Below are 121,896 nucleotides of genomic sequence, written 5' to 3' on the forward strand. Positions count from 1 at the left end.
ATGACCCTACGCTGCAGTAAAGCTGAACACCACGAGACTCGGACTGGGGATGGACCCATCATCGCTTGTTATTGACTAATCATCGCTTGTTATTGAATAATCATCCCTTGTTGTTGAATTTAAGATTTGTTTTTGTTGTTTTAAATACAGTCGTTAAAATAACACGAACAATACAAGAACGGAGCCATTTTTGGTATGAAAATGAGTGCTTGAGAAACGTTGAGCAGCTACGATTGGCTGACGTGAGGTCACATGGGGGGGGGGCTTCTGCCTGAGGCAACGCCAACTGTCCAATGGCATCCAAAGATAACTGCCACTTTTCTGTGAATTCAGTATAGAAAGTGCCTACTTAATATTCAAGATAAGTAATCTTCTCAAAAGTTAGATTTAGAGATGTACATATACAAAACATTTAAATATGTTTTGCCATTATACAACCGTGGCACAAAGAGGCGATCTGTGCGGAGGAGGCTTTGGTGTGGAAGGCTGCCTCTGTGTGTGCGCGTCCCCTGCGTCGTCACGGAGAGGACGAATGGGCCTCGTGGAAGGGATACATGATCACGTTGAAATCAAGTAATTAATAGGACGTCACGTTAGAATGGTCTGTAATCTGTTTTAAAATTGTATTTTTATATTCATCTCCCACCTCTCATCTGTCATGAAGTCACCAACTGGAATGTAAAAGCACGTGACCCTCCTAATGAGGCCCTGATCGTGGGAATTGACACGAGTCACTGCCTCGACGGATAAACACACGGGCTACTCACAGTACTAAATTCGCAAGTTTCATTAATAACTACAAGACTGCACGTTTAATAGGAGAACAACAACAGCGCGCACAGGTCGACTAATAGAGGTCCAAATGAACAATAGAAGCGCCACGAGCGGGCCGGTGATGGGTATCCGCGCCTCTCTGCAGCGCCTCTTCAAGGCCAAAGAGCACGCGCCTGTTCACTCGAGCCCAAAGGTTGTCTATTGACCCCCCGGGGCTGCAGTCTGTGGCCCAATCGGAGTGCTCTTCCAATTGACAAGCTCCCGTTTCATCCGGCAAAGGCACTTCAAAGTAAAAGTCCCATTTACCGCGTTCTGCATCGAGGGTCTTCAGGGTACCGTCATATTGACGTCAATCATTTCAGTTTGTAGTGGGGGGAAAGTCTCTTGAGTTTTGTCTTCTCATGTTTTTCCGTGAGCAAGGTGAATTTAAAACACGATCGATGTCACGTTGGTGCCAGCCACTTACACGCGGAGTAACCAAAGTGTTGGCACGGTGCATTCACGTGGAGCCATCTGCTATGCTGCACACGAGCAGGGGAATGTGGCCAGTGCTCAACCACAAGAGTAACACAATTATAGACTCTAACATTGTGATACATTCACATATTACTCCACATATATATTTGAAGTTCCTGTTATGTGACTGCGTCTTTCTTAACAGCACGCAGTACCGTATCTCATTCAATTGACTATCTCTGAATGTTATGTGAAGGTTTGAATAATGCAGTTTACATTCTCTCACAGCCCGAATAGCCCGCACTCAATTGTCGGGACATGTGAATGCGTTCCCCAACAGCCACGTGCACCGCTCTGTGTGTGTGTTCGTGTAAACCACGTGCACCGCTCTGTGTGTGTGTGTTCGTGTAAACCACGTGCACCGCTCTGTGTGTGTGTGTGTGTTCGTGTAAACCACGTGCACCGCTCTGTGTGTGTGTGTGTGTTCGTGTAAACCACGTGCACCGCTCTGTGTGTGTGTGTGTTCGTGTAAACCACGTGCACCGCTCTGTGTGTGTGTGTGTTCGTGTAAACCACGTGCACCGCTCTGTGTGTGTGTGTGTTCGTGTAAACCACGTGCACCGCTCTGTGTGTGTGTGTTCGTGTAAACCACGTGCACCGCTCTGTGTGTGTGTGTTCGTGCAAGCCGAGAGCTGTACAGACCGCTACGTAATGGCGAGTAGTACACTGGACTCGCAATGCAGCAGAGGTCGCCTCTTCGATCTCCCGGCACGGCAACGTGGTGCACGCTTCTCAATCCCGCCACCTCTGTCAACTTGGTGAGAATGCGTTCGCCACAGTTAGTGCATCACCCTCATTCGGCTGCGTGTGTTGGGGTAATGCTTGCTACTTCCACCTCTTCCAAGACGTCTTGCCAGCTTGGAAGAGTAGGCCAAATACCCCCACTCGGATGGGGGCTCTCTAGAGCTTCCTCCGGTGGTGGAGGCCCCCTCGGCCAGCAATGGAGTGAGCACGCCGTCACAGTCTGCAGCTTCACCTGTTTCTGTTGGTCTCGTACCACCGCGTCGTGCCGCACGCCAGTTGGGGGGGGGGGGGTTGTCTGTATTCATATCTACTTTTAAATCCACTCTTTATTACCACCTTTGCTCGAATTGTTTTTATGCAACACGTTTTATCACAACAAATTACAAATCAGAAGTGCACTTCAAATGTTCAATGGGTGACACCTTTCTCAAACGCAGCAATTTCGGTACCAATGCCCCCTGAATTATAAATCCTAAACACTGCAACCTTTTTCTTCAGATTTGTATGTAAAGTACATCATTTATCCACACAGAGATATTCTTACATGCAGCTGAGAGGCTTTTGTTTTGACAGCTGGTGACATCGCCTGCATGCCACTCACTCATTACAGAAGGAGCACTAAAGTGTGCTCACAACAACTCGAGCGTGCGCAGAGTGGCGTGCGTGACCGCACGTGGCCGTTAATGACCCACTGAAGGCACGAGTGGCCGGTGCTGATCCCACGCACTGGTCGCAGGGCGTGAGGGTCACGCCAGGGTCACTCGGGTCAGATGAAGTCCCCTGCGGAGTGCCGTTACGGGCTGTGTCGAATAATATCCACCCGGCCACATGACTCGGTTGTAGAGCGAGCGGCCTTCAATCCGAAGGCTACGATTTCGAATCCTTGGTTGGAGGTTGATCCAGGCCATCATCCCTTCTGGGGTTTGGGTCAATAAAATAATTTACCACTTTCTGGAGAATTCCACAGCTTGCAATTTCCCAAACGAGAGACGTAAGCTCCATCCAGTACGACCAGGCCCAGCTCACACTTGGAATATGGAATTCCACCACTGGTTCAGGGTAAGACATTACTTTGACATTTGACTCCTGAAAACAATATCAGATGTTTCATACCCTCGTTGTTCAATTTTCTTAGTGGTGCTGAGGCAGTGGAAGGAGTGGCCCAGCCCCATTGTGCAGCAACAGCACCACTGTGGCTTCTCCCAGCCCCATTGTGCAGCAGCAGCACTGTGGCTTCTCCCAGCCCCTGTGCAGCAGCACCACCACTGCGGCTTCTCCCAGCCCCATTGTGCAGCAGCACCACTGCGGCTTCTCCCAGCCCCATTGTGCAGCAGCACCACTGCAGCTTCTCCCAGCCCCATTGTACAGCAGCAGCAGCACTGTGGCTTCGCCCAGCCCCTGTGCAGCAGCACCACCACTGCGGCTTCTCCCAGCCCCATTGTGCAGCAGCACCACTGCGGATTCTCCCAGCCCCATTGTGCAGCAGCACCACCACTGCGGCTTCTCCCAGCCCCATTGTGCAGCAGCATCACCACTGCGGCTTCTCCCAGCCCCTGTGCAGCAACACCACTGTGGCTTCTCACGCTGTGGGCCTCACAGGGTGGTGCACATCCCAGTGGCTTTAGCCAACTCATTATTACTTGACGTCATCGCCCCACGGGTATTTATTTCATTTAAAGTTCTGGTCATTCACCTCTCCAGGCCACTGTAGTACAGCATCCACGTGTAATAAGACTCTTTGAGACGACTTCTGGAATCCGTCTTTTATTCACTTCGTGTTACATCTACTTCACGCTGCTGGTAGACAACGTGAAGGGACAGATAGACCGAGAGAGACGCACTGCCACGTGGCAACTCGGAGCCCCGCTTTCGCGTGGCTCCTTCCTCCGTTGGTTCCCGTTCTGACCACGTGTCGTTCCTCTTTACCCCTATTTAATATCCGGATCACGTGGTACGCTTCAGCCAATCCCCGTTAGCCTGCGTCGAATCTTCCAGGCTCCCTCGTCAGCTCACGGGACCACGCCCCTGACTCATCTCCCCATTGGCTGAGGCCAAAGCCAGCAGAACCAATCTCCATAGCTGTCACCCTTCCATCACGTCAGGGCCATGCCCCCAGGCTTCCCCCCATTGGCTGTAAACCAGGACCGGCAGAACCAATCACCATGACAAGGTGTGATACGTTAGTGAGCCGGATATTCTCATATTACACACGTAACATCTCCCCAGTACAGCACGTGTACATTTTTCTACGTCGTGCGTCAGCGTCTGCTTGTGCATTGTGTCACCCTTGGGTTGCTTGCCACTGTTCATGTCTGCATCAATAAAAACAACTTTTGATAATGTAGCTAGATACATATAAAAAAACATGCTATGTTGCACAATTTGTATTATAACCAAAGAAGAACCCAAATTAAATCAACTTCAAAGGGAACTTTAGGGGTATTGGATAACTAAAGACTGCATTGTGCTCGTGTGCGTGTGTTGCCACACACACAGTGACGTTTACGGGATATTAGAGAGAGCCACGGCCTGGATCTGCAATGCCTTCTCCCGGAGGCCCCGCCAGGGATCTGTGCGCGACGTCTCGTGCCGCTGCGCCGCGTGCCAACACTGCGCGTCCCGTCGTGCTCCGACGGACGTGAGGGAGTCGGCCACACGACGCCACTTCCACGCCACCAGTGAGAGCTCAACAGCCGTCGTTCATCACGCCGCAGCTCAAGGATCCCCTTCGCTATTTAGAAGCGTGAAAGAGCCCAGCGCGGTCCCTTTGCCAGCGGGGTTTCTCTTCGCGGGTCGTCGTGCACAGTGCCGGGATGAGTGATCGATCGATCTGAGTGACCACGCTGATGTGGATGAGAGGCATCTTCCCTGTGAGGTGCCGCTACCATGGTACAGTATGGTATTTATATGGTACAGTACGGTATTTATATTCGCTGCTGAGTCGTAGAGCGGAAGGCCATTCTCTCTCAGGGATGCCTCAAGTACTTCCCACACCACGCGAGCAGAGACAGCTGAGAATGAATTACTATCGATTGAGAGTAAGGCCTTGATGTGATGTTTAATATTGCCCGTGGCCGAAGGGTGTTCGAGGAACGCCGGCGCGAGCATCTCAAACGTCTCAAACGTCTCAAACGTGCTTTGTGTTCGCGTTTGTGCCCGGTGCTCTGACCGTCGCTATACGGGAATGATTGCAAAAGACAAAGCCATCAGCTCACGCGTGAATATGAAAGGACAATTTGACACTTAGTCAATGTTCACAGTACGCACATGCTAAAGTCTATATGCTGTGGTTTTAGCGCATCGCATATTGAACACATTGGAGGTGTTTTTTTTTGCATCTTTGACAACGTGCAAATCCTCGTCACAGCCTGCACACACTCACACACACGCACGAGCGAAAATGTTATCGCAGACATCGGGAAATTGTGACATGCACAGCGATACTGTGATCGTACGTTGTCACGTGCATGATAACACCCTCGGACCCAATTACCCAACGCGCCCATTCTCGGCACATCTCGCTAAAGCGTCGAGGCGGGATTGTTACGTTTAAGTTTAGTATTCTGTTCATCCAGTTGAGAACTCAAGTGACCAGGATGAGTCTCGAGGGCGACCCGGGGCATGAGTCTGCCAGTAGGGGGCGATGCTCGCGATGTGAAATCCCAATTGGGTAATTTGTAGTTTCATTTTCGACTTCCGCCTATTTGTATCGTGACGCTGGCACACAGCGGCCTACTGACGCGAGTGAAGACAACGACGATGTGAGGTCCACTGTGAAGCGGACGGTGCGTAGAGTTGATACGATCGGGGCGGCCGCTGCAATCGAACCGTGAACCTCTGCAAAGAGCGGCGAGCGTGCTCCGCCCGGGCCGTGCAAACCATGAACCCAACATTGTGAGGGGAGTCCATGGGGCTGCGGTTTTGCGATGGTTGCACAGTGGCGGGCAAGCACGTGACTGGGAGGGAGCTATGAGTCCATCGCATCTCCTCTATCCAGAGCCAGATTTTTCATTGGAAAGAACATCTTGAGTGAAACACTGTCAGCAAATATTTGGCGGGAGCAATAATGAACTACAGTCAAGAGAATGCCAGGGGTTTAGGCGTATCATGCATATAATAAGTTATCACCTGCTTGACTGACAGCTTTCTGGAGTAGAGGATTGCAATTCATGGGTGTGGCTTTCGAGTATAATTGACAAAGTTTCCAGTTTTTCATTGTGAGCCTCAGAGTGGATTTTTCTGGTATCACAGCATCGAGCAAAGGGAGAGAGTGGCGATAGCGAAAGGTCCGATGGGTTATCGTGCCGCTTAGAAGGAGATTAATGGAATGTGAAGTCGCTGCCAGACAACCCCTGAACAGAGGCGATGGTAGCGCGGCTAAGGTCATTCCTATTCTTTGCTGACGAGAAAAGGGCACCTGTGTTATGAAAATAACTTTTCATTCTTTTCCTCAACTTTCCTATCCTCCTCTTCTTATAAACTATCCGAGGAAAAGTAAAGTGGTTCAAAGGTGGTATGGGAGCCCCGTTGTCAGCGAGGAGGGATGGCAATGTGGTCTCTGCCGGCGTGCCGCGGACCTGACGAGAGAGCTGAGCTGGAGCCGAGGGGGCAAATGTGATCCCATCAGGGGGAGGCGAACGCCCAGCTCGTCCCAGCTCGTCCCAGCTCGTCCCAGCTCGTCCCAGCCCAGCGAGACATTCACCACGCACCGCTCTCTGGCTGTGCTCTGCCCGATTGTAACGTTGTCGTAGTGCCACGTGGCTTCTGTGTGACTGAGCGAGGCTGTGAATTCTGGGTTGACTCAGTCAATTATCCCTCCGGGGACAATAAAATAGGTACCGCTTTGTGGGGAAGTCGACGCTGGCTGTCGTATGAGTGGACTCTCCCCCGTCATAGCAATGTGGAAGGTGGTGGCTCGTGCATGTAAAAGAGAGATGGGCACTGCCTCGCTACTCATTACAGCAGCAGGACAACATCACGTTGTATGAATACATTGTTCATGGCTTTGGTTTCATCGTTTAACATTGATTCTGTAAACTTACAAACCTCCGATTTACAACAGCGTCAAGCGTGGAGCAGATCATTCTTGAGGTGGGACACAATTCATGATTGGGATCAGCAGGCGGCCACGTGGGACTAGCGAGCACTCGTGGCTCGACACGTGCGACGTTTAAAGCGGAGGTCACACGTGCGAGGGACGAATACGAATGTAATTTTAACGTCAAAATCTTTGAATCTTTGCTCAGCGAGAACTCCCTCCCCACAGCCATCCGTGCGGCCAGCTCCCTGCCACTGCTCAGATTCATGCTCAGTGTAATTCCTCTACCCTGCCTATACGTCAGGTGTCTTTCTGTCATCATCATTAAGTAAAAAAAAAATATGGCAGTGGCTATTTGCATAAAATGTCGTCGGTGTAATTTCCCGTTGTTTCACGCGGATTTACACGGCAAGCCGCGGGATCAAAGTGACTTGAGATATTTTATGCAAATGGTCCCACTTGTCCCTGTGACGTCCCGCTGCTCGGTGCAGCATCTGGAGATGCGGTTACATTTAGACACGACATAAATCAAAATAGTCATTATTACGAAACAACCTGAGGGATATATACATAATATGTATTTTAAATTTAGAAGGTAAATGATGGCTGAGGCCATATATAATTGATGTAAATTATAATTGTTTATCTGGATAATACTTTCATCATGGTGTCCATCACTCTATCGTGAAATTGTGAACAGTTTAAATGCATTATTTTTACTGCACAACCGTTGAAATTTGAATTGCGATTTTATTTTCCTGCTTGCGTTCCCCCGACCGGACCGAATTAGCATGCAATGAATCTCCTTCGCGAGCGGCACAACTAGTTAGCCATGAACAAAGGCTGATGCGATGATGACCAAACCAAGGTGGCGCAAATGTTTGGGTTGTGTTTTCACTGGCGGGCACGGAGTTGGTGCAAAAGCGTGCCAATGAGAGAAACGCGCGCGCAGTGTTTATCGCGAGCACTGCCCGCTCCCACACAGAACGGCTGCGGAGAACTGTTGACGGCCACGGCAGCGTTGGGAGCCCCCGGGTCCTGCCGAGCTCTGCCCACGCGAGGCTCGTGATCAGGCACCAGCCTCGTCATTGCGTTCAATGTTCAACTCCGAGTGGCTTCCTCGCAGCTCCCGTGGCGTGGTGTCCGTGTGCACATTTTGCAAATCACGGGAGCACAAAATCACGACGCATTCTGGGTGGGTTTTGGGCCAAAGCGTTTTGCCCGCCTCACCGTGCGGGGACGTTTCACATGTTGCTCTTGTCAAAGAGGAATGAGCCATTTTCTCCCAGTACCCTATGTACACAGCCACTCGTTGGGTTTGCCACGAGCGCAGCTTGACATGGTAGACGCGCCTCCAATTAACCGTGGTTAGAAGCGACCAGCAACAGTTACATACGGGGACTGAACAGCTACACTGAGATTTCACGCAGAAACTAAAATAGGCATTGCGAGGGCGGTCCAGCGATGCGCTGTGCTCTCTCCAAAGTGATTCACAGGAAGTATCACAAGTATTTGATTCCCAAACATGGAATTGGATAAATCAAGACATAGCGTGAATGAAAACACATTCACCCTCTCAGATTTGGTGGTGCATTGCCCATGGATGCGATGTGATATTGCACGACACTAAACCATGAATTGGGTTGCCACTGTCCTGCACAAACTGCAAGGCTCCCCTGGACATTAGTCCCAGGTGTTGTCAGTTGCGTACTAATCATCACAGCAACAACAACACGCCACTCAAGACAACGCATTTGCATTGAGTTATCTCCTCTTACGGTATTGTCAGATATTCTACTTCCCACGATGTGTCCTGGTGTCTCTGTACCTTGAAGGCGGCAACTCGGTGTGAAGAGGCCGACCATTCGAAGCACGTTTGTGCCAGAAGACGCACTGAGTGCCCTGATGAAGTCTGGCCGTGTCCTCCAGACCAGTCCCAGCGATGCATTGATTAATCGACTAATATTGATGCTTACGGTCACGATGCACGGAATCGAATCACGCATGTGAGAATGCACTATGTACGGGTTTATGACAATGACATCAACATGGAATGGGAATGTTGATTTCGGAGTAAGGAGCGAGCGCGACTCTTGCAAAGGAGACTGAAGAAAAGGACAATCAATGCGAATGAGATGGACAAAAAATAGACGAAAGAGGAATGGATTATTTGATTGAATTGCGAACGCAAATTATGACAATCTATGGAATCGCTCAGGGCTGAATTGTTACGTGAATAATATTCACAGTCGAGTCGTGCTGTTTATACTAATTACCAGACTCAGAGTGCAAAATTGCATTCACGTCATCATTTGTCATACATTTAATAACATCTTAATGTTCACAATAAGTCATATGACCGGGATAGAAAAAAAAATACAAATGAAAAAATAAATGTAAATTTAACTTGGAGGGGCAAACGGATGGCGGCAGTCGGAGTGGCGCTGGATGATGCACCGTGAATGCGAAATGAGCGCAGCCTTGGGGCTCCCCCACGCCCGGCTGCAACATCCAAGACCTGCCCCCCCCAGCCCCACACAGCCCACACAGCCTCCCCCCCAGCCCCACACAGCCCACACAGCCTCCCCCTCCCACACAGCCTCCCCCCCCCAGCCCTCACAGCCCCCCCCTCCCACACAGCCTCCCACGACCAGCCCTCACAGCCCCCACACAGCCTGCCCCCCAGCCCACACAGCCTCCCCCAGCCCTCACAGCCCCCACACAGCCCCCCCTCCCAGCCCTCACAGCCCCCCACCGCCCACACAGCCTCCCCCCCCAGCCCTCACAGCCTCCCCCCAGCCCACACAGCCCTCCCCCCAGCCCAAACAGCCCCCGAGGTCCCCCCCCCCCCACAGCCCCCGCGCGCTATCCACAGCATAGCGGCCCCTCCCGCGCGCGTGCTGTTGACTGCGCCCTGCGTAATTCATGGCGTCTAGAACTGGAACGCTTTTAACCCTTTCCCATCATCACGGCTTCGCTTGCAATTGCATTTGACCCATATCTTTGCCCGTTTACATACGAATGCAAGTCACCCGATGCGATATATTTGTCATGCTCCTAAAACTGAATTATATTCGTGCTGTGATATTATTTAATGTTCATTTGTGTGCAATATTTTATTTTTTTCACATTGCAGAGTTGTTTTGTGCCAATTTCTGTTTGCTGCGTCGCTGTCATCTCTGCTACTTGCTCTTGTCGATTCGGTGACTCAGGCCACGCTTGCAAATGAGACTATATCCTGGCCTCTCTCCACTTCTCACCGCATGGTTAAGCAAAATAACCTTCAACTTTCCCCAACAGCAGAGCACTTTCCCTAACTGCCACGCGAATTAGAAAAGCAGGCTTCAGATCATTTCTCATCAGGAGCCGCTCCTATGGGAAAGGTTCTGTCCCACAAGTGCCAAGAGCACTGATCAAACTGCAGCTTGGTTTGTTAATGTCACGGGCGCTTGCGATGGCTTGTGTGTGCGCTTCGTCCGTTGTCCTTCCCCCGCACCTCCGATTAGCACGGCTGGCTGCTGCCTGATGTGCTAAAAACATTCAACATACGGAGGAAAGCGACACACACATTGGCGTTCTCATTCTGGTCTTGGATTTATTTGTTGCATTAAAGACAATGACACGGGCAGAAATGCAAGAAATAGCAGCATGATTACGTCGGGACAATAGTTCAACACGGCACAGTCCGTATGTATTACTTTTAAAATAACCACAGACACTTTGTTAAGCAAAACATGTGCCTCTTATCAATTGTTCCAAGTCTTTTTTTAAACGAATCGCATGTTAAGAACGGGTGCTCCACAGCAGCCAGCCAGCCAGCCCACAGCTTATCCCTGTCACCTGCAGGGTACCCAGCTGATGATTTGTAGACACGAGACTGGAGCTGGAGTCGCAGCAGCAGCAGCGTCACCGTCGGCGCGATATTGCCACGGCGCTGCTGGGAGTCTCCGCGAGGCAAATGGTTTGCAGGGCTCACGCACGGGGCTTCCGGGGCAAAGCTACAGTGACAGCTTTGTAACCGGTGTAACGCAGTCCTACGGCACGGCATGATACACACTCTAGGTAATTGGGTAATTAAAAACGCAGCATCGATATTTGCGAGGTGCTGAAGTTAAAACAGTTTTCACTTTGATTCAGCTTTACAATTCGTGCACCACATTGACAAACTAGAACTGAAATAACCAAAGTAAATATAACCGGAGTGTTTGGCATCGGGTATGGGGGGGGGTAAAACAGCCGAGGAGACGACTTGAATAGACAATGAGGGGGTGGGGGGGCAGAACTATAACAGCCCTGCCCCCCCCCAACCTAATCCGGCCCTGGCGATGCGTACCGCGTGATAACGCAGCAGAGAATCCCATTGACTGGAAATTCACAAATAAAAACACTCCGCAAGGCATCTCGTGCCAAGTGCCAGAGGGGCTGCTGCCTCGTCCTTCCTCTCTGTTCGCGAGAGAGAGAGGGGGGGAGGCGCGCACCGCACGCCGTGGCGGTGGCGACCCGCAGGGTGCCCCCGGCAGCCCGTCTGGGCTCCGTCTCCTGGCGCGAGCACGCGGGCAGCTGCAGCCCAACGACAATGTGGACAGCGCGCAATTCATAGCGAGACGCCTTCGCGCGCTCAGTCAGTCGAAGGCTGCACGCTCGTGTCTCTCACTACGCACAGCGCTCGCCTGCCGGCGTGCATCATCATCGTCATCATCATCGTCGTCATCATCATCGTTGTCATCATCGTCGTCACCATCATCGTCGTCATGCGTAGTGATACTAAACATGCATTTCGTGACTGCAGGGATTCATATTCTTGGTTCTTTCGGTAAAGTCGCGTAGAATGGAAATAATAATTCAGACTGTCTTCTCGACAGACCTGTTCTTCACCTGATGACGGCTGCTTGCGTTGTGGCCGAAACGTCGTGAGAATTGTTTTATTATGTTTTTTTTATTATTTCCATTCTACGTGACTTTACCGAAATAACCAAGAAGATGCGTGGTGATATTAACCTGTGTAGTATCACTCAACGTGCGTAGTGACTGACTTGGAGACGCTAATGCTTGGAGGCAGCTCCTTTATTAAACCGAGCGCCCTTTGCACAGCTTCACACGCCAAGCTGGTGTCCACTCTCCTCTCTCTCTCTCGTCGATTTACTACGCGAGCCGATTCACTACGCGAGCAGTCTGGCACTGAACCGAGACAGCCAACTAGCGTCTCGCAGCGCAATATCGACGACGGCGATGGCGACGACCCCACAGCCCCGAGGTCCCCTCCCGGGGCCCCTCTTGTACTGGGGGGCGTGGCCTGGCTCCGCCCCCCTTCTGGAACCTACCAGCGGGTTCTCGACGCGCCCCTCCCGTCACCTTTCCCCTCCATCCCCCTGGGGTCCATCACGTGACCTGCTGCCAGTCAGGGCTGCTGTAGCTGCAGATCCCCTTGCCTGCCAGCAAACAGCGCTACGCTGCTCCGTGACCGATGCTATTTCACTACACGTGCATGACAATACTGAACATTCACGGCAATACTGTACATGCAGGTAATACTGAACACGCAGGGTGATGGCTGTGTGGTAACACAATTCATTGGTGTGGCCTGCACGCTCTGCGGGGCACGCCGCGTCACGAGATGTGTCACTCGGCATGAAACATCGCTGTCGAGATGTCATCTGCTCGGCGAGGCCACGAAGGAGATGTCACTGCTCGTCTCTTACGAGTCTCACAGCAGCAGCAGCAGAGAGGAGTGGAGCCTAAAACGTCGTTATTTTGAGCGCGAGTTTATCTTGAGCTGTAAAAGAAGCGTCGTCGTGAACCACGTCATACCGAACCACGTCATACCAGGCAATTGTCGTAATTCATATATTTTAACTTAAAACAACCTCAGCGAAATGAAGCACTTCGTTGTAGCGCGTCTCATCGATACCACAGACAGTGCTACACGCGGAGGTGGATATACCGCTCACACATCACCCGCCGTGGCCCGCCACGCACTCTCATCTGCATCATCGTCTCCCCTACATCCATGTAGAGACTATCACGTGTGGAGTCATCTATGGCCCTCTCTGTATCAGCAGAACGAGCTCAAGTCGACAGACGCTCGGGCCTTTGCTTGCGTGGCTCCTGGACTGTGGAACTCCCTCGTGCCGAGGGAGTTCAACAGTCCACGAAGCCGCGTCTCTAACAAGTCCGGCGACTCTCAGAGGGCGACTCCTCTTGCGACTCAGCCGCGGCTTACCCCGTGCCGCCGCCGTCGTTGACGCGGAGCGCCTTGAGAGATGAAAGGCGGTACCACGTCAGCTCTCATCGCTATTGTTATTCACGCCGTATGCTGCGGTTCGTGTCGCATTCAGGAACGACTGCGTTAGATTCCACAGCATTGCCGTTTATGTTGCCATTGGAACAAATATACAAAACTCGCCATGACCATCTGCTGCTGCTGCTGCCAGTTACTCCACCGGTTGTAAAGTGTCAAGTTAATATCTAATCAAGTTCATCTTTCTAGAAACACCCCACAACCCTTGCTCTCTCGTCCGATGGGACATCCGCCGAGGGGACGGAGCCGGCAGCAACAGCAGCTGCTGCGGGTGGTGGTGGTGATGCAGGGTGGTGGTGGTGGTGGTGCGGGTGGTGGTGGTGGTGATACAGGGTGGTGCGGGTGGTGGTGCGGGTGGTGGTGATGCAGGGTGGTGGTGGTGGTGCGGGTGGTGGTGGTGCGGGTGGTGGTGGTGCGGGAGGTGGTGGTGGTGGTGCGGGTGGTGGTGGTGCGGGTGGTGGTGGTGCGGGTGGTGGTGGTGCGGGTGGTGGTGGTGGTGGTGGTGCGGGTGGTGGTGGTGGTGGTGCGGGTGGTGGTGGTGCGGGTGGTGGTGGTGGTGGTGCGGGTGGTGATGCGGGTGGTGGTGGTGCGGGTGGTGGTGGTGCGGGAGGTGGTGGTGCGGGTGGTGGTGGTGGTGGTGCGAGTGGTGGTGGTGCGGGTGGTGATGACGTGGGACACGAGAGCAGCGCCGAGCGAGTCGGCCACAGCGAGTGGCGCTCACGGTGGAGCCGGGCGGGAGAGCCCCGTGGGTGTGTAGCCGCTGAGAACGTCGACTCGCTGTGGCAAGGCCGATGGCAGTCGCACGTGCACGCGTGCAGTCCACACGATGCCCCCGCTCTCGGGATCGTCCACCCTCGAGACTTGCGCTGGCAGGATACGCAGAGGGAGAAACACACACGGGCTCATGATGCGACTTTGAATTCACAAAAGTGAATTGTGCCCGTGGGCAGGAAGGCACAGAGGGCTGAGCGGGCACAGCCGCTCTCTCGGCGCGTGCGGGCAACGGCGCCAGCGCGTTCGTGCCTTCGGCGCTCACGGGGAGAGTTGCCGCAGCGACGTCTGTGCCGCACCTGGCGCCGCGGTGACGCAGCCCGCGGGTGCAGCTGGGACAGCCACGGGAGAAGAGTTGCCCCCCCGCAAGTCGTGCCGCAGGAATGAGTGTGAAGGGCCGAGGAGTCTCGGTGTGGCCTGCAGCAGCAGCAGCAGGAGGAGGAGGAGGAGGTGCCGCTTGACCCGTGTCGTCTGCCTCCGTGATGCTCACCGCGTCTGGGCAGCTCCTCTGCTGTGCCCTCGACTCGTGCCGCGTGTTGTTCGCACCACGTCACGGGATCTTTCACTGCTGTCTTTTTTGTTTAATTTGTTGCCCTTTCCCCGCTCCTCCGATGAGCACGGTTGGCTACGTGCGGTGCGAAAGAAGTTCAACAAATATACAGTACCTATAGTACGCCCGCTGCATTAACTAGGGCGGCCGTCAGTCACGAACCGCAAAACCCCCGCAACGAGCGGCAAAACGCGCTCCCGATCGGCCGCGTCACCGGCTCGGCACATGGCACAGAGTCACACAATGTCTCCATTCTACAAGTGTGCATGTTGCGCGATGTGTTCTTCTGAGTTGACACTGTAGATGGGGTATCATTTCGACTTCGAGTCAAGCACTCGAAGCTGTCCAGACGGAGCGCCGGGCAGCCTCCTCTGTGTGCCAGCCTCGCGGGCTCAAGCCGATCGATGGCGTGTGAGACTTGTTGTTGTTGTTGTTGTCTCTGTGGGTATCCTGACACATGTTGTTGTTGTTGTTGGCTCTGTGGGTATCCTGACACTTGTTGTTGTTGTTGTCTCTGTGGGTATCCTGACACATGTTGTTGTTGTTGGCTCTGTGGGTATCCTGACACATGTTGTTGTTGTTGTTGGCTCTGTGGGTATCCTGACACATGTTGTTGTTGTTGTTGGCTCTGTGGGTATCCTAACACATGTTGTTGTTGTTGTTGGCTCTGTGGGTATCCTGACACATGTTGTTGTTGCTGTTGGCTCTGTGGGTATCCTGACACATGTTGTTGTTGTTGGCTCTGTGGGTATCCTGACACATGTTGTTGTTGTTGTTGGCTCTGTGGGTATCCTGACACATGTTGTTGTTGTTGGCTCTGTGGGTATCCTGACACATGTTGTTGTTGTTATTGGCTCTGTGGATATCCTGACTTATGTTGTTGTTGTTGTCTCTGTGGGTATCCTGACACATGTTGTTGTTGTTGGCTCTGTGGGTATCCTGACACATGTTGTTGTTATTGGCTCTGTGGATATCCTGACAGATGTTGTTGTTGTTGTCTCTGTGGGTATCCTGACAGATGATTACAACCACCGGAGCCTCCGAGCCCCGCCTCTTCACGCCCCGCTGGACCGTAGCAGCAGCGGGGAGCGAACGTCTCGTCGCCGTTGTCATCCCACGTGACCATCCACACCCAAGTGGAAGTCAATCTGAGCTGCCTCTACAGGTTTACGTGATCGCGCCGATGTTCGTTCAACCCACACCTGGCAACGGGGCATTTCTCGCCCAAAGCCAAATGTGTTTAAGATGCTGCGCTACGGATGTGTTGATAAAGACAGGCGGGCAGGCAATAATTGCGTGTTACATTCACAGTCCATGTATATACACGTGCGCTTGTGCCAATAGAGTGTTGTTTGAGGGCCTTCAGTACGCCGTGCCCCCGTTCGTGGGGGTGATTTGACCATACTTCACCACGCTGGTCAGTTCGCGTTGCTGCAGGCGGGGAGCATAGACGTCGCAGTATAATACTACTGCGTTTGGAAGGAAATTCATTAAATTGTCAGTTGCAAATAATACATTGCAATTTACAGATAAAATCATGGATTGTAATGTTCCTTGTTAACGGTGTGCGATAGGCAGTTTGATAAATGTAATTAAAGGTAGCGAATGTGTGCGTGTTAAGTGTAATGAAATATTCCACAGTAGTGATTTTAATGTAATTGACGGTTGAGGAGTTGTTGAAGAGCCCTGTCAGGTAGACGCAGCGTGGTACCAGCAGCAGCAGCCCGCTGCCGACACGACGCGCACAGCATTGCTAAAAATAGCCTCACGCGGCACCACGACTCATCCTCGCGTAGCCTCATGCGGCACCACGACTCATCCTAGCGTAGCCTCACGCGGCACCACGACTCATCCTAGTGTAGCCTCACGCGGCACCACGACTCATCCTAGCGTAGCCTCACGCGGCACCACGACTCATCCTAGTGTAGCCTCACGCGGCACCACGACTCATCCGCACCGTTCAGTGCCTCGCTGAGTCTCAGGACTCTTCTTCAGGAGGGTCCTGCCAAGTGTTCGCAGTTGAGGGCGATGCTGCCGCTGCTGCCGCATGTAATCCCAATGGAATCATTCGCAGGGTTTTTTCCAGAATTGAGATGTTTGGCCAATTCCAGTTACATCGTATGTTTGGTTTTATATCTATGAATCTTGTCACGTGAAAACCACACGGCTAAGATTGATTTCCCACAGATGAAGAAACTGAAGCTGTATTTGACACCGCAGTGTTCATTAGTAAGGGGCGCCGCGATTGCGAGATGTTAACTACCTCGCCTGGTCTACAGGAGGCCGTGACTTCGATCCCGACCCTGACGCCTGCTGCTGTATATTTGGAGTTTGCGTGTTCTCCCCGTGGTCGCCACTTCATTAGTCGATCATTTGTGGCAGTCAGGTCGCTTCTGAAAAAGAGTTATATAGCTCAGTGGGCCTTACCTGGTAAAATAAAAAGAGTAGAGTCGTTTTTAGTTGAGTGATGTGTAAGTGGAGTGCACCTCTTGGTTTGGTGGCCAGCGTGTCGAGATTGCACGTGACAGCAACAACCACAACCACAACAGAATTACAGCCCGGCGCGGCGTTAAGTATTATTTACGATCTGTATCCATAGCTCCGATTGTGGAATATCATCTTTGCTTACGGCTACATAATGGCCATGATATTCCACAAATGCTATTTATTGGAAACATGATATGGGCCTAACGGTGTTTATGTTGTGACATTGCATTAGTGCGAGCATCTACACATCACTCAACATGCTACCTGCACACGCATTATGTATGGCTACGGAGAGCTACCGGCTGTGCTGCATCATGCCTGCGCAATAATGCAGAGCACACATCTCATGATTGAGAGGCAGTCAGTTAAAATTCCGGTCATGTGTCGACGCATTCCATCATCCTTCTAGGGCGATAAAGCAAGTACAACTTTGATGGACGTCACCAGCCCTTGTCCCGTGAGAAGACCGGGCCCCGTCATAGGAATGTACGTCGCCAGCCGTGCTCATCGGAGGTGCAGAGTTAAAACGCTGGCTCGCAATGGCCTGTGGTTGCACATAATGATAGATGTATGAATGTGACTTTGCTATGAATAGCTCAGGCTAGTTTGCTCTTGCATATCCTGAGTTTAACGCTGCAGCCGTCTTCATTACATCTATCGTTTGCTGTAGCTCGTTTCTGCTGTTATAATGACTACGCCATCTCCACGTATGTTCACGCAGGGATTGCTTTTCAGAAACTGTCTTATAACTTCGCTCTGAATAACTGTGGTGGCATTGCGTCTCGCTGCTTACTTGATGCAGCCTCGCCATATCTGCTCCAATGCTGTAAATGGAATGTATTATTTATAAAGAAAAATAATTACTTAAACCTTGGGTTGCGAGAGCTTTGTATGGCTGCAGCAATTTCCACCGAGTGAAATACATTTCCACCGTCTACAAAGGCATTTGTGCAGTGGTAACAAAAAAAATGTGAAATCCAAAGTAACCTATGACGTGTTTACACGACAATTGACATCTGCTGGAGGAACGAAACTGGGAAAGCGCAGAACGAGTCTCCTATCATCAGTGTGGCCTGCCGTGCACTCCGGAGTTGGGTATACCAGCTGGGTGTGAGAGCAGAAGGGTTCTCTGAGTACGTTGTGTTGCGTTTATACTTGCAGAGTATCCTTAGTTTGCGCTGTGTACACTGCAGTCATTTAACCAGAGTGGGTGAGCATGTCCGAACCACGTGGCATCTGGCTGTTTGACCAAGCTCAAGAGCAATATTCGCTGAGGTCGCTGGAATAACAAAATTCGTGAGAGAACGTGGCCGTGATCGTGACCTTGCAGCGGCTCTGGATCTCTGCCCCAACGAGGGTCGCCACCCTAGAGGCGCTGTACACAAAACGGGACGCGTCAAGGGAAGACGAAGAAGACGTCACGGTCGAGGGAGCGGGGGAGACCTTCACGTGCACGCGCTGTCTAGAACGGCGTAGTATCACGCAACTGACGAATATTGCAATGTTTTACGTCCCAATACTGGGGGGGGGCCCCAGGAGAGATGGAAATTATCTTCCCCTTTGCCGGCGCAGCACCATGCTGCGTCTCGCTGGGTGCCGGCTGTAGGGAGCTGGCGGCAAGGCCACGTGGCGTCACGGCCACGTGGCGCGCGGCGCGTGAGAGGCGCGCGGCCCGGGCTGTGGCCGCGCTCCAAAGGCGCGGGGAGAGGCGAGGCTATGAAAGGAAATCAAAATCGAAGGAATAATTCTGGCGTTATTGCAGTGTATCGGGCAGGATGTGCGGGCGTTGTGTTGTAACGCAACGCGTCCATCCCTGGGGCACCCAGCTCTTGCTGCCAGGCACTCTCTCACGTCTTGTTTCGGTGCCTGGTCCTACCCACCGTCAACCCCCCGGCAAGAGGATGCCTAGAAATAATTACAGTGGAGCTCGTCTTATCTGCAAACCTATCATCCATCAGTTCCGTTATCCATGATCAACATTTATCCACAGAAAATTCTGGTATCCGCAAATGTGATCCCATTATGTGCGACTATTTCGCGTATAAGAGGAATCACACGGAAGTGGTGGGAAATTGCTCCTATGACTCGTGGCGAAGTATGCGTGAGATTCTCTCGTACCGCACATAGCCAAGCGTGCTCATTGGAAGTGCGGTTAGACACGGCCTCCTGCTGTGGACGATGATGGTGATGATGACGGTCATGATGATGATGATGGTTATGATGATGCTAGTGGTAATGATGCTGGTTATGGTGGTAGTGGTGATGATGATGGTGGTTGTGGTGGTGATGATGATGCTAGTGGTAATGATGCTGGTTATGGTGGTGGTGATGATGATGGTGGTGGTGATGATGCTAGTGGTAATGATGCTGGTTATGGTGGTGGTAATGATGCTGGTTATGGTGGTGATGATGATGGTGGTGATGCTAGTTATGGTGGTGGAGGTGGTGGTGATGATGATGATGATGGTTATGATGATGCTAGTGGTAATGATGCTGGTTATGGTGGTGGTGATGATGATGGTGGTGGTGGTGGTGATGATGATGCTAGTGGTAATGATGCTGGTTACGGTGGTGGTGATGATGATGATGGTGGTGGTGGTGATGATGCTAGTGGTAATGATGCTGGTTATGGTGGTGATGGTGATGATGATGGTGGTGGTGATGCTGGTTATGGTGGTAGTGGTGGTAATGATGCTGGTTATGGTGGTGGTGGTGATGATGATGGTGGTGGTGATGCTGGTTATGGTGGTGGTGGTGATGATGATGATGATGGTGGTGATGATGATGCATGTGGTAATGATGCTGGTTATGGTGGTGGTGGTGATGATGATGCATGTGGTAATGATGCTGTTTATGGTGGTGGTGATGCTGGTTATGGTGGTGGTGGTGGTGATGATGATGCATGTGGTAATGATGCTGGTTATGGTGGTGATGATGAAGATGGTGGTGGTGATGCTGGTTGTGGTGCTGGTGATGATGATAACGCGCATTACACTCAAGCGGCAAACCTCTGCTGTCCTCTGCGCTCGCCGTGGCCTCGTGAGCCAGCAAACAGCCGCGCGGCGCAGCACGTGGCTCTCGTTGCCGGTGGCTGTTGACAAGGCAAGAACGTGCCCGTTGGTGATTGTGGATATATACTTGGATCTGGGAAGAGCGGTGCTCCGTATCGCTCTGCAGAAGAGGCGTCGCGCTGCCGCCAGTCGGGGCGAGAGGCAATTAAAATGCCGCTGCTTGAGCGAGCATCACATCGCCCACCGGGGCACGGTGTTGCCCGGTGCCACACCTGCGGCACCATCAGCCCCTCTCCCACCAGGCGAGGGGGGGTTCTGGGGACACCTCTTACAACCCCTCACAGAGTGCGAAGTCTCCGTGTCACCGCGGGTGTGGTGGGGTGGGCGAGCGAGGCGAATGTGCCACTGTGCTCTCGAGTCGCGCGCATTTAGCCGAGCAGATGAGTGCACGCCTCGAGTTGCAATCATGTCACGCGCACACGCGCGCGCGTCGAGGATCAGAATCGTTTTACGACCAACCAATCAACAATGTCCGTGCATACGCTGTCAACAACAGGAGTGGTTATTAACAAATCACGTCGTGTGTTAAGTCACCCAGCACCGCGAGTTGGCAACCCACGGCCTCGCTACTTCGACCCATGAGGCCAAGGCCACTGCTGTGACTCACAAAGCCAAGATGACGCCTCGACCTGCCATCAAGGTCCAGGTCTGATGAGTATGGGCCAGATTCATTTAGAATTCAATGTCGTACTTTTGCTGAATGCTGGAGAAAGGTGGAAATTCCGCCAAACTGATCGCGCCGTCTGCTGCGGCGCGATGCTGCAGCGCTCAGTAGAACTCGTCTGGATCGCAGCCACATTCACAAGCCGCGATCGCGCCGCAGATGACGATTGTGATATATATGATAAAGATCGTAATGGATGATGATGATAATGTTGTCCAATGTTGATGGTGATTATAAGAATATAATGATCCCAACTACGACGGTGATTGCAATCCTGTTTATTATGACCATTTCGATGTTGCCGTTGTTCCCGTTGAAAATGATCCAGCGACCCCCAGTCCACCACCCCACGCAGACCCTCATCTCTGTGGCCACCCACCAACACGAGCCTTCAAAGCGCCGCATGAGAGATGTGCGCAGGCTACCCGAGGCGCCCCGCGGGGCTGAGTCAACCTCGGGCTGCTGTCAACAGCGGCTCCTCCGATGGTTTCCGTGGCCAGAAATCGAGCGCAGTTCGCCAGGGTCTTGGGGCTACAACCCCGGCGCCCCCCCCCCCCCGCCGCTTTGTTCACAGCGCGATCCTCTACTCCTGCCCCCCCCCCACCATCCCTAAACAACCCTGGGACGTGAACAGCCTCGACGGCCGTGCGGGGAACATCGCCTTGCGTGCGTGTGGATGAAGCGGCGAGCGGTGGCGCAGTGGTTAGCGCACTGCGCTACGAACCCGCTGAGGACCCGAGTTCAATTCCCGCTCACGACCAATAACAGTGGCGAAAATTGCAACCGGTACTGGGCCTCCCCTAGGTCGACTCAGCCTTAAATGAGTACCCGGTGCGGTGTCCAAACATCAGCACTGGAAAGAGAAAGGCGGCTGTCTTTGTTGCTGCCCCAACAAACGTGTAATGTGGGGAGTGCAGGGGCATGGCACGCTGCCTTGTAAACCCGGTGACTTAAGTGTGGCTGCCATCCACAACTCCCATCGGTTTCTAGTGGTATCAGAACCTGACCTGAGCCTTAAATGGGTGCCCTTTGCAGTGTGCACAGATGCCAACAATCAATCACTTTGGAGGAGAGGGTTGGTGGATCACACGGAGATTTTTAGACTCCAAACCCCACAGGGCTGCAAGTTGGCAAGAAAATATTGACTTCACAATCTGCAAGGGGTACAATATGGAAAATCTGCGGGTTATCAAACAGCAATGGATTGAGATGGCATTGGCTAACAATGCTGGTTATTTAATACACACGTGTATTATACTATCATGCATACATAGAACAACCCATACATTGCTTTTAAAAATATTCACGTTATAGCAATCAATCATTATTTGACTGTTGGGTATTTTAATGTTTTCCACATTGCACTCGGCTGCCGTGTGACCAAGACACCACCAGCCTTTGCCGCGTGTTTGCGCTGGAAACGACGCCGCTGAGATGATGATGATGATGCGAGTGCTAGTTGTGAATTTCTCGAGCTTCAAATCGGCGTTAAACGCGCGAGTTGGTCGCGTTGTCGTTCTCTGAGAGATCTACTTTGCGTGAATGTTGTCACGGGAGAATTTCGCGCTCGCTCAACACCACCACCACCACGTTGTGTCCACGTGACTTGGCTGAAGGTGGTGCTAAGTAAATAAATGCACGTAAGTGGCCCTTCGTGATATTAACGGTTACATCGTTCACAGAGAATGTCACACACACGTCGGAGTGTCTTGATCGGGAAATGGCGAGAAATTCGTACCTTTGACGCGTCCTTCGTTACTATAACCAAGCACATTGCGCAACGGCAAATTCATTCTGACATCTTGCGCATAAATGTGTGAAATGGAAGTTGCTCTCCGTTTCCCAGCGACACTCGCTGCCCGCAGCTCTCCCAAGCAGCCGTGGCACGTCGCTGCGAAGCTCAAGGCGCTCCCAGACGCCTCCAGTCACAAATGGCGCGCTGCTGGATGTTATCTCGGAGTATCGAGGTCGAGATGTTGGGCATTCAGAAAGCCGACCACTTGAGCCGGATTGATACGGCGCGACGGAGGCTCACGTACCGAGGGATGGGATCAATGGACAGACACTTGGGAATTACATAATTATATGTAAACCATTACTAAACATTAACGAAAACTAAAAACACTTGAAACAAAGCCGATATGTAGACTATCTTGCTTTGACATCATTTGGTGATTTAAAGACATACATCTGAAGTTGTCATTCTTGTAGCTCCAGAGATAATAAATATATAATGGGAAGTGTCTTAGCATGTGACGCTATATTTAGCGGTGTGCAGTGGGCTTACGGCACACGGAGTGCTCCGCCCAGAGCACCGAGAGGAGGTCCCGTGCCTCGGGGCCCGCGGTTCGTCGCTTTAAAATCCAATTCCATCCCACGGAAATGCTCGGAGCACGCGGCATCAGCGCTCATTTTGTGCCCAGCTAATCCGATGTCATAGCGACTTTGTCGGTGTGCAGGACCTTCTCAAGAGTCACTGGCAATGCACAGGACGTATAATTAAGCGTCATAAAGCGGATCGTATTGGGAAAATTACATAATCGATCCTGATTAAATGGCATAACACGGTAAAACATTTTATATTTTTAAAATATCGGTTATCATTTCTCAGTGCTGTATTCATAAATAGTTCAAGCTGTAATGGTGTATGTGTTAATCGCCGCTGTTTCATTAAATGTTGTAGTGAGTGCTGTGTTAATGAATGATTGGAACCATTCAATGTATTAATCCAATATCCGGTCCCCATCGCTACCAGCTTGTGTTGCTGTTGAAACTGCTCACCATCAAGAATATTCATGTTCGTCCAACCACCGTGAGCCCATTCTTCTCGTTGAATGTGGTCGATGCTATTTGCGGACTGTGCACATAACGCCAGCTATCCACGCTTCTGTCTGTAGCTAACAAGGCGAACCTTCCAGCACCTCCTGGTTCCTCCTTTTGCCTGCGGAACGCCACAGCTGACAGAACCAATTTGACTCGCAGGAGGCCAGCTCAGGTGACTTCCTACCTGAGAATAAGTGCCGGCTGATAGAAGTAATGTGATGCAAATGTTGGTGATTCTTCATATCCACGGATAAGTGTGGATTATAGGATAAATCAATGTCGATTTTCTGTGGATTGATATGTGGATTGATGAACTGACCGTAGTTAATCTCATCGTGATCTCAGCCACGCGTACGCGTTACTGAGAGCCGACACGTAACACGATATTTACATTCATCATTCTTACAGGTCACATATCCAGGTGACATCATGAATGCGCTTCGTGCTTAGCCCTCGCCGAGTGATGAGCCAGCGAGGTCCCGTGCCGGCATGGCTCGCAGGCTTCGAGTCACGTGGTGTGTTGGCTAGCGGCCTCCGGTGCGGTGCCTCTGGGTCCTACCGCGCTTCTGCAAACTCCGTGCACTCGGCGAATCTCCGTGTTGTCTGCGTTATTGTCCTTTTGCACAACACAGAGAGAGAGAGAGTTTAATGTGTCCTTCATAGCAGAGAGATTCGAGGCCAGTCAAACATTAATAAATACTCTGTACTAAACGGGAGTGACGTATACATGAACTATCCAAGATGCTCGAAGCAATAACAACACGCCTGCGATATCCTGCTCAAATGAGCATGAAGGTCGTGTTCGTTAGATTCCACAATCCCGTGGCAGGGCCGAGTCGATCCATAAGACAGCCGCTGTGGACTTCCCCACAAAGTGGTACCTGTTTTATGGACCCGGAAAGGATGATGGGCTGAGCCAACCTCAAACCAGGATGTGAACTCACACACATTTTCTGATTGCGAGCCGCTCGCTCCACCGCTGAGCCATCACACGACCCGTGTGACTCTCTTGGGATGTAAATGCAAACCTGGGCAAAAAAAACGAGTCGAGTGCAATACATTAACTAGTTTTTAATTTAACTGATCAACATTCTACACTCGTTAACGATCATTTTGGATGCTGATTTCACGAAGCTCCGCTCGGCAATGTCTTCCATGAGCAGGCGCAGCGAACACGTGGGCGAGCCGCAAGCCACGGGGATGAGCACGCGGGCGGTGCGCGTGTGGAGGCGGTAAGCGACCTTCACTCGCTGCTCCTCTGAAAATCTGATTATTCTGCCATCGTTTTTCGCGGAGCACATTTGTGCCACGTTCTCAACTTTTTGTGGTGGTGGTGGTGATGGGGGGGGGACGAATCGCCAATTGTATGGGGCACTTATTGAAGCGCATTGTTCCTGCAGAGCAGCCGGCTGAGGTTGTTATGGCGACACGCTGTGAGCACAGATTGGCCTCTCGGCACCGTCAAAACCACATCCCCGTAATGGATGATCGGGAGAGCCATTTGGAAAACGCGTTTTTATTCTGCCCTGTTTACTGAAGGGTGTTGAATGTGCTCAGTATCGAGCCAACCAGTGGCCGAGTTGAGTGGGCTACCGCTCGTTAATGTTATGATAATGTGATGATAATGTTATGATAATGTGATGATAATGATATGATAATGTGATGATAATGTTATGATAATGTGATGATAATGTTATGATAATGTGATGATAATGATATGATAATGTGATGATAATGTTATGATAATGTGATGATAATGATATGATAATGTGATGGTAATGTCGGGATGATAATGTGCAATCGGAATGGACTCTGAGGCATTCCGAGCGCTGTGTTCAACAACGAGCTCCACGTTAATTCCATCAAATTGAGTCTGATTGGATTACGCCGGCAAGGCGTTTAGTGGATGGAGCGAATAACGCGATTAGTTTTTATTACTACTGAGAATCAATTAATTGTAACCATTTCTGAAGCTCATCAAAATTACAAAAAAGGCATTCTGTCAACTGTTAAAATATGTTGTTCAGGCCGATAGAAAGCAGCCTTCCTGGAGCGGTTTATCTTTGTTTCAACCCCCTAGAGAGCTCACTGAGACTAAAGGCCAAATTCATGTTGAGCTTTCCGCTGTATGTACGAGATTTTTTTAAACGAAATTCTTACTGTGCATACAGATTGGTCCCATGCCTCCGATGTGTGTTCACGTGCTCTGCGTCGACACCAAAAGGTGCGAAACGGCCCAAAGCGGACCGGGTTAGGGAGGGGTTGGGGTTAAGATGCCATTGCAAGACTTCGATAATACACACACCTGGATCGCATGATTGTGTATCTGCTCAGCCCATCATCTTTATGAGGTCGATAAAGTCACTGTTACCACTTTGTGGGAAATCAATGGTCGTTGCCCAATGTAAAACCTCGTCCTGTCCACGCGGTGTGGAATGTCCTCCCCTCACTGGAGGAAGTGAACGGGAATTGAGCGTTGCACGTTCGAGTGGAGAAGCGATTCCACGTTCTTGGGTCCACATGGGAAAGTGAGAAACCCGGAGAAGTTAACGCCGAGCTCTGCTCCACAAGACTTCTTCTTGTTGCTGCACGAGGGAGCCGATAGCTGTGCCATTACCACATCTAAGTATTTGCTCGGTCCCTGCAAGAACGAGTGCCGAAGCGTACATGTGCACGTACGCACTCAATGTCCACAGCGCTCAGCGCGCGCAGGTTAAGAGAAGCTCACAGCAGCACTTTGTCTGCACACACTCTCCAGGATGACGACTACTCCAGTGGCAGCTTGCGCCTGCTCCAACAAGCTGCCCCTGCAGCGCCCTCGACCGTGAATGCATCGTCTGCTCATGAGCTTATGAAGACATTCGTCTGAGTCTCTGCATTGTAGCTCTTCGCTAATCCCTCTGCCAACCGAATGTCCTTTCTTTCACGGTTGTTCGCAGGGATGTCCTGAATTGGGAACGCGACGTTGCATCGATTATTCGAATCAGCTCAATTCTTTAGCTCATGATACACGCATTGAAATGTGTATCAAAGAATCGATTCTTTGCGAAGTATGACTATCGTATGACAACGTTACGTTCGGGCTAATAGGGCAAAGGGAAATGCACAAATGAGACGAACAAATGGGGACAAATACAAACGAGGGAGCAAAACAACAGAACGAAGCCCGAGGAGGCGCGCGTCGCAGGCCGCGCTGCTGCTGCTGCCGGGCTCGCTTGTTAGCCGACTTCGCGTCTGTGCGCCCACGGTAAGAGGCAATGTTTTAGGAATATTAAAATTTTATTTTATGATCATTAAAAATAATGGCTATGAGAAGTCCAAAGTAATCACTGCAGCTGTGGTCTAGGGTGGATGATGATGATGATGATAATAATAATAATAACATGTGTGTGTGTGCTGTTTTGTCAGGGACATTTTCATATCCCGTCCCTCTAGCAGGCGACTATTGTATATCGTCAACGTAGTAAACATTGCAGTGATGCAGACAACAGCGATACAGGCAACAGACGCTGGAGAAATTGCATAAGATGATCAAAGCTGCACGGAACGGGGCGCAGTCGCTACAGGACGGGGAAAGCTTTCATCGTGGCCGCTACATCCAAAGGAAGACATAATAGGAGGTTGCATTTAGGGTAAATTGGCAGAGAGATGGGTGCGTTCTTGACGGGGATCTTTTAGCAAAGCGCACTGGAACATCGGTCACCCAAACAAGGAGCAGGTGTGCTGCGCAGTACACGTGGAATTTCCCTGGCAATTGTTTATAGCAGAATATCCACCAAATGGCCATAACGAGCAGATACGTGTATTTGTATGCGAGCGCTTTAATTTTTTTTAGCAATGCGTACCGCTGTAAGGCTTAGCAGGTGAATGCAGGTTAGTGTACTGCCAGTGCAGCGTTCATAGTTGTTGTCTTGTATGTAATTAGGGGCTCGCAAACAGAGGCCTGTGTATGTTTCTGGAGTCAAAGAAGGGCTTCATTTTTCACTTGATATTTTCCGGTGCCCTGCTGGAGATGACCACCACCGGACAGCCGAGCCGCGGAGAGCAGAGCGCGATCCCCGCAGCCCCAGCAGAGACCACCCCCTGTGGCTGAGCTCCAGCCTCCAAGAGGCGGCAGGGCCAGGCAGTTCCACAGGAATGGTACTCGACCCAGAGCGCCTGCCACGGTGTGCGTGACAATGCGTAGCCGCTGATAATCACTATCAACCACCATCAAGCAAACACCAATCATCGTTAGCTACCACCACCAGTCATTACTATCATTATCACCAAACGTCAATTACCAAATATCAATAATTTCCAACCGTCAAGGATCACCAGCAGGCAGCTCCAGTCACTGCCAACCACCATCAACCACCATCAACTGTCATTATCTCTACAAACTATTGATTCATACGGTATCCGTTTATCTCCATTCGATATCTTTGAATATTGCTTGCGAATAGCATTGTGAGAGCGTGTCTCATTGCCTGACTCCTAATCTCACTTTACGCAATCCTCTCAGTGTTGCAGTTCCACTTTCGTTCATATATTTTTCTTATGTAAATATTGATTTGTGAGAGCTTAGATCACTGAATCAGTTGCCACTGAATCAAATGCCCTTTTGGTATCTATAAAGCCAGGCACAATGGTATTTGCTATTAATCTGTCTGTAGAGGATCTGATCGATAGTGTGTTACGTGGTGAATTGTAACAAACCTCTTCCAGAAATATTTGTTTTACGTGGTTGGTTGGTTGGTCTCTAAAATGTTAATTCCGTGAATCCCCACGATTCCCACTAATCCTCAGCAGGCCGTATGCACCACTGTGGACAGAATGCACATCTGGGTGTTTGGCGGAGGGATAAAGGTTGGTGAGGTGGACTGTTCGCCGCCTCTTTAAATGTCAAAGTAGTACTCCAACTGGACCGCGTGCGACAACACTTGGCCGAATGTCCTGCAGCTCACCTGGTGGAGACCGGAAGCAGAGCTCACGATGGAGTCTGGATGGCCTCGGAGCTGGTGCCTCCGTATTGTCAATTCCAGAGCTCAATGATCAACCAAGTGGCGCCCAGAGGGCCCATGTGAGCCACTGTCCTTTACAGCTCTCCGCAGTTTAACGATGCACTTTGCAGGGTGCAATTCACAAAGTTACAGAGACTATGGTGGAGATCCAGGCTGGAATGTCCTGATCAAGAGTCTCATTGTGCATTATAAAACGTGACAAGAATGGCATGGATGATTTATATTCCCCGGCGGTTAGATCAGCAGCAAATAATCCAGCAGCATAAACTTGTTCATCCAGACTCTCTCATTATGTAGAGTTCATCACTGTGTCATTCAACAGAGTTCTGAATTTCCATTGCTGGTAAAAGTGGCCAAATTTCAGTAGAGATCTCGCTATTGTTTCCATCAGTAGGATTAGAAAGTGTTCATGCACACATTGACTCTCTGGTGGAGCCGCAGCCGCGTCCCACACAGTACATCAAGGATCATTATCCTTTCGTGGTCGCTGAAAAGACTGACCATGGAGTACTGTTATGAATACTGCAGGAGTCATCTGAGCTGAGCTGAATCATTCTTGAGTGGCGCGTTCCTGAACCGGAGAACAGGGAGGATGCTGAGCGATCACCCATCACTCGTGACCCTCTACGAACCTCCCTTACGTAGCCCCACGGGGCTTCGCTTTATCACCTCTCTTCTTCAGCGCGCACCACACAGGCCATTGGCGAGGTCATAAAGCTCTCGGTCTTCTCTTCACAGTGGACGCAGGGGCACCGGTAATGATGACGACGATGGAGCGTGCCTGGCTGATGCAGAGCCGTAGCCTGGACCCGTTCGTACCCAGCGCAAGGTGCAGGGTCATCCTCCCGCTACGCCCTCCCCTCCCCCCTGGCTGAGGCGCCGTTACGGCCCCACCGGCATTTTGAGGCACACAGCCACCACCACCGCCGCCGCCACCACCGCCACCGCCACCACCGCCACCGCCACCACCATCGCCGCCACCGCCACCATCGCCACTGCCACCACCGCCACCACCATCGCCGCCACCACCACCACCACCGCCACCGCCACCACCATCGCCGCCACCGCCACCACCATCGCCGCCACCACCGCCACCGCCACCACCGCCACTGCCACCACCACCGCTACCACCGCCACCGCCGCCACCGCCACCGCCACCGCCACCACCACCACCGCCACCGCCACCGCCACCACCGCCACCGCCACCACCATCGCCGCCACCACCGCCACCGCCACCACCGCCACTGCCACCACCACCGCTACCACCGCCGCTGCTGCCTTGTTTCCAACAACTCGGCCGCGCATCCTGGAAGCGCCATCCCCACTGTCCTTCCGCCTGCGCCAACCCCCAGAGCATATTTGTCAAGAAATACGTTGAGACTCAATCTACAGATATGTCCTTAGTAACACACAGGTTAACGTTAAGCAGCAGGGGAATTTACGAATACGAATACAGGAACTGGGCATAAACTATCAGCCGAAATGTAAATTAAATAGAGACAGGAGCCATGGTTGTTCAAATCGTGCAGAAGCATTGAAAACAAATACAGAGGGAATCATTGTGAAAGCTACAAGTGTTGCGATAGGGTCAATGTAATAGTTTCAAATACGGAAGTTAATCTTGGCACATAACATGAGGATTCTGTAGTGTTTGTGAAACTGCGAGGATTAGAGTTTGAAACTGATAAAGCAGATAGACCCGTTGATAATTTGAGAGTAAATGCCTTCGAAACCAACTCAGGGATGTCATGGATGGGGTTGCGTGAGCAGACAGTGCCGGGCAGGGCGTCGTGCGTGCGGGCAGTGTGCGACTGTTTAGCAAGAGAGAGGGTTGGTGGTGGAGGGTTGTCCAGAATTGATGAGAATATATTTGGGGCAGATGATCTTGTGACAGGCCATGAAGAATGTGGAGATACATGAACCAGGTTATGAAGATGTAAGATCATTCGGGTTGCTATGTGCGACGGGCGAGGAGCGAGACGCGCCGGGTGCGATTTGGAGAACGATGGATTTCGTGGAGATGGGGACGTGGCGTGGCGCGCAGGCGTGGCCACGGCAGGAGAACGACGACGTGTATGTATCGTCTCCTTGTTGTTATCTGCGGTCAGCAAGAAAATGTACGGACCGTGTAGAGAGTGGCGCACGCATGCTGCAAGGGTTTCAGGATTTGAAATTCATCGCGTATTGCATTGCCTGACAAAAAAATGCTACTCGGCATTTACCACTGATCCTCAGCCAACAATGTGTGAAAACAAAGTATAGTGTACATCATGGGATTTATTTTACCGCCAAAGTGAATAACATTGAAGCCACTGAACATAAATGTGTCTAGTAGAAACCCTGGATTGGTTTAATAGCAATGCCCTCTTCTACATATTGTTTGTCGTCATCATCACCGCCACCAGCCGTGATTTATCCACTGCTGAACGAATGCCACCCCACGCCATCACCATCCCTCGTGGTCTTGCCGTGACAGAAACTTTCCCTCCCGCTTCTGCACGTAGCCTCCTCCGTCCCTACGACCGCCGTAATTCGTTGTTTGGTAAACTTGTTGCACGCGACTTTTGTGTTGCTCCAATTTCCCCGGAGCCCTTTATTCACTTCATCAGCTATCAATCATCCCTATTGCTTGTTGTAATTAAAACTATAGGTAACACAAATTATGCTTAACACTAACCTACAAATTATAAATGGGAAAACTACCGCATCATAGGTTTACTTTACGCACAGTTTGCTGAAGCAGTGCATCATATAAAAACGTTCGCTTAATAGTCAAAGTAATTATAATCACTTTGAATATTAAACGAACGTCATTATAATCACTTTGACGAGCTATTAACACGAACGTTTTCAGAAAATGTGTTGTGTGCAATATTATATTTTTGCAGAAAAGACGTGGATTCCAAAAGTACGAAAAGCATTTAAAGTAACTTCGTAAAAACAACACTTTACGCTGAATTCAAATTGTCTTGGTTGTGGCTCATTTCCAACAATTTCTAGGTGTAAAGAGTTGGTGGGAGAACAAGTTGTACCAGTGGCGTTACGCGTTCCTCTGATACCGTCACATTGAGAAACTGACTCAACATGTTCATCCAGAATGCAGTTGCCCTGCAGAGTGGTGCAGAGTTGTTTATACAGAAAGCAGGACGAATTCTGAGCCGTGGAGTTAACCTGTCGATAGTATATTCAGCATGAACAAACATCCATTCTTGCAGTTTCAATTTGTAAAAAAAAAAAATTCAGATGTAATTGTGATTTCATATTCAATTTGGCCAATCGAATGTATATCCCTGCATTGGCAGCACCCCGCTGAGTTTGCTCGCTATGTGTCCGGTATCCACACCCACACAGTTGCACCGTACACTATTATTATAATATTGTGTTGGCAACAATTGGCTAATTTGCTTAATTCAAACCAGGATATGAGAATACACACACCGGCTAAGGTCGTCACCGTCCTTGCAATCAGTCCAAATCACGAAAACAATCTACACATTCGGGGAGATGTGTCCCTGGCATGGCAATGTGGAATGTATAGCACTGGCCTAGGGGCTGCCAATAGACACCACACGAGTGCTCGCCTGGGAAGTCAGACACTCCGTTGACCGGTGCCGCCCACTGTGCGGTTCTTCAACGGGCGCCCTCCACCCCATGAGAGAGAGAGTGGAGAGATTCCTCTTCGGGTTAACAGTGGGAAATGCAACCTTTATTGTGTTTGTAATCCACTCAATGTTAACAAGGCGAAACGATGTGAGGGTTGAGTGAGCATGTCTGATTCAACGTACACTCGATGCTTAAGTCTTTGACAGCTGAGACGAGGACAAGGCCACTGTAGACTTGCATGTCACACTGTTAAACATATTTAAACATCAGCTACGTTCATGATCATGCGATTGTTTTTCAAATATTTGAATACTTTAAAAGCTTGCTGTAGAAGTGTTGGGGCTCTGGTTTGTCTTTTGATCTGAATGACTGTGTTGTTCATGCATAACCAATGTAGCATTCCCTTTTTGTAGATATTTTAATACATTCTTTATACGGGATTCTTTTTTCTAGTTCATAACTTGGCTCTTGAACATTTGCTGGCTGATTTATTGCAGGCAAATCAAAAGTATTTTCAGAGTCAATAAAAAATAATTTACTGCCGCTTATAGATCCTGGCTCTTAGAAATATTTATCCATGAACATTGTCTAAGTAGTTTGTTGGCGTAGAATACCATTTTTATTTGATGCCCTTATATTTTCTGTGAATAGTTTATGCGTGCAAGATTGAGTACTAAGACATATTCTGCAAACCTGAGTTGTCTCATTTATGAGATCAAATAAACAATGATTGGCTTGGGGATGGCATCAGACTATTAACGATCCGCAGTGACCAACGTGGCGAGGTTTGGTCAAACAACTCCTACGACAGACACGGCCTTCACACAGTAGTGGATTGGCAAAGCAGTAAATTGAACATTATTTAAAGGAATTAAATTAAAACTGCTCGTACCCACCACACGAAGTATATGTATAGGTGCTACGCTATATACATAGATACAAAGATGCTACGCTTGAATAATGTCGTGCTCATCTCTTCACAGCTCTGAGCCAGCGGTGTAAATTCCACATTACTATGTCGGGGACGCGTCTGTCCATAGGACAATCACTGTTGACTTAACCACGAAGTAGCAAATACTTTATCCACCCGAGAGCGATGATTGGCAATAGGACTATTTCATTTTTTGTAAATGGCACTCGCTAATCACCTAGATTTAAAAGCTACACACAGTGGATCTGTTAAATTCAATAGATGGTCATCTGTAAAAAAGCGATGCCTTTGAAGGTCTCAAATCTCATGTGATGCGCATCAGAGGTAATCGAGAGTGTCCTCAATACCTGTGCGAAAAAAAATGGCCGCTCGTGGTGTTAGGAAAGCCTGTCCCGTGCCTTGCAAATTCTCCGCAGTGCCGTCATCATCATCATCATCAGCCATGGACAATCCACTGCCGAATTAAGGCCTCTCCAAGCCGTCGCCTTCTTTCTTATTTCTGCGAGGTCTTAATTCACTCAACACCTGCTGCACTCAAGCTGATTATTTCGTTCCATCTCCTCGATGGACTTCCTTCCCGGATTTCTTCCTTGGCTGCCAGGCCGCCACCACCGTGGCCATTGTCCACCGTCTTCTCGCGACGTCTCCCGCCCACCCCCCTCACTCACTCTGCTCAGCGGTGTGGATCACGTCGCTCTCCTCCACATCCATATCGCGACATACTCTCAAGCGTGCATCGTCTCTCAAGTGTGCTTCTTTGCGCACTTTTTAGATCTCGTCCCTTGTTCTTTGTCAACGACCGCGTCGCTGAGCCACACGCCGCGCAAGATGGCGCGCATGCCTCTCAAGATGGCGCGCACGCCGCACAAGATGGCGCGCACGTCTCTCGCTGCGTCACAAAGGCCACGAGGCGTGACGAGTTGCGCCCTCAGACGTCGGCGTTTTAGGCGACGCGCGTCGATTCAATCGCCGAATAAAAACGCCGCGGTGAGTTGCGATGACCTCTCTTGACAAGGGCGGTGACGTGAAGCAATTAAAGACGTGCTAATCAAACACGCGTGGACTCTGGCACATGATGAGTGAGCTGAGAGCCCGGTATGAGCGGATGGCTCTGCGTGCTGCACCCCTGCTATGTAGGGAGGTGTCAGGGTGCTCCGCTCTGCCACATAGGTCGTGCTCCCCCTTTGGGAACCGGTTCGAGGTCACGGCATTGAGTACAAGGGATGGAAATAACAGCACACAAATCACCTCCTTCCCATCGCTCTCCCTCCACATTAAAAAATAGAAATTCTTTAGACATCCCATCAGCCGCAGTGCTGATGGGAAGGGGAGAGTCCTTGCCTCTAAACAATTGGCCAGTCCACTCGCATTGGTTGAAGCGAGCCCGACTGCTGATGAGACACTGGACGTCGAAACCGGCTCAGCGTTTGCTTTCACTGAAGCAACCCGCCGCTTCAACGGTTCACTCCCATAAGGCCGTGTGGCTGATGGGATGTGTAGAAACGATATTTATTTATCATTTGGTGGGACAGCTGTGGGAAGGCGTATTGTCTGCTTACGTATCGTGTTACTTAGATTCTCTACAACGACTGTGCATGAAGTGCAGTGGACAGAGTGCGTTCCGAATGTGCATTACTGCACTTACACTTGTTGCTAATAACGTAGACAATGTGGACAATGCGCGTTGATGTATATGGTTGTTGACTATTGCAGGGCTCTCCGCATATAGTTGTCGTCGTGGAGTCAGGGGCGTGCGCAGGCGGTGCAACTGCCACGAGGCTCGAGCAGTGGGCGATGGAGGGAGAGGGACGGGCCTCGCTGCTGCCTGCACCACGGCCCAGACGGCCACCCCGCGCCAATGAGTGAAATGGACCGAGAAGGCCACCGCAGTTCACCAGCAGATCGTTTATTGTTCAACCAGGCGAGAGCCAATTGAGACTAAAAGTCTCCCTTTGAATGGGGCCTTGGGCCGCAACGTCAAATACAGTTATAATAACTAGAACAATGCATTCCAGTGATTCTCAACATACAGATGAAGGAAGAACTCTCCACACCATGGCCAGTCGTGTTTAATTTGCTTGAACGTACTTCGCCGCGCTGGTGAGTGCGGGTTGGTGAAGTGGAGGAGAGCAGGACCAGCTCTGAAATCTCTCACCGATGATGGGCGCCTGTTTTTAGCGGGACTCAAACTCGGGCCGCGGATTCAGAGCGCGGCGCACTCCACACTCAATGTAATTGATGAACTTTTCTTATCTCTTAAAAAGCAAATGTCTAAGAAGATGACCAATATTGGTTGGTGTGTGGAGTGTTCTGCCATTCTTGATGACGAGAGCAAAAGGGGCTGTTGACTGCAGTCAATGAATCAGCAACTTTGTTTGCGGTGCTCCTGTCACGCAACACGTTTAGCCGGCTGCTCTGTGATTCAGTGCCACTGGGAGACATCATTCTGTTTGAGAGGCACGGGTCTCTCCCACGTGCGACGTGTCACCGGCTGCCGTGTGGCATGCCATGCCGTGCGCGTCGTGCAGATCCCACTGCGCGCCCAGGATGTCCCTGTGCATCGCCGTGCTTCGCGTTCCGAGACGGTTACACCGTGCAGCTGCCCTCTGCTGTGTGGACCAGAGGTTACTTGAAGGGATCTCAGAGGTAGCTCTGTGAAATCCGCTTCCCCGGGCCGTTCTCTGCCAAGAAGGGTTGCACTGACCTATGAGAGATTCGAGTGTATCGTTCGTCTCAGGAAAAAAAACAGTAACAATCCAAAATAATGTTGGCGAAACAAAAACATTAAAAAAACGGGTACACAACATCCAAACGAGGCAGCTTGCTTGAACTCAGCCATTCTACTGAATTGGTTTTGATTTGGGATCACGCCAGATTAAACTGCGGACAGCTTTCATGTGCTTTTTTGCCGCTCGTGTAGATGACACTTTAAGAGAACGAGGATGCTGCATTTCATTGCCTGGTGTCGTGACATTTGAAAAGGTGACCACTGCCTCGCAGTGTGCTGCAAGAACACAGTGACAGTAACGTGGATGGACTCTGGTGCATGTCCCTACCTGCCTTGCTTTCACCTACACACACACACACCACACATCACCAACATCGACCAGGAGTTGCTCAAATAAATCCATCTCCGTTCTCTATCTGCACATACAAATATATATTTTATTATTGTATCGACCTATCGCCCTTCTAGACATTAATCAGCAACAATTGTTCAAGCTCGCAAATTCTCGACCCATTTCGACCTTCTGTGTCTCATCTGCAGTCATGCCTGCAAGTCAATAAAACTGCTGTGCAGAAGAGCCGCCTACCCTATGTTTCCTCTTTAGGGCAGTGGCCGTAATGGTTGTGTTCAGTTTTAGCTATTTGTACCTGTGCAACACTCCCAACGCAGTATAATCACTGCACGCGCGTGTGATGAAATACTGCTGCTGGTTTACCAGATGTCATTGGTGACAGCCCTTGCTCCTCGACGCGACAAGGGCCATGTCTCCACACCAGCGTGTCATGAATTGTTTCAATAAACTGTATATAGGACGCTCTAAAGCAGTGCTCTTCGTTAATTTTCAGAGGGGGGCCACTTTCCCCGACAAGACATTATCAGTGTGAGGGCCGCCACACATTTGAAACCATTGGGGGGGTTCGTCGCTATTTGTGTCCTGTCGGGGCCGCACTCAAGGCCGCCAGGCGCCGCCAGTGGCCCGCGGGTGTTGCAGTGAAGAACGCCGCTCCCACGTCGTGCTGCACAGGCTGCACAGGCTGCACGTGCAGCACAGGCTGCACAGGCTGCACGTGCAGCACAGGCTGCACAGGCTGCACGTGATGGGGTGGGGAGGCGGCGGTGGGAGGGCGCGCCGGGCCGACTCGGGCGAGCCTCCAGGCCCGGAACGGAGGGGGAGGAGGGGGAGGAGGAGGGGGGAGCGGAGGGGGAGGAGGAGGGGGGGGAGGAGGGGGTGGAGGAGGGGGGGGAGGAGGGGGAGGAGGAGGAGGGGGGAGGAGGGGGAGGAGGGGGAGGAGGAGGGGGGAGGAAGAGGGGGGAGGAGGGGGGGAGGAGGAGGGGGGTAGGAGGGAGGAGGGGGGGTCGCAGCCCGTTGATTGGCAACGTGGCTCCCGCGAGCCGCGTGTAATCCCGTGCCGGTTGACGGCTTTAGGCATAAGGAGTAGGGAGTTGAAACCTATTGATTCATTTGTCAAGCCAGGAGACGTGCGCGATACATTTATGGCAACGGCTACAGTGCCATCGATTTTCACTTTGATACATTAAACTAATAACACAATCATACGATGCAGCCCTGTGAGGTTAATGAAGGAAGCCGCGATCACGCGAAGGAGACGGAAAACGGCGACGGGGAATGCACGGCACCGCCGCGCATTTGTGGAGTTTGACGACAAACTGCGGTGAGGAGTGCAGCGCTCTGGAGACAGCGCGCAACAGGTGCAACAGGCGCAACACGTGCCGCTGCTGCTGCTGCTTGGCTTGTTACACCACCACGGGCCGTCCACACATCACGGCGCCACGCGGGTTCCCATGCAGCTTGGCTCACCCAATCGATACCGTTGTTGTTGTTGTTCTTGCAGAATTTATTGATTATAAAACATTTCTTTGAAAATACTCCAGTGTTTGGGTTATCACCTGACGCTCATGCTATCAGAAATAATAGATATATGTCTACAAGCGTGTCAAACATCACGTGTGCGCATGCGCATTGGTGTGATGGTAAAATACGGCGAGATTAGCTCTTAACTAGACAGTGACATGACACCACCTGAAGGTTTCGGGTAGCAGCTAAAACAGGTGACTGCATTTATGCCTGTTCAAATACACGCAGACGTAACAGCTATGCAATACAATTAGGCTAGTGACAAACGTTAAAATGTGTTCTCCTCCCTATTTTAACGTAAATTACAAATCACGATAGCGAGCGTGCCCTGCCCCACAGTCCTGTGTGACTCACCTGTGTGACTCACCTGTGTGACTCGCCGCATTCCGCACACACACGCACACAAAGACAAAGATCCCCCGTATAGCCTTAACAGACTGTTGGGGCAAGTGCTATTAGCGAGCACCTATGAAGGCCGGCACGGCACACGAGGGGGTGGGTGGCCAGCACCACGCCCGGCCGCCTTTGTCTCCCCAGTGGCGATGTTGGCACACCACCCCAGGTACTCATTTTAGGCTGAGCCGACCTAGGAGAGGCCCATGCCCGGTTCAGATAATCGTCACTGGGTGTTGGCCGTGAGCGGGAATCGAACTCGGGTCGCCGGGTTCCTAGCGCGGCGCGCCAACCACTACACGACCGCTCCCCACACGCATATACATAAAAAAGACAAAGATCCCCCGTATAGCCTTAACAGACTGTTGGGGCAAGTGCTGTTAGCGAACACCTGTGAAGGCTGGCACGGCACACGAGGGAGTGGGTGGCCAACACTACGCCTGGCCGCCTTTGTCTCTCCAGTGACAATGTTTACACACTACACCGGGTACTCGTTTGAAGCTGAGTCGACCTAGGGGAGACCCAGTACCGGTTCAGATAATCGTCACATACACACACACTCATACACACACACACATACACACACACCCATACACAATCACACACTCACACTCATACACACTCATTTGGCACATGACAGACAGAGCCGGCACGCCGACCACCGGCCGTTGAGAGCACGTGCGCCTCACTGTCCCATTGGCCGCGACACACACAGCCAGCTCACAGCAGTAGGACAAACACAGAGAGAGAATCGTCGGCGACAATTAAAGGTAAACACATGCATCAATGCAGAAAGGGTGTACGCGTGTGTGTGCGAGAGTATGATCTGAAGGGGCGACGCGATGTCTCTCGCGACATCGCGTCTTGGCAGGAGCTCCTGCCAAGACGCGATGTCTCTCGCGACATCGCGTCTTGGCAGGAGCTCCTGCGCTCGTGGCATTTCCCCGGCCTTCACGTCGCTGACTCATCCGATCCCAATATTCCATTAGCGCGCGGCTCGCTGCTGTCGGGCCGCCGTGGCTGCTCGCACTCCCCCCGGCTACGTGTATTCTTAAGCAATAACAGCGGGAAACGTATTATTTACCCAAGAATACGCGTCGCCGCGAGGAGCTATTGACGGTCGTGAGCTTTCCCCATTGCGGCTCAACGTCTCACTTTGCCTGTTGAAGCAGAGGGTTACACCGGAGGACAATCACAAACACACACACACATATGTATACACATTCCAAGTCCACACGCTATCACAGGCAATGATGAGTGACAGTAATATTAGAACCGTTGCAATATATGAAACATGCACTGCATTATCAATACAGATGATTATACATTTAGTAGAGTAGATTATTAAATTAAACGCGATCATATAGCGCACGGTTAGTGTGTGTGTACATTTGACAAGGCGCCATACAATAAGGTACGGTGAGTGCTGACTCGGAATTATTCACATCAGCCCAGTGCCCGTTACATTTTATGCAAAATTTCCCGTGTGCGGATGGTTATACGTTCTGTGCACTGATGTTAATATTGATTCTCGGGAATTCACATCGCATTTGATATCGATACCGAACAGAAGAAACACGGCATTTTACAAGTCGCCTTTTTGTACGATGGCAATATTAAATATTCAAGACGGATGCTCAGAGGGATATTATACACGGGCATTAGCGGTCTCACACAAAGGCGAGCGGCGCGGCTGATAGCCCAGCACTGCTGGCAGGCACTGGGTATGCATCGCGTACGGCTTACACATGTCACATGTCACACGCATGTAATAAAGGCGTAACAGGTAGATGTCATTCCCCCACCGCTACCTTGCTACCATGGGGCTGTCAGGATAATCAGACGATGACAAATTGGCGTTGTGTACAAGATGCGACGTGAGCAGATATGAACGTGATTTGATCGTATCGCGCTTAAAGAGAGAACATCTCCGCAATAAACACGGGGATCGACCCTTTGTCGTTGCCGTTGTTAGAACATTAGCAGCCAGATGCGCGGCGCGGATCAGCAAACTCGAGCAGCGGCGGCGGCGGCGCGATTCGCCTCGGCTTCGAGTGCGCTTGGGTCCACGTAGACGCCTCGACACATTCCCGGCTCAAAGTGTTCCGCCCCGCGTCCGTCGTGTGCAGGCTGCGTGCAGGCTGAGCGGAATTGGCCTCTTACCTCGCCCGCCTGCCACGCGGCTCCGATTCAGCAGCTGGACAGCGCCCGCGGGGCTCGGGGCCCCCGGTCGGCCGCGGAGCGTCGCTCAGCACCCGGCGGCTCCCGCTCGCCCCACAGCCGGCCTCGTGCACGCGCCTCTATCGGTATGACGGCTATTGGAGACGAGTGCGCTGCGCCTACGTTGTTAGCCTATGGAGGGAGGCGAACGAGGAGGAGGGCGAGTTAGTGGGCGGAGGGGGGAGACAGGGATAGAGGCAGAATGGAAAGGGGGGTGGTGGTCGCGGCGAATCTGAAGCGCTTTTTGCTGCAGCCCCGTTCCATCTTGGAGGCAGGGGCGGATGAGCGTCGCAGGCCCGGGTGGGTTGGCCGGCCCTGGTCGCGGCTTCCACCGACGCCGTCCGTAGCCCGCGGGCCCCGGCAGCAGCAGCAGGCGGCGGCGGCGGCGGGGAACCCCGCGAGGGCGGCGCGGAGCCCCCTCCAGGACGCGGCGCGTCCAGGAGCCATCTGCGCCGCCGCCGCCGCTTTTATCGCCGCCGCCGCCGCCTCGGGCCCCCGGGGAACCCCGCGTGACGCCGCGGGGACGAAGACGAAGCGCTGATTGCCATCAGTGCGCTACCGGTAAACGAGCTTAATGGGCGATTACATAAAACACAGGAAACGTTTAGAGGGAGAGGCGCACTGGCCGAGCGAGCGGCGTGCGGCAGCGGCTGTGGTGATGGAGGAGACGGCGAGAGGAGAGAAGCGCGGCCCCTATCAGCGCCCCACCCTCCACTGCCTCCTCCTCCTCTTACATCTGCTGCTACATCTGCACTTAGAAGCGAACATCGCGTCACTATCGATTCCTTAACAGAGCGACATATCGTTAAGACGAAGAGAGGGATTTTTCTTCTGCACTTGCTGCCTGGCATTTATTACGTTATTTTATAGCCCGCTCATATTTTATTAATGTTGTGTTTGCTCTCTCCTCTCTGTAACGTCTATAACTAAGCCTCGTAGCAGCAGCAACCGCCACCGCTGGGCGTGACCGATGCTGCGCCGAGCCGCGGGACCCTCAGCGGGAGGGACATCACCACCATCACGATATTTAACAATGGCCCCATGGCCATTGTGGCTCGGCGAGAGCGGTCGTTCCGGGGAATCGCTCTGTTCGCGACGCCAAATTGTCTCCTAATGGACAATTGTCCCATAAATCTTGGAACGTGGCGACGAGGAATTTTTTTTTTTTGGGGGGGGGGTAGAAATATGAGCCAGCCCCTTAACGAGCTGTGCGCTCATTCGCTGTAGATGACAAGAGGGCAGAGCACTTAATGGCTATATGATACCGTGCTGTATTTAACATTTTAATTAATAAATTTAAACATTCGCGCGTAGAGAGGTCTTCGGAGAAGGGAGAACACGCATGGGCGACGTGTGTCCGCACAACGCGGAATGAGTGCTCCCATGTGTGCGGATGTTGTTTGCAATCCAAGTCGGCATCAGTCCGTCCCACGGTGAAACATCTCCCGTGCGTGGAGCTGTGGCGCCACGCCGCGCCACGCACACAGCCACCACCACGGGCGGGGGGGGGCGAGTGAGACCCACCTGGGGGGGCTGGGGCGGGCTCCACCCTTGGGGAGGGGGGGCTGCCCCCCACTGTGTGGCGCTCCGAGTATTCCGAGGGAGTTGATTGGCGGAGCGCGCCTCGCGGTTTCCTAGCAACGTGGTGACGTCACAACATAACCGGCATGAGGAAAAGTGCCGTGGAAGCCATCTTTGTCGTGCCAGAGTTTGCGTGATCGGTGGTGAAATGCGAGCGGGTTAACAATACACAGCACGCCTCAGTTATTACTTCACTGGATTTATTTTGGAAAATAAAAATGTTTAGCTTTGAAAGATTCGTATGGGAAATTTTATATTCAGTCTCGCTAGTAATTTAGGCCCAGCCCAGCCCAAGAAGCCTGTTTTCCTAGATCCTTCCCCGGGATATGAGGCCCTTGTCCGGCTGCGTGGAGCCCAGCGCACCAACCCCGCTCTCCATCTCCCAGTGCCCGGCCTCCTAAAGTTGTACTCGAAATTTTAAACACACACTTTATTGAGCAACGGCAATAAACACATGGTAATATACTGTACATACAAACATTTACGTGAGAAACTACCACCTATGAAAAAAGAGGAATGCATGTGTATGTGGTGGAAGGGTGGTGAGGTGGTAAAACAAGTTTGTGTCTTCCAGCAAGATGGGCCTCTTCGATTCCCGACGGGCACCTTTGTGTGCGGAGTTTGTGTCCTCCCGCTATTCTACGTAGATTTCCTCTTGGCTCTCTGGTGTCCTGTATCTGGAAATCGTACACGTACAATGTAAATGGTATTGGGCAAGCATCCCTCCTGGATATAGACTTGAGACTCAGTGACGCTGTTTTGGGTAAATGAGCATAATACAGTTTTAATTCAATAGATCCGCTTATGATCTGATTTCGTCAGATCTCGAAAGCTAAGCTGGGTTGAGCCTAGATGGTGCTTGTGATAGTCGACCCTCCACCATAAAGCAGGCGGCATCATCTGAAACTGGTCGGATGGGTGTTGTGCAGCAGTGGGCAGTGCAGCAGTGGGCAATGCAGCAGTGGGAAGTGCAGCAGTGGGCAGTGCAGCAGCAACATTCATTGCTCTGCACTCCCCTGTGTTCTCACGCCGATGCTCCCCACATTCACCAATCCATACTGACCAGCGTGGTGAAGTATAGTCAAATAAGGACCCGCCACCGCCTGCACGGCGTGGAGCGGTCCTGATCCAGCTGTGGATTTACAACATAGCTGTACTCGTAAAACAGTGCACTCAATTTAGGTTGCGTTTTAGAGTTAAGATTTTTAAAGTATATTACAGTACTAAATTATGCTTTGCAAATTAACCAAAAATATGGCAAACATGATTAAATGTCACTCGAGTTACTACATTTGTTTTGTTATTTTGCATGATTAGGCTTATTATTTTATAGGAAATGGCACGTGTGTAATTAAATTAGTGTAATTAATGGAATCCTGAACTGTGTAGTTAATTACTGAATTACACCGTGTGTACACAGGCTGTTTGGGAGCAGCGTGAGTCTGATTAAATTGAATTACGGTGTTCTGTAATGGTAAGGCATATTGGGAGAAAACATACATCATCTTTGTCTCATGACTACAGTACTGCAGTTACACGGAGTTGAAATGTTGTGATAATGATGTCATGATTTCCAATGAACCAAGGTGCCTCTCAATTTTCATGAATACAGAATTGTAATTCCAAGTTTATCTTATCAATTCTATGTCACAACAATAGTTCAAAGTGTTTACAGAAGTATCCATGGGTGACATTACAGGATTCAGTATCAACTCAAGGGCGAAGTACAGGAGTTTAAATACATAAATGAAAACTAAATTAACGTCGTGATTTAATTTAGTTTTCTTTCACTTGATTTTTTACCGATGTGACTTTACCGAAAAAAAAAACAAAAGAGTACTGTCCAGTGGTATTTACAAAGAAGTGAATTTCATCAAAACTTAGGTAAAGTGAATAATGCACGTATAATAGTCACAGAGGAAAAACCTGACGCTTTCCCCCATTTCGTTAACAGCATATTCCTGCACGTATTGCCCTGGGTAAAGAAGTGTGCATTTTGAAATCCCTATCACAACGTGTTTTAAAACTAATATAGATGTGTTACCAAAGGGAATATATTTCAGCAATACTGTATAGTATCAAAAACTACCCGTACATCCATTTCACTTGATTTCTGAGATAATTTCTTTGCTACAAGCAACAACAACAAAAATCACAAATTGGAGAATAAACTATACTGCACAGTAAACTGTGTGCTTATCTGTGCGCTGTCTGAAAGCTTAATTAGCTGCGTTAAGGCATAATTCACGTCGAGTCTGCTTCCGCACATTTGCTAAATCCTGGCGATATGCTATTTGCTAATTCACGAGGTGGTGTTTGGCACGATTCGGCGTGTGGAATGGATCGAGTCACATTCCAGTACAAACCCGCAGCCACGTCAGGGGCCGCGGGAGGAGTGCCGTGGAGAATCCCATGAGTAGCACCGCCGTCAAGATCCTCACTCTGCCAACGCACACAGTTGACCAACATGGGTGGCTCCTGTCCACTTTTTCCATTATTCTTTTCACAAGTTTCTCCTTTTGTGCTGCTATCTCCTCTCGCCTCCTTTGATTTCCTGCCCGTCTTCCCCTGTCTGTAGTCTACATGGTTTTATTTTTCAATATGAAGATGACACCTTGACCATAGTCTGTTTTTGTACGGACTATAACAGAGCTGCAGTTGGAGGCGATGGGGTTTCCTCCAAAACTTCAGACAAGCAGAACGACTTTGGGCGCGTCATTGGGTCCTCATAAGAAAAGCATATTGTTGATTCTGCTAGATATGACATTTGTAAGGCGCATTGAGATCTACAGATGAAATATGCCTTACAATTGTAAATTATTATTATTATTACCCTTGCAGACGAGTGTGTGGCTCAGCGTATTGCAAACCACGCACAGTGGAAAGTTAAAGAACAGGCATCTGTGAACTGTGATCAATAAACTACCCTCCTGAAGTTATGGGTCACCACATGGGACCAGTAAAATAGACTCAAGTACTAAACACAAACAGTATCAATTATAGTTTACCAAGTGGTGGGACTGTTTTCCCCTAAACTGTGGACAACTAAGGATTTTAACCATACGCGTTACTTGTGAGCATTATCAATGGGTACTTGTTCGATTCATAAACCTTGTTTAGGTTACCACACTCATTATATTGTGTGATGTTTTGTTATATCCAATTACAAAAGGCTAATTTTGTTAATGCAATTGCATTGTTAATTTTCTAAGTTCCAGTAGAACAGTTTTATGTCTTTGGATTAGTTTAAAATCCCTACAAGTCTCGGAATGAATGCACCATTACAGCGATATTGTTATTAGGAGAACAATTTGTGCTTAAATTGTTTTAAGTGTGGGCATGCCCATAATGTTGTTCTGTAACAAGCTAGAAGCAATTTGTTCGGATAAAAAGAAAACATGGTCAATGATGGCCATGCTTAAATTCAATGTCCCAGACTCTTGTTCTTGTATGTACAGTACCGTAATATATTGAGGCACGTTAAAGCCCTGGCATAATAATTCTAGGGTTTTTTTACGAAATTCGAAGCTCATAACACTTACTTTATAAAATTATATTATTATTTAAAAGCGACATTGTGGTTATTGGACGTGTGATTTAAAAATAATCAGATTATACATTTTTGCCTTCAATGCTATATGAAGCATAGTCGATTGCATACAATCGAAACAATGACAATATAAGGTATGTGATCTCAACTTAATTGATGTGCCAAAATTGAATGTAGTGTTTTACAAAAGATATATTTTTGTACTGAAACCTCTGGAAAACCTGAGTATTGAGTCATGGTTTTATAACATAACAAAGTATAAACAATATTGAATGAAAAGTTTATATAATATGCATCATGAGGATACACCAACAATAAACCCATTGCACACTGGGAGTGCTTTTTATAATATTTCATCTTTATTTAGTTTTAATAAAATGCCATATGTTTCACTCGTGATTCGGTGATGTTGACAAATCAAAATAAATCTACTGTCAAAATTGTTGGCTCTCAAAGAGGTGTTTGCCATGAAGGGCGACACATTATTTTTTCAATTTCAGGTTCAAAACATATATCCCAAATGTATCTGTCTTGTTTCACAATAATGTGTTGGTAATACATCATTTAGTGGCAAGGACATTGCATCTCCCATGTTTGCCATCACACATTCTGGTCAAACCCTATATTTCTGTAGGAAGATACTGTATGGCAAAATAATAGACATTGGATGCCATTAAGGGCCACCGCGTTTTTGCGACTTGAAAGCAAGTGGGAAACTAGGATTGCGAGTTTATGTATCTACCACTTCCCTGATGCATCAGTCAAGGCCTGCACAGTCTGGTCACGTTCCAAAACTTCAGTGTGGTCAGAAGGTAATGGAAGTGAGACAGGCATTTAAACAGTGGTTACTTTCACATGCATAATCTCATGCTGGTTTCTTAATCTACAACGTGACAAGTCTTTTTCTCCAATATGGTCACTGGATTTTATTTTATTACATGGTGAAAGTGACTCGGATTAAACTGGGCAGTGGTATTTTTTTAAACGATATAAAAGTGTGACTATTACATTGTTAGTTATTAAGTATCATGAGTTATTAACTAAATGTCTTGGGTGTTAATTGTGTAAATGTAATTGCATATTGTATCAACATTTATGATTTGCCATACTGTACATGGTGGTACATGGACAGTTGATATGTCTGTAAGGGGCCACACAACCAGCTACATTCTATCCTGCTGGATCAGGAGAGGCTCAGATGATGGTTTCGTGGGCTCATGTAAGCGGTAAAGGTGCTGCCCTGCAATTGCTTGCTCAAGCTGCTGCTGCAAAAAAGCTCTCCGCTAGAAGGAGATTAAGAGAGCCATTCATACGGCTTTTGGCCTACGCTTCCACACTGGCAAGACGTTTTTGAAGAGGTGAGAGTAGCCACACCTGACTCCACCATACGCGACCTGACAATCGACTGTGGTGTTACCCATTTATACTGTGCTGGGTGCACAGAGACGGAGGGATTTAACCAGGAATAGAACCAGGGATAGAACCAGGGATAGAACCAGGAATAGAACCAGGAATAGAACCAGGGATAGAACCAGGAATAGAACCAGGAATAGAACCAGGGATATAACCAGGAATAGAACCAGGGATATAACCAGGAATAGAACCAGGAATAGAACCAGGGATAGAACCAGGGATATATCCAGGAATAGAACCAGGGATATAACCAGGAATAGAACCAGGAATAGAACCAGGGATAGAACCAGGAATAGAACCAGGGATATAACCAGGAATCGAACCAGGAATAGAACCAGGGATAGAACCAGGAATAGAACCAGGAATAGAACCAGGGATTTAACCATGGATAGAACCAGGAATAGAACCAGGGATAGAACCAGGAATAGAACCAGGGATATAACCAGGAATCGAACCAGGGATTTAACCATGGATAGAACCAGGAATAGAACCAGGGATAGAACCAGGAATAGAACCGGCCTAACTCTGGATTGGATTGCGAATCCAGCTCGCTAAACCATTGGACCGCGGCAGCATCCCCATGGTGGAGTGACTCGAGTGTGCCGCGTTATTATATGCTAATAACATAAGGGCCCACAGCTCGTGAACATGCAACCCCCTGCCTCAATGCGGTGGTTGTTACTCGTTGGTGCAAAAGCGGGGAGATCGTGCAAGTGTGATCGTGTGTAATTAACACAGTGGCGCACGCTCGCTGCATGCTCCCTGATTAATGCCAACACATGCACATGCAGCCAATGTTGTGAAGTCACTCGATTGTTTTTTTTTTTCACGGAGGATTTTGAGCGCTCATAAAGGTAACGTTTTAATATATTTTTTTTATATGCCACAGAGCCACTTGCAATAATTGCTGCAACACTTGCCTTGGAGGTGTTGATGAAAACATTGTAGTGTTGTTTAAACTCCACCAATAGCATAAGTTTCCTCTCTCCTGAGATACACTAAAAACAGCCATAATGACCATTGAGACACGCTCGTTTGGGAGTATCTGTGCGTCTAGACTGGAAACGCGTGGATAGGTGAATGGAAACTGTTAAAAATATGTTTTACTTGACAAGTAACTTTTTTTTGCCCACGTGGAATGTTATTCAAGTAGACGATGTAAAACTTGATGACAAGTTGTTAATTGACAAGTTATCAAGTATTTACAATAACTGTCAATTAACAACTCTTCATCAACCCACTCTACGCTTGTGTGATCACGTCGGTGAAGGCGGCTTGGGTGTTTGTGCTCGTGACGCACGCGACTAAAGAGCCCCGGCACGGGCCACATCTGCAGGTGCCAAAGATGAAGAACAATAATCGGAATATCCCAGCATACTTCCCTTTCTCCCGCACGGGAAATTAACACGCACTTAGACAATACAACTATTTTATGATATAATATTTAATAATGACTGCAATATTGCTACGCACATCCAACCTAATAGCACATTGCTTCAAACTGCAGATCCTAACACTAAAGATGAACACTCAAGGTGAACACATTAAAGATGAACACAATAACCACCACGAATCTCTCAAACGCGTGGAGATGTCACACAATCACCATGCCATCCACTAATCTGGGAGACATTTAGCAAAGCGATACTTCAATCGGTAATAAAGTAGCTATGTATTTAGTACTTTAATTATACAGTACTTGCGAATTTCTTTCACTGTCATTCCATAAACATATTTCAGACAAATTAAGCCATCATAGTATTTGTGAAAACGAACGAATCGAGAATCGTATTCGACAATAGGGCGGCACGCCAGACTTTACACGACTTGGTGGGGGGGGGGGCATCAAACAAACAGCACGCGGCCTCTGTGCGTGCTGCGAGCACCACCACCAGCACCACCACCAGCACCACCACCAGCACCACCACCAGCACCACCACCAGCACCACCACCAGCACCACCACCAGCACCACCACCAGCACCACCACCAGCACCACCACCAGCACCACCACCAGCACCACCACCAGCACCACCACCAGCACCACCACCAGCACCACCACCAGCACCACCACCAGCAGCGGCAGCAGTCCGTGAAGGCGTGCGGGCTTCGTGCCGTGCACGGGCTTGGAGAGAAGTCGTGGCAGTTCCGCCCCCTAGCGTCCGGGCTGACAGTGGTCACGGTGACAATGCGTGTGCTCAGTTGTTTGTGCAGTCGACTCAGATCGACTCATCCTCATGTGAGGACCTGGTGCGGTGCCTAAAAACATCGCCACGAGGGAGACAAAGGCGACTGAGCGTGGTACCGGTCACCCACCGCCTTCATAGGTGCTCGCTAACAGCACTTGCCCCAACAGTCTGTTACGGCTACACGGGGGATCTTTGTCTTGTATGTGCAGTATGTTGAACTTCTTTCGCACCGTACGTAGCCAACCGTGCTGATCAGTTGCGTGACACGTCTCGAGTGCAGACCTCGCCTGCTCGCCGCTGATGCGAGCGGGCGATGGGGGGGGGGAGTCGTCCTCTGGACTTGCCGCCTGACAAACCTCAGGCAGCCACGCTCGCCCAGACGCGCCGCCGCGGCCATCTTGCTCAGGGCAACAACGCCGCGGGTCAGCCGTGGTGACGTCATCAGAATGCGCGCCGCAGGGGCGAGGCCACGCGCGCTCTGGCCCCGAGTAAGATGGCGGCGGTGACTTCACGGCGTCGAGCGGGGGGGGGTGACGGTGGTGGCGGCCACGTGGTCGCGGCTCCTCCCTTCTCCCCCCTCGGTCACTGGGGCGGCTGCGATGGAGGTGGCGGTGGCGGCCGCGGATGGCGGAGACGCAGGGCTCCCGAGCCCCGCGCCCGGGTGCTGCGCGTTCTTTGTGGAGAGGAAGCGACGCTACTGCAAGATGAGCGTGGCTGCGGGCAGGGCGTTGTGCGGGGAGCACGCCGCCTGCTCGGGCACGAGCGCGCCGGTGAGTGAGGCCTAGTCAAGGCCGACCCTCCACGTGGCTCGCACGTGGCCCGCGGTATCGGGAGGGTGGCTGAGCGAGGTGCCTAAAGAGGGATACCAAACAGATACATGCCGCAGTTACACGGAGAGACAGAATGACATACGCAGGGAAAGACGATGCAAATTTAATGAAAGTGAAGTGAAAGTTGGCAAGACACGTCATGGCTAGAAGGGGGGGGGGGGATGATGACCGACGGTCTTGAATATCCACGGGAGCGCGCCCACCAAGGAGTGAGTGGAGCGGGTCCGAATGGAAGTGCGGCGAGGAGAAGGAGCGATCAAATGAGCGAATTCGCTCGATGGATTGTTACACGGCACGAGTGAGGCCGAGGGCTTGGGGAGGCCTTCATCCAGCAATGGATTGAACGTGGCTGATGAAAGGCTATAACGTCGCATTCATTCTGTGGTCCAACTTCTTCCCGCACCTTGTGTTCAGTTTTGCCGGTGCACTAAATACATTTACACCGAGTTTCCACAGTAATGTGTGTAATTATCCAGTCTAAATCACGGGACGTGTGTATTGCAGGTGGCTAATGAGAGGAGACGGATCGTCTGTCCACTTGATTCAAAGCAGTAAGTATCATACTTTGCACATTGCATTTACATACGCTGCACATACAGATCTGACACGCATTTTTAATATGAAACTATAATTAGCGATGCTATAACTATGATGATCACAAGGGATATGTGTTTGAGCGAACTCCCCACTTCACCTTAACAATGGCGAAAGTTTCCCTCAAACGATCAATAAATCAAACTTTACTTGCTCTTATTGGCACAATTGACGTCGACGAGAGTATTAAAGTTAACCCTCTCGCTATGGCCAAGTTGCTTCACCCCCCCCCCCCCCCAGCTCTGTCCAGCCAGCAGGAGAAATGGGTTCACCGCGTGTGATGTAAAGTGTTGGTACCTCAGGACTGCACCGTTCCGGTGTGCATGGCATTAGTGATACATCATTAGCAATATCAATGAAAGTCTTGTCTAACTCTCGCTGCCTCTATCCCACGGGCCCCGCTCAGCCGAGCCCAGCCAGACCCCCCCTTGTTTCACCGTCTCCACGACCCCGGCCCAGATGGAGCAGCAGCATCTTAAAGTCAAGGTCCTGTTGTGTTTGTTCTTGTTAACATATAATGCATATTTGCCCCCTTCCAAAATTGGAAAATCTTTCAGTACAGTTTATGAAGATGTTTTGGGAAAACACCTGAAGAAATGTAACGCAAGGGAAAAACCCAAGCCGGTGAGTCTAAGAGCTCTTGTGTGCATTATGCGTATGACATAATTCTCTTTTACAGGCGCAGATGTGAATCAGCGCAGATGTTCACAGTTGGCTGTATTACATCGATTGACAGTTTTCCTACCTTTCTAGTGTGAGTTTACATTTGATTCGTGTTAATTTGTCCCGACCATGTGATTGTTTTAGATTGAGCTGATCTTGAAGTTGCTGCTATAGGAGCATGTGTGTGTGTCGCTTGGTGCATCCCAATTGCCCCGCTCTCGATGCAGCTCAGAAAATGTATAATCAAATTTGTAAAATGTATGATCATGCTTCGGTTAAAATAATATATTTGCCGCAACTTTCACATTTAACCTATTTTGGGGTTGGGCCACGTAGTATAATTTTTTAGGCCAACTTTATCGTCAAAATGACAAGTATTTTGGCACAACTGCCATGTTATGTATATCATCTGCACTAAAAATGTGGGAAATTGAACAGAGGAGCAGATAAATGGAAGGTCCACGTATTGATTTGGGAACACATAATAGGCACATCAAATGGGTTTCGCTGTCAGATGTAGTGTCCAATGCGTTTAATAACGTCTTAATGGACATTAAGGGTTATGGACTTAAGGAAGCAGAATAATAAATATCGGGATGCTGCTAAGTATTTCATGAGATGGGATTAAGTGTTCAATATGACAGTGAAGGGTTATGACCATGCGAGTGGATGGGTGTTAACATTAATATGCGGAGGCCGTACGACTCATTCAAGATGAGCGTCAAAAAGATGAGACAAGATGGGAAATTGCATGAACGTGGCTGGGAGGTGAATAATCCGTAAACTTGGTTCATGAAGTAAATAAATAAATAAAACTGCAGGCAAAGGAAACCAATTATAATCTACAAAAGAGAGCTGGTTAACCATAATTGTTTTGTAATAGAGCATAGGTTTAGAATAAAAGTATCACAGGGAGACGTGTGGTAATTTAACTTCTATTCAGCAGTTTATTTAACTTTAGAGGTTAAGTAATTTGTTTTCTTGCAGGCGTACTACGTGCGAGATATCAACTGTGGAGAAAACGATGAACTGCCTTCAAAAGAACAGGTACGTTGTTGGAATTCATTAATTAGTGTTGACTCCTTGATGAACGCTATTAAATATATTGCCCAATTATATAATTAACTTGTTATTGGCGTCATGACATAAGACAAATATACGTCAAATCGGAGCTCTTGAGGAGAGCCGTGCACCACCCTGTGAGAAAATGGCCATAGAATATTTCACAGAGCTACTCTTGAAGTCACTTTATTGAGATGCACCTCTTGTATGCCCCGCAAAGATCCGTATCTTCGATTAGCATGTACGGTGCAAAGAAAGTTCAACATACATATCAATCAGTCCTAAATGTTTTATTTACAGAGTTGAAATAAGCTACTGAAATAAGCTAAATTAAATTATAAAATCTCATGTATGATATTGTTTTTGTGCAGTTATTGATTACCAGGCTGAGACCATCAGCTCACTAGGCTGGAGAACCTGGCCTTGCCATGTGCGGATATCCAGATTTAATTCAATCCGCACCTCCGATTTAGCACGGTTGGCTACGTACCGTGCGAAAGAAGTTGAGCACACATGTGCATACGTATCGGCGTGCTGGCTCGGTGCTCGGACCCCGGAGCCACTGTAAATATAGCAACGACCAAAAATAAATCACAACAAACACTAATTGTGTTGTCTGGCCATCTGTCCATTGGCTCAGTGATGGGATAAAATAAGATTACGTGGGTATGACTTCTCAACGTGTTGTCAAGTTGCAGGCTCAAGTGTATAGATTAATGACAGCAAGGGACACTGGTGGCCATGGATTTAGTCTTGAAAATAATTGTATGAATCTCGATTAGAGGCTTACACCTTGGATTAAACGCCACTCGTGTTCGACACACAACTAACGAGCTGTGGGGTTGGTGGGGTCAAGTTTGACTTTCTCAGGGCTTTGAACTTGTAATATGTTTTTACCATTTTGGTTTTTACTTTTCCACATTGAAGTTATTTTTTATAATATGTTGTAAAGTAAATAAACACTTTTAGACTCTTTTTTTTAATTCAGCCTTGTATATTGAAGCAGAGTACCACGGAGTACGTGGTATGTAAGGACGTGTTGCTGCTGTGTTGTGGTGCAGGTTGCGTTATCCTCGCTCTCAGCAGAAGAAGTGTCAGCGCTAATAAGCAAAGTACAAGGTGTATTTCAAGGTAAGCATCACTTTCTTTGTAAGTTAAGTCTGATGGACTGGATCCGAGCCGAGGTGTGATGATTCGCACGCTACACTTGCAATCCGGAGGTCGCTGTACATATGAACCGCTACAAGCATTTCCTTAATCCCTCTGCCTCTGTTCACCCAGTGGTGCAAATAATTACACCGCAGTAGGTTGTGTGTGGTGGAGTAAAATGTGGGTACTCCTATCAACTTCAAGACATCCTTTAGTAGATGTCCTGCCGGCAGTGGGAAGTAATTTCAGGGCTGCACCTTTGCACTTTTTAAACTGGATGTGACCAATTTCAAACAAGGTGTTCATTATCCTTATATCTGTGAAAGCCCCCTGAGATGTCATACCACTTGCTGCAATGGAACCGTGGGGTCCATTTTCTCACAGGGTCGCAGTGACATGCCCACGTTAGATCAGGGATGACCACTACAGCACGTTCACCATGATGTAATCACTTCATTTTTTTATTTCTAGATTTGATAATTTTTTTATCTCTTCAAAATGTTCTGGAATCTGCACGGTCTGTGGGTAACCGAGATAATTTCTCCTCCACTTACCTCCATGACAACAAGATTAATAAAATAAGCCCCATGGTAAATACATGCATACAAAGTTAAATGGAAGTCATCTATTTACATGTCATATTTATTAAAAGTCAAAAAGTCAGATTTCCTGCTTAATTGAGCATTAAGACGTTGATGATCTGTTGTTTACAGCCTTGACCCAGCGGTCGAAATTCCACATTACTATGGTGGGGAACAAATTTACCCATAGGCTCACCACTTAACTTTCCAAAAAAGTGGAAATAATTTTATCTAAAACATATTTTAGATTTTAAATAAAAACTTAACTTCCCATCAATCTTAACTCATAATAAAAGCTTCAGTGTATGGTAATATAACATGTTTAATTAAATCGAAATGGCCTAAAATTATGTAAACAAGCAGCTACATAAATGAATAAAATATACCCCATAGGCTTCCTTGCTTAACAATAATGTTGACAAAAGTGGAATTGACAAAAGTGCTGTGGCAGCCTACCCGGTGTTTGACCAGAATGTGCCACATACTCTCTAAAATCTGAATCCATGACACGTGGCGACAACCGTCGCGAGAGTGGACGTGGCTAACGCAGGACACGCGTCTCTCTCTGGCAGGCGCAGAGGCGGTGCTGGAGCTTCGTGTCCTGTCCCACCCAGCCCTGCAGCAGGAGCTGACAGATCCAAGCAATGGAAAGTCAGCCCTCAAACATCTCCAGCAGCAGGTGAGGAGAGCTTTGCTACCACCATCTCTTGTGTCGTACGACATCGTCATGACATAGGACGAGTATTGCGCAACGGACGATGAATGTGCAGGGCGGCGTGGCGGCGCATCCACCTCTCCTCTGTCCTGCGCCCAACTGTGAGGCCACCGTTGTAAAGTTATTTTAGCGTTCCCTGCAATTCATTCTCATTGGATGCTATAATGGCTGCCGTCAGAAAGTAAGAGATTGTGAATGTTGTGGCCATTCATATTTATGCATTTTTCCCCTCCAACTTTGGGAAAATATACTGTATTCTCATGTCGCTGTAATTAACTTTGGAGAAAGCGTGTCCCCTTGTCTTACATTCTCATGCGTATTTTAGAGATGTCATCTTCACCATTGAGGAAAGTGGGCGTGCTTGGGAATCGCTATCAGAAATTATTTCAATGGATGAGACTTTAAACAGAATGGCAGCCAATGGAGAGAACTCAGCAGAGAGAGGATGAGCACTGCGTAGATGAGCCAGCGAGATCTGGTGTGCGTGTCGCACCGAGACGAGTCGTGACACTGCGGGACCTCGAGGGATAGCAATGGTGTGGCTGGTCTTTGTCCATCAGCCAGTAGACAATGGCTGCTGATGTTGATGATGACCTCCAAATCCTACCTGCAGCGTGGGACAATTATCCCTTCAATTGTATCTTATATTGGCTCGATGAGCCTGAACTCCCCCATCAGAGCCTGATAGGAAGTAGGGAATTGCGATTGAGCAATGTCATTGATATTCACGATGCAATCTGCGCAACGATCACGCTCGGCGAAATCGGCACTGTCAGGCACTTCAACCCCTAGACCTCTGATGGAGGCCCAAGCAAAAGCACATCTCATTATTTCTTGTGCCAAGCGTAATGTTTCATATTTGAGCCTCGGGACACGAATAGTTTTCTTAAAATAAAGTAAAAATAAAATTGTAACAATGGTTGTTAGTTCTGGAAATAAGTGCATAGCTTTTATTTGAGAGCACAGTGGTGTTTCTTTAGATGTATAATCGTATTGCGTTGGAGAGAATAATGTACATTTACCTGCAGCTGAGTATAGCCTCGTCTCTCTGGGGGAAACTAAACCCCGCCTGGCAGAGACCAGCTCCAGAAGATGACACCAGAAGGAATCGGTATTGGAATCTTTATTTAGACTGCAGGAGGAATCCGATGAGCTATGAAGCTCTTTTTCACAAATGCCCAATATGGGCGGGTCAGCAAGTTACATGTTTTTTTTTTAAGTGGAGTAAAATATGAAAGGGTCACTCTTTTTTGTTTTAATAGTCATCTGAAAACTTAGTACGCACGCCTCGGTATGTATTGTGCCATAACTCTGCTATAGGATGCTGATGACGTTCAAAACAGGCAAACACACCTCTAAGTTCATATACAAAATACGTTTGATTTGTGTGTTTGTGCGTGTTTATTTTCCGTGGCGTAGTGTGCAGAGCTGTAAACATAGCGGTCAACGCATTGCACTGCGACGATATCAACAGCCTGAGTTTGAAACCCGCCTACGGCGAACATCGGTGGTGATTCTCAGTACTTGCACTGGGCCCCTCCCCGAGGTCGACTCGGCTTCCATGAGTGCCTGATGGGATCATCAGCACCGGGGTGACCGTAGCTAGATGTGGTTTTGGCCCCTCGTGCTCCCTGTCAGCCTTCACAGGTGCTGCTTGCTAACAGCATCCACTCCCAACGGCCTGTGTGGGCTCCACGTGGGATCTCTCCGTCTCCTGTCTGTGTGTTATTCCTCGCTAGGCATCCATAGTGGGACACCTGTCGAGCCTGGGCCTGCTGGGAGCCGACCGCTGCTACGTGGAGTTTGGCGCCGGGCGGGGGAAGCTCTCCCACTGGGTGCGGCGCGCCCTGCCGGACGCCACGCGCGGCGTCTCCTTCCTGCTCGTGGAGAGGTGCAGCACGCGCTTCAAGGTGCGGCACCGATGCAAACAACGTCAAAAATAAACATTTAGCACAGTTTTTGTTTGGTTTTACAGCGTGAGAAACCACAGACAAGCGTTAAGGCAGCCAGAACCGGCGCCAACTATTTCCAAAACTCTGTGGCCCTTTCATTGGATGTTTGGCCAACACCTTAATGAGTGTTGATACATGCGGGAGGAAACCAGAGTGCCAAGTCGCTGATCGCACCGAGGGATCAGGAGGCCTTTTTACAACATCTGTGGTGACGAGTAGCGCAAGAGCGCGAGTTGACACAGGTGCCGCGTCAAAGGCGTCGGCGTGCCCCTGGGTTTCCCCGGTGAGACTGCCATCCCCACGACCCAGACATGGACCACACAGTGGCAACCACTGCCCGCTCGGGTCGTGCGTTGTTAAATCACAGCTCTGTCGTGGTGCGTGTTTTTGGTCATTGAATGAAGTCTGACATTTTTCTCCCATGTGCTGGGAGCTGCTTCAGCTCGAACAACAAATGTGAGATTATGCAACAACAGTGAAGACAATCTTAGCAAACGTGCACTTGTCAATACGCGATCACACGGCCATTCGGATACTGAGCGCTGCCCAGGAGATGGTGGTGAAGCAATGAGTGCAGTCCACAGGTGATTCGGTGTGTTAGATCTGTCTGTGGAGCGATTTTTTTTTTTATGGCTGGACCAAACTTAATCAGCCCTGCCCCTCGTTCAATGGATGTGGCTCGGGGTCATAGGTCACAGCCAGAGCAAACGTCCCATTTTAAAGCAGCCCGCCCTGCCGTGGGTGACGCTGCGTCGGAGTGGGACCACAGCCCGAGTGTTCGAGAGACATCTCCGACATAGTGTCCGACGTTTCGCTGCACGTGCAAACCTGAGAGCTTTTTGGCAAAATAGTGAAAACAGTCGGTTACTCTTTATTCCTATAAATGTTTCCCCATTTAAAAGAGACAAACGAAATTGATTAACTAATTTCATTGTTTGGTTTGTCTGTACATATTTTATTCAAGTCACTGAAACACGTACAACGACTGCTTTGCAGGTGGACGGGAAGCACCAGGAAGGGGACGTGGATTTCCGCCGCCTGCTGATAGACATTCAGCACCTCCACCTTGGTAATAGAGCCAGTCTCTTCAGGTGACCGAAAGGATTGCTTTCAGATGGACTACGTTTAGGCCACACACGGACATACAGTACATCGTCGCACATCCAACTCGCTGGGGACTGAGGTGTCGGCGGACATGAGAAAACGTCTCCTATATGAACGTCTCTCGAGTGATCTTTATACGACGTACAAATACTGCTCTGTGGGCGACTAATTGGTCAGGGAGATACGTGGTGGTTGGATATGCGACGTTCTATTTTATATGTTTGAGTCTGTGCATGAAGCGATGCATTGATTAATGGGTTAAAATACATTCTTACTCTCAAGATACACCTATCAGGTTGTGTGTTTAAGAATCCGTTGTCTGCAATTGTTTCAAATGCCTACAGTTACTACAGATGCTATATTTACTACAGATATTCAGTAGTTTGTTGAATTGTGATCACAAATTATCGCAATGCATGGAAGTTGAGGAAGCTAATGGTTGTTACCAGCCTAAGTAGTTCTACTTGTTATGTCAGCACCTTCACTTGTGAGCATTTCTTTTCTAACTGGGCAAAGAAAAATATATTCAGGGCCTCCACTAGAGGGAGCTCTAGCGAGCCCCTCTATGGAATGGGTGGGATTACCCACACTGTACCCCACCACACGCTGACCGTGAACTTGATGTGCGCAGGGAAGGTGCCACAGCTCCAGGATAAGGGGACGTCCGTGGTGGCCATCGGGAAGCATCTGTGTGGAGCGGCAACAGGTCGGTGTGCGCGAGTGAGCCGAGAGTGCCGCTTGTCTCCAGCGGGGCACTGCAATCCGCACTGCGGCACACCCCGTCGGTAACACGGCCGGGATTTGTGCCGTGCTTGTAGAGCAAGGCCAACACCAAGGTGCCATGTCTCACAGACAAGCGCAGTCTTCCATGAGGAGGGGGCGAGGTTGCCACGTGGTTATCCATTTAATTTGTGGGTAATTGGCAAACCTGGACCTTGACCCCAGCACACACGCCCTACTCTTTTTAGAATAATGCCAGGGGGACTATAATGCCTACTGTGAAGCAGATGGCATATATTAATGGTTCATGCACCCGCAGTATTAATCAGGGCTGCCCCTGGGCCCTGAACCTGTGCAATGGATGCGTTGTCGCATCCATTCTGCACATGGATTGCCTCCGAGCCTGTGTTCATCTCTCGCTGCACATCCCCAACGTGTTAAGTCCAGACCCGTGGCTCAGGGGTATAGAAATTGCGGCCATAAGCTATGGTCCTGAGTAATCGTGAGCATTGGAATTATTTTCTCAGCAATTTTCAGTTCTCAATTCGGAGTACTACACCTGTGACCAATTTATCTGGAATGCTCCAAATCTCATCAGTGCTCGCAAGCTAAGCAGGGCTTGGACAGGCGATCATCCTGCCTAGAACACCTCTTCTGCGTGGCTATGCGGTGGTCAGCAGAGGGTAGTACGGCAAGAGCCACATTTGTATTGCACTTCTATACCCCACATCTACGCTGCCCGCCATAACAACCGGCATCGACCACCGCAGCGAAGTCCGGTCAAACAACCCCCATGACCCCATCCCTGCGATGCCTTCATTCGTCTGGCAAACATCCTCCATGACTTGTTTGACTCGCAGATGTTCTCGGTTTCAATTTCACAGCCTCCTTTGAGAAGATTTGTGCCGATTTCTCGTGTTTACGTTCACTTGGTTCAAATGACTGCCGTTGGCACATCCGAGATTTAGAAAATCTACTCCGAGTAGAATCTTTGTTTCTCCCGTCCAATTGGAAGTATTTCTGTCTGAAACGTGACGGGTGTGTCGCGTTTTCATGCTGTCACTAAAATAAATGCCGAATGGCGCCTGCGCTTCATCTTCAGGGGACACTTAATGCTTCTTAATGCATTTATTAATGTGATAACTACAGACGAAAGTAAATATGTCAAAGTATGACACACAAATGTGTCCGCTACACTGTAATGGGTGAAAGTGATAAATCGGGTTTATTTCAGATTTGCGTGATGCTTGAGCATGCACAATGCCCATGGCTCTCACTCCTGCGGTTCTAATTAGCCGGTGTCTCGCTTATACCTCCCAGCATATTGAGCTGACACGGCGGCTAATACCACGCTACGTTATTCACATTATTCACGGGGATCTGTACGTTTTCACATCGAGCGAATGCAATTTGTAACCCTAATGTACTTATGTAGGAACAATATGCGTTCAGATGCAAGTCGGGTGTCGTCGCTCTCTCTATGCCTATTTCAGTAAAGCGATTACATCCAACCCAGCATGCACTCGCCACCCCGCTGTGCCAGTCAGCTACTGGGCGGTGGGCCAGGAGATGGCGGTGAACCAATAAGTACAGTCCACAGGTGAATCGGTGCGTTGGATCTGTCTGTGGAGCGACTTATTTTGGCTGGACCAAACTTAATCAGCCCGGCTCCTCGTTCAATGGGGGCGACTCGGGGTCACAGGTCACAGCCAGAGCAAACGTCCCATTTTAAAGCAGCCCGCCCTGCCGTGGGCGACGCTGCGTCGGAGTGGGACCACAGCCCGAACGATCGAGAGATCTCTCCGACGAGTTGTACTGCGCGTTATACGCCGTGATGTCCGATGTTTCGCTGCACGTCCTCTGCGAGCTTCAGAAAATGAAGAAACTCTCAGCACGGCGATGGTCACACCGCAAATGACACGGCACATTTCTTAATTGGCCAACGCAGAGCAATCATCTCCCCCCCCCCCCCCCCCCCATGTCCACGGTGTCGCCGACTGCGTGCCCCAGACCTGGCCCTGCGCTGCCTCGTGGAGACGCTACCGCGGCACGGCACCCGGGGCGCAGCGCCAGGGCTCTCCTCCGCGCCAGGGCTCTCTTCCGCGCCAGGGCTCTCCTCCGCGCCTGGGCTCTCCTCCGCGCCAGGGCTCTCCTCCGCGCCAGGGCTCTCCTCCGCGCCAGGGCTCTCCGCGTGTGGGGAGGAGGCGGCCCCCTGCGAGACCGGCGCGGGCCCCCCCGTGCTGGGCATCGCCATCGCGCTGTGCTGCCACCACCGCTGCAGCTGGCCGGCCTATGTCGGGAAGAAGTATTTTTGCTCTCAGGTGATGACTGGATGCTTTGAGCTGATCCGAATGGATCCCGAGTTTGCTTGTGATGAACAAATGCTGCTGAAATTGTACATTTCTGTAAGGCCACGAGGCTGATAGTATGTGTAAAAAACACTTTTTTACGTGGACAGATGTACATCAAGGAGGTGTTAGTGTCTGCTGATTTATTTTCTTACCGATGGGTTTTGTATTTAGAAGAATACCACATGAAAGGAATGGAGAATGTTTTGCCTTTTCTGCAGTGCTGTTTTAAGCACAAGTGTAACCTGATCTTTCACCCATTATACTACGTGTCTCATGCTGATGTTAATATTTACAGGTACTTTAGTTGGCAATTCCTGCAGTAGTTCAACACAATTTGGCCTGTGACAAAATGACCCCGAAAGCACCAGATCTCATCAGTTCTCGTAAGCTACGCACGGTTGTGAATGGCTTGGGTTGGAGACCACCAGTGCATTTACAGGGGTGGCATTCTAAAACGTGTCGTAGATCCCTGCATAATTAGATCTGAAGAAAAGGAAAGTGGCCACCTGATCGACCCTGTTTTATGATCCCGCACCTCCAGTTAGCACGGTGGGCTATGTACGGTGTGAAAGAAGTTCAAAAGGCATACGTCCCACTGTAGAAAATAGGAGCCTTCCTGTACGGTATCCATGAGGTGTTGGTGAACCAATGAGTTAGGCCCACAGGTATTTCAGTGAATTGAATCTGTCTGAAGCATATCTATGTTGGCTGGACCAAACTTGATTAGCCCGGCCCCTCGTTACACGTGGGTGGCTCGGGGTCATAGGTCACAGCCAGAGCAAACGTCCCATTTTAAAGCAGCCCGCCCTGCTGTGGGCGACGCTGCGTCGGAGTGGGACCACAGTCTGAGTGCACAAACTCTCTCCCTGCTCATCCCCTGAGCACATGAACGCTCTCTGCTCGTCCCATCTGCCATCCCATGCTGCCTCCTGCCCTTTTCCAGACCTCCTCGCTCTGCACTGCCTCCACCGGGCCTCTCCTGCCACAAGGGCTTGTCCCTGGGACTGGTGAAAGGGGGCTGCCCTGGGACTTGGTGCTGCGCTAGTTATCCCTGGGCCGGAATAAACTCCTTTTCATGAAACTTCAAATAAAAGAAAAATACTTCCTTGGTGAAAGATGGGAAGCAAAGATTATAATAAAAACAAAGTTCGTTTTGAAATTTTAAAAACAGACAGGAAGTAATTTTGTGCAGCAGCCTATGTATGGAATTCCCAGACTAATGTGTTCCAGTGTTGTTTTAGCGGTTAAACTGTGAATTGTATTCGCGAGCATTGTGTTGGTGCTTCCACACAGCCGTCGGTAATGCTCCAGTGTGTACATTGCTGTCTTTGTCTGAGCAGGGCCTGGGCCCAAAGGAGTTTGACCTCATCCAGAGGATGTCAAGCTGGGCGACCTGTGGCTGGAGGAGACCAACGGACCAAGTGCCGGACAACGGACGTGGAAATGAAAACGCCACAAGAGAAGGGAGCGCGAGCAGACAAGACGGAGTGGAGTGGCATGCGGAGGAGGAGATGGAGGCCATGGATCATGCTGCACCTTGTCAGGCAGAAGATCAAATCAGGTGATTCTAGGCTCAGGTTTTGCATTATTCAGGCATCTTAATGCCTTGGCAACTCCAATCAACTTGCATCACATCCCAACCATTCCAGCGCCCTACTACAGTCTAGACATGGGGACCCACAGTGGTAGCTGTCTTTATGCGGCACAAGAGGTGGACGACACAGCACTAGCTGCAAATGAACAAAGCCTGTGACAGTAAGGGGCGGTGTTGCATTGTAGTTTTTTCATTTAAGTTGCGAGTTATTAGCTGGGTGCTGGTGGCTATGGGTGCCTGTAGTCCAGCTCTGGAGTAAGCGAGGGCTTTTCTCTGGGTGCTTCAGTTTCCTCCCATTAATTGGCAGATATAATACCTTCATATAGGGGATCGCAGAGCTTGGAGGTGGACTTTGGCACGGGCTCACCGCGTGGCTTATTGCCCTTCCCGGTCGTCTTCGCACCTCCGAGTTTTACTCCCTTTCTCTTGAGAGCGAACGGAAAACATGTAATGGGATGTGGTGTGGAAGAAAAAAGCTATAATATAACGTGTTGGAAGAAGTGGGTGTACCCACACTTTACCCCGCCATCCGTAGCTTGCCAACAGACTTACTGGTGTCTAACAAAACCAAATGATATTTTCACCGACTGCACGCCAGGATGAGTTGGAGTTGCACGCAGTTTCAAATTAGATTATTTTCTGTTGCGCTGTGGAAGATGCCAGACATACAGACATCCGTCGTAATAATCAGGTTAGAGAGCTCCGATGGGACCACGAGTTTTTCTTTCAAGGGGCACATGGGAAATTACGAGAAATTTGCTGAATTGAAAATGAGATGCGGCTTTTACCGGACCGAAGTGCTGCGCATCATCTCTCGTCGTGGGTTTGGCACCAACATTGGGTGCAGTGAAAATAACAAGTTATGTAAGTCGATGATGAATGTCGGTCAGAGTCATAGCAGAGTGGCTCGTGCTCCCCGGCCTCGTGTCGCTCAGCACACGCGATACGTGTGCTGCGTCAGTCACTTTATTGCCTTGCTGGAGGCGTCAGTTTCATAGAAAAGATGTGCAAATGTTGATAAGTCGCTGTGTGTTTGTGCCGAGGTTTTGACGGCTGTGCTGTTTGAGGCATGTCCGACGTTTTGCTCCACGCATGGCACAACAGCGAAGAGCTGGGTGTGTTAACTTGCCTCTATCCATCCAGCAGTAGACATGGCTTCACCAGCTTCGATCCGCAAGTCGCATGGAGCGGGGTAAAACGTGGGTACGCCCACCTCTCACAAGACGTCTGGTCAACGTAGAAGAGTAGACCATGTACCCTCCAGAGTTCCCCCTCATGGAGGCCCTTCCGACAGCAGTGGCTTGAGCGAGCTATGGCAGGGCCCCACATTTACCTCTATACTGAAATACATTGGCCAGGCAACTCCTTTCAAGGGAGCGACTGTGTGAGTCGAGACGCACATTTGTGTATGTAAAACTGCGTTTGTACCTTACGTAGCCAACCGTGCGAATCGGAGCGTGTGGGGAAGGGGACCCCTAAGAGCGTGTGCTGCGTCGCCGTGTGTTTAGCGACGGCCGGAGCCGAGCGGAGCGGGAGCAGCTGGGCCGCCTGTGCAAGCGGCTGCTGGACGAGGGCCGAGTGCGCTACCTGCGCGAGTGGGGCCTCGCGGCCCGGCTGCAGCGCTACGTGGAGGCCGCCACCACCGTGGAGAACGTGCTCCTCACTGCCCGCTCTGCCTCCTGAAGCCTCCTGAAGCCACCGGGCTGTGCTGTCTGGAGAGACTTGCGCCAAGCGTGTGCCGAGCTGATGCCTGGCGTCAAGGGCGCCAAGAGAACGTGCCTTGGCGGCATCAGTAGGAAGACATCCTCCTTGTCTACCATGGAATCACCACCATGCCCAGAAGTATGTATATGTACGTATGTTGATTTTAACTGTAGGGAAAACGAAGAAGAGCCTGAGTGTACAGTGCTGGTACAGGCAATTTTCAAATGTTATGGACACATGAAGAGAATGGATATGTTGGCTACCTCGAAAGGTGAATTAAATGGTGATGTAAATAGAAAAGTCTTAAGGAGCCATCCATGAAAAAGATTAATTGAAATGTTCATGAAGGCAGAGGATGGAGGAAGAGCAGAAATGGTTGGGTAAGAGATTGGTTTTCTTCCCAGTTCAGTCTCCAGCTGTTGAGCAAACTCGTATGTGACCTTTGATTTTGCTAGTTTATCCTCAGCCTGGCTTTGCTGCCTCTATTATTAGACATGGAGATACGCATGGGAGCCCAACAATAGACTTTTAAATGGATTTATTATGGATGTGATTATATAATGCTCAAAAGCCATCACCCCTCAGCCTGGATGTCCCTTTCTTGGAGTTGGCAACATCTGCATATTTACCCACAGCTGGCAAGGAACATTCACCAAGCATGCTTCCAGAAGTATAAAAAATGTTTTATTTAACATTTTCACTTGTGAACACCATGTTGTTCATACAGCATACAATGCAAAAGGTATCCTTTACAGTTCTACATAGTCAAATGAAACTGGTGTTTTACTGCAAAAGTCACATGGTGTCTACATTTTCACACACTAGCGAGCAGGATGTGTTGTGTTAGACCAAACACTATCACCATGTTGACACCAGCGCAGCTCAGCTGATATGCCACACTACATTATTATTTCTACTTGTGAACGCAGCGCCTGGTCTTGTGTGTCACCTATAGAAACACATTTGAAGTCGAGGTAAAGTGTCTGCAACTGTGGCCTCGTTCCGGCTCAAACACCACAGCATCTGGTGCGGCGTCAAGACACGAAGCCAAGTCTCCTCCTGCAGGGGATTCGTGATCCAGCTCGGCCACCATTAGTCGATGTTAATCTAAAAAGTGCTTCCTTTGGCTTGGCAGAGCACAGCCAGGGAACCTTCCACTTGAATTAGTGAATCTGCAATGCGTTGTGCTTCAGTCACAAGTTAACATGTATTGTACATCGTGACTGCAGGAATTCATATTCTTTGGGTCTTTTGGTAAAGTCGTGTACATAGGTTGAAAGAAAATAACTACTTTTTTTTTTCTCCTGATGACGGTAGCTTGTGTTGTGATCGAAATGTAATTTGTTATTTTCTTTCAGCCTATCTACGTGACTTTCCCAAAAGATCAAAATAATGTTTTGTACATTTTTACATTGTGGTGAATGTAATGACCAGTGTTTGCTGCAGGGTTTGTACAAACCCATCACATACAACATGGAATAAAACAAATTGCTACTTACAAGTGCTGTTTGACGCATGCTTGTGAAGCAACGGATCATTACCCCTCTACTTCATTCTCAGCAGCTTTGTCTTCACCAAATCAATGAGCTTTTATTCCGTGAAGGTGGCACAAGAAAACGGGAATACTTTCATTGTCCATGTTGTGGTGTAAGCAGTTGGATTGAGTGCGCCCATCAATGGAATGGTGTGATCCCAGGGAAGGGGTGGAGGCACTTCGGGCTGAACGCGAGACTGAAGGTGTGACGCAGCCGCTGGGCCAGTGCTGACGACGACGTTAGCCGAGCTGCAGACTCAGGGAGACCACGGTGGTGTACTCTGGGCCCGTATCTAACAGCCACAACGGAGAGAGAGGTCAAAGCTGCCATCAAAGTTAATGAACACTTACAGGACAACACTGCCTCATCGCCACTTTGCTTCAGCATAACTACTACGTACATCTGCCTTACGTTGGTGCTGCGGACACGATTCAGGTGGCAGTGCTAAAGGGGAAGTTCCAAGAATGCAATTGGCCTCCATCACTCACCACTTGGCAGATGGGCCTCTACTCGAGGGTGGTTGGCCTACTCTTCCATGCTGGCAAGATGCCTTGGAAGAAGTGGGAGTATCCCCTTTACAGTTCCCACAATGCACAGCATATGCTTACTGTGGACATCGAGTATTACATACGCATTCAATGGCTGTCATTAACTATGTTACATTGTCCAACATATAACAAGCTAATAATTTGCATCTGCCCTTCCACGAAAAATAAAAGTATTGTTTACACGACCACATGGCCTGGTGGTGCATTTAAGAAACGCAAGGACGTGGTTGTTTTATTGGTTTCTGATTGAACTAGAACCCAAATCTTACAGAGAGGGTCCTTGCCTATGAACATTCCACAGTTTGAGCAAGGCTGACTGCTGATGAGACTCAAAACCGGCCCTGAGTTTGCTTGTGTTGAATCTAATCCTGCTAGAATTATGCCCTCCCAGAATGCTGGGTGGCTGATGTGTTGTGTAAAACACATTTTTGAAATGGAGGGACATGTGTGGAGATGTATTGCATAACACGGGTAAAGAAATGTAAATCCAAGTTGTGGTGCAAGCACCCTGCGTCGTTTTGCCGTAACCAAGGCAACGTGCGGGCCCAGGACACGTACCTCTCTTCTGCAGGTCCTGGAAGTACGACGTCATGAACTCCTTCCCCATGTCCTCTTGCTCCGCGTCGACGGCCTGCAGCCGCCTGTTGGGCGGTGGGGGGGACGTCCGCTCCGCGGTGCTCATCTCCTGCAGCCGGTTCTCTCGCATGTCCAGGATCCTGGCCAAACACGGGTCCCAAGCGCCACGTCACACACAACTCGATGCGCCGCGTGTATTTGGCTGAAAGAGGCGACGGTTATCTGTCCATAAAATTCACTGGAGTGGAGATTGAGACACGGCGGGAGAGACGGCGCCACAGAGTGGAGGCCACTGCTGGATGGGAGCGGTGCTGGGGAGGGGAGGGAATTGGAGAGGCCTTCGTCCAGCAGCGGGAAGGTACAAGCTGACAACCACCGTGATGTTATGAACAAAACTATTGACACTGGAAGGGTCTGGATAAAAACGTGAAGAATTAAGCTTAAATCATCGCGTGCCAGGCACAAATCCAAGATTAAACGTAAATGTGATGACCAGGCGATGACGGAGTTCAGCTTCTGTGTGTGTGGTGTTCACGAGATGGTGGTGCTGGTGAAGCCCCCTGGCTGGACACCGCTCGCTCACTTGAGGTGGGGCAGCTTGTAGAGCAGCGTGGGCACCTGCACCAGATGGTCGGCGCTCACCACGAGCGTGCGCAGCTCACCCATGTCGCCGAGCGCCAGGGGCAGGTAGCGGATGCTGTTGTGGTGCAGCAGCATGGTCTCCACTCGCTCGAGCCTGCGGGCAAGGGACAGCGGTGCCACTCCACCACCCACAGCGGTGCCACCAGCCTGGTGTCGTCTTGCGAGGCTGAAAACCACGTGCTCGCTCGCTCGCTCCCACGTTTGGTGCATCACCTTACGCAATAGATCCCACTCCAACACCCCCTTGAGAGCCTTAAATTCAACATTTTATTGATATGTCATGAAATACATTGATTGTCTTCATTATTATTAATGTAGGGCCCTCTTTGAAAAGCGTCACGTTTTAAAACCACAACCCCCTTGGGTGTCGACATCCACCTCTGTATTTGTGCAATGGTCACGCTCTCTCTGCGGGATATTATTGCTGTAACCTCACTGCACTGCGAACGTTTTATAAAGTTATTTGTCGGAGCCAACTTGCGTTCTGGGGCACGAGTGGTCTTCAACGTTGCCTAGTGACGTCCACGGTGCGGGGCTGGTCCCGTCTACGGTCGCCCGGTTGTGTTTGCTGCCATATTCCGCACGAGATCCACGCTCAGATTATCATCGGCGATCGTCGATTATGTAGAAAAAAATATCACGTCACCATTTTCGTCTTTTAATTATTTTAAACACGTGAAATGTGATATACAATATGGTACCAATGTGAATAGTTACATCACAGCAAGAACATGCGACTACCACCGGGGCCTGACCTGTCGATGTCCTGGGGCAGTTCATGCAGCTGGTTCTTGCTCATGTCCAGCCACTGGAGGCCACTCATGCGTAACACGGCGATCGGCACGGACGAAAACTTGTTCACCGACAGATCGAGCAGCACCAGCTTCTTCAGAGAGCTCAGCTGGGGCCACAGGAAGAACAGACGGTTCAGATTCGCAGGGCAGCGAGGTGTGTGGAATTGTCAGTTTGGTGAACTGTACAGGGTGCGCAATCCTTGCACTGGATGTGGGCGGTTCATCGCCGGTGTCATTTAGCCACTGCAAATCAAACGGCATCGAATCGCCAAGTCAAAGCCCCCGACCAATGCAGCGTCAGGGAACGCGCGCATGTTTGTGAAACGGGGCGCGTGGGCACCTGGTAGGGCAGCTCGTGCAGGGAGTTGTTGGAGGAGAGGTCGAGCCTCTGCAGGCTCTCGCAGTCGCCCAGCTCCCCGGGCACGCGGCGCAGCTGGTTGTAGCTCAGCAGCAGCTGCTGCAGCCCTGTCAGGAGGCCTGCGGGCCACGTCGTGCGTGCAGGCGCCGTGACGAGGAGATTATTACTATTATTAGAGAGCTCGTTTACCCAGCAAAGCTTCTCTCGAGTCTCGAGATTAGTTTTCAAGAGAGTCCTGCCAATTTCTCAGTAGTGAGCGATGATGTGTTCCCAATTGAGGTATTTTTTCAGCATTGGAGTTTGAATCCAGGCCACAGATTGTGTCAGTGGGGAGTGATCTCTGCACATGTTAATGTTAATAATGCTTTGAATTATTAAATATACGGGAAACATTAAACATTAATACAATATAACTAATTAAGAGCTTCATAAAACATATCTAGGGTATGTTTTCACACTATTTGGTTTAGATTAATATCCGAAGCAACGTCATCATGAGTAAGTTGTGGATATTTCCTGATGTGATAACTTTCCATTCCCTGGGTAGAGAAGCCAGATGACGGTGAAGTTTTAATCGGGGAAACCTCTCAACAGTTTCAGGGGAATATGGAATCTGGTGAGTCGTGGATGACCAGGAGCCACAGAGAGATAACGACGCAGGCACGACGACTCGTGCCCCATTGGTCCCCAGAGAGACTCCAGGAGGCTCGGCACGAGGTCCCCGAGGAGAAGCCCGTCGGGTCGATGTGAGTCAGATGCTGCAGGGGTCGGCCACACCCTGAAGCAGCAGTTCTTCCTCGTGACTCGTCACACAAGTGATGTCGTTCCCCTCCATGTGTGGTCGAATAACAAAGACCCCCCTCGTATAGACTATTACTGCTGAGGCAAGTGCTATTCAGGTCAGAGCAGCACACGAGGGGATGGGTGGCCAGCACCACACCAGGCCGCCTATATCTCCATCGTGGCCTTGTTTACACATTACATCAGGTACTCTTTTGAGGCCAAGTTGATCTAGGGGCGACCCAGGACCGGTTCAGATACTCGTCACCTGTGTTGGCCGTGAGCGGGTATCGAACTTCAGTCAACGGATTCGTAGTGCAGCGCGCTAACCACCACACTCGCCGCTACCAATAGCCCAGTAACCACCACATTCACTACCACTAGCCCAGTAACCACACTATCACTACCGCTGCCAATAGCCCAGTGATAGAACGAGGATCAGGCCTGGCTGGCTCCCTCGTGAGCGAGGCACGGCCGCGCTGTTGGCGCCGCCCGAGGTCTCTGCCGCGCAGCTGGCGATGGACGCCTCTCTCCTCTGCTGGGTCTCTCCGGCTGGCCACGCTGCTACGAGTGAAGACGACTTCTCCTCCTCTTGCGAAACCACACTTATTAACGCCATACACATAAAGCGTATTGCTGGGAATAATCATTGAGTTTTTTTTACTTTTGCCGATTATTTGACCGAGGAGAGCCTCACTTGAGTCGCAAGACTCCTCTTTGTGGAGGAGGCTCCTCCTGCCTTGGCACCGAGACGCGTGCGGAGGCGACGACACTAAGCCCTCTGCCACAGCCCGTCACCCCACCAGCAGCCCGAAGCATGGTCACGGGGACTGACATGACCGTCACGGCGTGGGGAGGTCTCTAGCCAGCAGCGGGACGACAAAGGGCTGTACGAGTTAAGAACCAAAGCTTGACACGTCAGCAAAAACTGTGAAATGTAAGAATGCTAGACTATGTCCTATTAACGTGAGGTTTTGACGAGCAGAGATGAGCACAGCCAGCTGATGGTGGTGGTTGGTGGCGAGCTGGAGGGAGACTCGCTGGAGACGCGTTCCTAAGATCGGGTCTAGCGTGGTTGACTAAACAGTCATCTATTATTAAAATAGTAATCTCTTTACTCAAGACAGTAGAGATTATTTTTGAGTAAGGAGATTACTCTTTAGTAAGCGATCATTCTTTCAGAGATTACTATTTAGTGACAGATTACTCTTGAGTGATCTATTACTAAACAGTAATCTCTTAAATAGTGATCGCTTACTAAAGAGTACTCTCTTACCAAAGAGTAAATTACTCAAGCGTAATCTCTTTGCAGCATTCGATGTCTATTTCAGTGATAGACACAAATCTATTTCCATCCTCAGCTGACTTCCCCGGCCTCATGGCATAAACATGCAGGCACGTGTCGAGATCCGATACACTACGACTTACACCCTTCCCCGAGTTATGATGCAGCCGGGTTCACTGCTCTTGCCCTCCAAGCCGATTATCAGCGTTGGGGTCGTTGCAACACAGACGATTTCAGAATATCACTCAACGCACGAATGGCACAGCAAGGGAAAGTTGTGTTACAGTTGGTGAGCCGCAGGCCACTGCCGATGTGGGTCGGCTGACCTACAAGTTATTTCTGACTGCCTCCGCGTGTCCGCCGAGTGTTGCGGGACTAATCCGACAATCGCCAGTGAAGATAATTCTGACTGTGAGAATGACGGCATATTCTTCACACGGTCATAACACGACTTGTGTTTAAAAGGCACAAACACAAGGCGCCATTGAAACCCTACGTGGTTCGGGTAATGCGAAATGTTCACCTATTTCTTTGGGAAGCTCCTGAAGGCAGTTTTTGGACAGGTCCAGGGTTTGTAGCCTTTTGAAGTTCGCCACGAAACGCGGAAGAACGTGGAGGCGGCTGTTGAGGACGCGGAGCTCGTTGAGGTCGACCATGTCCTGCAAGGCCTGCGGCAGAGCCTGGGCCAGAGAGAAGCGTCGTTCAGCGCAGACACCCACGCGGCACCCACGCGGCACCCACACGGTACCCACACGGTACCCACACGGTACCCACACGGCACCCACGTGGCACCCACGCGGCACCCACGCGGCGCATCGCGGGTCCCAGCGACAGTCCCAGGGTTGGCCCCACGAGCCCGTGTCCACCCGGCGGCGGCGTCACTGGGGGCACCGCCGCTGCGAGTCGACGGTCGGCGCGCGCCTGGAGCGGAGCACGGGGACAAAACCAGCGCGGCGGTGGCACTGCCCTCCGGAGCAGGCGACCAGAGTTCAATTCCTGTCCTCCCTTTACCAACCTACACGAAATGGTGAAGTATGGTCAAAAACCCCCCACGATCGACACGGTGCGGGAAGACCTTGATCCAAACGGCGTGGCCTGTGTGGCGGCGGCGCTCACCCTCCAGTCCTCCCCCTCCACACGGAGCGCCACGCGGCTCTCGTCCCGCGTCACTTTCTCCTTCACGGCGGCGACATCCACGTGCGTGTGCCACTCTGCCCGTAACCTGGCGCAGTCACCACGCACACAGCCTCACCATCACTTGGGGTGCCATCAAGCGCATCGGAACATCAACAACAGGCCGATGCGTACTTCTCCTTCATGAAATGGAAGATGAAAGACAAGCCACAGGACTGCTATTGTGGCCATGCAACTCGGAACTTTGGAGCGAACAATAAACCACGAGTCCGCACTCCTTCAACAGCGAAACGAGGCGACCCCTCTCTCTACTGAAGCCCGCTCGTGGCCAACAGACCTCGACACTCACCAGTGGCTGTCCTATGGATAGACAGCACAACACAACCCAAAGTAATGTGGAACTTTTACAGGGCTGTAAAACGGGGACTGAGCACCGCCTCAATGCGAGTTTGAGCTCTCGGCATCGCCGACTTCATAAACCAGATGTCACCATCGCCTGTGTTGGCAGACGACAGCCGGAGTTGCAGGCGGGCGCTGCACGGGCACAGGTGGCACTGGGGTCAAACGGCCTCTCATAGACTGCGGCCAAGGATTGGACTGGTTGAGACGAGACGCGAGGGGGTTGATGTGGCGTTGAAGCCCGCGGCGCGTGCGACTCCTCTCGGGCTTGCTGCTGTCGGAGTGTGTCGGAGTCTGTCGGAGTGTGCGGAGTGTGCGGACTGTGTCGGAGTGTGTGGAGTGGCAGTCCCCACCTCTCAATGGCGCTCTTGGCCTTGCGCTCCTGCTCCCGCTGCTGTCGAACCTTCTGCTTGGTGATGCGGGTCTCCCACATGGAGCGGATCTGCGACACTCCCGTGTACATCACCTTCGCCATGTTCACCATGGAGAGAGTAATCCTGCAAGATGAGGTGTTCAATCTAGAGTTGAAGTTTTCGTGACAGCAGGGATCCAAACTCATTGGTTCTTTCGGTAAAGTTGCGTAGGTAGAAAACTAATTAAATCACGACGTTTCGGGCACTACACCAGCGTCCGCGTCATCACGTGGGACAACCACAGCAAGAAACAATAGCCCACTTCAGCACAATTGTTTTTTGCTGTGGTTGTCCCACCTGATGAGGGGCACTTGTGTTGCGCCCGAAACGTCGTGATTTAATTTGTTTTATACCTACGCGACTATCGAAATAACCAGAGTATGAGATGTGTTCTCTACTGCGCGTGTTGACTCAGGAACGTGTCCCCGAGTCTCAACTCGTTCGTGTTATCAGAGGGTCCTGCAAAGTTGTTTGCAGGAGGGGCAATGCTGCTGCTGCTGCGTGTAATACCCAATGAGTCATTTGCTGGTATTGTTTCAGCATTGGGACGTTTGCTCACACCAGGGATGTTTATTTTAGCGATGGGAGGAAACCGCAGAACAGAGGGAGAGAACACGACCTCCACGCAGAAAGGCGCCCAAGTCGGGAATCGAACCCAGGCCCTTCTGGCTGCGAGGCAGGAGCGTGACCACTGCGCCACCAACCTGGTCGCCTATTGACAATTCAAACTTTTTAATACATAAGACTCGCACACAAAATATTACAAAATATATCAGAAATCCAATGTGTTTTTTTACGATGCATTTTGCACTCTTAAAATGTGCATTTATATATAGTACACAATTATACCATGACACATGCATTGAAAACCTGGCAGTCTCCCACATTACAGATACAACGTTCCCCCATATCGCCTTAACAGACTGTTTGGGGGCAAGCGCTGTTAGCGAGCACCTTTGCAGCGGTGCTCAGCTCCTCCCGAGCCAGGGGTGGAAATTTCCCAGGGCGATTACTGGGGCGAGTCTATCCCAAGGACAAGGACGAAGTGGTTCTAATTTTATCTATTCCAGGGGGGTGATGGGCCGAGTCAACCCCCAGCGAGTTGAACTCTCAACCTTCTGATTACTCTTCTTGGTTCTTTCGGTAAAGTCACGTAGAAGGGAAGTAATACAATAATAAAAATAAAACATAATAAAATACTTCTCACGACGTTTCGGCTACAACGCAAGCAGCCGTCTTCAGGTGAAGAATGAGACACTACCAAGCTAGGAGCTTATATATAAGCTGGGTTGGAGGTGGAAGAGCGCCTTAACAAAAAGAATGTGCATATGAAGAGGAATTTAGCATATTCATGGGAAATGCGTAGGAGGTGGGTGGGGGGGTTTCAAAGTCATATTATGCCCATGCATTATGCAGGATCAGCAGCACCAAGGGGGGGTGCAGGGAGTAGCATTAACAAAGGAAAGGAATGTTAATGATATGTAGCTGCAGTTACTAAACAACCACGTAGAAAACTAAAGTATAAACTACATAAAAAACTAAAGTATAAACTGCATAGCACCATCAGTATATTTACTATACTCTACAATAAGCTGAGTTACTAACAGCAAGTAATACATTACAATTCTACGTCGTAAAAATTATATAATATGCTTCCATCTAAACTTTATTCTCTTACATCACACGAGCATATACCGTACTATATACTGCCATAGATAAACCCAACATTAAATTATATACTGTATTGCTATAAACCACCCTATACCTTATACATTTTAATATAACACTATGTATTATTCTACCCACCCTAATGTGTATAGAAATGGTTTATTACGTCCTTCCAATGATTGCTAAGCCAGAATCCATCTTCTCGGTTAAAATTGTCTCTGTGTTTGTATATGTGGATCGCCTCATGAACGAATCTCTCATGATAGCCAGATGGCTTGCAGAGAACCTCCGTCTTGGAGGAGTCAATGTCATGTGAGCCCTTCGGATTACTCCACCGCTGAGCCACCTCCATTGAGCGGTAATCGTCCCGTTTCACGCGGTTACATCAATACATGTCATCAGGTACATTACATATCCGGAATTTTAATTACGCACTCATTTGTTACAATTATTTGTAATTATCTTTACATATGATACGTGCCAGTTGAATGCAAAATTGTGATATGGTAAAATATTACATCGAGGCTAAAGGAGGCTTAAAAAAACGACAACACGAAAAGACGAACATGGCGCGGCCTCTGCCATTGTCGGCATCGCTCAGCATCACGTTCTCACCTCTCGTACGGTGTTTTTTCTTTCTATACTGAATTCTATAATCAGTTAAATTATTTAAATCAATAGACGTTTTAACAAGCGTAGTGTGTACCACAGGAGTATTTTGAAACACACTGTATCCTTCCATTGTTCCATTGTTCTATTTTTGAGTATGATGGCAGCAAGAATAGGTTCAGGAGCTAAACGCCAACGTGGAGGACCAGGACGAGGGCTTCAAAGGGAGCGAGTCGGTGGTGGCGTTTCGCCATTCCGCCTTCGGCTAAGGGGCACAGCAGCCCCACGCAATGCCCACGTCGCCCTCCGTCAAAACAAATCGCATCTTCACGAGCGTGACAACTCGGCTATAAATACGCAACCGTGCACAGTGCCAATGTGGCGGCGGGGTCAGGGTTAATGCTACGCGCGCGTTCTTGTGTCTGATGCCACGAGCGACTCGCTCGCACACAGCGCAGATAACGCATCGCTCACCGCGCTGTGCAGAAACAGGTAGACAAAACGCCCGTTCCTGACACGTCTGTGCCTTCCCATAAACCACGGCCTTTTTTCTTCTGGGAGTTCATCATCTCAACATTAGTTTAATGCAAGCTGCAAACTCTGGCCCGGTTTTGATGTTCAGTATCTCGTCGGCAGTCAGACTTGAACCCACGCTGCTGGTTCAGTCTCACTTGAGACGCGAGTGCAGCTGCGCTTTAACACGCAGCACACCGTTGGGGGGGGGGGCTTGAGAATCTCATCAGACACTCGCCACGTGACACTCACTCACCGACACCCACCGAGACCGCTCACTCACCGTGACACTCACCGGCGCGAGCAGCAGCAGCTGGGACACGAGGAGCGGCGGTTCGGCCGCGCGTCGAGCGAAGCGGAGCGTCTCGGCCCGTGCCACGGACCCCAGTGCGGGAAGTAGATCAAGGTGTCCCCTTGCTGCACGAGCGCTGCTCTAATTATAAACCGCGAGAGGCAGGGCGCATGCGGCGGCCCCGGCATAGAGCGGCAACTGAGTCACGAATGCCCAGCGAGGTTCCGTCACCCCTTGCCGCCCGGCCACGCCGGGGCAATGCCCCCCCCCCCCGCCGCTCTCTCGCCTCCTCGTGGCGACCCACGCGGCCACCGATGGCGCGGAGGGCCGCCCGCGACGAACGGAACAACGCGGACACGTCATGGGACGGAGACATCGCGATACTGCTAGAGGGGATGGAGGACCGTGCATGTTAGAGTGTAGAGATGTGGTTTCACGTTTCACGTGGAGAAACAGGATATGGGAAGGAGGCGGATCGTCTCATCGTTTCGTTCTCCGCGCGCTGTGCGAGCTTCGCGTCAAACTCGGGCCCCCATCTCGAACAGAGCGACGGTTCTTGCCGGTACACATCTGGCAGTTCACCAGCATTGGCTGAATAAATCCGGATTCTGCCGACGAGATGCTGGGTATTGAAACCGGTCCATTCTGCTTGTATTGAACTCGGGTTGTTAACAGTTAATTTTAGCATTTCCAGTATCCGCATGAAAAACCGGTGAAACTTCTCGTTACCGGTTTGACGGAAATATAGGCAGACACGTTTTGGCTTTTAACTGAGAAACAGAGGGAGCTGCTGCCGTGGGGTAATGGTGAGCGAACTGGACTTGCAGTCCAGGAGGTCCATCCCCTGGCACGGCACGACGTACATGGTGGGGTAAAGTGTGGGTACACCCACCTTGTCTACGTCCATGCGGGTAAGAGGTCTCTAAACTCGAGGACGTCTAGCGCCCTCTAGTGGAGGCCCAGCCAGCAGCAATGGCGCGAGCAGGATATTGCTGGGCTGCGCCTTGACAATCGGTGTGTTCATGACGTGGCATTCCACTGGAGTCTGTGACCGCTTCCCGACTTACGGGACCGGATTCTGGTGATCATTCAACATCCCTGTGTTGAACCAATGCTTTGAGAAAATTCACTCACAGGAGGGTGGTGTAAAAATAAAAAGTATTACTTCGTGTAGAGAGGCCATGTATAAATGAGATGTGCAATGTCTCACCGAGTTACAAACACAGAATTTTCTAGACAATTTACAAAGCAATTTATTATCAGCAAACAGCCAATGTGTGTTCACTGCTTTGTAAAAAAATATATATACAGTACTTGAAACCACTTTTCAATGAAGCTGAAAAATCACAAACATATAATATTCTTCCAAAATGTGCACGAGTACAAGTATGAATGTGATAAATGATACACATTACAAAACCATGCACTTTAAAGCACCTTCAAATGAACAAACACAATACGAGTTTTCGCGGTTGTGCTGCGGAGAGAAGCTCCAAGCAGGTGGAGCGGAACATCGGACATCGTGCCAAACACCGCATCACCCGGACCCGCAGCGGGGAGGCGGTGGGTCGCTCTCCAGGTCATGCTCCGTGCATCAGGGGCCCCCGTTCCTCAGACTGGAAAATTATAATTCTCATCTCATTTTTGTCAACAACAAAGACCACACAAGCCAATGTTTCCATTACCGAATATTGGGCAAATCGCCAAGGCAAATGTGAATAATAGTTTTTCATTGCAATATAATAACCCAGTGTTCATGTGAAGTCAACTCTTTAATAACTACCATTTAAAGAGATTATGGAAGAAATATCACCAATGTGCCCCCCTCTGTAAATGGCACTGAACTATTACAAATGAGATTCTTTGTAGTTGTTAACTCAATTTTAAGTTGTGAGCATCACAACTCTGCCTAAACTCAGGAACACAAGTAAGCAAGGGCTGCTGCGTCACTCGTAGCAGCACGTGCACGTGGGTGTGCACACACACGTGGGCACGTGGGTGTGCACACACACGTGGGCACGTGGGCACGTACACACGTGCGTGGAGCGAGGCTCGGAGCTACCACTCAGCGTCGCCGGCCAGTTTGGAGAAGAAATAGTCCAGTCCATCGAGGTTCATGATGCCGTCCTTAAAATGGAACTTCCATTTGTTCTTGCTTCGATGGATCTGAAGTCAGCAGAGTAAAAAAAAAATCAACTCATCTCCCGCTACAGTCTTAACTGCAGTCCATGAAGCCAAGAGCATTGCAGTTGATAAAGGACTCACGGATGTAAATTACAAAGCCAGGATTGCAAGGGCCCCAAAACGTCAATGACCAGCAACAAACAGCATCGTCAAAGTCATATTAGGTCGGAACGTAACACGGGTTTTCTATTTGGGCAGTCTTATTGTTACGAGAGCTGGAGAAGAGAGACAGCGATGGGAGGAGGGCATCCCAGACAGAGAGTGCGAGGGAAAAATCAGAGTGCCAAGTGGGGTTGAGACCTGCAGTGCCATGGTGGTGGTTGTGGTGAATGCAGTGTCGCCATACCTTGTCGTACTGGCACACCACCACGTTATCGACATCAAACATCTCGGACATGTCCTGCTCGCTCACATCGTCCCCGGAGTTGAGGGGGTCCTGCCGGGAGGAGTGGGCACAGGGGGAGACGGGGGGGGGGGGGGGGTCACGAGCTGCGCTCGATGGGCAATGGCCTCGGGTCGTTGGTCGTGGACGCTCCAGTTGTGCTTCATCATTGCTCGACCTCGCGGTTTTATTTGTTTGGCTTTTGTCATTTTGGTGACCAAAACTACAAACACGATCCCGGTAGCTCGTGAGCTCACGTGGTTAAGCATAAACCTGAAACTTGAGGTGCTTTTGAATAACTTGACGACGGCCTAGTCTTTCACTTCCATCCTGACGTGACGTACTGGTAATTGTTCGATGCTTTGTCGTGGATTCGAGGCGTTCCGAGATGGCGACTGCTCACAAGCACGTGGACATTGGTTTTGCTGCTTTGCCCGTCATGGCCAAATCACCCGGAACCCACCCAATTCCGCGAGGCCTCAGAGGCCAACCCCCCCCCCCCCCCCCCCCACTGTTGCTCTGCACTCCCCTCACAATCATCATCCCCGCACTGACCAGCACGGCGAAGTATGGTCAACTCCCAAACAGTCGATTGACAGAACGGCCGTACAAGTGCATATTGCTTCGTTACCCAGGTGTCCCTTTGAAGCAGGTTATCCTCGACGGCTCCCACCTGACTGAAAGGACGTGTGTGTGTGTGTGTACATGCTTACTGCGCAGTGAATATATTGGTAAGCCACTGCACTTGTACCAAAAGATGTGGTTCACTTGCACCGATGTGTCTGGACACGTCATGCACGGTGCTAAGAATGTTGACAAGACAATGAGAAACAAGCAGACAGAATGTGCAGGTATTCCCACCTTCTAAAACCTCACCAGCGTGAAAGAGTAGGCCAAATACCCTCTAGCGGGACTCCCTGGAGCTGTACGTAGCGGAGGCCCTCCTGCTAGCGGCGGTGCGAGCAAGCAGTTGCAGGGCTGCACCTTTTTCCAAGCGGAATGTTCACACGGCGCGTGACAGAACCACGAACCGCATCGGCTACACGACGCCTCGAGGTCAAATACCTCCTCCACAACGAGCTCCTCTTCCAGGAACTTGGCGTCCATGTCGTCCACCCCGTCGCTGTCGTCGTCCTCGCCGCTCGTGGTGGTGGCGCTGCTCAGGTCGTGCCCCTCGGAGCTGTCTGCAGCGCCGTCGAGCTGCAGCAGGATGGGCAGCTCGTCCGCATCGTGCCGCGCCTCCTCGGAGCCGAAGCGGATGTCGCCGCAGGGTTTCAGGCCACAGACTTTTGGCTCCTCCTTGACATTGAGCACACCGTCAAAGTCAAAGTCCATCTGGTCCATCTGGAAGTCGCCTTGAGCGTGGTGCGACAGAGCCACCAGAGATTCCAGGCCGACTCCGGGGTGCGTAGTGAAGCTGTCGGGATCGATCAACTGCGGTGAGGTTTCGAATTGCAGGTCTTCCAGCAGGTTCTCCGCATCGCTGGAATGTAAAGTCAGCGTTGTTTTCAATGTCCCTCGAGTACAGGATCAAGACATAACAACAAATGATGTACGGCACATCACAAATCCGACCAGATATAGGCGAATCCAAAAGTTAGAGGAAATGTACCTTTACACCATCAAGCACAAACACAGCACTGGGCGCCGGCAGCTACTTCATCAGGGTGGATACGTGACATAGTACTGCATTGTACATTACACCGTTCGTGCATTTCGTAACACTGCCTTGATAAGGGGAATGATAACTGCCATACTCCAAGATGGGCTGGAATGGAAATGTTTCTGCTGCGTGCGTGCCGGTTGATATTGGTGTGCCGGGACCATTGGAAGCGATACTTGCAAAGGTGTTTTCCCAACTCTCTCAATCCTTTCAATCCTTAGGCCTAAGGCGGATGGTGTGCGCTCTCCTACACAGGGAACACGTGGCTCTCTCTGCGAGCACAGCCAGAGGTGTGGGGGGGGCATTTCAGCTTCAGCCCACCAGTTTAGCCAGGAGACGAGGGTGCAGAAAAACCAGGCACCGTTTGGAGGCTGCTTCTGGGGAATCTTTGACCTGCAAGACCGAGTTAATGGGAGGAACCTGGGCTGTATGTGATTTATCGTGAAATGTTAAAGAAGTTTAGCAAGAGTTTTCTCAGGGAATGTCCCACTAAAGTGGACATCGCAGAACTACTTCTGACTAACATGATTGTTTTCACATGTTTGAAACGAGTGTGTTGTAGTCTGCTCATCAATCCGATATTCTAAATGAACTCAACACTGCTGACATGCTTTATACTGTTCTACAGAACAAGCAGCAGCTTTGTCAGTCAACAGCTGCAGGGCACCTGTTGAGAAAATAGAGGCGATCGTCTCCCAGAGCAGCAGCAGCAGCGCTGCCGTCCGTGACATTGGAGAACGGCTCCCCCTCGCCCCACGGCTCCAGGCTGGGCTCAGACTCTTGTACTCTGGGCGCCACCTCTGACCCCACTCCTCCTGCTGCCGCCGCTGCTGCTGCTCCCTCCTGTGGTGGCGCGCTCCCGTCGAGCTCCAGCAGCAGCTGCGGCTCCAGCAGCGAGTCGAGGTAATCGGGATCCGACATCGCCGACACGTCCAGCGCTCCTCGTCCTTCCTGCGACGGAAACCAAACCACGGCGCCGGCGGCGTCTCTGTCCCCGCGCTGCCCCGGGGGTCGGAGACGTTCCAGACTCACGAGCTGCGGTGGGGACCCCTCTCCCCCCCCCCCCATCTTACAGGGGCCAATGTCCGCTACGTTGGGACGTCATGCCGAGGGCGTGGCGAACTTCTTCAGAAACCGATCCAGTTCTGATTCAAGAACCGATTCGGTTACGATTTAGTTCCTGAGAAGACTTCCAACAAGTGGAGCGAAATGTCGCACATCACGCCGCATGACCCGAAAGAAAACACATCGGAGTAGGGGGCAATTCCATATTCTGTGACGTCAACAGTCGTCACGGCGCACTCTGGGCTGCGTGACATTGGACCTCTCTCCATCCCCACGCACGCCGCCGTTTAAATCGTCTCCACGAATTGCTGACACCGTCCGATCCATGCTCGTGGCTTGCAGCTCCCGGGCGAGGCCCTGCGAGCCGCCGGCTTACCTTATGCGCGCTCACACAGCCGGTGACGGCCAGCTCCAGCTCCTCCAGCACAGCCAGTTGGCTGGCGCTCCTCTGCAGGGATGCCAGCTCGCGCTAGGGGGGCACGCACAGGCACGGCGAGACGCCACTCGCGAAATTACACCGCTCGCGCTCAAGCCCTTTGTCAGGAGAGTTTGAGATGCATCCAGGAGCTACGGTGAGACGCTGCACTCAGCGCACCTGGCAGTTGGGTGGAACAGGAGGCTACGCGTGAGGCTCCAGCAAGTCTGAACATTTGTTTTTGTGCACACTCACGGGTCCGGTCCAACCCGAATGCGCGCAATGATGGTTACCCCCCCCCCTCCCCCCCGCTAACAGGAAAATTGCGATCGTTGGATAATTCGCTGGAACGGGCGGCATCACTTTGTAGATGGTCACATGATTAAATCACTACCAATGTAGTCCTCGGTTTCGGGTCCAGGTTTAGATAAATTACATGTTATCATTTGTGCATGAACCAGGCCAGGTGGTCCAGCGGTAGGCAGGCACGGCTTGCACCAATCAGAAGGTTGAGTTCTAATCCTGGCTGGGGGAGGGTGGTGGGGGTTTGACTCAGACCCGTCACCTGACGAGTCAATAACTTGGATGGAGAAGTCGCCAGAGGCTGTTCCATGGATAGAAATCGCCCCCTCCAGGAATTATTTTAGAATAACCAGCACACAAGTAGGATCATGTAAATGGCACTGTAGGATAATCATTAAATTGTTCATGCATACAACACAAGTTTGAGGCTTTAACTCCAGATTTCCGCTCACAAGCGAGGAGTTTTCCTGTCCTCCCATCGACATTTCTGCTGGACTTCTACGTTCATAAGTGTCGTGTTCTCCTCCAGCCTTCAACTGGACCCACGCTGTCTTCTTGCAGCTATGGTTCCCAATTGTTTAAGTTTCCAAAAAGATTTGCAAAGTTAAACTGCAAGATAGAATAAGTGGAGAATCGTTATCCAGTCAAAAATGCAGCCGATGGCTCTTGATCTAAAATGCAGCGGTGTAAAGATTGTCACAAGGAGCACGAGTGTCCTGCAAGAGCCACACAAGAGGCTCCATAGAAATGTTATCAAGTCCAACATTAGTAGTATCTGAACCGGCGATTGTTAAATAAAAACCTTTATCCCAAGTCACTGGAGATGCTTGACCATTCGCCGTCGATGCTGATAAATGAACGCTCAACGAGGCAAATTCGGCATTCGTGAACTGGAAAAAGCATGGATGGTGTCGATTATGTCGTGAAACACCGGCGCGTGGAGGCTGCGGTGGTGCCGCGACTTCAGCGCCGCGTCACTCCACTCGGCGTGTGGCAGCAACCCACAACGCCTGGCACTGCTGCGGATCAGACATGGGGCTTTTTTTTTGTCCAAATCCGAATGAACGAGATGACCAACCCCTTTACGACAACACTTCACTCCATCTCACCTTGTCGATAGCAGATCGGTCCTCGGCGTGCCATCGCTGCTGGATCTTTTCCACCGGCTGCTGGAGATGTGCGGCGTCTTCAGCCGCTGGCGCCGCACGGTGGGGTGCGGCACGTAGGCCGGGTTCCCGGTCTAGCGGCGGAGGTTCCGTGGAATTGTCCTCCGCACGGTCCGGGGCCTGCGACGTGCGAGGCGCCGGCGCGTGGAGCGCCGTGCCGCCAGTGCTCGCAGGCAGGCCCAGCGCGGACCCAGCCGAGGAGATGGTGAGGTGGCCCAGCTGGATCACCTGCTGGTTGCGCCCATACATGGCGAGTCTGCCATCTGACTGGATGACAACCACCTTCTTGTAGTTGTGGTTTGGACCTGGCATCTGCTCTGTGGAGTCGAAAGAAAGGTTGTCCGTGTTACACACCTGGGTGGCAGGGTGGTACAGGGATCGGTCCACTTGTGCCTCACAGCAAGAAGAGCCTGGGTTCGATTCCCGACTCAAGCCCACGGAGAAGCACATCTCTTGAAGTCATGGAACAGGAAAATGAGCCACGCTCTGCCATTTTCGTGAAAACGCAGCATTCGTGCAGGGCCCGATTTGTGAAAGGGACTTGAGAAGTGTAAACCCACTCCAGCGATTCCTACCTGCATTGGGAGGCGCTGGTCTTGACATCGCAGTACGCACAGTGGTGCATGGCCAGGTCACGGTTGACTCTGCCTGTGGAACACAGCGCATGGAGTCAGCCCAGAAGCAACTTCGAGTCCAGCATTGCTGGCCAAACCTCCATTACGACCTCAGCTAGACTCACAGGAGCTCAGCTGCAACTCTTCAGAGCCCCAAATACAATACTAACCACAATCTAGGTAAGATGATCATTGAGGAATGCACGTAGAATATGTTTGTAGTGAACAGATGGTGTGTAGCTCACTACAACCTGCTAATAGCGCTAGTTTACAAACTATTTCAAATGGCAATGGTCCCCATTGTAAGGGTTATGCCAACATCCCAAACAGATATTGCGACATATGTTTAGTAGGCTTGTACCAATTCCCTTCCCTCAAAATAAGGATACAAATTTGCTTTGACAACGCCTGTAAAGGCCTCAGCAACTCGCATCCCAACTAAACCATCCCAATGCCCTACTGCAGTCTATCCAAGGTGACCCCAGTGGCAGCTATCTCCATGTGGCATGTGGTGTATGCGGCACTGGCCTGCGAATGAGTGTTCGTCTAGCAGTCTGTGGTGATTCTTCGTTTGTATGGAAAATGAAGAGTATCTATGAGACTCCGTTGTAAGCGATTTAGCCAAATCAATTTCTTCGTCGGGGAGTTTGTGGATTGCAGACGCACCCACCCACCGCCTCCGCGTGTAGATTGTGGGCAGTGTCAACTTATGTGGTCCGTGGTTTAGAGTTCGTAGCTGCAGTCGCAGGTTCCGCGCCGCTTCTGCGCATCTCACCAAGCGCCATCGGAGTGGATGCGCCGCTAGAACCACGTGCCACTCACCGAGTTGGTCGTGTGCAGCTGGTGGAAGTTCCTGCCATTCTGGGCCACGATGTTTGCTGCAGCGCGAGCACGCAGCACACACACGCGCGCAAGTCGAGCACCCTGAGCACTGGTGGCTCACAAACTCCGTGCCTAGCTCTCTCAATGTTAACGGCTTTGAAATTGTTGCAGAGGACATTCATTAAACCACTTTTGCCTTTTAAAAGTAGTTTATTCTTTACAAACATCGCTAGGTACTATACAACTCCAAGAGGAATTCACGCATTGAAATGAGGTCATCTCAAGGTCAGACGGAGGACCCTGGGAGCCAAGTCCTGCAACTGGGCAGAGGAGTAACTCTGGTGATGGAGCTTGTGATGTACCAGACCAACATTGCCCCTGCTCAGGCCGAATTCTTCCTGGCCGGTTTGTGTTTGGCACAAACTGCAATCAACCGAGCTGGGATGTAAGGATTGCAATGTTCTATGCGTTTGAAAATGGTCAGGGCACCAGGTCTAATTAAATACTTCCACCAAGATAATATCTTATGATCATAGCATAATACAGTGCAATATAGAGTGTCATCTCATTTACCATACAATGTCTCATCTTAATGTCTCACATCGTAGACGTAACTTTGATGTGCACACAATGTGCTTGTAAACGAACATTATTCATACACCGCTGTACTCATTTAAAACATCCAATGGGTTCCAATGTGACGACAATGAGACCGAGGTTTCAATGTTACCATCTGGAGCGTTATCAAATATCCTGCGTTGATCTCAGACGAAGTACAAAATAATAATCGATACACATCTTGCCTATCGACATCTGGGGAGTTCAGCAGCATTGGTTCAAGCAAACCTGACTGCTGGCGAGACACCGATTGTCAAAACTAGCTCATGGGCAACTTGTAGTATTTGTAACCAAATGTTTATGGAATTACACTCCCAGAATGCTTATAGTATTTGTAACCAATTGTTTATGGAATTACACTCTCAGAATGCCATGCGGCTGACGGAATGCATAAAAAACTTTTTTTGTTTTTTATATGACGGTGTATTGATCGTCTGCTATGTCTTTGGAGTGTCATCACTGGCAGAGAGAAGAGAAGCCCACTCCAAACCCCTCAAACCCCCCCCCCCCCCCCACCTGTCCTGTCACCATATCTACAGCACCACTTTTAATAACACCCCACTCATTATTATCTCAACCACTACCATATGATGTACAATTATTGTTATTTTTGCCATCTACTGGAGACTAAATTAAGTTCCAAACAATACCGGAACAGACCTCGGTACAAATCAACTCCGCCGCCCAAACTCCGATGCCACTCCCCGGACTGTCTGGGCCCAACGCGGCAAGTGACCGCACCGCGTGGAGGGGAATGGAATCGGCTGGAAACGCGACGCGTGGGAGCAGCAGCCTCACTTGAACAGGGGATCTGCAGGAAGTGCACGTGAGCCTTGAGCAGGAGAAGTTGACTGTCGACGGGAAAGCTGCCAACTGCATTCGACTGCAGGAGCTTAAGCTCCCAGAGCTGTAAAGCAATAGTCACGCGCCAGGTTAACAACACACGTGACTGCATCCGTGGCGTGTCTGTAGGGGAGGAGACAAACGCACACGGGGCGTTCAGAGGCGATGCTGCTCTCTCGTAGGAGCACCGAGGGAGCTTTGCTAGAGTCCAGAGTGTAAATCAGAGATCCGAAACGATGTCGTGCAGCACACAGTGTCAAGTTTAACTCGAGCACGGAGACTTTCATAACCAATGTGAGATTCATTATTGATTTGTGGATCAGATTGCTATCATGGCGTTATAATTTATGCAAACCCACGAACCTTTAAGTATGACAAAGATGGCATCACACCCAACCCACTGAAGGCCCAAGGCTGGAGGAGATGTCATAATTGTGGCGGGCGCCTGACGATGCTGGTTTTGACTACCGGCAAAACGTCGCGACCCGCCTGTTCACCGTGTGGATCGCGTCACACCGGTGGTCGTGGTGCTGCTGAAGCCGTAATAGCGTGGCACGTGTGGCCCCGTGACACCTTTATTTATTGGGTGTGTCGGGTGGAGGAGGGTATATGACACATTTTACTTTAGCGATTTGACCCTAAAAATAAATTATTAAGTGTAAAGTTTGTTTCAGCACAGTTTGTCAACTGTACACAAGTACGGTATAGCCAAAGTCCGATGTTTATCTCGATGTATCCAAGACAAGCTTGGCGTGCCGTGGGTTTATCCAATACCCAACGCTGACACTGCCACACAGCCGCCGAGCACAGCGCTGCGACGTGTCCCGCCACGGCTGTTTCGGACGCAGGCCGACAGGAAACCAGCAGCACGCTGGGGACGCGCTCAGAGGAGCAGGAGACGTGCCTCGGGCTCCTTCAAGATCTTTCCTCTCAAGGCTTCTCCTGCTCATCCCGCGACAGAGAAGGGAGCTCCACTCGGCTTGCGGCAGCAGAACGGAGCGGTCCGTCTGCAGCCCCGTGGTCTGGCACACCCTCCGACTCCGCAGTGTCACAGTCGGTGATTTTAAGATCAGACTAAAGGCATTCATTTTCTCTTTTGGTTTACTTCGTTTCATTTTGTCTTTGACATCTGCGTTTTCCTCTTGGCTTTGTGATGAATATGGCGTGCGTGATGAATCTTGATGTGGGCAGGGCATGCTGCTAGGTGTGCGCGACCCTTTATAAGGCAAAGACCGATCTCCCGTATAGCCTGCATCAGACTGTTGGGGCGACTACTCACGCACCATTATTCAAAGTACTCGCATCACGATATTGTGGCAATGGGAGCAATTCGACTTACCTTTTTTAGATCTCTCAAGACAGTCTTTTCGACTCCTTCTTCCAAAAAAAACTCAATGGAGTTTTCAATCACATCCTCAATTATGGTCCTGTACAACCTCACCTGGATTCACCACAACACATTCAGCACGTTCATAGGCACAGAGTTAAATATCGGATCCAACGAGGATCGCCAACTGTTCCACTGCAGACCAAACCCAGACACATTCCTCGGCAAGTCGAGGCCAGGGGTCGGGCTCCAGAGCCGCATGCGGCTCTCTAAGAACTATACTCTTTGGTTTTTTCGGTAAAGTCACGTAGGTAAAAATAAAAGAAATTAAAACAACTAAATTCTCTAAGAACCGCTTCGTGACGGTAATTTATTCAGGACCGTCTCGTATTCACGTGACGTGCATTGCGGCTCTTGAAATTGAGAGTTGTTTTACGGAATTCGAAAAAATATATACATATTGCTATTTCGGTTGCCCACCCCTGATCTAGGTCTATCGAATAAAGTCCCAGCAGAATCCAACCAGCAGATCGCGGCAAATATCAATGCCTGCCACCTGACCACGGATCTCCCTTGTAAGATAGCCGGGAGGCTGGCGAAACGGGATCATCCGTGTAATGAATAAAATATTAACGAAACGACCGCAGATGCCAATTCCCAGACAGATGGCCCAGGGCGCGGTTTAAAGCCCCTTCTCTGGCGGGACATTTGGCACCGATTCGCCGCCGCAGCTGTGGGCTCGGGAAGGTCGCAGCGGGAAGTCGCCATGGCAGCCGTTACGATTACAGAGTTAAACCACGAAATGAGAGGCAGCGTTCAATGCATCGGCAGCACCGTAATGATGGTGATGAAAACAACTTTCACAGTTACCGTTGCAATTTAGCCACCTGTCAATAGGCGTCTCTAGCAAACCAATCACCACCAAAGCCGCTCGACCACCCACCGTGACGATAGGGATGGATGCTTTTACAAAACCTGCAATTAAAAGAAAAATCACAGAACCTAAAATATCAGTATAAAATCACAGCAAAATTGTTTTATGTTTTAGAAACCCAGCTATAATTTCCACGAATTGTTTTTGAAAGTAGACAATAGCCCACGGTCTCTACATGGCTCGCCATGAAGATAAACTGAACTCCGCGCTTCGTTTTCCTGGCCATCATCAGGAGGAAAGTCGACAATTAAACCAAGGTGGAGCATGGTTCTAATCATCTCGAGCACACGGAGTGATATTACGTTTTCGGTGCAAAAATAATAGAGCACAATCCAAGAAGTGGTGTTCGTGTTGGTCCGCCCTGCCCCCTCTGGGAGGAGATGAACACCGTGCCACGTGCAGCGCGCAGCCCCCATCTGCCTGGGGATTTCAGGCCGAGTCTGAACTCGTGAATACGCAACACGTATTGTGAATCAGCCCAGCTGTAGCGAAACAACGAACTCTGCACGATCCGTGTTACACGAGCTCCCAGCGAGTGCGAAACCTGAGCGGAATGGGTAACGATGCCACCGGCTTGCCGCTGCCGTGCGCGTTCTGTTCGAGCTCTTGCCCTCACGGACGTTGTGTGGACGTTACCGTCCCGGCTCTCAGAGCCCCGAGCAGAGGCGCCTCGCTGCTCACGCGCCTCGCGACTCCCGCGCGGGGCTCGCGGCGAGCCGCCGGACAGAGCGGGGGGGGGGACTGACCACGGGGTGGAACCGGACGGAGCCGTCCGCCATGCCGAGTGCTGTCCGCGTGCGGTGCGCTGTGGTTGACGCTCACGCAGCCAGAGAGGAAGGAGGCCTGGGTTCGTCTCCCTGCGTAGGTGTGGGCGGGTCCAGGTGTGATGGAGGAGGAGGTATGCAACGATATGGCGATGCTACGATATATCGATATAAAGTCCACGACAATCGCTTCGTCCGGTTATTTTTTTAATGCTTGCTAATTATCATGGATTGAGTATATTTTGTCTTCATATTTTACGTCCGAAACATCCAAAATGAACAGACTCACAATCACATCTCTCGATAATAAACAGCTGCTACCCATGTGCTGCATGCGATCCCGAGTGATTGGCGTGATGGTGATTACATGAAGTCATCACTTTCGCAGTTAGTTCATTTTATTTCATTATTTTGTGTAACTGAATGCACGTGCGTGCGTTACATGGCGTGTGTGTATGCCCAGGTGTAATATTCACTGCATAATTATAAGATTTACAATTTGTGTGTATGTGATATCACGTGTTTCCTGTGTGTCAAGTGTACATGTGTGAGAGTGGTGGCGCAGTGGTTAGCGCATTTTGCTACGAATCCTTAAATGAGTACCTGGTGAGATGTGTAAAACATCGCCACTGGTGAAACAAAGGCGACCGGGCGTTGTGTTTGCCACCCACCCCTTCGTGTGCCGTGCCGGGCTCCATAGGTGCTCGCTAACAGCACTTGCCCCAAAAGTCTGGGGATCTTTGTCTGTGTAAACGTGTCATTACGTGTTTGCTATGCATGTGTCAATTGATACTCCGGACACTGAGACACGAGATTATCCATCCCAAGGAGTAATCCACGTGGCATATTGTTCACTCAACACGAGCCTGCCAGACGACGGCGAGTCATTGCAACTTTGTATTCAGCACCGCTCATAGCGCAGATGCTGTCAGTTACAACAAACGTCATGAGATCATGAGATGGAATCTAACAACTCTGACACGCCGTGCAATTCGTGCAATTACTCGTTGCGCAGATTTTAGTGGATGAAAAGGTGGTCACGCTTCCGATACGTCTGGCCATCGTGGACGAGTCGGCCAGAAATCCTCTCCGTGGTTCGCTCGAGAAAGCTCCCCCAGTGGAGGAGGTGTGGCTGATGGAATGAGTTGGGCCCCATCACCACTCCGCGCCTGTGCTGCTGCAGGCCACGTGCCGCGACTCGCACCGCAGCAGCAGCAGTGATCCCGCACGTGGTGGCACTCATTAGTCGTTGTACGCATCAATACAAAACATTCATCGCATCTATTCGGTAGGCTTCCAATCGGCGTATGGAAGCACGAGATCGCGCATTGTGATTTCCGATTACCCCGCACGCAGCAATCGCTCGCTGTCGATGATTAGTGACCACGTGAGCCTGGTGGCAAATTAACCACAGCGGACGAATCACAAATCGCCTTGTACGTGATGGGTTTCAGAAACAGGTTAATCGGCCGCGTGCGTGTGATGGGGTAAAGTGTGGGTACTCCCAGCTCTTCTTCTAATACGTGTGACCGGCATGGATGAGTAGGCCACATACACTCTGGCAGAGCTGTGCAGAGCAAGCTGCTCCTCGTGCAGGCCCTTCCGCCAGCACGTGCAGGGACGCGCCTTTACCTTCACAGAGATTTGATTGCAGCAACTCCTCGTGGTGCCAGTGGGGATTCAACATGCAACTCAACACGCTCGTCAGCACCGCGTGGCCTTGAAATGACAATCACATAATAGGCGACGTTTCGGGCTACGGCCCTTCGACACAGCACATGGAAGGGGAAAAATAAAAGAATACAAATAAAACATAATAAAATACAATTCTCACGACGTGTCGGCCACAACGCAAGCAGCCGTCCTCAGGTGAAGAACAGGGCTGTCGGAAAGACAGCGTCCGAAACGTCGTGAGAATTTTTTTTTATTGTTTTATTTTATTATTTTATTATTTCCCTTCTACGTGACTTTACCGAAAGAACCAAGAAGATGAATCCCTGCAGTCACGAAAGCTTTAAATCGAAATTGGTCAGTGGGAGTTGGTTGAGACAGAAAACGTGAAAATGTATGTGTGCATGTTGAACTTCTTTCGCGCCGTACGTAGCCAACCGTGCTAATCGGAGGTGGACGTTGTTGCACTGCCCTCTGCCGTGCAGGTCATCGTCCTGCAGCGCCCGTGGCGTCCCCCAGCACCCGAAGTCCACGTGCGCTGGTGGCCCATCTCACCACCACAGAAGGGGAGCGCCATGAGCACGGCCACGTCATGCCGCTCATTCAGTGCCCGAGCCGCGTGCACCACTCGGGCGCTGCGGCTCCGAGCCGCTGCGGCGGCGCCTCTCTCCACGCAGCGCTGCGGTGGCCGCTCTCAAGCTGCTTGCTGTGGCGACGATCGCGATGTCCATCTCCTTCCCATCTCACTCGTGTGCATGTCTGCATCATTGTCTCTCGATGACCTCTCATCTCACTAATCGCGATCTCTGCGTGGCGCATAGAGGGCGACCGACTCGCAACTGGAAGGTTGTGAGTTCCAATCCTGGTACGACTGGTGGTTAACTCAGCCCATCATCAATACGATGTGGTAAAAAATTAACCCGTAAAAACAACGTTTTTCACTATAAATCCTTTATATGCGTGGCGGCTAGAGTCCTCTCGTCCTCTGGCTTGAGATGGCTGCCACCTATGGGTCAGATGATTGTCTGCCACCATTAAGCAATTGGTAAATAAATATTTAAATATTTTTTCCCTAAACAGTGTAACATTTTTGAAAAAAATTTTCACGGAAATTAATTGTCACGCACAACGAGTCTGTGTGCAAAATGTCGATTTGATCACGGGAAGTGGGTTAAAAAACGACCGAAAGATTTGCACGGTCGTAAGCAAGCAAGCAAGTGAACTTAATATAAAGGATTTAAAAAAAGGGTACCACATTGGGGGGCGTGTAATAATGAATACAACGATCACACGTTTAGTTTTAGTCTTATAAACTGTGATCAGCGTCTGTGAGCAAGCAAATATGTTATTTAAACAGTTTCTGAGCACAGCTCAAAACGTTAAGCGGACAGCAACAAGCAGCACTGTTAAAGTTGCAACAGACGAGACGATGGGGGGGAGGGGGACTCCACAGTGGAGCTATGCGAGAGAAGAAGCATAAAGGCAGAGAACGAAGCGTTGTGAGCTGCAGTGTGGTGAGTGGGTGGATGGTGAGTGGGTGGATGGGTGAGTGAGTGGGTGAGTGAGTGGATGGGTGAGTAAGTGGGTGAGTGAGTAGATGAGATTGTGCTGTTGTGAGCTGCAGTGTGGTGAGTGGGTGGATGGGTGAGTGGGTGAGTGAGTAAGTGGGTGGATGAGTGAGTGGGTGTGTGAGTGGGTGGGTGGGTGTGTGAGTGGGTGAGTAAGTGGATGAGATTGTGCTGTTGTGAGCTGCAGTGTGGTGAGTGATGGGTGGGTAAGTGGGTGGGTGAGTGTGTGAGTGGGTGGGTGAGTAAGTGGGTGGATTAGTGAGTAGGTGAGTGGATGAGATTGTGCTGTTGTGAGCTGCAGTGTGATGGTGGTGGTGGTGAGGCACAGCGTGGAGCCTCTTTGAACTCCTTCGCAAGGCAGACGAGGAGCTCTCGCGCCTGGGCTCCAACGGGGACAGGGAATCGACAGCACGGGCGACTGGTGGAGGTCATCCCAGACGGGGCGGGCAGCCGCTGACGATGAGCGACCTCCCATTGGCCGAGTAGATGCCCAGAGAGCACAGACCATGAGGATACAATTCGTAAGTCCAGGCGGCAGCAGCAGCAACATTGTATCCACCAAGATTAGACTCGGTGGTGATTGCAATGGCAGTCGCCGTGTTCTGTCTGTGTTTATTTGCAATGTAAACAAAGCCAAGGAGCGACTCGACTCATAGAGTCCATGTAGCAACACGTGTCTTTATTGACTGGGTTAGTGCGCGGTTAATACGGAGAGACGGGACGTGAAGCGCTGACTTGGTCCGAGTCGCAGCTGGATGCAAGCACGGGGGCTGCCACCTGTCCCGCTCTGACCCGGACGCTCTGGGATTCGGCATCTGTGGACCTGGTAGCGGTCTCGGTGCAACTCTCTTCCAGGAGACCGCTCGGCGTTGACAGACCCAGGCTGGCCGAGGAATCTGTCCGGGTTTAGTCGACAGTGGAAACGCGGCCGCCCGGATGAGCAGGCCCATTGGGAGCAAGGCCAGCTGTGCTTATATCCGAAGTATTTGCTTATTTTAGAAGTTGTCTTAACTTCCCTCCACGAGTGTCCTGTAAGCATGCGTTGCTGATGTTGTAACTGTGGCTCCTGCAACGTGTGCTTGTATCCAGCTTCCACTGTGTCAGAGCCACGAGAATAACAACAGGAGAGCTTCTCCAAGCGAACCGCAACGACTTGCAGAATCGCCACGATTGTTACAATGAATCGATTATTGTTGAGTAAGCACGCGATTAGATGCGAGTATGGTGAGCACTGAGAGTCAACATTCATCCACCAATGGATGGATGCACGGAGTGGGGGGGGAGCTCGCGAGACGCGTTCCGGGGACACGCGAACGCCTGCGTGGTGCCGTGTGGTGAAAGGCAGCCGTGAGCCACAGTCGTGAAGAGCCACGGCTGTGAGTCACAGTCATGAGCCACAGTTGTGAGCCACAATTGTGAAGAGCCACAGTCGTGAGCCACAGTCGTGAGCCACAGCTGTGAGTCTCAGTCGTGAGTCACAGTTGCGAAGCGTCATCGAGAGCGCTCTCACTGTGACACTTAATCTTGTGCTGCTGAGAAACGCTCGCAGCGCAAATGAACGATGGCGAGGCAGACGCGCGGCCTTCTCCTCTGTGGGACGTTGGACTCCAGCTGATATCGAGGCCTGCAACCATTTACCCCGTTCACCACCAGAACCACCACCACAACCACCACGACCACCACCACAACAGCGACTCCGCGGATTGTCTCCAGGCCACTTTCAGCAGCAAGCCATGCTGGGGAAATGAGAAGGGGTCACGTGGGTGGTCAGTGCACGGGTCATTGACTTTGTTAATTCACTGCTACTCCTGCATTGCTCGCCTGCAGGATGGCGCGTCAGTAACTCGCGCCACGGCTCTCAGGAGGCGCTATCTCCCTCTCTCTCTCCAGGGCAGCTGTTTGTGAAGCCATCATTTCATGTCAACGATCGGTTGGTACATGGGCTTGACGATGATGTGGAGGTGGAGGGCGTTATCCACGAGGTACTCTGAGGAGCGCTTCACGATGTCTGCATCCTTTAAGAAGTTCCCCATCTCATCCGTGCTCTGATAGAAATTCGAAATCTGCCTCACGATCATCCGGCCTTGCCTCTTGCTCCCGATCAGAACCGTCTTTTGGTACTTGACGCCCGCCCCTCCGATGGTTGGCGAGGCGGGGATGATGTGGAGCCTGGGGCTGAGGTCTGCGTGCCCGCCGCTGCTCTGAGAGCCTCGGTACCCCTGCTGCTGCTGCTGCATCACGCCCTGCTCGAGCTTCAGCTTCCTTGGTGAAAACACGACGTTCCACGAAATCTTTTTGCCGTAGTCAAAGTTGCTGGGGCTGGTTTGCGTCTGGAAAACGATGCTCCGATCGTCCCGAGCGGGGTTCTGAATGGCCCAAAGGGTGCCCCAGGGCGGCGAGAGATAGTTGCGCGGAATGAACATGGCCTTCTTCACATCGAAATATTTGGCAAACTGAACGGGAGATACGGAGTGGAATTGAAACGACTGGTCGAGCAGGTGATTGATGGAATATTCGTACTTCTTCAAAACCAGAGACTCTGTCTTCAACTGCAGGATTTGCAGCGGGGTCATCATCGGGAAGCGAATGGACTTGAGGAGGGCTTCAGCAGTGGAACTGTTTGGCTGGTTTCTCTCGATCCACTGCGCCACGGCACTGAAGAGGGAGAGTTCATTGTCGAGCACCAGATCCGATCGCTGAAGCAAGCCGTGAAGGTGTTCGCCAGACATCGCAGCCCACTCCGGGGAGCTGACGACTGAGGACAGGTTCCAAGCGATGAACTGGTTGAACTTTGCCACGAGGCTCTGATCTCCGACCTTCCCCGCGAACTCGTACCAGGCCACAACAGGACTCTGACACAGGTTCTCCGTCATGAACTTTGACAAGCCGAGTCGCAGAGAATCCACTTTGAACTCTAATGCCAACATGCACAGAGGGATCACTTGCTCAACGTTGACTACAATTTTCCCAGTGTATAAATACCTGCAACAACACAAACAAGCAAATCGATATTGACACGTGTATTTAGCTAGAGTAGCATTTAAAGATGAGCAATATTCATTCAACGTAAAAGTGGAACGTGTACACTGCTTGAATGTGATTTATGTGAATTATCAACCAAGAGGTGTCTCTGTTGAAATGATCAGGGGGAAGCATTCATCGACTGGCGACTCGCCTTGCCGAGCCGTGAGCAACGCGTGTTGCGCTGGCTCCACAGCAAGACATCTGAATCTGGCTCGGGGGGGGGGGGCCTGCGCCACCGACGCGTACCGTAGGAAGGCGCTGAACACGCTGGCGCAGTCGGGGCTGAGCGTGAGGTGCAGGAGGCCGCTGCTGCTGCTGCCATTGGCGAGGAGCGCGGAGAATGCGCGGCTGCGCATCGCGAGCAGCACGCGGTGGGCGGGGTAGCGGCGTGGAGGCGCGCCGCCCCCCGCGGTCAGCACCCGCAGCTCCGTGTCGCTCGAGTTCGCGTCCTCCACCAGCAGCGAGAGCTCCTCCAGCAGCTGCGGCGCCTGGTTGATTGCCCCTGGCGTCGGTAGGGGCGGCGACACCAGCACGCGCCCTTCCGTGTTATTCACGATACAGGCAACGCCGTTTAACCCGAGGCCAGCCTCACTTGAGTCTCACGACTCGCTTGTCAGGAGGGTCCTGCGTTGGGACATTTTGGTAAACACCGTGACGAGTGCGAAAGCAGCGACCTCTCATCCACAGTGGATAAGAAGCCGTTCGCGGCGACCAACATCTCGTGACGAAGAGCCATCGTCACGTTCCCCGCTGTAGACCTCACCCGGACATAATTCTCAGTCAGCCTCGGTCTATCAGCGCGGCGCGCTGTTCATAAAGTCCAACACAACACCGGTACCAGATCTCGGTACAAACCAATTCCTGCTACTCGAACACAGTTTTTCGCCGATGTCGCCATGTGTAATCCCAATCGAGTCATCTTCTCGTATGGCGGAATGTAACATTTCAACAAACAATTGGGTATTTAGCTCCAGTGTATCAATCACCCCTAGCTTCACACAATTAAGTACCCATCCACCAGCAAGACGCAACACAGCCATGCCGGACGGCACGTCCAGTGGTTACCTGCGCTGGCGAGGTCGAGCACGCCACTCGTGCACACAGAGAGCAGCAGCAGCAGCAGAGGCGCGAGGCCCCGTGGCGGCCGTGCGAGCATCATCATCGCGGCTCCTCCTCGTGCGCCCTCTGAAGCTGCTGCGGCTCCGTCTCCCTCGCGGACGTCTTCACCGCACGCCACTTCAGCGCCCACAAAGGCCCCTTTAGCCACACACAGCAGCGGGCGGTGAATGGGCGTATAATGAGGACCCGTTGGAAATGTGCGGAAGTCCGAACACGAATTCGCTATGGGGATATCATGAACAAAGGTTTCTTTCAAGAATGCGAATCGGTTGAGCACCTCTGAGTCCGTGAGCACATTTCGCAGGGAGTTGTTGCTTCACCAGGACGGCGCCGTTGTTTGGTTCGTGAACAGAGGAACCTCCGAGGACTTCTGTGAGCCACCCCGCCACATCTCGAGTTGTGTTGACCCTCGCTGTTGCCATCACAACTGCTGCTCACTATATTGAGGTGGATAATTTATGCAAATCACATCGACAGAAATCAAACGCTTGGCTCGTGGAACAACCACGTGCTTCTGAGAGCATCGGCTGCGTAACAAACGCAGCTGCCGCGTTACACAACCACTCCATACACAACCACACCGCACACACAACCACACCACACACAACCACACCGCACACACAGCCACACCACACACAACCACACCGCACACAGCCACACTGCACACACAACCACACCACACACAACCACACCGCACACAACCACACCGCACACACAACCACACCACACACACAAGCACACCGCACACACAACCACACCGCACACAGCCACACCGCACACACAACCACACCACACACAACCACACCGCACACAACCACACCGCACACAACCACACCACACACAACCACACCACACACAACCACACCGCACACACAACCACACCACACACACAATCACACCACACACACAAGCACACCGCACACACAACCACACCGCACACAGCCACACCGCACACACAACCACACCGCACACAACCACACCGCACACAACCACACCGCACACAACCACACCGCACACAACCACACCACACACAACCACACCACACACAACCACACCGCACACACAACCACACCACACACACAACCACACCACACACACAAGCACACCGCACACACAACCACACCGCACACAGCCACACCGCACACACAACCACACCACACACAACCACACCGCACACAGCCACACCGCACACACAAGCACACCGCACACAACCACACCACACACACAACCACCCCGCACACAGCCACACCGCACGTGGATCCAAGTACAGCGCTGAAAGGCGGCATCATCTCGCGACCCCGACAGACCCAGCGGGCGAGCTTATTGAGTCGAGATCCGAGGAGGAGTTTGGTCTCCAGCCCGCACTGGGGGACAGGGCCAGGGAGTCACCAGCAGCTGCCGAGTTCCAGCTTGTGGAGGAGGAGGAAGCAGCAGAACGTGCAAGTGACAGTCCGAGCATCCTGCGCTGGGAGGCTCGCTGCAACCCCTGGGAAGAGGCGGGTTCGTGACACCAGACGGAGTTCAGGGAATGTCCCCGAAGCAGCGCGGTCTCTTGAATGCAATAGGTCTGCAAGGATTTGTTTAATTTAATGCCTCGATTCCAATTGATATTAAACGCAGTGATAAAATTACATGGCGTTGTCGGCAAGTGTAATTGAGGAAAGGTACATTTAAAAGCTTGTTTTGGTTGTTCGTGCATTGACATATTCGTGTTCTCTGGCAAGCTGCACACACGAGCAAGGCGCAGCCTCGACACGGCCGCTGCGACTCACAGCCAGAGGGCGTCGCGGTCATCCCCGACGCAGCGGCACGAGGAGCTCGCGCTCGTGAACAAATCGACACTTGGCATTTCGTATTTTTATTTTCAAAACAATATAGTAAACACATGACAATAAGTGACAATGAAAACTATCGTGTATTTGCGCCCACATTGAGTATAAAGTCCACTTTACAAGTCAATCCTGTGACGTGTCCCTCTTCCTGTTGATTGTAAGAAGCCGGGAGAGGTCAGCTCTGTGGCGCGGCCGCGACCCTCGAGGGGGGGGCACGCGGCCGCGCTGTATTGCTTTTGTGGGGGCACCTCCACTCACGGGTTCAATCACAAAGACCCCCCCCCCCCCCACATTGCTATTGATTGCCATTAAAAGACATTCGCGAATACACTCGTGTATGTAATTTACAAAACCTTGTTCATAAAAAAAAGACTTCGAGTCCAAATCGCCGGCTCGTCCCAGCGGGGGCGGCCGCGGCCCCCACGAGCCCCACGGGCACCCACGGCGTGGCCTCGGCGGAATCGCGCCACACAGATGGATTTAACGATTATGTTCCTTGACTCACGGTGTCTGCGACAGCAGAAACATCGTCGAATATCCGCCGCGCGTTACAGAGAACAGATTATTCACCGTTGATGCGAATCGCGAGAGAAAAACGTGAACCAATTGTAGCGAGGCCGCATATCAGCGGCAATAGGAAGAGAGACGCTTCAACTCAGTCGCGACCTCTCACCACAACCCCCGGAGCGGGCAGGGGCCTGGGTCATTGCTGGGGGGGGGGGGGCGACACGGGGAGTCTGACCGCCCAACATCGCACGCCTCCCCCTGGGCACGTCGCCAACGCGGCCGTCATCCCCTCGGGCACATTCACGGGCAACCGTTGCCGGCAACACGTTGCCCGTGAGCGACTGCGGCAATTTGGCAGGCAACAGAACGGAGTGACAGAGTTCTCTTCAAAGTCAATAACTGCCGCCTGTACGCGCGTGTGCTTAGCAATGCAGGGATTACATTGTACAGGCCGTCAAACCATTCGTGGTTGATGTGAATCTTGTTCAATGGACCAGAGGCCCATCATGGCCCAGTGTGGCCCTTCACACCACCACGCCATCACACCACCACTACCCACACGGGTTTATTCAGAACGCGTTGTTCTTGTTGACCACGGGAAATGCTGCGCGAGTTGTTTTGCCCTCAAATTGCCGCAGTGGATCGCAGCCTCCCAGGGCGACAGCCGCGCTGCGAGCTGCATTCAGTTTATCTCAGTGATGTACACATCACATACATGCATGGGTGTACTTTGACCATTCAAGTGCGACTCAACAGCTAAAGAATAAAAACTAATTCAGATCTCGTAAAGACTCTGAACTAATTACGGCGACTCTGTTCCTACTCATTCTGTACTCCCTGCGTAATCGGCAGCAGCAGCAGCAGCAGTGACTCTGTTCCTACTCCTTCTGTACTCCCTGTGCGGCAGCGGCAGCGACAAGAATGGAATTGGATGCAGAGCGGCGTCCCGGGCCTCGGTACCCTGGCACGCTCAGGGTAGGGGCTCAGAGGGGGCGGTGAAGGGTGAACGCGGGGCTCCGAGTGGGGGTCAGGGTCGCGGGAGCAGGGTGAGTGTGGGGTGGAGGGCAATCAGAGGGCGTGGAGGGTAAGGGGTTGGCTACGTACGCTTCAACGTACACACGCGCGTACCGTAGGCTGGAATGCGAAGGGTCAAGACATTGGTGAGGGTAACAGGTTAATTCGCCGAGGAGAGGATTGGTTGCCGCACCGGGTAGAGAGTCAATGGCAACGGGATGACGCCTCTGAGCCGCTTGCTCTGCTGTGGATCTCCATCGACCCAGTGCCCACAAGCATTCCTGAAGCTGCAGACGTCTCAGTGCCAGTGCAGGCTGTGCCACGTCAGTAGATAGACAATGATATATTGGGGGTATTTTGGGGGCAATTGTCAACGGTGGTTGTCCGTGACAGCGCGTATACTGTGAGCAGCGATGCCGGAGCCGTATCCAGCCAATGACAAGAGAGTGGGCTGAAAGGTGATTGATGGAGCAATGATCGGTCCACTGGGCACAGAACGTCATGCGGCCTCCAAGATCCGATTGGAATTTCCCAACAAGCCACCCACGAGAGGGAGCGTGGTGAGTGCCGGGCATTATGGCCCCAGTGTATCGTGACCTTGACCGGGGTAGGTGATGCCGTCAACGTGGAGACGTCGCTAATGCTGCACCGCCTACTCGCTCCTGAAATAAATTAAACACAAAAAATAAATACAATAAATTAAATACAAAGGAATACTGAAATAATCAGAAAAACTTATAGCAGGAAATGTCAGCTCCAAGAGAAGAAGTTCAAATAATATAAATGTCCAGGCCACGCCTCGCATGACAGCCAAGCTTATATAAAGTGTGCGCGTGCACTTTTATACAAGACGCGTGTGTGTGGCAGCTTCTGATCCACCAAGAATGACCAAATGTTGACGAATGTGGCCACACTGTAAGCACAGTGATACGTGAATGGGCAAATGAAATTGGTTGCTGGACCACGGAGCTTGAGAGCATAGAAGTTAGAGGGGGTGCCAACTGTCCACTTTAGACCAAACTGGGGCGTATCCCTCAGCCAACCTTGGTCTATCACAACCCGAGTTCACTGCGACACAGTTCAACACACAACACCGGTACCAGATCTGGGTACAGATTCCTGTCACCCGAACGCCGGTGGTGCCAATTCCCGATCAGTCTCGGGTCAAACCCAGAGGGACCGGGAATTAGCAGCATCTGTGAAATGAACCCTGCCTCAAAACGTCGAGTTCGGCACGAGCTGGGTCACGTGGAGATGTTCATGCTGCCTTGATGCCGACCTCAAAGTCGAGACTTTCTCTCGAAAACGCGGACGGGAGGAACCCCAAACGCGCGAGAGTTTCGCCAACTGCGCTTTTATTTCTCCGGACTCTTGGAGCAACCCTCGAGCTCACGTGCACCACACACCACCGCCATCCTGGTGGGCCGTGGGCAGGGCGCGCTCCCGTGCCAGACGCCACTTCGCGTTGCGCAGAGCGGTCACATCCCGGTTCAGGCATGGCGCGGACTCGCTCCGCACAGATCACGGACTAACACCGCCTGGAATCGAACTAACGTCTCCGCGGTGCTGCTGGCTCCGTGCTGGCTCCCTGCTGGCTCCGTGCTGGCTCCGTGCTGGCTCCGTGCTCTCCCGCCGAGCCACCGCACATTCTTGCGTTGTCAATACCCTGTGCTTTGTTTCCCCTTACAGTCGAGACTTTCCGTGTCAGTGAACACATGGAGATGTCGGGGAAGCCATCGAATCATTCATTTACACGGTCGCACAGGGATGGCACCGACTGCGTCCTATCTGAAATCACGCCGAGTCGCGAGTGTCGCGAGTATTGTCTGCGAACCAAACGTCGTTTACCAACAACGGATCAGACATTGCATGCGGGGTTAGTGAAACCCACAACGTCTCTGCAGGAATAAAAATCGCCGTAAAATGTGTGAAAAGTGAAGAAGACTACGTGGGGTTTCTCGCCTGACGCCGCCGTCGTGGCTAATCGTCCTGCACACTCGACATTGGTGAACCCCAGCACAGACGTGAAGTCGGCGGGCATCACGCGGGGTGAATGCATCACGTGGGGTGAACGCATCACGTGCCGTGAGAGCGTGGGGTGGTGGAGCGCCGTGACGGACTGGATTGCTGAGAGCCTCCACACCAAACCCGATCCGACTCACGGTGAAGGAGCAGCCCCCTTCCAACGAGTCGTGTATCCCACTGCTGCTGTCAGAGCACTGCTCACTGCCCATTTACTTGAGTGGCGTCAATTGGCACACGGGCATTGTTTCGTAATGGCACCATCACTGCAGCGCAATAACACGCGCACATGTGCAAGTAAACAGACTCGTTTGAAAAGCGCGAGCGCGTTTGCCTGGGATGTGTTTTGAATGCCACGCCAATTCAGTGCACATGGCACAATCTGGGCCCGACATTTGTCAAATTCCCCTCTTTGTTGTCTTGCGCCATGCGGTGAAGATGAGAAATGTAGAAACGCATGCAGAGCCCCTGCAGATCATCGCCAGCGGTGTCCGTTCACAATGCCAGGGCTCTCCAACAACTCCAATTGTGGTCTCTCCTCTTGACACGCAGCCCCGGTGGTGCGGCGTCTCGTGGTGGGATTGCGTGGAGGCAGACGTGCCGGGTTCGGCTCATGGCTAAGTGCTGCTGTTGTCTTCAGTGCCTCTTCCTGTGCTCGGCCATAATCCTGCCGGAGGGGCAGGGGGGGGGTGGCACGGCCGTCTGTGCAGCAAGAGATGATCACCGAGCATTGAAGCCAAATCACCATTGTGTGCATCGGCATCATCTCATGCTGCTGCACCACAGCTCTCAACTCCCAGTCCTCACACCTCCCAACATCTTGCCCTCACACACACAGTCTGTTCTATTTTGGTGTTGACTAGGTAACAATGAGGCCTGTGTATCCTCGAAGCAAATGTGTAAATAACAACTGGATGAAGGAGGGAGGTGCGATGGTGAGAGTTTGAGAGCCGCCGCCGCCGCCGCTGCTGCCGTCAGGACCCTGGTCACGGCTCCAGCACTTCTGACAGGAAGCCGCCTGCCGGGTGGTTCTGTCAGCGAGAAGGCCGCGCAACCACAGACACATGAGCAGACCTCGAGCAGCCACACAACGTTTGTTTTCACAGAGTGGCGGAGCGCGGCCAGAAACAAACAGCACGAGCAAGCGGCGCAAGTTCTTGAAATGCGCGAGATTATAATCAGAGCTTGTGGGAGAAAGAGAGGAGATGATGGGGGGAGGGCATTGCGAAGTGAAGAAGCTGAAAGAAGCAGTGTCGTGACCTGGAGTGTGGTGATTAGGTGTGTGGGTGAGCGGGTGTGTGGGTGAGCGGGTGTGTGGGTGAGTTGGTGGGTGAGTGAGTTGGTGGGTGAGTGAGTTGGTGGGTGAGTGGGTTGGTGGGTGAGTGAGTTGATGGGTGAGTGGGTTGGTGGGTGAGTGAGTTGGTGGGTGAGTGTTGTTGCAACCTGCAGTGTGGTGGATTAAAGAGTCCTCATCGTGGGAGCAGCAATCAACGAGCGAAGTTAATGGGAACAGTCGCCACAGAAGTAGCAATAGAAGAATAGCAACCGATTTGCTAGTTTTAGTTCTCGCTATCTACAAAAGTAAAGGTTTCACCATACACGCTCCAAGTTGGGCTAAGAATGTTTGACCATCACCTAAGATTCGTCAGAATGAGCATGATTACAGTGGCTTGTGTACTGTGCGATGAAACTGGGAACTTCTGAACTGCTCTTTTCAGTAAAATTCAACAAAATCCCATTGTTCACCAGAAACAGACTCGTTGCCTGGCTATTTATTACTTTACTTTGCACCATCTCCAAGTTGCTCCGGTTCCATTAATAATTATAAATGACTGCGTGCGACACGATTGACATCGTTCCGCGTGACGTGGCGAGGGAGAAGCGCACGGCCCACCTGGAACGAGTGTGTGATGTGCACGTGGTGGCTCCCCCGGCTGGACACCTTGGCGCCGTGGAAGCCAGCCGGCTTGCTCTTCCACGGCTTGGTGTAGCGCTTCCGCTTGAAGTTCCCCACCACACAGCAGCACTGCACAAGCAGGAGCGCACACCCATCCCCCGCACCTCCGATTAGCACGGTTGGCTACGTACGGTGCGAAAGAAGTTCAACGCACGTACATGTTCAGATCAGTGCCCTCGAGTGCAACGAATGACGAACACCGTGGAGGCTTTAGAATACAAATTTTAGGGACAGTTCGGAAGGAAGGGAGGAAGGAGGATGTTTGGGGTGGACAAGGGGATATCGAGATGATCAAGGGCGGATGGAAGAGGTGGGTAAGAGGTGGGTAAGAGGTGGGTAAGCATGGTGCAGGGTGAGCTCGCAGGGTGAATTCCAATTGGAGGGGTAGATATCGGAATTATTGTCGCTAATTACTCTGCTTGTGTACTCTCGAGGGCCTCACCGAGCCTGAAGGCTGTTGTGCAGGATGGTCCTGCCAAGTATTTGCCGTCGGGGGACAGCGTTGCTGCTGTGTGTAATCCCAAATGAGTAATTGACAGGTAATTGTTTCAGCATTGGGATGTTTGCTCAACATCAGTTGCATTGAACGTTTTGTTTGGCTATGGTAGGAAATCAGAGAACCCGGTGGAAACCCATGCAGAACAGGGGGAGAGAATTCAAACTCCACACAGAAAAGTGCCCGAGTTGGGAATCAAACCCAAGTCGTTGCTGACGTGAGGGGCAGGAGTCACCAGGAAGGTGGCGATGCCGGCGCCGATGGTGTAGCCGGTGATGACGTCGGCCCAGTGGTTGCGGTGCTCGCCGATCCGCACAAGGCCCACGATGAGGCCCAGGCCCATGAGGCCCAGGCAGCAGGTCGGCTTCACGAGCCGGATCCCCCAGCGCTTGCTCGTGCTGGTCACGTACAGCTGAGGGAGCGGGCACGCGCATGCAACGCACGCACCCAGATGTTGGTGACAAACGCAGCGGGGGCATAATGACGCGTCGATTCAAATGGACACTAATTCTGTGCGGTACGATCTTGCGTATCCGCCTCGCAGGGGACTGAGGTTCGGGTTGCCATCGGTCCGGATTTGACGCCGCACCTCAAACGGGGCACCTCCGGTAGCCTGTGTGGCACGAGGTGGCTCGGCTGCGGCCTACAAGTGGGCTTGATCCAAACAGTCTTGGAATTGGCGTCTGTGTTCAAGTGGCAGACATTTATTTGTACCAAGGTATGGTGGAATTGTGTCGAACTTTATAGCAGAATACTGCCCAGTTTCTTTAAACTTAAGCTGAATGAGGAATATGTCAAGGTTAGGCCTCCAAGTGCTAAATTTCCATCGGTCCGGATTATATTGAGCATTGTAACTGGTAGCTAATACAGCACCTAAGGCAGTGCTGGCCTAATCTTATGAGATATGTGAAGCAATCAGCTCAACTTTCCAGTTCATGACCACATCCATCACTACAACATCTAGTCAGTGACAATTCTAGCCACTTTGAAATATTCTAAACCATACCAAATGTCAGCATTGGCATAATAAAACCATATGGTCGTGCAGCATCTTGTAATACTATTCACGTTGGTGTGATGAGTTGTAATTTCAACGAAAATGATAAAACTGTACCCACTCACATGTGGTGAGCATATTACAAACCACATTCGCGCAGTCTCACTGGCAGAGGTTCATCGCACTGGGACTATCACAAGCCACACGCGGAATTGTCAGAATGTTTCTAAATGGAAACGAGAAGAGTGGTTGTCTTCTTAGATTGGAGAGTAGATGTGGATTATGTCATCATAATGAGTGGACGCCGTCGACACTGTTATTATAATGTATACAAGTATCCTGTGGCGAGACAAAATCTGTCAAGTTTTGACATCAATCGGGGGTAATGGTGAGTGGGGTGTAAGGTCAACTAAACGCGGTTTCAAGTGGAGATGTAGCGTTGTTATTGAACTGATAACTGCTGGAGGGGCGACAGTGGAACGCACCACGGTGTAGACGGCCGAGTAGAGGCTGAAGGCCGCCTCCTTGCAGGGGAAGGAGAGGCGCGCGCGCGCCACCAGCTCGGGGCTGCCGGTGCACGCCGCCGGGTCCGTGATGAAGACGCCGCCGCCGCCGCCGACCCCCACCGAGGCGGCGGCGGCGGCGTGGCAGGGCAGCGCCGTGTAGTTGGGCTTGCACACGCTCAGGAAGTGGGGCGTCAGCCCTCCGCTAACCACCTGCCCGACGTTGGCAAAAATGTCCGTGGCGAGCAAGCCGTAGAGAAAGAGTCCTGCGAGGGCGACAGCGGTCGACAAGGGGCGAATTCACACCGCGTGGCGAGCGAATTCACACCGCGTGGCGAGCGAATTCACACCGCGTGGCGAACGAATTCACACCGCGTGGCGAGCGAATTCACACCGCGTGGCGAGCGAATTCACACCGCGTGGCGAACGAATTCACACCGCGTGGCGAGCGAATTCACACCGCGTGGCGAGCGAATTCACACCGCGTGGCGAACGAATTCACACCGCGTGGCGAGCGAATTCACACCGCGTGGCGAGCGAATTCACACCGCGTGGCGAGCAAATTCACACCGCGTGGCGAGCGAATTCACACCACGTGGCGAGCGCCGAGCGGTCGCGAGCGGACGGGCGGAACGCGGCGAGCGGCCCTCTCACCGGCGAGCTTGCCGATGCGGCGCAGCAGCGCGTTCACGTGGCAGTGGTCCCCCGGCGCCTCGGGCGGAGGCTCGTACACGACGTGCTTGGCCGAGGTCTCCAGCACGTACTGGGCGAGCTCCACGACGAGAATCTGAGAGGGACTCACGCAGACGGAGCGCGTCCCTCGAGCACGCGACGACGCAGGATGAACTTTCATATTTCACGAGCGATCCAAATATTTTCCGACACGACCACTACCGCCACGCAGGTGTTCGTGGTTGTTCGACACGAAGAGGCTCAGAGAACGCGGAGCGAAACGTCGGACGTCCGGCCAAACAATTTGCGCTCCGATCCGAAAGCACCACCGGAGATGTTTACGCTCGTGGGACATCTGTCCAATCTTGCACGTTGGAGGAAATATTTACGAGTCTGAAAAGTGCCGGGAGGGCAAATCATTAAATGCAGTATAACGTATAATATATGATATCACACAACGGGCCATTAACACAGCGACACATTGTGTTTTTGACGAGCCATTTGTTATTTGTGTCATTAGATTGGAGAAACTGATGAGTTGCTCAATCGAAGCTCAATTGGAAGGTTGTTAGGCAACAGATTAATGGACTTCATTATACGACGCTTCCGTGCTTGACCTACAGTGGGATGTACCGAATAGGCATGGTTCACAACACTGCCAGAGCTGTAATGTGCATGCTTGCAAAGTTCATAATATTCTCAATTTCAAGAACCTCCAAGCCTTTGTAATTGTACGAGCGAGTGGTAACGATGCTTGGTGGTGCAGCGAGTGTGCTATTCAGGGTATGAATTGCACCGTAAATTACAGTGACTCAAGGTGGACTTGAATGTAGGGTGGCTGTGGGTTGCCACCGAGGGTAGGTTCCGTGTCAATTATACGGCCAGGTTCAAGTTTGTGGGCCACGTGATATTGGCTTTGGTAGTAGCGCGACCAATACTGCTCGGTCCAGCGGAGAGCGGGCAAAGTAGAATGGTGGTGGGGTTGTTTACCACGATGTGCTGCTTCGTGTGTAGTTATTTTATTATGTTTTATTTTTATTATTTTATAATTTCCATTCTACGTGACTTTACCGAAAGAACCAGGAAGATGAATCCCTGCAGTCACGAAAGCTTTAAATCGAAATTTAGTTCGTGTGTACTCCGTGTGCGGTCTGTGTGTGGTTCGTGTGTAGTTCGTGTGTGCTCCGTGTGTGCTCCGCGTGTGGTGTGGGTGGCTGATGTCGTCATCTTTAACGCCCCCGCATGTGAGAGGCGCAGCAGCAGCAGCAGCGAGCGGGTCGCTGGGCCACAGCTGTTGATGGAGAAGCCGCCACACTTCACACTTCACTCTTCACACTTCACTCTTCACACTTCACGCTTCTCCTGGCAGAACAAAGCCGCGCGGAGCAGCGCCGGGGGCCCGCGAGGAGGATTGGGAACATCAGCAGCACCGCACAGATTGGCCTGCGGAGTGCTGATGTCACGGGAGGTCTCTGCTCTCTCACATTGCTGGTGCTTAGAAGGGAAGTAATACATAATAAAAATAAAACATAATAAAAAAACATAATAAAATATTTTTTTTTTATTTTATTACTTCCCTTCTACGTGACTTTACCGAAAGAACCAAGAAGATGAATCCCTGCAGTCACGAACGCTTTAAATCGAGAAATTGCATGTGCTGATAGATTGGGGCAGGCTGTATTACATACACTTTCAACATCAATTAAACATACCAAATCTACGTTTACATAACTCTAGTTGTGATTTAAAAGGTTTAGAAACATATCTAGACTATTTGTTTTTAGGTTATTTTGCTTGAAATTAACACAAATCATCATTTGTAAACTTTGGATATTTCCTAATGTTAACATTATAACTTACTTGTGTATGGAAGCCAGATTGCTGCAAATTTTTAATCGGGGAAACCTCTCAAGAGTTTTAGGGGAACCCCTCTGGTCAGTTGCAGACGACCAGGAGCAACATTGTGAAATAACACAACGCATGCACGACCACCCATACCCCAGCAGTCCCCTGAATCAGTCTCAGGTGAGCTGAGTCTCAGGTGAGCTGAGTCTCAGGTGTGCTGAGTCTCAGGTGAGCTGAGTCTCAGGTGTGCAGAGTCTCAGGTGAGCTGAGTCTCAAGTGAGCTGAGTCTCAGGTGTGCAGAGTCTCAGGTGAGCTGAGTCTCAAGTGAGCTGAGTCTCAGGTGTGTAGAGTCTCAGGTGAGCTGAGTCTCAGGTGTGCAGAGTCTCAGGTGAGCTGAGTCTCAGGTGTGCTGAGGCTCAGGTGAGCTGAGTCTCAGGTGTGCAGAGTATCAGGTGAGCTGAGGCTCATGTGTGCTGAGGCTGAGTCTCAGGTGAGCTGGGGCTGAGTCTCAGGTGTGCAGAGTCTCAGGTGAGCTGAGTCTCAGATGTGCTGAGGCTCAGGTGAGCTGAGTCTCAGGTGTGCAGAGTCTCAGGTGAGCTGAGGCTCAGGTGTGCTGAGGCTGAGTCTCAGGTGAGCTGGGGCTGAGTCTCAGGTGTGCTGAGTCTCAGGTGTGCTGAGGCTGAGTCTCAGGTGAGCTGGGGCTGAGTCTCAGGTGTGCTGAGTCTCAGGTGTGCTGAGGCTGAGTCTCAGGTGTGCTGAGGCAGAGTCTCAGGTGTGCTGGGGCTGTCTCAGGTGTGCTGAGTCTCAGGTGAGCTGAGTCTCAGGTGTGCAGAGTCTCAGGTGTGCAGAGACTCAGGTGAGCTGAGTCTCAGGTGTGCTGAGGCTCATGTGTGCTGGGGCTGAGTCTCAGGTGAGCTGAGGTCGCGGTATTTGCGGAATTATCGGAGAAGAGAGAACCTCGCTGTTTGCTGGGAGGGACTCTGCTCCTCCGTGCCGTTCAGTGGCTGATCCGGCCCCCACCCCCACCGCCCTCCCCTCGCTGTTGGTCGCACGCGGGGGCAACCAATGGAGAGGCGATGTTGGATTACTCCGACGGTGCTGGATTACTTTGCATGGAAACTGTTCAGCAATACGAATGCAGGGATTGCTGTAAATGTTAATTTCTCAAAATTACTACAAGATCCTGTCCACCTTCTCTTACCCTATTCCATCGGTGGACGTTCCGAGTATCCACACCTCCCCATTTCTCTTATTTGCACTTCCCTGTGCGTGGATAAGACGAGTGAATTGTGTGGATGAACACGTATTATAGAAACTGCCCAAGTGCCCCCATCACCAGCATCAGCCATGATCAATCCACTGCTGGATGAAGACCTCGCTAAGTGACCACCACCTCTCACGTTTCTGCGAAGTAAAAATCCACCCAGTATCTACGCACGACCTAATTTAATCGATCCATCTCCCACGGTGGCTGTCCTCTCACCCGTTCCATCACTTGGCTGCCATTCCACCTTTACACTCGACCATCGGCCATATGTACAAGTCCGCATCCTTTTCCTAACAGATGCCGTGAGCCTGCGCGTCCCTCCTTCTGACTCTCAATGAACTTCCAAACGTGAATATTTCCATGTTTTTTGTGCCCTTTTCATCTCTGTTGGTTCTTTGTTCAATTTCGTTTGTCAATGAGCGTGTCTCTGAACGGCGCGGCGCAGTGGGTCGGGCGCTCTGATGGGAACTCTCTTCACTGGGCCACGCTGCTCTCGGCTACCGCCCAGTACGGAGTGGCCCCCACGTCGCTGCCGACAGGAGGAGTTGTCGCTCTGCATGATTCTGAGAGGGGGGGGGGGGAGCTTCTTCCCCGTCGCCCACCACCTCCGACGCAACGCCAGCGCTGCGTGCGTCTCTCCCAGCGCCACATCCGCACCGTTACGTAACAGCAACCCTACAACAACGATTATATTTTTTATAAAGCGTCAAAAAGCACAAGGCGTTAAAACCATTTAATCTAAACTAATTACACTGATATAGCAGCACGAACAATTAATTCCCCTTTAACTCAAATGCAGCATTCTATATTGAGAGAGCCAGTGTGGCCCTGGGGTTGCTATGGGAATCTATTTCTGAGCACGTTACGCGCAGTGTGAAAGCAGTCGCTACGTGAACAGAAACGTAATGTGCTGCTGGCGAATGTGGAGGGTAGAAATTCCGCCAGAAAATAGCACCACGACTGTAGCACTATGAGCACGGTTTCACATCTGCCATGATTTAGATGCAACGAGCGTTCACAGTGGGTTTAATTCATCATCCGCCATGAGCTGCACAGAAATAAAGGTTAATGTGAAATCATCGAGGTTTTATTCTCGTGTGACCGAGAGGAAAGTGAGATGCGGCTTTGACCGACTGGATTTCTACGGGAAGCAGCGGAGTTCTAATGAGCGTCGTTACCAAGATTAATGATTGACTTTTGGATTAGGCCACGTAATGGTCTGCCCACATTTATGCCATGAAAACCTCCACTTCTGGATATAGCCAAAACAAATGCCACATGAACAAGCATCCCACGTGCCAGTTGTTGTGTCAGCTCACCAGTAAGTTGTTGTAGCTCACCAGTAAGTTGTTGTAGTTCACTAGTAAGTTGTTGTTGTAGCTCACCAGTAAGTTGTTGTTGTAGTTCACCAGTAAGTTGTTGTTGTAGCTCACCAGTAAGTTGTTGTAGTTCACTAGTAAGTTGTTGTTGTAGTTCACCAGTAAGTTGTTGTTGTAGCTCACCACTAAGTTGGTGTGTCAGCTCACCAGAAAGTTGAAGAAATTTTTTTAGTCAAATTGAGCAATTAGATGATCTAATTGCTTGATTGTGTGAGAAGGTATCTAGCAATTAGTAGCAACATGTTGCCGTGAAAATTGTTCTTCTGCTTACCCGTGAGCTGAAACAACAATAATAACAATGGAAGCATTAAACACTCCCCCGCACAAAGTGAATTTGCTTGACTCTGTCGGATGGTGGAAGGTGGCATGACAAATTTGGGGCCGATAATTACGTGGCCGAACCTCAAAGTGAGTTATGAATCACAATTCTGGCTGTGAAAACCCCCGCACTGTCTTAAAGATACGAGGGCCTCCGCTCCTCGTAGTAACGACGCAGAGATTCACTGGAGTGGCGGTGGTAACCCTTTGATGTTCATTGCAATCATTATAACTTTATGCCAACAAATAGCACACCGATGTTAAATGTATCGCCATGTGATTTTTTTTAATGAAATCACTAAATCACGATTCACATTTGGGACATGCTCAATTACCCACACACACACGCACGGCGTACAGCACAACATGCTAAGAGGTCATTATCTCACTCGGGATATTGAGAAGAGTTCGCAGACTTCTCCTACACTCGGCAGCTTCGTCATTATGCTGAGAACATGGACTCCAAGACTTGTGTGTGGGTGGCGATGAGAGATCCCATTTCACGACTGCACGCCTCGGCTCGGACTGCCCGTATGAGTCGGTCCCTTTATACCCTTCCCCTACGCTCCACAAATAACTGCGAAACGCAATTCCACTTTACAGCGTTCCTCGTGGAGGCCGGCTAAAATAAGAGGGGGGGAATTAGAACTCGAAGTTTACGTGACGCTGCGGAGCTCACAAGGGACAGAGAATATGGCTAAATCTATTTTAATCTGGAGGGGGTTTTTTATCGCCCCATATCTTGTTGAGAACGACATTGTATCATCACGCCCACGATGTTTCCTTCCCGCGGTGCTGAAGCCGGCACGCTCACTCTGCTCTGGGAAGGACTCCGTGATCACAGGCGCTCCCCTTTCCTGCCTCGCAAACTCCTCGCATCAGGGACGCGATTCGCGCGTGCGACACGGCCTCCCCACTCGCCGCTTCGTGGACAATTACGCAAACGCACCCACACAAAAGACAAAGCACCCCCCCCCCCCGCCACATTGGCCTTGAACACTCTCTTGGGGCAAGCGCTGTTAGCGAGCACCTACGGAGGCTGGCGTAGCACTCGAGGAGATGGGTGGCCGCGTGGTAGTGGTGGCCAATATCACGCGCGGCCGCCTTTGTCTCCCCAGTCCTGATGTTTTTACATTCCGTAACATGTATTCAATTGAGGCCGAGTCGACCTAGTGGAGGCCCAGGACCGGATCAGATAATCAGCCGTGGTGTTGGCCATTAGCGGGAATTGATCTCGGGTCGCCAGATTTATAGCACAGCAAACTAACCACTGCTCCCCTGTGCGCTTTACACGAGCACACACACACGTGTATAGTATACCGTACACACACACACACGTGTATAGTATACCGTACACACACACACACGTGTGTAGTATACCGTACACACACACACACGTGTATAGTATACCGTACACACACACACACACGTGTATAGTATACCGTACACACACACACACACGTGTATAGTATACCGTACACACACACACACACGTGTATAGTATACCGTACACACACACACACACGTGTATAGTATACCGTACACACACACACACAGGTGTATAGTATACCGTACACACACACACACACGTGTATAGTATACCGTACACACACACACACACGTGTATAGTATACCGCACACACACACACGTGTATAGTATACCGCACACACACACACACGTGTATAGTATACCGCACACACACACACACACGTGTATAGTATACCGTACACACACACACACACACGTGTATAGTATACCGTACACACACACACACGTGTATAGTATACCGTACACACACACACACACGTGTATAGTATACCGTACACACACACACACACGTGTATAGTATACCGCACACACACACACGTGTATAGTATACCGTACACACACACACACAGGTGTATAGTATACCGTACACACACACACACACACGTGTATAGTATACCGTACACACACACACACACACGTGTATAGTATACCGCACACACACGTGTATAGTATACCGTACACACACACACACGTGTATAGTATACCGTACACACACACACACACGTGTATAGTATACCGCACACACACACACACACGTGTATAGTATACCGTACACACACACACACGTGTATAGTATACCGTACACACACACAGGTGTATAGTATACCGTACACACACACACACGTGTATAGTATACCGTACACACACACACACGTGTATAGTATACCGTACACACACACACACACGTGTATAGTATACCGCACACACACACACGTGTATAGTATACCGTACACACACACACACGTGTATAGTATACCGTACACACACACACACGTGTATAGTATACCGTACACACACACACAGGTGTATAGTATACCGTACACACACACACACACGTGTATAGTATACCGCACACACACACACACGTGTATAGTATACCGTACACACACACACACACGTGTATAGTATACCGCACACACACACACACGTGTATAGTATACCGTACACACACACACACACACGTGTATAGTATACCGTACACACACACACACACGTGTATAGTATACCGTACACACACACACACGTGTATAGTATACCGTACACACACACACACACGTGTATAGTATACCGTACACACACACACACGTGTATAGTATACCGCACACACACACACACGTGTATAGTATACCGTACACACACACACGTGTATAGTATACCGTACACACACACACACGTGTATAGTATACCGCACACACACACACACACGTGTATAGTATACCGTACACACACACACACGTGTATAGTATACCGTACACACACACACACACGTGTATAGTATACCGTACACACACACACACGTCTATAGTATACCGTACACACACACACACACGTGTATAGTATACCGTACACACACACACACGTGTATAGTATACCGTACACACACACACACGTGTATAGTATACCGCACACACACACACACACACGTGTATAGTATACCGTACACACACACACACACGTGTATAGTATACCGCACACACACAGACATACAAAGAGCACCATGTAGCCTCTAAGAGACCGTTGAGGTAAGTGCTGACTAGTTTGATGTCCTTCCCCCACACCTCCGATTAGCGCGGATGGCTTGTACCTACAGGTGCGAAAGAAGTTCAACATACATACAACATACATGCAACAAACATACAACATACATACAACATACATACAACATAGATGCAACGCGGAGAGGCCTTCATCCAGCAGTGTATTAATCAATAGTTGCTTTATGATGGTGATTTTAAAAAATGTCGCATCCATCTCGCACTCGACTCGGAACGTGGCTCGTCGTAAATGAGAATTGGGTCTCTGCCCCGATGTTCTGGTCTCTGCCCCGATGTTCTGGTCTCTGCCCCGATGTTCTGGTCTCTGCCCCGATGTTCTGGTCTCTGCCCCGATGTTCTGGTCTCTGCCCCGATGTTCTGGTCTCTGCCCCGATGTTCTGGTCTCTGCCCCGATGTTCTGGTCTCTGCCCCGATGTTCTGGTCTCTGCCCCGATGTTCTGGTCTCTGCCCCGATGTTCTGGTCTCTGCCCCGATGTTCTGGTCTCTGCCCCGATGTTCTGGTCTCTGCCCCGATGTTCTGGGCATTGCTCATCCCCGCCCTGGCTCTTGAATCGCGGGCAGAGCGACGCACGAAGACTTCGCAGCGGTACATCAATTGCGGCGGGAATGTTTGGATTTGTGCCGCTGAAGCTTTGCCACCTCCGTGGGTAATTCCTCTTCTGGCTCGTGGACGTGTGATGTCAGGCCTCCCCCGAGCCATCGGCTTGAGTAAGAAAGTCTTGCAGACTTCACGACCACACGCTGGGATTTCCCAGCTGCGTGTTCAGTCGACGAGTGAGTTGATTGAAAGTGATTATATTCAATATTTTATGTAAAATGTCCCAAAAGTAAAATTACTAAGTTTGGCAAAAGTCTTTGAAGTACATTGCATAATGTATTAAACGCAATTGAATTACATCTCTCCCGAGGACATCCTTTAATGAACTCAACACCAGAGGGTGGAGCCGGTGCTGCTGAGATTCTGGGCTCAACTCCAGTCGGCCACTGGCTCAGAGCGTTGAGGGTCTCCGGCTCGACCTCCACAGTCGCACACGCGGCGGTCCAGGACTTTGCCTCTTTTATTTCAAACATTTCAGGGCCTGCGAATGGACGCCACCTCGTGCGGATAGGGGAGCTATCGAAGTGACGTCAGCCGTTCTGCGACGTCATCTCACGAGGTGACGACACAGTGTGGTCCACTGCTCGCTCCAAGTTCCAAACGCGGATCGTCGCCACCTCGTGGCGCGATGCCCGAACATCGCTACGCAGTAAACCTGAACAAAGTCACGTCAACATCTTAAACTCTGAGCTGTGATATCCATACAAAGCCACATTGGTCAATAACACTGCCCTGAAGTGGAGTGTGTCTGTAATATGCGATGCAGCAATAACGTGGATAACAGTTGCGGCTTTGGGCCGTGAGACTTCTCTGCTGCGAATGTCCTTCTGCATTTTTGGGAATGTCGTCATCGACGAACACGCTGCGTTGGTATTTGCGATTGTGCACCACTGCTAGAGCAGCTTTACAACTTTGGGGCTGTCCATAAATGACGTCACGCGATTTTGGACGATTTTTGACCCCCCCCCCTCGTCGTGTCACGACGGGGGGGGGGGTCAAAAATCTGCCCCCCCCCCAAATAAAACATGCTTCAAATCGCTTTAAACTATTGTCATTGTAGTGCGTATTTAATGTGGCGCTGCACTCTGATGTTGTAGGATCATTATTTTTATTATTAAAAATCATATTTAATAAAGTGGAACGTGTTGTCTATATTTATTTAGAGTTGCGCATTTTAATGTGACATCACATTTCTCAACCCCCCCCCCCTCGTCACACATATTCACAAATGTCTGACCCCCTCCCCCCCCTAGGTGCGTGACGTCATTTATGGACGGCCCCTTTACTTATTTTATACCTACTATAATCACCTCGTGACGTCACTCCACATCGACCAGCCCCCCTCATTAATAATCATGAGCAGGTGACGTCCTCCAAATGGACCCCCCCCCCATTATTAATACCGACTAGAATGAGCCAAGAATGTCTGTGTGCAACGCTCGTGACGTCATTTCTTTTGAACCATCTACGTGACTTTACCGAAACACCCAAAGAATATGAATTCCTGCAGTCACGAAAACTTTAAGTCAAGATTTAATCATTATAAGGTGACGTCCTCCAAATGAACACCCCCCACCCCATTCATAACAATTAGCGGGTGACGTCACTCCACATGGGGGGCCGAGGCGCCTCCTCCCCCCTCCTCAGCGCCAACTTACAGCCCTCACTACAAAGGCAGAACCCTGACGTCACGCGATCTCCGTAACGCTGTTGAGACATCGAAGTTAAGAGGACGTCATGATGAACAAGGGATTATAACCTTTACATGAAATAGGTCTGTGTCACTGCGCGCTTACAAATTGCACACGAATTGATGCAATGAATATCTCGTCGCGGTCTGATTTTCGCTTGCAAGTTTCAGATTTGGACGGGCAAGAGGCGAGTTTATAAGAATAACGTGCAGCAGACGACTCTTCAACATGTTTCAATATTTCCCAAAATATCTTTCATTTACTATGCATGGCCATTTTTCTGTATCTAACACTTAAGCGCTGAGCGGTGGTGAAGTTGTTCTGACAGGCCGTGTCTGTCACATTAAACATGGATAGAGCCGGGGATTAAAAGCTTCTGCAAGTGAAGCATGGCCTCAACCCGAGCGGTGCCCCCCCCCCCACCGCTCTGCTGATTGGGCGTTTTGAAAATCGCTTTAAACTCGCCAAGTCGCCACGTCCACTTGTACGGAGTCGGTCTGGAGCCATCTCGTGCCCCCAGTCCCAGCGAATCCGACGCAATCATCCTGAGCCGTTCCAACCGACCCGACTCTCTTCTATGTCGGATTCATACAGCGTCCTTTCCAGAGCGGAGCCCCCCGTGAGGTTTGATGTTTGGACGTTCAACTCGGAGTTTGAATTTGTTGCACTGGAACCCGTTTGCTTCGACGATGTTGCACTCTGAGTTTGGGAGAGCAGGAATGTGATGGGCTTTGCAAACCACTTTGAAAGAGAAGAGCAGAAAGGCGAGGGTATGTCCAAGCCGCACCGCTGTCTGTGCCGCCGAATGGATCAGAGAACCGGGCCCGACTAAGCTGCTCACAAAGAGACCGTGGCAGGTGAGAGTTGTAGATGCGATTGGGCAAAAACGGCTGTGCGGTGTGGGCCAATGAGCACGGTTGGCTACGTACGGTGCTAAAGAAGTTCAACATTAATACACAAGTGAGTGTGTGCAGGATAGGGGAGGGCGGATGGCCGAGACACCCATTGCAGTGGTCTGCATGAGTCCGGCGACCAAGGGGAAGAGAAGAGCTGAGAGCAGATTGGGGGACACTGAGGACAGACCTCGTGCAGCAGCTGTCGGATCTGGTCGTGGGTAAACCTGTGTGCTGTTATGAAGCCTACATTCTCTCCCAGGCCTCCATTTAAATAAATAAATAAACCTCTAGGTCTCAGAGGGCTTTTAACCGATAGAAATCGTCGAATCGTCTCGTGTTGTGTTGACTGATTTTGACTCTGCTGCAGTATGTCACGTGAGAAATAAAGAGTTTATTGTTGAATCTTCAGTTCGCATTTTTATATTTTCCCATGATATTTAGATTGTTGTACTTTTCTTACAAGCAGAAACTAAGATTCGCCACCCTTTCCACCACAGACCAAACCCGGATATTTCTCAGTCATCCTAGGTGCATCCACACTGTGCCGTATCCTATCGTAAAATTCTGCACAATATCGGCACCAGAACTCAGTAAAAATCAATTCCTGCCACCCTAGAACAGATGCCAATTGCCGGACTGTCTGGCCCAATCCCGGGCAGTTGGCAATCCGAGCCTGGCTGGCTTTAATACCGGGCTGAAATCATTGGTGCAAGATGTGAATCCGTCCCCTTTCACAATTTCCTACGCGTGAACACATTGCACCGATCATCAAACCGCCCCACCTGCTCCGCGTGACAGGTGGCTGAAGAGACCCGGGGTTGACACGAGGCTGACAGCGCAGAGCTATTCTGCACACCCAGCGAGCATTGTGCACCGAGCGGTATCCAAATTTGATTGAAGCCAAAACATGTTGAGACATCGTTTTTCATTTAAAGAGAAAAATTACGGACTTGAAAAGAAAACAAGTGTGCCGTGCAAATTGGTAGTCTTAGGTTTGTTAGACAACGCACGTGAACATCGACGCGTGAACGTCGACGCATAAACCTCGACGCTTGCGCCTGATGATTGAGCGCGCCGCTCGGGGTGCGAGGCCCAGGGTTGCGAGAACCCCGCCGCTCGGGGTGGGGGGCACGCCGCGTGCACCGTCGATAAGCGCGGTTGGCTATGTACTGTGCGAAAGAAGTCCAACGTACATACAGGTCACACACCGCGTCATCTGCCCTCGTAACAGGATTTGTGCTCGGGATGTGGTCTTGGCCAAAGCCGCGATGCCACCACGGCACCGCCACCGCTTTCTAGACTGCCTCGCCTCCTGCAGCTGCTGCAAAGCAGCGCCCTCCATGATCCGCCCTGCGGTCTCCACGGCCACGGCCCGAGGCCCTCGCGTCGCGTTGGTCGCTGGGCCCGTGGAGACCGCTCCCGGCCCTCCTCGTCGTCCCCACACGCGCGCAACTTTCCCAAATCCCGTCCACAACACTCCTCTGCTGCTGCTGCCGCCACCTTCTCCTCCGCACGTGTGCCTCACGCGCCCTGCCTCGCTGCTGACCGCACGGTACCTGTGGGCACGTGCGCGGTGTTTACACGCCGGGCCCGCGACGCCACCTCACCTCACCCCACCCCACCCCACCTCACCCCACCCCACCTCACCTCACCTCACCTCACCTCACCCCACCTCACCTCACCCCACCTCACCTCACCTCACCTCACCCCACCTCACCCCACCCCACCCCACCTCACCCCACCTCACCTCACCTCACCCCACCTCACCTCACCTCACCTCACCTCACCCCACCCCACCTCACCCCACCTCACCTCACCTCACCCCACCTCACCTCACCCCACCTCACCCCACCTCACCTCACCTCACCCCACCTCACCTCACCCCACCCCACCTCACCTCACCTCACCCCACCTCACCTCACCTCACCCCACCTCACCTCACCCCACCTCACCTCACCTCACCCCACCTCACCTCACCTCGCCCCACCTCACCTCACCTCACCCCACCCCACCTCACCCCACCCCACCTCACCCCACCTCACCTCACCTCACCCCACCTCACCTCACCTCACCCCACGTCACCCTCATGGCCGAGTTTCGTTCCTGCGCCCGTCAGATGAGGCCCGCGTGGGTTTGTACCCAAATGACGTGACACGCTAATGGGGAATTTATGTCAATAGGAGAACACAAATATGACGCGTACAAACGAGAGTGAATGTTTAAATGCCTGATACACTACACACACGTGTCCACACACACACGCGTGTCTACACACACACACGCGTGTCTACACACACACACGTGTACACACACACACGTGCCCACACACACACAGTGTACACACACACACGTGCCCACACACACACAGTGTACACTGCCCTCCCCGTGCACACGATATACCCCCGTATATCCTTTAACAGACAGTCGGGGCAAGTGCTGTTAGCGATCATCTATTGAGGCCGATACGGCACACGAGGGGGTGACCTGCACCACACAAGACCGCCTTTGTCTTCCCAGTTCCGATATTTACACATCGTACCAGGTAGTCATTGTTAATTCTCAGTCGACATAGGGGAGGCCCAGAATCGGTTCAGATATTGGTCACTAAATATTGGCTGCCGGGTTCGTAGCCGAGTGCGCTAACCACTGCACTCCCGCTCCCCAATACCCACGAAGACGACACTCATCCTCCGTATCGCCCTGGGGGCGAGTGTTGTTGGCGAGCGCCACCGATGAAGGCCGTCACAGCCCCCCCCCGGCTCACCGTGGCACAGGGCAGCGCGGCGAGGATGGGGTAGAGGATGGCGGGGGGCGCGGCCCCCCGAGCCTCGGGACCCGGGTCCGGGGCCGCCAGGGCGCGCTCCCAGCAGAAGAAGCCGCGCTGCGTCACGGGGAACGTGTCGGAGCACTCGAGGTGGTAGGCGAGCAGCACCGTGCCGGCGCCCAGCACCAGCTGCACGTACAGCATGCTGCCTCGCCGCTCGCTTGGCTCACTCCGCCAGCCGAGACTGCAGGCTCATGCACCCACCACGCCTGCTCTAGCCCGCCCTACTCCTACAACCCCCCTGCCGAATACAGCAGCAGCCGCAGCTGCAGCCTGCCCGGCTGAAACAGCAGCCTCAAGCGCGCACGCCGACGCGCCGGGTATGAGGGTAGTGATGGTGGTGATGGTGAATCTGGTGACGGGGGTGATGGTGGTGGTGGGGGAGTAGTGATGGTGATGCCGTGTGCGCTGCCAGTTCGCTTTGTCCTCTCGTCCTCCTTATCGCAGCGATGCACTCCCCGCCCCGTGTCGTGTCGCCTCTCCGTATGAACCTCCCATGGCCCCTCTGCTCAGCCTCCCCTCCTCCCTGCTGATCTGTGGGCGCCCCTCACCGATCTCGCCGACGAACGCGTCAATTAATGTTTTCTAGATTGTCCCCTTCCTCGTCTCCTGCTCTCTCTCCCGGCTCTTTGTCTCCTCGTCTCGAAGCCTCTGGTTGGCCCCGTCTCGGCTCGCGAGCTGCCCGGCGCGCTCTCTGCATGGATCCGTGATCTATTCTCGAATAAAAAATAACCGGGGTAGGAGGAGGAGGAGGCTCCTGCTGCTGACGCGTGGAGTTCAGCTGCCCCAGTCACTGCAGGCGCCGTGCGCGGTCGTGACGACGCCTACAATGATTACATTCTCTCCTGCCAGGGTGAGACAATGCTCATTTAACATTTGCAATTTCTAAAATAAAAACCCTACATCAATTCCGCACTCATTTTAAAGCTCAGAATAGGGCGACTCGGCGTCAAGAGAAGGCCTCAAGTCACTGGTGCAGAATGCATGCAGCGACGATTCCATAGAAGATCGTGATGATTATGCCATCAATTCAGATTGATGGGCTAATGTGGTTCTCATTAACGGATGTGAGGATGAAATATTGTGTCATCATTGTGGCTCATTTGAAATATTTCGAGAGGGATAGGGAAGATGGTAGGATAGAGAGAGTTATATTGGTCAAGGCGAAATGTGAGGTTAATGAGGTGGTGGATACGGTCGGTATTGGAGATGTGGGGGACAAGATGAAAGCTATGGATACAATATTCACGTGGAGTCTGTAGTATATCATTAAAAGCTGATGCATCTGAAAGCTATTTTGAGTTACGTCCAGACCACATTATCCTTGCGACAGTGTGGTCTGTGATTTAATTGGCTTCTCTGTGGCTAAGGCTCTTAATTTTTTGCTGCTGGATTGCCCACAAATTGGACTGTCGTTGAGCCATTTGAGCCGTGAATCATCTGATTATCTGCGGATAAAACAGCCGCCAATCACCAATGTCATCGAGTTAAGACTGTTAAAAGCTCGTAATTTGTATCACTCTCTGGAGCGAATTATAATCACACAACCATGCATCCACAGAGAGTTTCCTGACAGAGATGATCAATTGAAAATGTTTCTTATTTTCACCGCCACGTGAATTCCCAACCAGGGTTCCTTCGCTGTCTTCCTGTCGTTTCTAACTGCGGATACACGCGGATTCCCAACTGCCATCCCCTCTCCTCG

At 50.9% G+C, this 121,896-nt stretch overlaps 5 protein-coding genes across 9 annotated transcripts; 1 reads left to right on the plus strand and 4 right to left on the minus strand.

Annotated features, from left to right (window-relative positions):
* The first annotated feature begins 49,384 nt into the window (after positions 1-49,384).
* Positions 49,385-66,470, plus strand: TRMT13 (tRNA methyltransferase 13). Of its 5 annotated transcripts, none has more exons than XR_013639232.1 (13): positions 49,385-49,991; positions 50,556-50,602; positions 51,203-51,269; positions 52,296-52,355; positions 53,432-53,501; positions 54,673-54,779; positions 56,555-56,725; positions 57,764-57,858; positions 58,508-58,577; positions 60,602-60,912; positions 62,283-62,503; positions 64,045-64,378; positions 65,937-66,470. XR_013639232.1 is itself a non-coding variant. In XM_078867789.1 (12 exons), exons 1-12 carry the CDS (start codon positions 49,821-49,823, stop codon positions 64,227-64,229), a joined length of 1,575 nt encoding a protein of 524 aa, XP_078723915.1. In that variant the 5' UTR covers positions 49,385-49,820; the 3' UTR covers positions 64,230-65,729. The 5 variants fall into 5 exon arrangements, 3 of the variants coding, with proteins under 3 accessions (XP_078723915.1, XP_078723917.1, XP_078723918.1); XR_013639231.1 differs by lacking the exon at positions 65,937-66,470 and adding an exon at positions 65,196-65,729; XM_078867789.1 differs by lacking the exon at positions 65,937-66,470 and having other exon boundaries at positions 64,045-65,729.
* Positions 66,471-67,464: 994 nt separating this feature from the next.
* LOC144941058 (leucine-rich repeat-containing protein 2-like) lies at positions 67,465-75,849 on the minus strand. Its single transcript, XM_078867483.1, has 8 exons — positions 75,790-75,849; positions 72,645-72,788; positions 71,812-71,980; positions 71,566-71,679; positions 71,282-71,528; positions 68,676-68,812; positions 68,297-68,442; positions 67,465-67,635 (listed from the first exon to the last, which is right to left on the minus strand). Exons 2-8 carry the CDS (start codon positions 72,773-72,775, stop codon positions 67,479-67,481), a joined length of 1,101 nt encoding a protein of 366 aa, XP_078723609.1. The 5' UTR covers positions 72,776-72,788; positions 75,790-75,849; the 3' UTR covers positions 67,465-67,478.
* Positions 75,850-77,808: 1,959 nt separating this feature from the next.
* On the minus strand, positions 77,809-88,901 carry LOC144941266 (TFIIA-alpha and beta-like factor). The gene is made up of 11 exons (XM_078867885.1): positions 88,869-88,901; positions 87,201-87,302; positions 85,817-85,925; positions 84,401-84,456; positions 83,540-83,612; positions 82,908-83,281; positions 81,457-81,549; positions 80,683-80,966; positions 79,418-79,835; positions 78,317-78,406; positions 77,809-77,952 (listed from the first exon to the last, which is right to left on the minus strand). Exons 1-11 carry the CDS (start codon positions 88,899-88,901, stop codon positions 77,845-77,847), a joined length of 1,740 nt encoding a protein of 579 aa, XP_078724011.1. The 3' UTR covers positions 77,809-77,844.
* A 3,882-nt stretch (positions 88,902-92,783) lies between these two features.
* On the minus strand, positions 92,784-96,705 carry BTBD17 (BTB domain containing 17). Its single transcript, XM_078867793.1, has 4 exons — positions 96,546-96,705; positions 96,215-96,406; positions 95,396-95,651; positions 92,784-95,107 (listed from the first exon to the last, which is right to left on the minus strand). The coding sequence occupies exons 1-4, from the start codon at positions 96,688-96,690 to the stop codon at positions 94,036-94,038; spliced, it is 1,665 nt and encodes a 554-aa protein (XP_078723919.1). The 5' UTR covers positions 96,691-96,705; the 3' UTR covers positions 92,784-94,035.
* Positions 96,706-98,115: 1,410 nt separating this feature from the next.
* LOC144941200 (phospholipid phosphatase-related protein type 5-like) lies at positions 98,116-121,018 on the minus strand. The gene is made up of 6 exons (XM_078867794.1): positions 120,132-121,018; positions 106,251-106,383; positions 105,579-105,862; positions 104,332-104,508; positions 103,538-103,669; positions 98,116-102,674 (listed from the first exon to the last, which is right to left on the minus strand). Exons 1-6 carry the CDS (start codon positions 120,333-120,335, stop codon positions 102,630-102,632), a joined length of 975 nt encoding a protein of 324 aa, XP_078723920.1. The 5' UTR covers positions 120,336-121,018; the 3' UTR covers positions 98,116-102,629.
* Between the last annotated feature and the right edge of the window lie 878 nt (positions 121,019-121,896).

Source organism: Lampetra fluviatilis, chromosome 24, assembly GCF_964198595.1.
Source record: "Lampetra fluviatilis chromosome 24, kcLamFluv1.1, whole genome shotgun sequence".
Classification (NCBI taxonomy): Eukaryota; Metazoa; Chordata; class Hyperoartia; order Petromyzontiformes; family Petromyzontidae; genus Lampetra; species Lampetra fluviatilis.

Bases quoted from the DNA above. Each gene is read 5' to 3' on its own strand.
- TRMT13 (XM_078867789.1), top strand. From the start codon at position 49,821: ATGGAGGTGGCGGTGGCGGCCGCGGATGGCGGAGACGCAGGGCTCCCG. The intron at 49,992-50,555 runs GTGAGTGAGGCC...TGTGTATTGCAG, and splicing joins GCTCGGGCACGAGCGCGCCG to GTGGCTAATGAGAGGAGACG. The intron at 58,578-60,601 runs GTCGGTGTGCGC...TGCGTGCCCCAG, and splicing joins TCTGTGTGGAGCGGCAACAG to ACCTGGCCCTGCGCTGCCTC.
- LOC144941058 (XM_078867483.1), bottom strand. From the start codon at position 72,775: ATGGTGAACATGGCGAAGGTGATGTACACGGGAGTGTCGCAGATCCGC. The intron at 71,680-71,811 runs GTGGGGGGTTTT...GCTCCGCTCCAG, and splicing joins CTTCCCGCACCGTGTCGATC to GCGCGCGCCGACCGTCGACT. The intron at 67,636-68,296 runs GTCAGGCCCCGG...CCTTGCCCGCAG, and splicing joins CTGCCCCAGGACATCGACAG to GCTCGAGCGAGTGGAGACCA.
- LOC144941266 (XM_078867885.1), bottom strand. From the start codon at position 88,901: ATGGCGGACGGCTCCGTCCGGTTCCACCCCGTG. The intron at 81,550-82,907 runs GTGAGATGGAGT...GTGCCCCCCTAG, and splicing joins ACCGATCTGCTATCGACAAG to CGCGAGCTGGCATCCCTGCA. The intron at 80,967-81,456 runs GTAAGCCGGCGG...TTTCCGTCGCAG, and splicing joins GCTGTGTGAGCGCGCATAAG to GAAGGACGAGGAGCGCTGGA.
- BTBD17 (XM_078867793.1), bottom strand. From the start codon at position 96,690: ATGGCAACAGCGAGGGTCAACACAACTCGAGATGTGGCGGGGTGGCTC. The intron at 96,407-96,545 runs GTGCTCAACCGA...GTGTGGCTAAAG, and splicing joins ATGTGCTCACGGACTCAGAG to GGGCCTTTGTGGGCGCTGAA. The intron at 95,652-96,214 runs GTAACCACTGGA...TACCGACGCCAG, and splicing joins GCTCGACCTCGCCAGCGCAG to GGGCAATCAACCAGGCGCCG.
- LOC144941200 (XM_078867794.1), bottom strand. From the start codon at position 120,335: ATGCTGTACGTGCAGCTGGTGCTGGGCGCCGGCACGGTGCTGCTCGCC. The intron at 106,384-120,131 runs GTGAGCCGGGGG...AGTCCCTCTCAG, and splicing joins CCGCGCTGCCCTGTGCCACG to ATTCTCGTCGTGGAGCTCGC. The intron at 104,509-105,578 runs GTGCGTTCCACT...CCGCTCCCTCAG, and splicing joins ACTCGGCCGTCTACACCGTG to CTGTACGTGACCAGCACGAG.